This window comes from Hippopotamus amphibius, chromosome X (assembly GCF_030028045.1).
Source record: "Hippopotamus amphibius kiboko isolate mHipAmp2 chromosome X, mHipAmp2.hap2, whole genome shotgun sequence".
Lineage (NCBI taxonomy): Eukaryota > Metazoa > Chordata > Mammalia > Artiodactyla > Hippopotamidae > Hippopotamus > Hippopotamus amphibius.
This window is the reverse complement of record NC_080203.1, coordinates 100,571,552-100,715,730: the sequence shown is the minus strand read 5'-3', so window position 1 is coordinate 100,715,730 and position 144,179 is coordinate 100,571,552. Positions and strand designations below refer to the sequence as shown.

Genomic DNA, 144,179 nt, shown 5'->3' with positions numbered 1-144,179 from the left:
TCAATAGTTGTGGCATGGGGGCTCAATAGTTGTGGCACACGGGCTTAGTTGCTCCGTGGCATGTGGGATCTTCCTGGACCAGGGATCAAACCCATGTCCCCTGCACTGGCAGGCGGATTCTTAACCACTGCACCACCAGGGAAGTCCCTGTGCTTTTCTTATTGTGGACCAGCACTGGTCCATGAGCCACACTTCGAGTAGCACTGGTTTATAAGATGGTGAGTCCCTTACAGGGAGGAACCATTTCTTTATATTTTACCCATCGTTTGGATTTGTAGCAGACCACCCAAAGAAGTCCTCTCCTTTCCCCGAAAGGGATGCCTACCTATTAATTAGCTAGTGTTTTCTCTGTGTTTTGAATATGGGAAGCTCTGCCAGTATTAAATACCATTATTATTATTAGCTTTGTGTCCACTATAGTGGATGTCATTTAATTAGAACTACATAATAGGCAAATCTGCCTTAATTGGCTGGGATGTGGCTAAGAAACCATTTCGTGTCTGTGTCTGCATTCTCTGTTCTGTGGCCATCACATCACATTCTCTGGCAATGGGTCATTTTGGAGACCTTGGGCAGGGTTCAGGGAAGGTTATCTGGCTACTGATTAACACTTAATTAGCACCTTTTTCATGTAGCACAGCAGTGACTTTGTAAATTTAAAAATTTCAGGGGACCACTTAATGTGGAATTAAAGTACAAGTGCAATATTTAAGATGCATGAAATTGTTTTACGCATTACAGCATTAACTAGCTCTTAATTTATGCAGTGCATGCCAGCGAAGGGCAATTAAAGTGTAGCAGGGAAAAAAATTATAGATCTCTACGTTGTCCTGTCTTTTCCTCTAACGATGCTTTTGATGGCTTTTGCTACGTTCGTATCTCAACTGCTATTCTAGATTTAGGAGTAAATGGTAAGTTCTGAAACCTGTTCGCCCCCCTGGAATTGGAATTATCTTTAAGCTGAAACTACCTCCAACCATGATGTCCCTCTAGGGCCCAGAAATCCACCATGGCCTCAGTGATTGGTCCAGGGATAGGCACGTAACCCCACTATAGCCACTGAGATGTCAGGAGACATTTGCTGGAATTTATGGGAAAGGGAGGCCAACAGTGTCTTCCTTCGTAGCTGTTGGAATGGGTGGTTCTCCTTTCCCCTGGTCAGTGTGGTGTGAGGATGTGAGGTTGGGAACAGTGGCAGCCATTTTGTAAGCAGTCTGGAGCTGCAGGGGAGTCATTGTGTGGCATTTGGCCCTGAATCCAACACCATGGGAGGCCATATGGCAAGATGAAGACAGACCCAATCCTGGAAGATATTGTGGGAGACACTGGATTGGGACTAATCTGAAGGTACATTGACCAGAATGCTCTTTCCTTCCTTCTCCATCCTTCAAGTCCAAGTCCTAAGGCCACCGTCTAAGAAGCTTTCCTTGAATTGAACCATACTTGGGATGGCCAGAACCATGCTGTCCTCCTCTAGGATGCTAATGCCCCTCACTTGAAATTCTCCTTCTGCAAGGAGCACACACTGCCCTGAAAAGCGTGAAGCTGCAAATGTGACTCTCCATCTCCCCCGAGAAAATCTAAGCTCTTTCTTCCGTCCCCAGCATTCATGTTGCACCTGGCACACTGAGTCCGCAGAGTGCTGCAAACCCGTTCCTAGAAAGGAATGTTAGCACTATTAGGATGGCGTAGTCGGAAGAGGACACAGCGTATATGAGCATATGGTCTTCTTAGCTAGAGCCAGGAGGAGAAGAAAAAAAAACTGGGTAAATGCTGCAGCTGGGTGGATTGCTGGGCCCCTGCAGCTGCTGAGAGCAGGCAAGGACTTGTGATATGAAGGAGGAGGAGTCAGTTACGAGCCAGTCAGAATATTTGTCCCTCTGTTTGTAACTTACATAGACAGCTACAGTCTCCAAGTACAAAGTCGAGGGCTAGGAAAGTAAAAGTTTCCCAGTCACCTCCTCCTTCCCATACTCCATGTCCTCTTTTTTTTAAAAAAAATATTTATTTATTTATTTTGTTGTGCCAGGTCTTAGTTGCAGCTCGTGGGCTCCTCAGTTGTGGCATGCGAACTCTTAGTTGTGGCATATGAACTCTTAGTTGAGGCATGCATATGGGATCTAGTTCCCTGACCAGGGAACGAACCTGGGCCCCCTGATTTGGGAGCGCAGAGTCTTAACCATTGTGCCACCAGGGAAGTCCCTCCATGTCCTCTTAGCAGACATGGAGCTGAGCTGGTCTGATCGCCCCTCCAGGCACTTGGAGCCTGGTCAGCTGACAGCCTCACAATCCACCCAGCGCTACTCTGGGTGGTAACTCCAGCCAACGGCTGAGCAAGCTGGTGGCACTTGAGGCTGGCCATTTCCGCCCAAATGGAGCTGCTCTAATGGGCTCCCTTTGTTGGGAGCTATTCAGATCTGCATTGCTGCCTGCGGCTCTCCTGCCCAATCCTGCTTTTGTCCTGCTCCTTTCAGGGTTTTCCCCAATAAATACTTGACACTCCTGAGTCCATCTTACACCTGTTTCCCAAAGAACCCTCCCCAGAGGTAAACACCACTAACTCTTAGGGGTGTATTCTTCCAGCCATTTTTTCTATTCATTTGTGTACATGTATGTACATATACCACCTAAAGATTTGTTACGATTCATTTTGGTTTTACATAAATGGGATTGTACCATGTATGTGAACTACTCTACAGTTAAAAATATTTAGCACATCTCTATGAACAGTAGATGTCAGTGCACATAGGTATGTCTTTTTATTTGCAGTATACTATTCCACAGTATGGCGAGCCTATTGTTACGTAACCATTCTTGTACTTGTGGATATTTGGGTTTTCTATCTGCTGCTAGGAACGTGTTATGAGCAGATTTCAAGTAATAATAATAATAAACCGAACATTATTCCAGATAGTTTGTAAACCTGTATTAACTGAGCCTTGTGTTTCTTTTGTTGTTGTTTTTTGGGGTTTTTTTTTTTTTTTTGGCTGTATTGTGTTGGGTCTTCGTTGCCACATGCAGGCTTTCTCTAGTTGTGGCGAGCAGGGACTACTCTTCATTGCGGTGCACGGGATTCTCAGTGCAGTGGCTTTTCTTGTTGTGGGCTCTAGGCATGCGGGCTTCAGTAGTTGCAGCATGTGGGGCTCAGTAGTTGTGGTGCATGGGCTTGGTTGCTCCGCGGCATGTGGGATCTTCCCCCATCAGGGATCAAACCCGTGTCCCCTGCATTGGCAGACAGATGCTTAACCACTGCACCACCAGGGAAGTCCATGCCTTGTGTTTTGATGCTTTGACATCTGGGTCTTTTGCTGACCCTGGAGGGACCGCCCCTCTCAGGATTTGCCAGTTCCTAGAGATAGTAAACAAACAGCTCGTCTGAGGGTACCTTTCAAATGCAAACCAACCAATCCAGAGCCCATACTCCCCACCACGGCCTTATCTGACTCTCACACTCCAGGCCACTATCCTACTGCCCTAATCAGACAGCTAAGGACAGCCCCAGTGCCCTGAGCACACTGAAATTATTCAAACTAACCAATCCTAAACTTGCTTACCCTGCCTTGCCTGTTCCTTTTCACAGAAACCACAATAAAGGCTCTTGCCCACCAGCTCCCCCTCTCCCTCTGCTTCCTGAGCAACCCCAGCGCTTGCTTGTGTGCTTCCCCGCCAACCCCCCCCCCAGCCTGCCCCCTCCTCTTGGGATTTGTAAGTATAACCAATTATCTTTTCTATGCCCATCGTCTCCTGCTCTGTTGGCATCACCAGACTTGAGTAATAATCAAACCTATGTTCAAAAGAGGAGGACCTCGCATTGGCAAGGTGGAACAAACATTTTCTTTTTCTCCCGAAGGTTCCAGCATGCTTTCATTTGTGAACTCTTTCTGGGCGAAGTGCTAAATGTGCTGGGTTACTTAGGGCAGACACAAGAAAGAACTTCCTGCTAGTAAGCAAGGCCACCTGCATAACCTTATTCCGGGAGCATCTTTAGAACCGTGGCGTCCACAGCCACAACAACAACGGGGTGAGCTGAATCCCCACAGAGCAGAGGCACGGACCGAGACAAGGCAGCCGGCTCCTGCTGGTTGAAGGCTTCAGGCATTTACCACTCACCAGGGAACGGCCCCACCCCTCGCTGAAGGAGGCTGCGAGGTTCCCTCCGGGCCGTCCCTGCAGACAGCTGAGGTCATCCTCACCTGAGAAGGGAGGAGGGATGGGATTACCGGCTTCTCTGTTGCCCCGGGGCTCTGGGCCCGGTGACGTGGGGCATCCTGGCGGAGGCTGGCCTGTGTTCGCAGCTGCCTGCCGGGAGCTGGAGCCTGTCAGCTCGAGCGGCAGCGAGGGAAGACGTTTCTGACACAAAACCCCAGGGGAATCCACGGAGGAGCTGGGCTGTCATTACTTATTCACAACAGGGCTGATCCCCAGCCAGGCAGGCCCAGGGAAATAGCCTGTGGGGAGGCCGGCCTCCCCGCTACGAGGTGGATTAACACTTTCAGGGCAGGAGGGAGCTGTTCGGGGGGTCAATTGTCACATTTTTGCATGTACGAGGGACCATTCTTTACATATTAGACACAGGCGCGCTCGTCCTCATCTTCCCCTCCCCCTCTCGGTGTCCGCATTCTTCTCTTCGGTTCCCCTGCCCCCCTCTGGTTTTAAGCCGGCAAACCCACAGGATGTGGGAGACTGCGCTCCTAGGGAAAAGAAAGATTTGAACACGCACACAGACAGAAACCTGGGGCTAACGTCCTGAGAGAGGGCCCGCGGGGTCGGGAGAGGGTAGAGGCAGCTGGAGCTGGCAGCTCCTGGTTGCAGACAGGGAAAGGTCAGCAAACTAGCTGGTCGTTAAAGCTGGTTATTGCCTGTTCCCCGAGGGGTCCTGGGCTCCAGTGCCACCACGCCCTGTCCCAGCTTCGCGATCTCAGGTGGGCAGAGTCACCCACCCGTGATGTTGCAGGTCGGGTTTCCTGGGGAAGCAGATGCTGAGACGGAGATTAGCATGCGGGACATTTTTTTAGGGAGCATTCTAGGATCCGCACCTGGAGAAGGAAGCGGCTGGAAGCCGAAGCCAGCAAAGGAGGAAACTGAACTACAATGGTTAGCCCGACGGAAGCCTCGGCTGACCCCACAGAGGGCTCTGGAGCTGGGGTGACCCTTCGGAGTGGTGCAGAATTGGGCTGGAGGGGTGAGCTGGCGGGGATCAGCCCTGGGGCGTGGGCTGCTCCAGCAGCCGGCATGGCCCTGGGCAGGGCGGTTTCTCCAGCCTCGGCGAAGGGCTGACAGCAGAGGTCAGGCTGCAGGCAGCCCTCCAGCAGCCGAGGGTGGAAGTCCTTCCTTCCGGAAGGGGGAGCACAGCCGCCACCACGCTGCCTGCTCCGGAGGATGGCTGGACGGAGGCTTCTCCAAATCGTCACGGGGGCATTTCTCAGGATTCCTGCCTCCCCGCCGAGGCCAGCCAGGCCTCCTTTCCTGCAGCATCCCCTCCCATCCCCCTCCCATCCTTCCTGCTACCCCTCCTCTCATCCCCCTTTTCTTCCCTCTTCCCTGCAGGGGCTATCCCAGAGGTTTTCAAAATTTTAAAGGCCGTCCAATCCTGTGGGCCAGTGCAAGTTTACAAGGCAGCGGAACTGCCCTAATTGAGGCAGAAGGTCAGGGAGCCCCTCCCTCTGGCCACCGTAGTCTTGCTATAAAACACTTTGTAATCTGTAAAGAGCTGGCTGGCTGAAGCCGGAGCATTTTTTTCCTCTTTAATTGGGCGGTTCCAAACTTCACCACAGGGGGTGCTAAATTGTCACGGGCTCTTTTATTTGTGTCAACAGGAGCAGGAAGCGTACAGTTGTTATGTGTCTGTAATGTAAATTCCGTGTCCGGACGTATGTATCTTTTCGGTTTCATCTACTTTAGGAGAAGGCAGTGGGCCTAATTGGGGACACGCATTTAGGAACAGTCAGTTAGCATTTTATCACAAGTCCAAGCTCCAGAGCCCACCAAGACCTGCGCTTCAATCAGCACCAGAGGTCTTGTTCATTAGCATAAAGGGCCTTAGAAACGAGTTCCCACTGGCGGAAGCAGTTCGAGGCGGGTGGATTGGTCAGGAATAGGAGCGGTACTTCAGCTCTTACAGGTGCAGACAGGGAAAAGCTGGTGCGCTCCGTGGTTGGTTCTCGTAGGAATGGCACCACGGGCGTGATTCTTAAGGGGGTCCTGCGTGCCTCCAGCGGCTGATTTGGTGGATTTTGCGCCCCCGGAGTCGGACTAGAAGATTAGAGAATCCCGCTGCAAGACTTTCCTTGCATTTGCCGCAGGCAAACTTGCCTGAGAGGCGGCTGCTGGAGCTTTTAAAAGGATGGAGGGCTGGAACTTCACGGAATTTACAGGACCAGTTATATGGCTGCTTTGCATTTACTTGTTCAGAACTTGGCCTGAAGACTTCCTTTCACAGTAAGCTGGTGGACGGTATGGAGAGGGGCCCTGCGCCCACCTCGAATTACTAAAAGGTACAGAGATTTACCAAAAAGAATCTAATGGGGTTTTTTGCAAGACCAAACTGGCTTACGTCAATTAGCGCCAGCCTAAAACTCCACCCCAGATCCTCTATAAAACCTTAATCAGCTGTGAATTCCAACCTTCCCACATCAATAACCACTGTGTACCTCCATGTTTTCTCATGGGTATAATAGGGGTCTAATCCTTGCGTCCTCTGTCATAAGAAGTTGTAAGGGCTATATGTATTGTGTTCTTAAACCCTTCCAAAACAGGTTGGATTACCAAATTGGAGACTGATGTCTTGGGGTTGGGGGGAGGTTAAAAAAATCAGCGCTCAGAAGTATCCGCAGCAGGGAGGCTCCTGGAGTTCCTTATCTGCAGAAGTGTTTATTAAAGGCCGGTGTGCACGGGCACCACACACTGCACTGCCACGTGTCTCCACGTTTCTAGCTCAGATGAAGCTTGACTAGGAGCAGTGTCCATCCACACTTGGATCCTGCACACAATCAGATAATCCACGCAAAACTCGGGTGAGGAGATTAGGTCATTAGATCTGACCGCTCAGAATGCTGGTTGCCTACTGAGGAAGGGAACCAGGGCTGTGAGTTATGTTCTCAGCTTGGGTTAAATCTTCTCTCCCTACAGCCTGGTCCTGAGGGTTGAAGAGTCAAAGTCACCAGGAAACGGAGGGTTCTCAGCCAGCAGTATCATGCTCACCTGTGTCAGGTAAGCCCCAATGCTCAAGACCTTAGAGCACACCTTTGATTGTGAGTGTCCTTCGTCCCTTTAGTGGACAAAGCATTTTCACTGTCAATATCTGGTTGGACCTTTACAGCTGCTGAAAATGTGAGGGTTGCAGGGCAGACAGCTGCATCTCCTTGAGCTCACCAATAGCTACCTCCCTTGTTCCTTGCTGATGAAAGTCCAGATTTTTCCTGATATTGGATGGCATTGTGTTCATGGAAAGCGGTCTTAACCCCAGGAGATGATTCATAATTACTCTAAGCCAATCATGGTACAAACATTACTTCTTTTTTTGTTTCTTTTAAAAAAAAGTTGTAGTTGGTTTACAGTGTTGTATTAGTTTCAAGGTGTGCAGCAAAGTGATTCAGTTATACATATTCATTTTCAGATTCTTTTCCATTATGTTTTTACAAGCTATTGAATAGAGTTCCCTGTGCTATACAGTAGGGCCCTGTTGGTTATCGATTATAAATATAGTAGTGTGTATATGTTAATCCTAAGCTCCTAATTTATCCCTCTCTCCCTCCCCTTTGGTAACCATAAATTTGTTTTCTATGTCTATGGGTCTCTTTCTGTTTTGTAAATAAGTTCACTTGTGTCATGTTTTTAGATTCCACATATAAGTGATACCATATGATATTTGTCTTTGTCTGACTTACTTCACTCAGTATGACAATCTCTAGGTCCATCCGTGTTGCTGCAAATGGCATTATTTCATTCTTTTTTATGGCTGAGTAATATTCCATTGTGCATATACACCAGATCTTCTTTATCCACTCATCTGCTGATGGACATTTAGGTGGCTTCCATGTCCTGGCTATCGTAAATAGTGCTGCTATGAACATTGGGATGCATGTATCTTTCGAATTAGCATTTTCATCTTTTCTGGATATATGCCCAGGAGTCGGATTGCTGGATCATATGGTAACTCTAGTTTTTTTTACAAACATTACTTCTTTTTTTTTAAAGAAATTATTTTTTTATTTATTGGCTGTGTTGGATCTTCATTGCTGCGTGTGGGCTTTCTCTAGCTGTGGCGAGCGGGGGCTACTCTTCATTGTGGTGTGTGGGCTCCTCATTGTGGTGGCTTCTCTTGTTGCAGAGTGTGGGCTCTAGGCACAAGGGCTTCAGTAGTTGTGGCACACAGGCTCAATAGTTGTGGTTCACAGGCTCTAGAGCGCAGGCTCAATAGTTGTGGCACATGGGCTTAGTTGCTCCATGGCATGTGGGATTTTCCCGGCACAGGGATTGAACCCGTGTCCCCTGAATTGGCAGGTGGATTCTTAACCACTGCACCACCTAGGAAGTCCCAAGCATTACTTCTTGATGATTTAGTTTAGGGATGTCCCTGTCATCGCCAATAGAACTTAACAGGGGTCCTTTTGGGGGGTTTCCCAGACGTATTTTTCTCCTCGAAAAAAGAAAAATGCTTGTGGAGATTGCTGCCACCATCACCCATCCATGCTCTTTATGCTTTTGAATGCTTCATGCTTTTGAATATAAGGATATGAGACATTGGAGCAGCAGCAGTCATTTGGTGACTGTGAGGGGATGATCAAACAGAAAGGTAGAAAGAGCCTAGGTCCTTGATGACCTCTTTGGCCATCAATCCCAAGACCACCTGCCTCTGGGCTTCTTGTCGTATGCAAGATTCATATACCCTTGTTGTTTAAAATGCTTTTTATTGAATACACTGCTGAGAGCATTCTAATGGATACAATACCCATTTAATAGTTAAGAAAGCTGGAAGAGATTAGATCATAGAGTTAATTAGTTCCAGAGAGGGACCTAGAATTGAAGGGTTCCAGTTTCATCCAGGGTACTCTTCTCTATCTCTGAACTCTACAGAGTCTTAGGGAACCCTGGGGTCCTCCTCCAGGCCAAGGGTGCCGATGTTTAGTCTCTGTGCCCGTGCCTCCCTTCCTCCACCTAAGTCAGAGCAGCATGGCTTTTATCTGATTTATCTTATTGGCTTCTCATTAACATTCTGTTTGAAACAAAAGACTATGAGGCTTAAGCATATTTTAAAACCACTGACCCACCCCTTACCCTTTACAACAGTGGCCAGCTCTGTACACCACCAGAATGGAAATTGAAAGGAAATGTCTTTTCTAAGAGGAAACATGGGGAAGGGGTAATATTTTAGTCCCCCAGGTTAAAGCCCAGAGATCCCAGCAAACCACTCACTCACACACTTACACACACAAGCCAAACACACACACACAAATGCACTTCTGAAACACATGCATGCAGACGTGCTATTCCCTTGATTTTTCGTCCTATCAGGTGCTCTCGGGTTGTAAGGCAGAATGAGATGCAATGAGGCCACCACAGGTGCTGGGGTTTTCCGAAGCACCCCGGAAGGCCAAGCGTAAGCGAGAGCTTCTGCCTTGGTTCTGGAAACCGCAGCAGCCGAGGCCACACTTGTCATCTGGTCTTGTCCTTGGCTGTTCCAGACTCCGGGGCCACCTCCAAGCTCAAGACCCAGCTTGTCTTGGCTTCTACCACTTGCTCTCAAGGTGCCCAGAATTGGATCTGGGCACCTCAGTCTGATCGGGTGGGCTCTGCACGATACCACATGGACCCACCAGCCCTGCTTGGGCTGGACAGAGTTCTCAAGCAGGGTGCTTCATGTTTTTCAGGGGTGCTGGTTCCTGATCCAGTCAGTGGTAACAGTTAAATGACACAAAATACAGGTGGCAGCTTATGCAAAAGGAGGCTGGCTCTCCTTAAAATGGGGTTATGAGCATTTCAGGTGCCTGACATTTGATCAGCCCCAGTGCAGCATCCTGAGAACAACCAGGAACTGCTTTCCTCACCTCCCACAGCTCCTCTACGTGCCCCCTCCTTCCCTGCCCTTCCTTCACTCTTTCATTCAGGAAACATTTCTTCATTGCCCGCTGTTCCCGTTATCTATTGCTGTAGAGTAGACAATCCCCAAAGCTAGTGGCTTCCAAAGAAAACCATGTTATTATATCTCACAACTTTGAGGGTCAGAATTCAGGCAGGGCTCAGCAGGGCTATTCTTCTGCTCCTCCTGGCATCGCTGTGATCGCTCACGGGTATTCGCTGGCTGTCTGGCTGGTCAGGAAGGTCACGGTGGACCATGTTGGGTGCCTGGGCAGGAAAGGCTAGAAGGTTTGGGTCACTGGGCTGGACTCCCTCTTTATGCCACTCATGGTCCCTCCAGTAGGCGAGTGTGACTTTGTACATGGCGGCTGTAAGAGTGACTGTTCCAAGAGACCGGAAGTGGAAGCTGCTGATGTCTTGAGGCCTGGGCACAAAAATGGGCACAGTATCCCTTCTGCCATATTGTATTCATCAAAGAAGTCACAAAGGCCACCCAGATTGAAGGGGGTGGGACGAGAGCCCAGACTGTCTCCTCTCAATGGGAGGAGTGTGAAAGCATGGGTGGCCAGCTTGGACCTGCCGCCTCTGCTATCTGCTGGGAATCGTGAGAGATGCTGTTAAGTAAAAGAGCAAATAACATGAGTACTGCTATTTCGTTCTCTTTTTCTTTCCTCTGGTTTAAGTCCAGATCTGGGGGTAGACTTTCCTGTTTCCCTAAGTTATTGGAAAAACTCTGCTTGACATTGTAGTGGGGGTGAGTGGAGCAGAGAGAGAGAGACAGAATCTCGGCAGCGCAGGGCTGCTCTTAGGAGGTCACGTGGGCTGGGGGTGAGCTCCGCGAGAGAAGACACTGTGGCTAAGATGACTGGGGCTAGGAGAGGGGGTGGGGGGGGCAAAGAGGAAGCTGCTGTTGGCAGTTGTCGGGAAGGGAGGACCTTGACGTTGTCTGAATCTGAGTTCCATCTAAAAGCAGAGCCTGAAAATGAAGACTTAGGTGCAGGGAGTTCCTTTGGGAGGTGATCCCAGGAAGCATGGTAAGGGGGAGGGGAAGGAGACCAGTGAAGGGTGAGCTGAGAAGCAGGTGGGCTTCTGGGGCTCAATCACACTGGAGCTACTCCAGAGTTGTCAACCTAAGGGCAGCAAAGCTGCACTATTTATACACGAGATTCCTTCCATCGTTGGTCAAGGGTTGCTCCTAAGGTCTTAAGCTTCCCGTACTTTTGCCCTACTCTGCACCGGTGACCATCCCAGGATAGTCATTGTGTCCAGGAGCTGCCTACTGGTGGCCTCCTGGGTGGCTATGAGGGTCTGATGATGGATTATGATGAGAATTTCTAGCCCCTTCACAGTGGGACATGCACAGGGCCTCTGCCTCACGCGCCTCCAGGGGGCGCTCGTCACACTGTCTTCCATGTGAAAGGTGCCCCCCTGGATGTGCCCTGTAACCCCCCCCCCCCCCCACCTTCCCACGAATTCATCATGACAACCCACATGGCCCACGAATGCTTTGGGAGCCACCAGATTCTCTGAGGTTTGTGACAAATACCAAGTCCTAAGTCAAGGTTGGCTCTGGGCCAAAACAGAGGTGCTGGTGGGGACAAGTGATGCATGCGGCTACCCCATCCTGGTCTCTGTGCAGCACAGAGTCCATGAACAAGGGGAGAGAAGCACATTCACAAACAGCAGGCCAACCTCTGGGACCCTTCTTTGTGTTTTCCAGGGCTTAAGAAACACATGGAGGTACTTAGTCCACTCAGGCCAGATCAGGTTAGCAGGTTTGTTCACCCTTTGTGGAGAAAGTGACTTGACCTCTCTGAGTTTCTGTCTCCCCATCTAGAATCATCTCTCAGGCCTCTTAATACCCTAGCAGGCTGTGATCTTTGATTGTATAAGGAAGGGGTGAGACGATGCATCTCAGTGAACACTGGGAAGTTAAAAGTACATTACAAACTGAAGCCTTTCACGTGATTATAAGTATTAGGCAACGCAGAGCGCTCTGTGGAAACAGCCTCTGCCTCGGTTTACGCTCCTCCCGTAGGAGCCCCGACACCATGCTCCATCACCCTGCCTCCCAGATCTCTTGCAGGATCTCTGTGTCCTTGATTACTCTGTGAACCTATGTTGAGAGACTCTGCTTTTCTAGTGGTCTCTTCTGGACAGGGAAAGAGGGTACCCCTGACCCCTAGCTCATCCATATGCCCTAAGATGCCTCGGGCCACACACCACGAGGGCCCCATTCACCAGTTCATGCCCATACCGCATTCTGCGCAGACTCTGATGGGTGGTTGTGTGTTGAGACAGACAGGCCTTTCTGTTCCAACTGCCCTTGGTTAGGGGGCCTTTTCGATGGTTCTGGTTCTAAAAAATCTCTAGGCTGCCTTCTTAGGATGCTCTTGGCTGCAAGTGACAGCAACCCCCAAGACAGGAAGCACTCCCAGATGATGCTTCAAGCCTCCTCTCCTCTCCATCCTCTCAGCTCTGCCTTTCTGGGTATGTGTGTTCAGTTTCAGCTTCCAACTGGTCCCAAAAAGGCCGCTAAAGTTCCAGGCATCACATGCAGGTACACAATCTATAATAGCAAAGAGCTGTCCCTTCCAGCCAGAGATGATATTCAGAATATTCAACAACCAGTGCAGCAGGGTATGGACCAGTGAGAAGAAACTCTAGCTGTGCTGGCATGGGCCTGCTAAATGTCAGGAGTGTTTCCAGGGTTGCTTTCATAAGAGGAAGGAAGTCCCCCAACAGAATTAGCTCATAGTTCATTGGCCAGCAGTGAATCACATGACCCCACCCCAAAAACCAGTTTCTGAGGGTTAGAATGGTAAAGATTTTGCCATGAATTGGGGATGAAATCACCTTTCTTGAGGGTGGACATGTGAATTAGATTTGGGTTCTTTAGCAGGTTAGAGGCTGGGGGAACCTGTCAATCTCACCTGCTTCCCAAGCTCCGCCTCCCCACCACCACCACCTTGAAATCGTAAACTTCTTATGCTGGCCTCGGATCCACTGTTAAATCTGACCTGAACATCTTGTGTGTGTGTGGGGGGGGGGGCGGGGGGAGGTTGTTGTTTTTGTTGCTTTGTTTTTTTATGTCAGCAAGTCCCCTACTGATGCACATTGGAGTCTTTTGTTACGGGTGGAATTGTGTTCCCCCTCAAATTTATGTATTGAAGCCCTAACCCCCAGTGCGATTGTATTTGTTTTTTTAATATTTATTTGTTTATTTATTTGGCTGCACCGGGTCTTAGTTGAGGCATGTGGGATCTTTTAGTTGCGGCATGCGGGCTCTTAGTTGCAACATGCGGAATCTAGTACCCTGACCAGGGATAGAATATTGGGAGCTCGGAGTCTTAACCACTGGACCACCAGAGAAGTCCCGTGTGTGTGTGTGTGTGTGTGTGTGTGTGTGTGTGTGTGTGTGTGTGTGTGTGTGTGTGTGTGTGTGTGTGGTGGTGTGTTTTTTTTTGACATACGATAAACTGCTTATATTTAAAGTGTACAATTTGATATCTTTTCTTATTAGTCATCTATTTATACATATTAATGTGTATATGGCAATCCCAATCTCCCAATTCATCCCACTGCAACCCTCCCCACCCCGCTTTCCCCCCTTGGTGTCCATATGTTTTTTCTCTACATCTGTGTCTCTATTTCTGCCTTGCAAACCGGTTCATCTGTACCATTTTTCTAGATTCCGCATATATGCATTAATATACCATATTTGTTTTTCTCTTTTTTTTTTTAAGAACTTTTATTGAGATACAGTTAACATACAATAAACTGCATATATTTAGAGTGTACAGTTTGGTATCCCAATCTCCCAATTCATTCCCCCCCACCCCTCCCAGCTTTCCCCACTTGGTGTCCATATGTCTGTTCTCTACATCTGTGTCTCTATTTCTGCCTTGCAAGCTGGTTGGTTTGTACCATTTTTCTATATTTTGCATATATGTGTTAATATACGATATTTGTTTTTCTCTTTCTGACTCACTTCACTCTGTATGACAGTCTCTAGGTCCATCCATGTCTCTACAAATGACCCAATCTTGTTCCTTTCTATGGCTGAGTAATATTCCATTGTATATATGTAACGCATCTTCTTTATCCATTTGTCTGTCAGTGGATATAGGTTGCTTCCATGACCTGGCTATTGTAAATAGTGCTGCAATGAACATTGGAGTAAGTCCCTTGTGTGTGTGTGTGGTTTTTTTTTTTTTAAACTGAATTAATTTATTTATTGACTGCTTTGGGTCGTCCTTACTGCGCGAGGGCTTTTCTATAGTTGCGATGAGTGGGGGCTACTCTTCATTGTGGCGCACAGGCTTCTCATTGCGGTGGCTTCTCTTGCTGCGAAGCACGGGCTCTAGGCGCGTGGGCTTCAATAGTTGCGGCACATGAACTCAGTAGCTGTGGCTCGCGGGCTCTAGAGCTCAGGCTCAGTAGTTGTGGTACATGGGCTTAGTTGCTCCGCGGCATGTGGGATCTTCCTGGACCAGGGACCAAACCAGTGTCCCCTGCATTGTTAGGCGGATTCTTAATCACTGTGCCACCAGGCAAGTCCCGTGTGTGTGTTTTTAAAAACTTTTTATTTTGAAAATATTTCAAACCTACAAATTTAAAATTGCAAGAATAGGGCCACAAACTCCCATATACACTTCACCCAGATTCACCCATTATTGACATTTTACCATATCTACACTGTCTCTGTCTACACACACACGTTGTTTTTTTTATTTTGGTTGAATAATTTGAGTCAGTTGCAGACATCAGGACCTTCACTCCTAAATCTTTTTTTTTCTTTTAACTTTTTAGTTTATATTGGAGTATAGTTGATTAACAATGTTGTGATAGTTTCAGGTGTACAGCAAAGTAATTCAGTTATACATATACATGCATCTATTCTTTCTCAGATTCTTTTCCCATTTAGGTTGTTACGTAACATTGAGCAGAGTTCCCTGTGCTATACAGTAGGACCTTGTTGGTTATCCATTTTATAGTATAAAGTTCTATACTTTTGTTTCTATGATATATTTGACCAACTTTGATATCTTTTTTTAAATAAATAAACTTGTTTGTTTATTTGTTTATTGGCTGCATTGGGTCTTCATTGCTGCATGTGGGCTTTCTCTAGTTGCGGTGAGTGGGAGCTACTCTTTTTGTTGTGGTGTGCGGGCTTCTTATTGTGGTGGCTTCTCTTGTTGCAGAGCACAGGCTCTAGGTGCATGGGCTTCAGTTGTTGTGGCACCTGGGCTCAATAGTTGTGGCTCACGGGCTCTAGAGTGCAGGCTCAGTAGTTGTGGCACGTGGGCTTAATTGCTCCACGGCATGTGGGATCTTCCAGGATGAGGGATGGAACCCGTGTCCGCTGCATTGGCAGGCGGATTCTTAACCACTGTGCCACCAGGGGAGTCTCAGTTTATCCATTTTAAATATAGCAGTGTGTGCATGTCAATCCCAAACTCCCTATCTTCACTCCTAAATCTTGAGTGTGATTCTCCAAAGAACAAAGACGTTTGCTTACATAATCACAGTACAAGGATCACATGCAAGAAATTTAATATTAATGCAATACTGTTGTCTAATACAGAGCACATATCGAAATTTCATCAGTTGTCCTGAAATTGTCCCTTTTAGTGATTGCTCTGCTCCAGGGTTTAATCCAGGATCACATATTATTTCTGATCACCTGGTCACTTCACTCCCCTTCAGCCTGGACCAGTTCCTTAGCCTGACTTTTGCTGTTCCTGATACCTGCCGTTTTGAAAAGTACAGGCTGTTGTTTGCAAAATGTTGCTCAGTTTGGGTTTGTTTGACGTTTTCTTATGGTCACATTCAACTGAGCATTTTGGTTTTGCCCCTTCTTTCTGCAATTGCAAGCACTTTAAGCTTTTATGAAAATTAGGTTTATGATGTCTGCAAAGTATAAGTACTGTTCGGTTCAGTTAGACCCATTTCATGGATGGACAGACTGAACACTTCTAAATGAGTCATTTGGGAGAGCCTAGGATAAGGTTAATCGAAGAGGGCTTGTGACAAACCAGCAATTTCTGCTCAACTGCCTGCCTTTCTATCTCTGTCTTGCTCACACCCCATCTCCCCTTCTCCTTGCGTTTAATCGATAGGCGAATTATTGAATGTTTGGCCAGGCGGGGGGCCAGGAGGCTGTTTAGGGCCTTGCAGAGCTTGCTTTTTAGGTAAGATGGGGCTGAGTCTGCCAGCAGCCTTCCAGTGACAAGGGCGTGATGGATTCCCCCCATTCTTTGATATCAGTGCTTTTGTTAGTTTGCATTTTATGCAATGCTTTTCCTCTCGGCAACTCAAGGCCTTTTGCAGAGTCTTATGTAATGAAAAATAATTCTGCAGGGTAGGCAGACCGGGCAAAGCCAGAATACGGAAACTGCATTCCTCGTACACATGCGCAGCAGCCCTGCTGGGGCCCATCTGTGTTGGGGCAGCGACATTTGAGATTTGTGGCACTTTGAGAGCATAAGGAAGCAAAGACATAGGCAAAGGGGGATGCAATTGCCTTTGCTAAGCTCCAAGGAGGCCCCTCTCCCTGTGCTTGTGTGACTGACTCTTAAATAACAAAAGGAGGGACTTTAAGAGAGAGAGGTAAGGGAGGGAGGAATGGGGCAATGATCAAAAGGAAGGAGTTAGTGCATACAGGAAAAGGTGCTCAACAACCTTGGTCATCTGGGAAATGTAAATTCAAACCATGCTGAGATCATAGTACACCCATACTGTGATCTCATAGAATGACTAATACCTCAAAACAAATCAAAACTAATACTAAGTGCTGGTAAGGATGGGGAGCAACTGGAACTTCATAGGCTGCTGATGGGCTAGAACTTGGCACAGCCATTATGGAAAACTGAACAGTAACCATTAAAACTGAACAGATGGGACTTCCCTGGTGGTGCAGTGGTTGAGAAACCACCTGCCAGTGCAGGGGATGTGGGTTCGATCCCTGGTCTGGGAAGATCCCACATGCCATGGAGCAACTAAGCCTGTGTGCCACAACTACTGAGCCTGTGCTCTAGAGCCTGAGAGCTACGGCTACTGAAGCCCGGGCTCCTAGAGCCCGTGCTCTGCAATAAGAGAAGCCACCGCAATGAGAAGCCCGCACACCGCAACTAAAGAAAGCTCACATGCAGCAATGAAGACCCAACACAGCCAAAAAAAAAAAAAAAAAAAAAAAGACATGGACACGGGAGTTGAAGGGGTGGTGAAAAGATGGTGGATCAGAGGGTTGGTAGTCCTCATGGTGTTAGATGATTGAGGACTTGGGATTCCTAAAGGCAGTAAGGGAGAAAAATAAGTGGGGAGAGAAGGTGGGGGAAGATTAAAAAAACAAAAAACAAAAAAAATTGAACAGATGCTCACCCTGTGACCCAGCAGTTCCCCTCCTGGGGAAGTACCCACAGATGAGTACATATGTTCACTAAAAGCCCTGCAAAATAATGTTCATCACACTATTCCATTAGCCAAAAACTAGGGACTACTCACATGTTCATCAGAAGTAGAAAGGATAAATAAAGTGTGGTGCATTTATGTTGTGGAATATTATGCAGCAATGAAAAAGGACAGACCACTTCTTTGTATAATATATAGACAACTCTCATGTACAGAATGTGGAGTGAAAGAAGACAGGCAATAAAGACTGAATTCTGTACAATTTTATCTACGTAAAGTTTAAAACCAGGCTAAAATAATCTGTGGGGACAGAAATGAGAACAGTGGTTACCTACTGACTGGGAGGCATGAAGGGGCCACCTGGGGTATTGGTAATGGTCTGTATCTTGACCTTGGTGCTGAAGAACACACGAGTTTATTTTGTAAAAATTCATTGAGCTGCACATTGATGACGTGATACTTTTAAAAAGGTTTACAGTAAGGCAGGGAGGAGGAAGAGTAAGGGAAACACAGACATGCCTCTATTGGTGAGCAGGTTGGATTCCAATAACTGTCCTTGAATCCATTTATTCCTTAATCCAAAGGGACCACCACTCACCCCACCTGTTTGTAGCAGCAGAGTTAGTATACATTTTTTTATTTTCTGGCACTTAGCTTTCCATCAAAGTTTGTGAGCCAAAATTTCATAAGCAGAAAAGCTTCTGTTTAGAGCAAGGCTAAGGACATTAGCAATTTATGACTTCATTCATTCAGCCATCAAAGACAGGTTAAGTTATGTGATTCTAGAAGGCTTTGACTAGAACTGTTCATTTCTAGATGTCCTTTTATCAGCAACAAGACATTTGAGCCCATCTGGGGAAAAAGTCAGAGGTGGGATGGGGACTGCCACTGCTGTAAAAACTGCCTTCTCTCCCTTTCCCCCTAGACTTCTGAATTGGGGGGCTAATTCCTCCGAGAGTGGAAGGTGACAAGGTAGTGACAACCTTGAAAGAGGGTGTGCTAGTTTCCCAGGGCCGCCATAACAAAGTACTGTAAACTGGGTGGTATAAACAACAGAAATGTCTTGTTCCACCGTTCTGGGGGCTGGAGGTCCAAGATCAAGGTGTGGGCAGGGTTGGTTCCTTCTGAGGGTATGAGGGAGAATGTGTTCCAGGCCTCTCGCCTAGATTCTGGTGGTTTGCTGGCAATCTTTGGCATTCCTTGGTGTGTGTCTATTTCCAAATTTCCCCTTTTTATAAGGACACTGGACTAGGGCCCACTCTAATAACTTCATTTTAATATGATTACCTCTGTAAACGTTATATCCTAATACGGTCATATTCTGAAGTACTGGGGGTTAGAATTTCAACATACAAGCAGACCTCATTTATTGCACTTTGCTTTACTGCACCTCACAGATGTTGTGTTTTTTTTTTTTTTTTTTTTTGCAAATTGAAGGTTTGTAGCAGCCCTCGGTCGAGCAGTCTATTGGTGCCATTTTTACGATAGCATTTGCTCCCTTCATGTCTCTGAGTCACATGCTGGTAATTCTCGCAATATTTCAAACTTTTTCATTGTTACTATATTTGTTATGGTGATCTGTGATCGGGGATTTTTGGTGTTACTATTGTCCTTGTTTTGGGATGCCACAAACTGTGCCCATATAAGATGGTGAACTTGATAAATGTGTTTGTTTTCTGACTGCCCCACTGCCTGGTCATTCCCCCATCTCTTCCCTTCTCCTTGGGCCTCCCTGTTCCCTGAGACACAACAATATCAAAATGAGGCCAGTTAATAACTTCTAAATGGCTACTACATGTTCAAATGAAAGGAAGGGTCGCACGTCTCTCACTTTAAATCAAAAGCTAGAAATGATGACCTTAGTGAGGAAGGCACGTTGAAAGCCAAGATAGGCTGGAAGCGAGGCCTCTTGCATGAAACAGTTAGCCAAGTTGTGAATGCAAAGGGAACGTTCTTAAAGGAAATTAAAAGTGCTACTCCAGTGAACACATGAATGATAGGAAAGCAAAACAGCCTTATTGCTGATATGGAGAAAGTTCTAGTTGTCTGGATAGAAGATCAAACCAGCCATAAGATTCCCTTAAGCTAAAGCCTAACCAGAGCAAGGCCCTTACTCTCCTCAATTCTCTGAAGGCTGAGAAAGGTGAGGAAGCTGAAGAAGAAAAGTGTGAAGGTAGCAGAGGTTGGTTCATGAGGTTTAAGGAAAGAAGCCGTCTCCAGAACATCGAAGTGCAAGGTGAAGCTGCAAGTGCTGATGTAGGAGCTGCGGCAAGTGATCCAGAAGATGCAGCTAAGATAACGATGAAAGTGGCTGCACTAAACAACAGATCTGCAGTGTAGACAAAACAGCCTTCTATTGAAAGAAGATGCCATCTAGGACTTTCATAGCTAGAGAGGAGAAGTCAGTGCCTGGCTTCAAAGAGCACACTGACCCTCATGTTAGGACCTAATGATGCAGCTGGAGCCTTTCAGTTGAAGCCAATGCTCATTTACCATTCTGAAAACCCTAGGAGCCTTAAGAATTATGCTAAATCTACTCTGGCTCTGCTATATTAACGGGACAGGAAAGCCTGATGACAGCACATCTGTTTACAACATGGTTTACTGAATATACGGAGCCCACTGTTGAGACCTACAGCTCAGAAAAAAAGACTCATTTCAAAATATTACTGCTCATTGGGACCTCATGAAACTTAAAAGCTTTTGCACAGCGAAAGAAACCATAAACAAGACTAAAAGGCAACCCTCAGAATGGGAAAAAATAATTGCCTATGAAACAACGGACAAAGGATTAACCTCCAAAATATACAAGCAGCTCATGCAGCTTCATACCAAAAAAGCAAATAACCCAATCCACAAATGGGCAGAAGACCTAAATAGACATTTCTCCAAAGAAGACATACAGATGGCCAACAAACACATGAAAAGATGCTCACATCACTAATCATCAGAGAAATGCAAGTCAAAGCCACAATGAGGTATCACCTCACTCCGATCAGAATGGCCATCATCACAAAATCTGGAAACCACAAATGTTGGAGAGGGTGTGGAGAAAAGGGAACTCTCCTGCACTGTTGGTGGGAATGTAAATTGGTACAGCCACTATGGAAAACAGTAAGGAGGTGCCTCAAAAAAACTACAAATAGAACTACCATATGATCCAATAATCCCACTACTGGGCATATACCTAAAGAAAACCATAATCCCAAAAGAAACTTGTACCATAATGTTTATTGCAGCACTATTTACAATAGCCAGGACGTGGAAGCAACCTAAATGCCCATCAACAAATGAATGGATAAAGAAGATGTGGCATATATACACAATGGAATATTACTCAGCTATAAAAAGGGATGAGATGGAGCTATATGTAATGAGGTGGATAGAACTACAATCTGTCATACGGAGTGAAGTAAGTCAGAAAGAGAAGGACAAATATTGTATGCTAACTCACATATACGGAATCTAAAAATGGTACTGATGAACTCAGTGACAAGAACAAGGATGCAGATACAGAGAATGGACTGGAGAACTCGAGGTATGGGAGGGGGCGGGGGGTGAAGGGGAAACTGAGACGAAGCGAGAGAGTAGCACAGACATATATATACTACGAACTGTAAAATAGATAGTCAGTGGGAAGTTGTTGTATAACAAAGGGAGTCCAACTCGAGGATGGAAGATGCCTTAGAGGACTGGGGCAGGAAGGGTGGGGGGACTCGACGCGGGGGGAGTCAAGGAAGGGAGGGAATATGGGGATATGTGTATAAAAACAGATGATTGAACTTGGTGTACCCCCCCCAAAAAAAAAAAAAGCAAAATATTACTGCTCATTGACAGTGTACCCAAATGCTCTGATGGGGTGTGCAGTGAGATTAATGTTGTTTTCCTGCCTGCTAACGTAACATCCATTATGCAGCCCATGGATCAAGGAATCATTTTGACTTTCAAGTCTTATTGTTGAGGAAATACATTTCATAAGGCCATAGCTGCCACAGGTAGTGATTCCTCTGAGGGATTTGGGCAAAGCCAATTGAAGACCTTCTAGATGCCATTAAGAACTTTCATGATTCGTGGGAAGAGGTCAAAATATCACATTAACAGGAATTTGCGAGAAGTTGATTCCAAACCTCGTGGATAACTTTGAGGGGTTCAAGACTTCAGTGGAGGAAGGAACTGCAGATGTGGTGGAAATAGCAAGAGGACTAGAATTAGAAGTGGAGCCTGAAGATGTCTTAATTGCTGCAGTCTCATGATAAAACATTAACGGATGAGGAGTTGCTCCTTATGCATGGGCGTAGAAAGTGGTTTCTCGAAATGGAATCTACTCATGGTGAAGATGCTGTGAAGATTGTTGAAATGCCGACAAAGGATTTAGAATATGACAGAAACTAAACTGAGTAGATAAAACAGTGGCAGGGTTTAAGAGGACTGAATCCAATTTTTGAAAGAAGTTCTACTGTGGGTAAAATGCTATCAAACAGCATTATATGCTACAGAGAAATCATTTGTGAAAGGAAGAGTCAATCGACATGGCCAACTTCATTGTTGTCTCACTGTAAGAAATTGCTATTGCCACTCCAACCTTCCGCTACCACCACCCTGATCAGTCCGCAGCCATTAACATAGAGGTAAGACCCCCCACCAGCAAAAAGGTTACAACTCACCAAAGACTTATGTGATGGTTTGCATTTTCTTTTTAGTAATAAAGTATTTTAACATTAAGATATGTACATTTTAATCTCTTTTTGTTTTGTTTCATATGGTACTTCTATTTTAATTTTTTTAGGGACTTCCATACTGTTTTCCATAATGGCAGAAGATATGTACATTTTTAAAGACATAGTGCTGTTGCACACTTAACACATTATTCATTGGGGGATTTTTGCAGAAACTAACCTTGTTGTAAGTGAACATTGAAACACCTGCATTTCAGTAAATAACAACTTTTTTGCACTTAATGTATTTATTTGAAACTCTGTGCATGTCTTACTAAAGCATTCTAATATTTCGTTAGCGTGTGATAAGCAGTATAGCAGGCACCTCTGTGCAGGGGAAGAGAACATCTATTACAAATACAGTGTTTCACTGCACTATCCCCTGGAAGAGCAGACTACACTTTCTGGGAGCATCTTTTTTCCAGTCCTGTGGGCATTATTTCCTCTAGAATATATTCATTTTACCTGATAGTTGACAAGGTGGATCTTTGTGGGGGGCTGTTTTAGAAACGCCGCAAGAAGGAGCAGGTGCGGGACTACCGCTACATTCACCAGAACGGTCAGTTACCCAATTCTCTAGCTACTGCTAACAAAAAATTGCTTGTAAGTCATTTTATTCTGTGCATTAAGGCTGTAATAAATTTTAAACACATTGAATAAACCGCAGTTACTCAAATAGAAACCCACTTTCTTATAATTTTCGAGTTTTCCAGAGGATATTGAAGTTTGCCAGATATTGATCGGATCGATCAACTCCTTTCATATATTTATTATTCTCTAATATACAAGCAGCCTTAGTTATCTGATGGCCAGTCCCCCGTCTTCCTTTCCTGAGATGCTGTGGAGGCGTCACGAATAGTTGTCACCATGTGGACTAGCCTCTTGTCTTTCCATGTAAGAATCACTTCTCCCTTCTGTAAGAATGTCATTCTCCCCTCTGCAGATTTTAGATTTCTCCTTTAATTGGTTTGGTAGACTACAGTTCTCTCTTATAGTCCCACAAACTCTGGTTTTATTTTTCAACAATATTTCAGATGTGGACACACTGTTGTAATAATTGTCTTGGTAAATATTGTGCCATGAACCAAGATAAGGTTGTAGAACCCATAATATTGTTTCTTGCAGGTTCTTTCCTTCACCTGTGTGAATCTCAAGGTTGTGTATATATCCAGTTTCACTTTCATTAACCATCCTGACCAAAATTCCATATTTTATAAGTTTTCCAGGATTATAGGTTTTGAATCTGAGTTGTCCTCTCCACTTTATCACTGCCTCCTCAAGTGGTAGCTCTTGTTTGGGTATATAGATTGATTGAAATTTTGGTAGAAAATAATCCAAAAGAGGTTTAACTTTTGAAATTCTGTCTGCAGGAAGTGGAATTTCCGAGTTATTGTTAAAGTGAAGAAATGTCATTATTTGTTTGAATCATCTTCTTGTCATAATCTTCGAAAAGATGGGTGTTTTTGTTTTTTGTTTTTGGCTGCATTGGGTCTTTGTTGCTATGCACGGGCTTTCTCTAGTTGTGGCGAGCAGGGGCTTCTCTTCGTTGCAGTGCTCGGGCTTCTCTTTGTGGTGGCTTCTCTTGTTGCAGAGCACGGGCTCTAGGCACGTGAGCTTCAGTAGTTGTGGCTTGAGGGCTCTAGAGCGCAGGCTCAGTGGTTGTGGTGCATGGGCTTAGTTGCTTCACGGCATGTGGAATATTTCCCGACCAGGGATTGAATCTATGTCCCCTGCATTGGCAGGCAGATTCTTAATCACTGCACCCCCAGGGAAGTCCCAAGATAGGTGTTTCAAGTAAGGGATCAGTCAACCAATATTCTTTCCAGTGTGACTTTCTTATTTGTCCCATCAAAATTATTAATCCAAGGAGCTTCTTCATGTCACTTTATGTCATGATTACATCAGACCATTTTAAAACCTTATCATACTTTTTTTTAAATAAATTTATTTATTTATTTATTTTATTGGCTACATTGGGTCTTCATTGCTGCACATGGGCTTTCTCTAGTTGCGGCAAGCAGGGGCTGCTCTTGTGGTGTGCTGGCTTCTCATTGCGGTGGCCCCTCTTGTTGCAGAGTGCAGGCTCCAGGCCTGTGGGCTTCAGTAGTTGTGGCACATGGGCTCAATAGTTGTGGCTCACGGGCTCTAGAGTGCAGGCTCAATAGTTGTGGCGCTGAGCTTAGTTGCTCCGTGGCACGTGGGATCTTCCTGGGGCAGGGATCGAACCTGTGTCCCCTGCATTGGCAGGCAGATTCTTACCCACTGCGTCACCTAGGAAGTCCTATCATACTTTTTATACGATTTTTCATTCTGTTGGTGATTCAAGTTTGTTTTGAGAAGTGACCAACTCAAAGAAGTTGTTACCAAAAATTAATTCAGTTATTTCACTAACACTTCGCAGGTTATTCAATAGTTACACCTGAAACACCTGTAAAGTCTTCTAATTTTTGTGAAATGTTGTCTTCAATCCACTCTTCTGTAGAAGCAAAGGAGAATTCTCCAGCACCGAGAGTTTCATTTTCACTTTATGTATCAGAATCAAGCAGTAAGGGTTTTTTTTATCTTTTTGTTGGTCTGATATTCACAAAGTCTGAATGAGAACTATATTCTGAAAAACAATCATCTCCTGAGACAAATATATATGTTGCTCAGACAATCAGAGAAAGTATTGGGTTGGCCAAAAAGTTCGTTTGGGTTTTTTTCTGTGAGATGTTAATGGAAAAACCTGAACGAACTTTGTGACCAACCCAATATCTGCATAAAATTCACCGAAAAATTCTTTTTCACTCAAAATTTCATGATGCATCATTTTTGAAAATTTTACGGTAATAAACTTGCGTTTATAATATACACAAGGTTGGAACAAAAACCTAACAGAGCAAAATGTGCGTGGTAACGAGACTCATCAGTTGTATGATGGACCCTTCATCAATTTTAAGCTCTGGAACAATTTCGCACGGTGATGTTAATTGCATCAGTCTCTAAAAACATGTTGATATGTCTCCGGTCAATAACGTTTGGATAACAAAAAAAATGTATTAATACGTCCCTGGTCAGTCAATTATTAATTGACTATGGTATAGTGTAAACATAACTTTCATATGCAATGGAAACTAAAAATGAGTATGACTTGCTTTATTGTAACATTCACTTTATTGCGGTGGTCTGGAACCAAACCCACAGTATCTCTGAGGTCTGCCTGTATATTTCTTTTTGGGAAGTGGGGGATAAAATTTAGCCCATACCAGAGGGGAATGACTTCATTTGAAACACTGTCCCTCCCCGTCCCCACACCGTGTCTGGCTGATGAGGGACCCGTAGCTGCTGCTGCTGCTTTTGGGTTTGTTTGTTTTTTTAATTTTTAATTTTACATTGGAGTATAGTCATTTTACAGTGTTGTGTTAGTTTCAGGTGTACAGCAAAGTGATTCAGTTATTCATGTAGATATATCCATTCTTTTTCAGTTCTTTTCCCATATAGGTTATTAAAGATTATTGAGTAGAGTTCCCTGTGCTATACAGTAGGTCCTTGCTGATTGTCTATTGTATATATAGTAGTGTGTATATGTTAATCCCAACTCCTAATTTATCCCTCCCCCACCTTTCCCCTTTGGTAACCAGAAGTTTGTTTTTGATATCTGTGAGTCTGTTTCTGTTTTGTAAATAAGTTCGTTTGTATCATTTTTTTTAGATTCCACAGGTAAGTGATATCATGTGATATTTGTCTTTCTCTTTCTGACTTACTTCACTTAATATGATAATCTCTAGGTCCATCCATGTTGCTGCAAATGGCATTAGTTCATTCTTTTTTATGGCTGAGTAATATTCCATTGTGTATATACACCACATCTTCTTTATCCATTCATCTGTCGATGGACATTGAGGTTGCTTCCATGTCTTGGCTATTGTAAACAGTCCTGCAATGAACATTGAGGTGCGTGTATCTTTTCGAAATATAGTTTTCTCCAGATATATGCCCAGGAGGGGGATTGCTGGATCGTATGGTAGTTCTATTTTTAGTTTTTTTAAAGGAACCTCCATATTGTTCTCCATAATAGTCATACCAATTTACATTCCCACCAACAGGGTAGGAGGGTTCCCTTTTCTCCACATCCTCTCCAGCATTTATTGTTTGTAGACTTTTTGATGATGACCATTCTGACTGTGAGGTGAAATCTCATTGTAGTTTTGATTTGTATTTCTCTAATAATTAGCGATGTTGCACTGCTTTTCATGTGCTTTTTCGCCATCTGTATGTCTTCTCTGGGGAAATGTCTATTTAGGTTTTCTGTCCATTTTTTTTATTGGGTTGTTTGTTTTTTTGATATTGAGCTGCATGAGCTGTTTGTATATTTTGGAGATTAATCCCTTGTCAGTTGCTTCATTTGCAAATGTTTCCTCCCATTCTGTGAGTTGTGTTTTTGTTTCTTTATGGTTTCCTTTGCTGTGCAAAACGTTTTAAGTTTAATTAGGTCCCATTTGTTTATTTTGGTTTTTATTTTTATTACTCTGAGAGGTGGATCCAAAAAGATATTGCTGCAATTTATGTCAGAGTGTTCTGCCTATGTTCTCCTCTGAGAGTTTTATAGTATCCAGTCTTACATTTAGGTTTTTAATCCATTTTGAGTTTATTTTTGTGTATGGTGTTAGAGAATGTTCTAGTTTCATTCTTTTATGTGTAACTGTCCAGTTTTCCCAGCACCACTTATTGAAGAGGCTGTCTTTTCTCCATTGTATATTCTTGCCTCCTTTGTTCTTAATTGACCATAGGTGCGTGGATTTATTTCTGGGCTTTCTAGCTTGTTCCATTGAGCTATATTTCTGGTTTTGTGCCAGTACCATACTGTTTTAATGACTGTGGCTTTGTAGTATAGTCTGAAGCCAGGGTGCCTGATTCCTCCAGCTCTGTTTTTCTTTCTCAGGATTGCTTTGGCTATTTGGGATCTTTTTTCCATAGCTTCTTAAGCATGTGGGGAGGGGGAAATGGTTGGCCTGAAGAAGAATTAAAGTGTCCTCCAGAGAGAAGGAGGAAGAGCTATGGAAACATCATCACGGCTGCAGGCACAGGCTCAGGAGCCAGGCAGGTTTGGTTCAAATTCTGGTTCCACGTGTGGACCCCACTCTTATTGTGTGACCTTGAACAAGTTAAAGTTAGGTTCTTTAAGCTTCCATGTCCCCACCTCTAAAGTTGGGACTTGACTTCCCACCTCCAAGGGTAGTCCTAGGGCTCAGCTTCAATAGTGCATATAAGGTGGATTGTGCTGTGCTTCATGCCAGACAGCACATAAGACATGTGAAGAATTATTGTTTGGTCCTGGAAGAGACTCAAGGGCAGAAACATTCAGTCAGGGCTTTAGTAGCTGTGGAGAGAGCAGTTTTAAAATGATTAACCAGTTTTTCAATGATTTAAGGTACATGTGGATCTGTTTTTTTAAATGCAAACCCCGTAGGAGGGTTCCAGGCAAAAAGGTCCTTTCTGCAGTATATGCCTTCAGCCTTCAGGCCCACATCCGTAGAATTTTCCCAAACATATCTACAATATCTATATATTTAAAAATTTTTTGATACACAAATGGGACCACAGTAGATACTGTCTGTCGTACCCACTCACCTCCCCTGCATCACCCTCACCCACTCCCAGAGGAACCTGCAGACATTTCTATCAAAGCTTACCTCTTCCTGTATATCTCTGCATCCGGATGATCTCTGGCCAAAGAGATGTCTGCCGGCACTTGCGGTTGGCTGGAAGTAAGTGTCTAGGAATGAATGCTTCTCAACCAATGAGGGGCTGGAGTTGGTGGATAAATACCCCGGCTTCCTAGCCTCTTGGTGGCATGATCCTGAGGCATGTTCCACACGGACCCTCAGTGGGTCCCCATGGGACTGAGCCCTAGTTGCCCACAGCAGGAACCCACTCACTGACACAGCCTTTATTGGCATCCCCCCTGCCCTGTCTCGCTTCCCTCTTCCCTACTGTGCTTCCTAGAATGACATGCACCCAGATTCTTGTCTCAAGGTATCCTTTGGGGGGAATCCATCTAAGACTGGGATGATACTGTCACACACTGGTCTGCATGGAACTTTTTTTAGCCAGCGGTATGGCTCCCAGACCTTTTCCTATCAGCACATACGGAACGACTGTTTATTATTCAACAGTCTGGGTGCACCATATTTAATTTAGCCAGTCCTCTTCCGGTAGACATTTAGCTTGCCTCCAGGTTTGGGCTGTTATGAACAAGGCAGCAATGGGCACATAACTTTCTGCAAATGGGCAAATCGATCTGAAGGATTACTTTCTAGAAGTCCAATTGCTAGGTCAAAAGCTAAGGGAACAGCTTAAATCAGGACCCAAGGGTGGAGCTGGAGTTCAAGACTGGAGGTGATAGGGGTAGAGTTTCTCAAGCCTGGGGACACCGCCTGGAGATTCTACCCAGGGGTCTCTGTGCATTTGCCAGGGGCTTCTGTGTGCTCTATGTGCTGGGCAGTGGGCCCACTGTGGCAGAAGGGCCTTCCCCTGGAGTCAGTGTCTTCAAGAAGAGTTCCCCCCCATCCTGTTTTACATGCCCACACCCCACTGCCACATTCGTGTCATAGATAGTTGTTTTTCAAACCAAACTCTCCAATTTTCAGATGAAAAACAACTTGTTTTGAGAGCACGCACTCCTGAGATCTTCAGGCTCTTCCTTCCGGCTGATGAAATTAATTTTGAAGGTAGGAGGAATGGGGGAGGAGGCCAGGAATGGGTCCATAGCGCGAGCAGGGAGTGTTTTCTATAATTTGGTCGCTCTGCCCACTCATGAACACTTACAGTGTTTACCTGATCATCAGCCTGTGCAGAAAACGTATTTTAAAAGCATCAAAATACATATTTGTTCTCCTCTCGAGTTATTTTCTGGCTGCCTACTTGATCTCACCTTAGGATGCAGAGAAAGGTGCCCCCAGACCTTGCTCTGGGGACTTGAACTACCGGAGAGATGAGACGACCAAGGCTGGAAGCAGCAAAGGCAACCACCACCCAGAAAGTCAAGGTTAAGGACAAAGAGGAGGGAAAGGAGTCCTCTTTCCCTGCCTTTTCTTTTTTCCTCTTTCTCTCATTTTTCCTTTTCATCTTCTTTGTTTTCCTTTGTCATTGGAGGTGGGGAGCAGGGGAAGAGACCACACACACACACACACACACACACACACACACCCACACCCCTCACCTAGCCTCGGGGGATGTTCTCTCGGTTGCATGGGGACCATCCCACTCTCCTGGAGCTGTGAGTCATGGGATCTGGAGAAAGATGTGGCAGGCAATGGGAACCAGTCCTCCTGGGCACCCCAGCAGAAGTGGGAATTTGAATTCTGACCTTGTTGCCAGGGATGTGCATTTCAAAGGAGGGATGTAGTCAGAAGTGATTGGGAGGGGTTGTGGTGATGAGCAGCGATCTTATTTATTGAGCACTGACCCCACGCCAGGGCCCTGTCATCAGACAGCCCCAAGTTCTCTTCCTTCGTATCCAGGGGAGGCTCTTGTGGCTGAAGGATGTGTCTGAGGAATCTCAGATGTGCACGGTCTCCAGGTAGCTGCAAATCACGTCCCTCCCCCAGCTCCTGCCTCCCTGCTGTCAAGAAGCAGCACAGCAGAGTAGCTGGGAACAGGGATTCTGGAATCGCACATCTAGGCTGCAATCCCAGCACTACCCCTGACCAGCTCTGAGACCTTGGACAAGTTACTTAACTGCCCTGTGCCTGTTTCCTCCTCTGGTTGTCCTGAGGGTCAGTGTTTGGGAACTGATTCTAGCAGTGCCTGACACATGGTCAGCACTGAATGTAAGAAATGTTTGTTCAATTACAATGGTGGTGGCATATCCTCCTGGCCTGTGAAATGTAGCAGCCTTCTTCTGAAGGTTTGGAAGTGATGGTGGGTAGCCACAGGACAGTGAAGGACAAGAAGCCACCTCAGGATGGACACACCAAATCTACAGCTACATATGGGACCATTTCCTCAGAAAACTCGCTGAATAGTTCCTTCACATCAGCAAACCAGAAAAGAGCCACATCAAGGAGGAAAGGACGGGACTTCCCTGGTGGTCCAGTGGTTAGGACTCCTTGCTTCTACTGCTGAGGGCCCGGGTTCAGTCCCTGGCTGGGGAGCAAGGATCCTGCAAGCCGTGCTGTATGGCCAAAAAAAAAAAAAAAAAAAAAAAAAAAGGGAATGAAAGGCTGAGACACACTGTCACCATAAACCCCACCCTAGCCTGGCGACCCACCCTCAGGAGGGAACTCACAAGCCCGGAGTTTCTTCATGAGGAGTTTAGGGTTTTAACCCTACATCAGGAACCCCAGCTTTTAAGACCTGCTCCTGAGGGATGAGTCTGCAAAACACCTGGCTTTGAACACCTATGAGGCTCACATCCATGAGACCCAAAGGTCCATAGCACTCAAAGGGCTCAAGCACAGGTCTTCCCTGGTGGTGCAGTGGTTAAGAATCCGCCTGCCAATGCAGGGGACACAGGTTCGATCCCTGGTCCGGGAAGATCCCACATGCCTCAGAGCAACTAAGCCCGTGTGCCACAACAACTAAGCCCATGTGCCACAACTGTTGAAGCCTGTGCGCCTAGAGCCCATGCTCTGCAACACGAGAAGCCACTGCACTGAGAAGCTCACACACCGCAGTGAAGAGTAGCCCCCACTTGCCACAACTAGAGAAAGCCCACGTTCAGCAACAAATACCTAACGTAGTAAAAAAAAATATTTTTTTTAAATAAAAAAAATTTTTTTTTAAAAAGAGCTCACATGCAGAAGCAACTTCAAATTGAATGTCCCACAATTTCCTGTCTGAGTACCCTCATTAGGTATCCTTCTCTGGCCTCTCTCACCTAAGCCTCTGAGGGCTGCCATTTTGCAGTTTCCTTCCTCTCCCTCTTGAGACCTTTCTCCCTCCAACTCTCTTGCCCCAGCCTGGAGGAGTCTCAGCCTGCCTGTGGAAAACTCAAATTTCTCATTACTCTAGTCCCAGAGCAAGTTATCCCCTTGTGTTCCAACTTCTCCATTCTGGATGCCGCCCTGCTCTGATCCTTCTTCATGAAAACGTTGGTATGTTTTCCCGAGCAGAAGCACCATCCACCCTGAGTCCCCATCCTTAGCGACCTATATGTGATCTTAGTTAATCTTTATGACACCTTGGAGCTGAGTTCCGCTCTTACTCATTTTATAGCTGAGTAGATAATGACCTAAACCACAAAACCAGTTGGTTGTGGAGCTGAGGTTCAAACCCAGCTCTATCTACCTATTCCTAACCACAACCCCATATTGCCCTCACATACCAAACAAACAAAAACAAATAAAAAACTATTTTAAAGGAGACCAGAGTTTATGTGCCTTACTCTCTGAGTGACCCTAGATTCAGCTAAAAACACGGTTGCTTCTACCACTATGGAAAACAGTATGGCGGTTTCTCAAAAATTAAAAATAGAACTACCGGATGATCCAGCAATTCATTTCTGGGTATTTATGCAAAAGATTTGAAAGCAGAGAAGAGAGATTTTTTCACACCCATGTTCATAGCAGCATTATTCACGATAGCCAAGAGGTGGATGCAACCCAAGTGTCCATCAAGGGGTGAATGGATAAAGAAAATGTGGTCTGTCCACACAATGGAATATTACTCAGCCTCAGAAAGGAAGGAAATTCTGACACGTGCCACCACATGGATGAACCCTGAGGACATTATGCTAAGTAAAATGTCAGTCACCAAAAGGCAATTACTGCATGATTCCACTTCTGTGAGGTCCCTAGAGTAGGCAAATTCATAGAGACAGAAAGTAGAAGGGTGGTTGCCAGGGGCTCAGGGAGGAGGAAAAGAGGAGTTATTGTTCAATGAGAACAGTTTCAGTTTTGCAAGATGCAAAAGTTCAGGAGATCTGTTGCACAAAATCTTCATTGTCCCCTTAAAAAAAATGTATGGTCAATTTTATATGATGTGGTTTTTACTACAGTTGAAAACTTTGGAAAACTAAAAATAAAAAAAGTTTAAAACACAGTTGCTTCTCAAATGCTCAACATTTAAGCCACTCTCTGACGCTGCATGGTTATTTTGAAATCTCCTTTGCAGACCACAAGCCCTGGACCTCTACCGGGAAATTGCTAAAGCTCACCCAGGCCATCTCCAAGCAAGATGTTTCTTTACACCTGCTCTGCCCAACTGTGCCGAGTTTGGAGACTCAACACTTTGAGGGGGTCAAGATCTACTTAGAATATGATAGAAGTTGCCACCCTCTCCCTACCTCCACACCCTGAATGCACATATGCATTGACACAAATCATTTGCCTTATGATTCAAAGGATTCCTGGATACCCTGAGACCTCTCCATGGTCTTCAAAGGACCCCAGAATGAGATTCCCTATGTCCCTCACATCACAGTGCCTCCCCTTGATGGGTTCAAAGATTTCATCGTTAGTCATTTGCCTTCCCTCTCAGTGAAATCAAAGAAAGGGAGAGCTTCTTATAAAAAGGTTGCACGTGGGGGCTTCCCTGGTGGTGCAGTGGTTAAGAATCCGCCTGCCAATGCAGGGGACATGAGTTTGATCCCTGCTCCGGGAAGATCCCACATGCCGCAGAGCAACTAAACCCGTGCACACAACCACTGAGCCTATGCTCTAGAGCGCTTGAGCTACAACTACTGAGCCCATGTGCCGCAACTACTGAAGCCCTCACGCTTAGAGCCTGTGCTCCGCAACAAGAGAAGCCACCGCAGTGAGAAGCCTGCACATCATAACAAAGAGTAGCCCCTGCTCTCCGCAACTACAGAAAGCCCACGCACAACAATGAAGACCCAGTGCTGTCAATAAATATAAACAAATACATAAATAAATAAAATTAAAAATTTTTTTAAAAAAGGTTGCATGTGGCATCTCACTCTGCAAGGATGGTGTTATATTATCTGTGTGACAAGTCACTCTAAAACATCTCTGTGTACAGAGTAATGTGTGTGTGTGTGTGTGTGTGTGTGTGTGTGTGTGTAAGTATACCTACCCTAGGGGCAGTTAATTAGCATTTGGAAGAAACTAATCAGGAACCCAGACTCCAGAAGTGGCTACTGAAGTACTTCATATATCCAGACCTAAATCTACATTAAAAAGGAGAGGGAGAAGAAGAAGAAATAAATCTACACCAGAAAGTCCCTTAATTAGCACAGGTATCTTAGAAATATTAAGATGCGTAAAAACAAGGTCCTGCTGTGTAACACAGGAAGCTATAATAGAAAAGAATCTGAAAAAGAATGGATATATGTATATGTATAACTGAATCGCTTTGCTGGACACCTAAAGCTAACACAACACTGTAAATCAACTATACTCCAATAATAATAATAAAAGATTATGGGCTCCTGGCACCCTCAGCACAACACTCTAATCTGGAGTTCCATTTGGCCCCCTACCATCTCTCCATCTTCAGAGGATTGTGGTGCCTGATCCCCCCCGAAGTTTGGCTGACCCCACCAAGAGAGTATCACTGCATCTCTGTCAGAAGGAACGCTGTGTGCAGAGTGCCTATTGGAGTGCCTGTGGACAGAGTGGGTGTTACCAAGCCTGCAGGAACAGCTTACAGCACTGTCTTTGTACCTGCTTCCTAATAAATGATCATCCAGCTGGTCAAATTCTACCTGAGGTTTGCTTTCATTCTAACATGCCACCTGGCAGTGGGTGGTGAGGAAGGACAGATAGAGCCCCAGCTGATTTCCCTGGCACATTTCCTGACAGGGGGATCAGCTCAGGGATGCCCACCAGCTGTCCAAGTCAGATGAGACTTTGCTGTATTCAGGAATTAAACCATGTCATTGGAACTCAGTTTCTCCCTCTCTCTCCTCCTGGCCTTGGCTTCGTTCTTAGGCTCCCTACTGATGGCAAAGTGGCAGCAGCATCTCCTCATATTTCTCTGGTTCAGGTTTGGGGTGGAAAGTAAAGAGTATATTTTCCTGAGAGCACTAAAGAAAGTCCCCACAGTGAGTCTGATTGCCATTCTGTCCTGACTTGCATCAGGTGACCATCCCTGATCCAATCACTGATGCTGGGGTGTTCTAATAGGCTGGGCATAAGTCACATGCCACTCCAGGCAGGGGTGTCAGCTCTACCAAAACTCCATGGCTTGAGAGTAGTTAGGGGTTAGTGGTGGATGAAAGCTGCCTACAGCTGACCTCCCTGCCATCACCCAGCACTACCTGCCATCTGTGTGGGTAGAGCCATCTTGGACAGTCCAGACCAGCTGGGCCTCCAGACACCACAAGTAGCAGAAGAACCACCCAGCTGAGCCAAGTTCACTCACAGAACCATGAGAAATAATGGTTATTGTTTGAAGTCATGAAGTTTGGGAAGTGTTTGTTACACAGCTATTAATAACTGATACAGAGTGGCTCCCCAAGTAAAAATCAGAGGGTTTTCCTGGAAATTAAATGAGTGAATACTAGATGGACAACAAACAGGAGTCCACCAAAACCATCTACTCTGTGTAGCCAGCTCTGCCTGGCCCTTGATGGACTCAAGAAGACACAGAATTTTCCATAGCAGCATTCCAGTGTCCGCTCACCAGTTTTGTCAGTGTCCAGAGGCAATTGCTGCAGCAGCAGAGGCAGATTCCTGATTCCAAGCTCACAGCTCCAGCAATGGTTTTTTTTTTTTAAATTTAATTAATATATTTATTGGCTGTGTTGGGTCTTCATTGCTGCACACGAGCTTTCTCTAGTTGTGGCGAGCGGGGGTACTCTTCATTGTGGTGCATGGGCTTCTCATTGTGGTGGCTTCTCTTGTTGCAGGGCACAGGCTTTAGGCGCATGGGCTTCAGTAGTTGCAGCACACAGGCTCAATAGTTGTGGCTCACGGGCTCTAGAGTACAGGCTCAGTAGTTGTGGCGTGTGGGCTTAGTTGCTCTGCAGCATGTGGTATCTTCCCAGGGCAGGAATCGAACCCGTGTCCCCTGCATTGGCAGGCAGATTCTTAACTACTGTGCCACCTAGGAAGTCCCACAATGGGTTTTTGTACACAGCTGCTCCATTGGTGGCTCCTGGCCTTCCTGCATGTGGCAAAGATAGTGGCTCCCCTGGCAGATTAGGATTGCAGGATTCTGGGAGTCATTTCTGGAGACCTGCCTAGAGTTTTCACAACAGCCCTTCTGTAATGGGTTGGATGGTGGCCTCCCAAAACTTATGTCCATGTCCTAATGTCTGCAACCTGTACATGGGACCTGATTTGACAAAAGAGGCTTTATAGTTGTAATTAGGTTAAAGATTTTGAGAACATCCTGGATTACCTAGGTGGGCCCTAAATCCAGTGATATGTGTCCTTATAACAGATAGAGGAGGAGAAAACACAGAGAGGAGAGGGCCATGAGAAGACAGGCAGAGATGGGAGTGATGCAGTTACAAAGAATGCCGACAGCCACCAGAAACTGAAAGAGGCAAAAGATTCTTCCCTAGAGCCTCCAGAGGGAGCACGACCTGACCTTGATTTCAGACTTTTGGCTTCCAGAACAGTGAGAGGATCCACTTCTGTCGTTTCAAGCCACCCAGTTTGTGTTCATTTGTTACGATGGCTTCAGGGAATGAATACACCTTCCAGTGATTCTGGAAGCACTGGCTTCCCTGTATTAAATCTCTTTCTGCATGAAATACCTGGAGCAGTTTCTGTTCCTTGCACTGAACCCTGAGTGGTGCAACTCCTTTCCCATCCTGTCAATGGAAGATCAAGCAAGACAGGACACATACGGCGGCTAGAACCCAGGGGCATTCTTAGACGTGAGGCTTATAAAATGACACCATCCACGGTTCTGATGGCAGCTTCACAGGCAGGTATATTTTTTCAGCAGAAGCATTGATCATGATAGTCTTCTTCTTATTGTCAGTGTGGCAGCAAGAGTTTATTTTTACTTTAAATTATTCTGCAGCCAGCACCCCAGCTCACCTCTGCCAAGAGCCCACAACATTCGCAGTCTGGGAACACAGAGCCAGGCGGGACCCAGCGATGCCCACCTCTCTTTCCTTTATCCCACAGAGTCCAAAAAGAGCTGGAAGCCATCAGAACAGGATTGAGAGTCTCTACCCCAATGTCAGTAAAAGGCTCCATCCACAGTCACTTCTGAAAGAACAGGCTGTCTTGGTCTGCTTTCTTTCTCCAAACTGGAACTCTACATTTCAGCAAGATGTGTGTATGTGGGTGTCTCTGAATCTGTCTGTCTTTGTTTCTCTGTATACATGTGTATGCATTTCTGTGAGTTTTTGTGTTTGGTGTTTAGTTGTGTGCGTGTATTTGTGTGTGTGTGTGTGTGTATTTATATTGTGTGTGGGGCGGGGGAGTCAGGAGAAGTGAAGTGCCTGTGGTAACTGTTAGTACCATAAACTTGAGCTATTGTTTTCATAAATGGGAGTCTGGAGATGGTCTCTTGCCGCTCCTTACTCCCGCGCTGTTAAAATAACATTGCTATGGAAAAATCCTTTCGTTCTACAAGCATCACCACGTAAACCAGGATGGGCGAATTCTGCTCCATGGAAACTCATGGGATCTGCTTCGCCCGTGGAGCTCCTAAGCCAGAGCACTGCCGCCCCTCGTGGCCATTGTATTGGGGATCAAAATCAAACCCATGGAATTCTCTGCTGGTAAAGGTGACATCACCACAAGGCTTTGTGATACATCCTCTGTGGCGCCTGTGTTGCTGGTTATTAAGCTCGCATTTTGCACCTGGAGCTCTTCTAGCCACTGGCTGGATTGAGAGAAGTCCATCCCCATCCGGGCCCTCAGGAAGCTCTTGACCTGATGTTGTGCCATCAGCACTGGGCAAGGCATGGGACAGGGAAGCTCTGTCCCTCCTGCCTTGAGCACAGGTCTTTGAAATGGGTCTTCCTGACCAGCCCCCACCTTGGACATGGGCTCACAAAGGGAATACTGCTTCTGTGCTGCCTGCTTCATCCCCTGACTGCCACCCGAGGGGCCCCACGATTTCTGCATGCCTTCCAAATCCTGACTCTCATGGGGCCTGGGGCCTGGCTGCCACCCACCCTTCTACATCCCCAGTGGCACAGTCCTCCGTCGGCCAGGCCACGCTGGGCCCCTGATGCCTGCCTAGCTGTTTATCCCAGTATTTGCTGCTGCTGAGGCTGAAACGTCTAGAGCTTGGGGCCTGGCCACACTCACCATCCCATCTGGATAGCCCCCAGCTGTTCTGACAGCTGCTTTGGCACAAGATCCATATCAAACTTCAGCCTTCATACCCCTTCAAATCCCTGCCCAGTAGCCAGGGTGCTCCCGAAAGGGCAGTGTTGCCTGGAAACCTTTGCCACCACACCAAGCATCGCCCAGGGCTAGGCGAGCGCCGTGACCCTGGGGCTCAGCCAGGCGATGCAGCAAAGCCAGCTTTTCCAAGTGGATTCAGAGGAACAAAAGGCGAGAAACAGAAGCCGAGGGATGGGACGGGAGCTGAGGAAGGTGGGAGGGGGACAGCTGGGACGCCCACAGCACCCGGTCCTCAAGAACCTCACTCTTGCAGGAGAGGATAATTAGCGGCAGTGCTCTCTGTTTTTGAGAGCTCACTGTGTACTAAGTACTGGATGTGCATCTTCGCACCGGGCCTCACAACAACATGAATTATTCCTGCCTGTTAAGGCCACCACGGCCGATGCTCTGCTACGGATTTCTCAGACCTGTTGCTGGCCAGGCCTACATGAGTCTGGAGCTTGGGGACAGACACAGCTGGTTCTGTCCCTCCTGCCCGCTCAGGTCTGTCACCACTCAGGGCTGCCTGGGCTCTGGCCTCTGCTTCCCTCCCTCCCTGAGGCTCAGAGCATGATGGTCGCCATCAGGGCCAGGGCTCCAGCAGCCCCTGTGCTGATCCCTGTGTCATTCATCACACAGGGCTCTCTTGGATGTCTGCGTTGAGAAACAAATGTTTTTCCCCTTTAGTAAATCATGTGAAACATCACACACAGGGACAGCCGGTTAGAACACAAACTACTACTTTCCTACAAGGTGAGGACATTGAAGGCACAAAATGTATGCAGGGCCATGCACGGGCAGTGCCCAGCCTGCCAGCTCAGCACATCCTGGCTTCCCTCCCCACGGCCCTCTACCTTGGGCTCCAAGCCAGCTGGGTGCTGTGTCTCCCTCCCCAGCCCTTGAGGAAACAAGGTCGTCTTTCTGGCTGGTTACCTGGACACAAGGCAGGCTTGGCAGACACAGCTCCTCCAGGTGCCTCCCTAATATCTCAGCTTGATTGGCTTCTCTCTGGTTCTGGAAACCAGAAATCTCCCCAACATGCTTCCTGCATCAGACCAGGGAAGTGAGGGGACAGGGGTGTATAAAGCAATGTTGGGCTGTAGACTAATCGTGTTATTGGACTCATTTATAGCCTCTGCTCTTTGGGTTGCTCTTTCTCTTCTCTCTCTTCAAGCTCCTAGACCCAGGCTCCCAACTTTCAAAATCTGCTCTTAGGAATACATTTTGTCAGTCATTTACACCTTAGTATGAAGTGAATAGTGAAGTAATTCTGTCTCAGGAGGATTTACATCTAAATCTTTCTGGATGGAAATCATTCTGCAATGAGAGATTTGTCCCCATTAAAGGGATTTTGACCCATAATCTCATAAGGCAGAGAGGCATCGGTGAGGGGGGTGGGGTGTGATGCTTCTGCAGACTGAGAATCCTACAACTTCATCCACCTGTCCTGTGTCCAAACTGTCTAGCTTACATCGACTTCTTCCCTCTATGCTCTTATTCTCTCCAAGCTTAAATTGATCCTGGGGCTTGAGAGGTTTTGTTGACTCACCTTTGTGATTTGTGTAAGAATCATAAGATTTCAGGTCTGGTGGGAACTTGAAGGTCAAATAATGCAAGTTTCTAGATGAAGAAACCGAAACTCAGATTGAGGGAGAAGTGAGATGCCCAAGATCCCGCAGCAAGTTACAGCAAAACTAGGACCAGACTCTGGATTTCCTGACTCCTAGAGATGTCCTTTGTACCAAGACCCAGAAATAACTCTCAACCAAACACTGGTACTGTTTGCAAAGTGAAGTCCAGGCAGAAGCTGTCTGCTTTGCCGAACCACAGAGCATGTACCGGGGGTCTGGCCCTTCTGGGGTTAATGACACGGGCAGCCTTCGTGTGGCTTGGGAGGAATGTTCCTGGAGGAATTTGGTCTAGAAGAAGAGGCCCAGGGAGCTCTCCTTATGGCTACAGGGTCGAGCAGAAGTCACTGTTTTCACCATCCAGACAAATACTTCTCCTCATTTTTGCCAAAGGGGGCTTTAGTTTTGTTTTCTGAGCAGCCCAGAGCCCCACATGCTTCCAAAACAGAGCCACCCTTGGCCATACCCACCAGGCCGGCCTTCTTAGTTACTTCCTCCTCACCAGCCAGCACAAGGCCCCCTCATCTATTTGAGATCAGCCTTGGCCTATATTTGCTTGGAATTGATCCCAGATGTACAGGCCAAAGGCAGAAGACCAGAAGCAGTGTGTGGTCTACTGGCTTAACAGACACTGGCAGCAGACAGCCTGAGTTCAAATCTCCCCTCTGCCACCTCCCAGCTCTGTGTCTTTGGGCTGTTTGCTTAACCTCGTCATGCCTCAGAATCCTCTTTTATCAGTTAGGGGTCATTCTGGCACCTGCCTTCTTGGTTGTCGTGACAGTTAAATGAAGTCAACACGTGGAAAACACTTAGAACTTAAGCACTTAGAGCGGTGCCTGCACGTAGCCGGTGCTCATTTAAAGTGACCCATTGTACCTTTGGTGCCTCGTTTCAGAACCTCCCAGATGTCTCTCCCCCTGAAACTAAGCACTCCAAGCTTTGGTTTAGAGGGGGAGAGGGGAGTACATTAAGAGGAACCTGTGTGGAAATTTCTGAGATTTCTCTGAAAAATTGAAACGCACTGGCCATACTCACTTCATCTTGACAGCAGGCTAAATCAAACCAAGAAAACTAAAAAGATGAACAAGTCCTGGTGTGATGTGGAGAGAGAGAGGGAAAGAGCCTGAGCAGAAGCAGATGGAGTGTGGGGTCCTCCCTTGCCGCAGCCCCCTTGAAATTAGCATTATTCTACATCAGGTCATTATTCCATAATTTTTTTTTGACATGGTCTTTGTTTCTAATGCACAGGTTAGTGCTGAGAAAACAAATAATGAGGAAAAGGAGGTGGAATGCTCGGGCAGAGCCAATGCTGCATAAATGTTTTAACTTTCGAGCACACTTGAATTCTGGGCCCACACTGCCTTCATTCTCGCCCCTTACACTGTGCAGCACTACATCTGGGTAGCTCTGAGCTGGCCACCAGCGTGGCCCAGAAACATCACCTCTTCCCCTTCTGCAGGCTAGGTATTGATTTTCAGGGATGGCTGGGGAACCGCTGTGTGGAAGCTTCTGTCCAGAAGCTTCTGTCCAGGCTGCTCTGAGAGCCCCAGTGGTCACAGTTTGGTGTTTATGGGCTCAGGGCAAATTGAGCATCCAGCTGTCTGCAGCAGGAAAGTCCCTTGGCTGAAAAATATATCCCCCACTGTCCTGTGGTACATGCCTGAAATTCCACTATTAGCAATGCATTCCTTTGGGTATGCCACACCATTCTTGGGCCACAATTTTCACGTAAAAATGCCCCTCGGGGGAGTAACATGTGAAGACCCTGACACTTACAATGAAGGAGTGGATGAAAGAGTGTTTCAGGTTGTTCCTGAGAGAGGAGGTGAACATTGGCTGTCTCGCTGGTGGGAGAGCAGCTGGGGGCGGGGTGAAGGAGTATGAAATAAGGGGTGGGGCATGGAGTGCTGAGGGGAAACTTGGACAGCTGGGCCATTATAACACTTTTAAAACATGACCTTAAAGTCTTTGACACACCTTCCAACGAGAGGTGGGGTTTATGGCCTCTCCCCTTGAACCTGGGTGGGCTTGTGACCGCTGAAGCACCCGATGTAACCTCTGAGGCTTTTGGTCATAAAAGGCCATGCAGCTTCCTCCTGGTTCTCTGGAACATTCGCTTTGGGAGCCCAGGGTCCTCAGGTGAGAAGTCCGACTACTCTGAGACTTCATGCTAGAAAGCTTACTCTGAGACCAATCAGCCCTGCCAAGGTTCTAGGTATATTGTGAGCTACGTGTCAGCTGAACGGCGCTGGGAGACCTTCCTCAAGGCCTCCAGAAGCAGAAGAGTTGTGTGGTCAAACCCCACCGAATTCCTGACCTATGAAACTGTAAAACATAAGGAATCAGTTGTTTTAAGCTGCTCAGGACTGCAGTCGTTTCTTCTGCAGGAGGAGCTAACAGAACAGCCACGCCTGGCCTGACGGTCAGCCCCACAGATGGCTGATACAGATGCTTCTGGGAATTGGGGCCAGTACGGGTGGGGCTGGACTCACCCCTAGAACAGCCTGATGCATTAGAAACCAACTACCTCGAGTCCCTGGAAATCATGCCGAGCCCACACGTGGGGCCTGAACCTTCTAGCACAGAACCCTCTGCATGTCCAGGGTTGGAGGCAGAAGACTTTGGGGAGTCCTGCTTGCCCTCCTTTACAGACGAGGCCATTGACCTTCCAAGATAACAGGCGACCTGCAGCTCCACTAGGGTCCGTGACAAGACCTGATGTCTGACTCTTTAGACCCCTTGAGGGACAGTGTGAGGTTTGGTGGGAAAGGCATAGGCGTGGGCTCAGAAGCCAGAAAGGCCTGGGTTCGAGACCTGGTTTCTTCACCTCTAGGCGCACACAGGAGTCAGGCCTCTCGTTTGCCAAATTAGCAGGTTGGGTTTCTGGCCCCAAGGTTTTCCATTTCTGACCTGGGCGACCTCTGGAACAGAGCTGTGGGGTAGGGCTAGGACAAGAACTAAAGGAAAGCCACCAGAAGTCCTCCAGACTGACCACAGCCAATCCTGATGGCGGCCCCATAAAATCTGTCCTCCAGATGGCCAGGGACCGTGCATCTGGGGAGGGTCGCTCTTGCATAAGGCATCCAGGGATTCCAGATCCCCGACTTCATCTACAAGAGGGTGGAGGGGTGGAGGGAGCGAGGGACCCGATCCGTAGAGAAGGCTCTGTGGCCCCGGCACACTGGGTGCCCACCCCGCGCTGGGCACAGCCCAGGGCGGCCAGGAGCATGTGGCAGCCAGAGTCACTTTCCAGGCTGGGCAGAGCTGGCTGGGCTCCTGTCGCTGGGAAATGGGCAAGTTCTGTTAGCACCTTGTTGCTGTTCTGGAAACAGAGACTGTTCGTATGGAAGAGAGGGTGGATTGGGGAATTTAAAAAAAAAAGAAGAAGAAGAAAAAAAAAGAGGCGACTTTGATGGGCATAGGGATAACACCTTTTTTCTCCTAAGTGGCAACCACTAGGTTTGTTTATGCTCGTCCTGTGGTGTTTTCCAGACTCTCGCTTCCTCAGATCCCTTCTTTCCATTCTGACCTAGTTTGGGCTCCCTCAGAAGCAGACTCTGAGAGCTAGATTTGAACATAACTGGTTTGTTTGGAAGGAAACGCAGCGGCGTAGGGGAGGCCAGCCGGGGAAGGGAAGGTTACGTTATCAAGGGAGTAGCCGCCACGGGCCACAGGGTTCAACACGCCTGCCTGGAGTCCCCCACCTCGGGGCCAGGAGCTGAGTAATTATCTTCTAACTCCAGCGGGCGCCTGCTGAGAGCTTGGCCTGCGTGAGGCCAGGAGCAAGCCCTCTGGCGGAGGTCACCCGAGCACAAAGAGGACCCTGCTGGTGCGCACAGAAACTGCGAGTGTCGGGGCCATCGGGGCCACACCTGCGCCTGCTGCAGGCTCTCTCCCTTCAGACCTGCCCTCGGCCTTCCCTCTGGGCTCTTTATTCACACATGATCAGCTGAGGATTCACTTGCCACAATCTCGACATCCATCTCTCAAGAACCTCAAGTAGAGCAAAAGTCACCATAATCCCCAGATTCTCCCTCTGAGTTCCTGAGAAGAGAGGAATCGGCCTCCCTGCCTTGGAGACAACAGAAACGGCCTCACAGAGGGGCGGGCCAATCCATCCCTCCACTGTGGGGGCAGGGCTCCCCTCCCCCACCCACTCCCCATTCCGTTCTGGCCCTTATAGAGGATGCAGGCCCTGGCCACAAGCTGCCCTTGACTATCTTTCGAGAAAGGCCCTGCCCCATCCCGCGCTCTCCCTCAGCCCCTGGGTGCCCCCAGCACCCGAGGGTGGGCCTGGCATGGCCTCCGCCTTCACCTCGCTTTGCTAAGCCTCCACGCTCTGTTGAGTTGGGCCCAGCTGTCACTGCTGTGGCCAAACCTTGACACGGAGCGCTGAGGTTTGTTTTTATTTTCCGTTTCCAAGGCTCCTTCTCTCCCAGGAGCAAGAGGTGCTGGGGAAGCTGTAATTTGCTAAACAGGCATTAATCTTCACATCAATCCCGAGAGGCAGGTAGAGCTTCTCAGTCAAAACACACAGGGTTGTGATTAGACGTGGCTGGCAGGATAATACGCAGAGATTTGCACCTCCCCGGCCCAGCCCCGGCTTCCCCACCCCCACCCCGCCCTCCGGCAGCTGGTGACCTCGTCCCTGGGCTGTAGCCCATAGAGAATGTTATCTTTGCAGAAAGGCAGGAAAGCCGGGCGTCAAGGCCATTCCACTGGGCCCCAGCCCCCTCAGTCTCTCTCCAGCCCTCCCCTCTTGGACAGGGTCTAGAAAAAGCATGGCCTTGGAGGAAGGCAGACCTGGGTGTGAATCTTGCACTGTCACTTTTTTCCATTCAACAAATATTAATGAGCCCCTGTTATGTTCCTGGCACTTTTGGGTTCTGGGAATACAGTGATAAATGTTGGGGTTTCAGGAGGATCAATTAATAACACTCCTTTCTTCTCCTCCCGGCCAATTGAGAAATAGACATAGAAGTCTGAAAGGCAGAGTTCAAAATGTTCTTTATTACAGAGAAGGCTGTATTGGCAGATGGGGCTTGAGATCTGTCACAATTGTCTTGCTGACACTTGCCCCAGCATTGATCTGACCTGCTCAGCCACGGGCAGGCCTGAGGCCCACAGGGAGCAGAGATGATGTGCTTTTCTGGGTGGGCTGTGGTCCAAAGGGAACCCACAAGGTGCTGAGACCCCCAGGACCTGGATTCTTTGCTGCAACTCATCAGATAAGTCACTCGCTTTGTTGGGGTCCCTGAAGATAGCCCCTGAGATGAGAATGTGAATGCACAGGGGGTATTTGGAAGGGGCCACCAGGGAACATGGGGAGGGCATGTGGCCACTGGCCAAGAGTCACAGAGCCTGGCGCGTGCTAGGTTCTCAGTAAATGATCGTCTGTTCATCCCTCATTCTGCAGGCAGGAATGATGACCCTAGGATGTAGCAGTCTGGCTGCCCCGCCATCCTGTTGCTTGGGGAGGTAGGGTGGGGACCGCGGATATTAATGGCCATGGAGATGGGGGCACTTGGGCTCCCCCACCACTGACCAACAGTGACAGGGCAGAGATGAAGGTGGAAAGGACAAAGGTGGGGTCGTCAACAGGGAGCCGCAGCCCCTGCTTGTAACTCGGGTAAATACAGTTACTAAATGATGCTCAAGGACTCCAGGCTCCAGATGTTACCCCTAGTTGCTAGGCCTAGAGTTCTGTGAGCCCAAATTGGTCTTCCCTTGGTGCCAGAGATATCACAACGTAGATGGGCACACACACACACGCGCGCAAGTATACATGAACATGGACACGTGCAAACATACACGTACACACACACACACAATTTTGCACATTTGCAGATACACATGTTCTCACACACATATACCAAGGCACACACTCTACACACACACACGAGCGCACACATTCATTCACGCACACGTACTTTTTCTGCTGGTTTCTGTGATCCCATCAGGCCGGAAAGGTCTTAAAAGGTAGCCCTGAGGATGTGACCTCTTCAACAGGAATTGGCCTCTGTCGGTATGATGGTCTGTACCCTCCCTTCTACCCCCACCTCCCGCCCTCCAACCCCCCAAGAACTGGTCGGGAGGTAGGCCCGGTGCTGGCTTCTGCCATTTCTCCCACAGACTCACAGCTCTGGAGGTGTCTAAAGTGAGGGCCCCTTCCCTGGAGCATGACCTGAGGCCCATATGCTGTATTGGGCTCCCTCTCCCAGGTCAGGGGCTCCCCCCTTTGAGGGAAAGATGAGAACAAGCTCAGGGCCAGATGTCTGCTGGGCAGGACTGATGCTCCAGGCTCTAGGCTGGTGCTCACCCACCAGCCCCGTACTTCCTCAGAGCACACTCAGAGGCCGACACGTCTGCCCACCAGGCTAGGGCCACTGCCCATCTCTGCTACTGGACAGGAGCTGTGGCTTCAACACAGGCGGACAGTGCCAGGCACACAGCCCGCCTTATCCAATGGGTAGGTCAGCCTGGCACAGAAAGGCCCTGTGGCCCTCGTGGCCAGTTTGGCTTCAGCCAAGAAAAGGGCATTTCTGGGGGCTGGCGGTTCTGTGGATGGTCAAAGGTCAAAGGGAGAGAGATTGTGGTCATTGAGGGGGTGGGCGGCAAAGGAGCTGTTGCTTTTAGAACCACAGACTCTGGTGTCTCATCCTAAGTGAGCAGGGAAGGGGCTGTTTTTTCTAGGTCCGACTCTTTTAGGCTTCATCTTCTTGAATGGCTGCAGTGGGAGCTCCCTGTGTTTTTCAGGCTGGCAGCAGGTTAAGTAGAGATGGAGTCTAGAACATGCCACATTGGGCTACCTCAGAGGTAATGTCCATCAGCCTGACATGAGGGGAAGCCACCCACCCTGGGCACTGGTCCAATAACCAGCTACCTCCCAGGGCCAGGGGTCTGCTCTATTGCTTGCATTAAACTCAACCCCCAGAGAAGCCTCCCCATTCATTAAAACGAACTTACAATCTGGGGGCTAACCTCTAGTTAGAAACAAGCTCAAAGCTTTCTGAGTTCTGCGTGTTACTCCCATCATCAAAAAGCCCCCAAAGGGAATGAAAAGAAAACTTAGTTTTGCTGGTGGAGCATTAAGGTCAAGGTTGGAAATTGTTTTAGGCTGGGAATCAGCCGGACACTAAACCATGAGTGGCCCCACTGGGAGCTCAGGTGGAGGCTTTTCATGGGGACCACCAAAAGCTGAGACGTGAGGTCCCCACAGTCCCCCAGTGGTCTCAGGTAGAATTGCACCCCAGCTGCCCCACTGGGGACCTGCCCAATGGCGTTTCCTTTATTGGCTGTGCCCCATCCCTGGCCCATGCTCTGCTTCTGGGGACTGGCTGTTGGCTGGAGCAAAAGGGCTAATTGGACCGTGGCTCTGGTCCTCCAGCAGGCTGGCTTGGGCTCAATCACGTGGCGGCCGAAGATTCCAAGAGCAGCGAGTGGACGAGCACAACCATGCACGTGCTTTCGAAGCCTTGGCTTACCGTTTGTGACTTGCCAAACCAAGTCAATATTCAAGTTCAAGGCCAGTGTGAGAGGGCACTACCAAAGGGCAGGGAAGAATTTGGGGCCAATTTGCAGTCTGTCCATCACAGGCAGGGGGCACCACTCAGCCTAGTGAGGAGGGTCTACAGGCACAGTCTTCCCTGGGCCACACCTCTGAGCGTGCTGTGGGCTTATGCAGGACGGAGCCGTGTCGGACTTATATCCCCAGCCCCAGATCAGAGCACTGGGCAGGAGTGTGGAAGAGGCTTATCGAGTGCGTGGTTGGATATTGAATGCACATCACTTCTGGCGGCCAGGGGGCCAGCAAGAAGACCTCAGCCTCATCCTGACTCTCCAGACCCCTCTATGGCCTGGGGGCCTCATCGGGTGTCCTTGTTCCAGAACGGGGACACCTAGGGCTTGTGCCGACAGATGATACTTTCACCTCTCTCTTTTGAAAAATGGCCCGTGTTTAAGGATTCATAAAACTTAGGGAATGCATCACTGAGCCTGTAACGCCGTGAGAGCTCCATGTAGGGAACGACTTAAAAAGAAGATTCATCAAACTAATTACTTTCCCCCCCGCCCCCACCCCCACCCTGCACCTCTTTCCTCTTGGCCTGCTTAGAAAGATGTACAGCCTCATCGGCTGGGCTGCTTCGAAGCCAAACTCCTGGGACTGCTTGTGTGGGAGGGGCAATGAAACACCCTGAGCCTCCATCTTTCTCTGGCTTTCTAGGCAGGCAAGAGTTTTTCCTGCTGATTCATCTATTCTAGAGGCTGAACAAGGCCAGGACGCCTAGGGAGTGGGGTGAGGGAGGGAGGTGGCAAGGGGATTACTGAGAGCAGGGTAGGAAGGCTCTCTGTCATCCATCTCTCTGAGACAGATTCTACACATTCCTGTATGATGCCTCCTGCCGTGTCCCCTGGGCCACCTCTGGGTTTGCCTGCCACCACGGTTGACAGTGCCTGAGCCTGCCAACCGCTTCCCACCTCAAGTACCTACCTCTCTCTCTCTACCTCCCTGCCTGGGACTTCCTGTGGAGGTACAGGAGCTTGCTTGGTAGAGGGCAAGGCTCAGTGCCAGGGTTTGACGCCACCAGAGGCAACCCCAGCCAGTTGGGAAGGAGAGTCTGTGGATAAATACTCCAGCTTCACAGCTGTAGTGGGCTGAATGGTGGCCCCCCAAAAGATATGTCCACCCGGAACCTCTGAATATGAGCTTCTTTGGGAAAAGGGTCTTAAAGACATAATCAAGTTAATGATCCCGAGATGAGATTACCCTGGATTATCCAAGTGGACCCTAAATTCAATGACAAATGTCCTTAGAAGAGATGCAACAGGGAGAAGACACACAGAGGAGAAGGTGATGTGAAAACAGAGGCAGAGATTGAAGTGATGCGTCCACAAGCCAAGGAAAACCAAGGAGTGTCAATTAGAAGCTTGAAAAGAGCCCTGGGACGGATTCTCCCTCTCCAGAAGGAAGCGACCCTGCTGATACCTTTATTTCAGACATCCAGGTTTCATATGTGAGGCAATACATTTCTGTTGTTGTAAGCCACCCAGTTTGTGGTTCTTTGTTACAGCAGCCCTAGGACGCTAATACTGATGCCCTCAGTGGGATGATTCTGAGATGTGTTCAAAACAGTTCCTAAGAGGGTCCCCAATGGGATAGCACCTCAGTTGCCCCCAGGGGCAGCCAGTTTATCAGTACACCCTTATCAGCTTTTTAATCCTTCCCTGTCTCACTTCCCCATTGCCCTATTGGGGTTTCCTGGGATCACTTCCAAGTAAACCGCTTGCACCTAAGTCCTTGTCTGCTTTGAGAAGTACCCAAACTCAGGGCACACAGTCCCATACCACTCGTTCCTTCATTATTCATCCCATCACCATTTACAAAGGAGGCAGTGCCGAGAGTGGCTGTAATAGGCCAAATAATGGGTCCCCAAAGAAATCTACATCCTAATTCTCAGAACTTGCAAGTGGTACCTCATATGGCAAAAGGGACTTTACAGATGTGATGAAGCTAAGCATCTTGAGATGTAAAGATCATCCAGGCTTACCCAAATAGGCCCCATATAATCACAAGAGTCCTTCTAAGAGGGAGGCAGGAGGCCAGAATAGTAGGAGGAGAAAGTTCATGTGACCATGAAAGCAGAAGTTGGAGTGATGCAACCACTAGAAGCCAGAAGGAGCAAAGAATAGATTCTCTCTTGGAGCCTCCAGAAGGGACCAGCTCTGTCACCACCTTGATTATAGCCCCATAAGACTCATTTCAGACTTTTGACCTCCAGAACTGGAAGGTGATACATTTGTGTTGTTTTAAGCCACTAAATTTGTGGTCATTTGTTACAGCAGCAGTAGGAAACTCATACAGTGGTTAAGAATACAAGTGTTGGGATTGGGCATAAACAGATTGCCACTCATTGCTATGGACCTTGGGCAAGTAACTTATACTCTCCGTGCCTCGGTTTCCTCAGATGTCAAGTGAGGATAGTCATTCCTGATGCTGCTGTTGTGTGGACCACAGAGGGTGAGTGGTCAAGTCACAGCAGTGCTGATAACTCACTGAACATTTACTATTAGTCACTCACTGTGCTCCACCTGTTGGAATACAAGATCAAATACGACACGATCCTTGCCTTTGGTAAACAAAATGCAATTCCTGTCTTTAAAGGGATCACAACCTAGAAGCATGGATGAGACAACGAATGTCTGTGAAAAGGGGATTTGTAAGCATAGGCCAAAATGGAACAAAGGTGTTCCTTTGCATCTTGGGCCACAGATAGGGCCTCAGAGCTGCAGTTCCTCCACATCCCCCACTTGGTTCAAAGGCTCAGTGGTACTATAAGTCATAGTTGTAAGAGCAGTGGTAATAGCAGTAATAATTACTATTGTTACTGGAAGGGGGACCCCCTCCGGGGCCCAAGAGTGGGCTCTTGTCTAACACTCGGAAATGAATTATCCAAGGAGACACATGAACTGACAAAGTGAAAGACTTTATTAGAAAGGGGCACTCGAGCAGAGAGCAGAAGGATAAGGGAACCCAGGAGAACTGCTCTGCCACGTGGCTCACAGTCTCAGGTTTCATGGTCACGGGGTTAGTTTCTGGGTTGTCTCTGGCCAGTCATCTTGCTTGGCCTATATTTGGTCTGACTTGGGGTCCTTCCTGGTGGTGCGCTTATCTCTCAGCCAAGATGGATTCTAGAGTGAGGGTTTCTGGGAGGTTGGCGAGACATATTATGGGCTAACATCTCCCCTGTCCCTGTGGCCCCTCCCCAGTTCTCCCGCTTACTTTTCAGTGGCAGCACCATGTTTCTTATCGGGACCTCCTGTTGTGAGACAACTCACGCAAGTGGTTTTTATTGTGTGTGGCCAAGGCAGGCAGTTTTGGTCAGCGGTTCCCTAACACTATCGCCACAGCTCTGACAGCACCAATTCTCCAGCCCTTAGGCGCCAATGTGCTGGTGGATGCTTGGCCTCCCATTTCAGAAACCCTCCTCATCGTCCCAGAGTCACTCTGAATGGCAGCTGTTTTGGGTTCCTGAACCCGATTCCAGTGTGTGTGTGTGGTGGGGGAGACATTCCCCCACACCAATAACAAGCAATTCTCTGTGATACCAGCTGGGTCTCCTATCATTCAACTAAATTCTGACACCATCTACCCAGACATAGCGTCAGATCCCACAGGTTAAGGGGTCAATCCTATGAGACTGCCTGCCCCCCAACGTCAGACCCCTGTCACAAGCTCAGGTTATCACCTGTGCTTCTGAATAACTGGCTACAAATTGGGGGTTCTAATGACCACCTGCCTCCTTGAAATTCAGGTGCCAGTCACAAGTCCAGGTTGTCACCTGTGCTTCTGACCAACTGGCTGCAGAATGGAGGTTCCCGTAACTCTCACCTTCCTTGGGTTGGATTATTTTGCTAATGTGGCTCACTCAACTCAGAGAAACATTTTATTTACTAGCTCACCAGTTTGTTATAAAAGGCTACAACTCAGGAACAGCCAGATGGTAGAGATGCATAGGGCAAGGTATGTGGGCAAAGGACGTGGAGCTTCCATGCCCTCCCTGGGCTCACCACTCTCCCCACACCTCCAACCTGGCAGCTCTCCAAACCCTGTCTTTTTGGGTGTTTATGGGGGCCTCATTACACAGGCATGATTGATTCAATCATGGGCCATTGGTGATTGATTCAAACCCCACTCCCCTCCCTTCCCCTGGGGTTGAGGGGGATGAAACTGAAAGTTCCTACCCTCTAATCACACAGTTAGTTCCTTTGGCAACCAGCCCCCATCCTTGGGCTACCTAAGGGCTTTCCAAAAGTCTCCTCATTAACATCACTAAAGACAGCTTTATCGCCCTTATCACAGGAGATTCCAAGGGTTTTAGGAACTCTGTGCAAGGAACTCTTCAAAGACCAAATATCTATTTCTTATATAAATCGCAATATCAGAGCAGCCATGCTCACTGCAAAGTCTGGGCTCCCTAGTGCCCTAGAAACTCTGCCTCAACTGAGGCATGCCTTGTGTGTGGTGTGGGAGGAACATAAAAAGTTCCAGATGGAATTTAGAACTGCTTCTTCTCTCTCCTCTTTCTTTCTCTGGTGAAACACCTACCTCTTCCCTGCCCAGTGAGTCTTTGATGTGGCCCCTCAGAGAGCTGGGGCTTGGAAACTGCATGATACACAGTGATCCTTGCCTTTGGTAAATGAAATGATACTGTCACCTTAAGAGACAGCTCAGCCTAGAAGCAGGGATAATGAAACCAAGGAGAACCCTGTGAGGCCTTCCTGGATACAAAAGCCCCTCCGTGTGCCCTGTTTCTTGTTTGTAGAAAAAAGGGTTTAGCCTCCTAGGCCTTCCCTGAGTTCCAAAGGGCAGACTCAAGCAGTTACTAATTAGGGAAGTGAGAGAACTCGAAACAAAGGAAAAGCAGTTAAGCAAGAAAAGTAATGACAATAGTTCAGCAATAAAACAGAGTCCGAGTTCCTCCTCTAGGGATACATAACAATCTGACACATATCTTTGAGTTGTTCTGCAGAAACTAAGACCCCACCCAGGTGGAGGATGGTGACTACATGCTGACGATGAGCATGTAGACTCCAGACTGGTTGGAACCAGAAGGTTGATGATTAAGTTTCCTGAAACATCACCCTGTTACCTCACCACCAACCAATCAGAAGAAAGTCCACAAGCTACAACCCTCACCCCAAATGTTACCTTTAAAAACCCTTCCCTGAAAGCCATCAGGGAGTTCAGGTCTTTTGAGCATGAGCTGCCCATTCTCCTTGCTTGGTGCCCTGCAATAAATGCTGCACTTTCCTTTACCATACTTGGTGTCAGTAGATTGGCTTTGCTGTGGGGTAGGTGAGTGGACCCAAGTTTGGTTCAGTAACAACAAAATGGCACCAATGTCTGTGAAAAAGGTCCCCAAAGCATGGGCCACAGGGATCCCTCCTGTCTGGGATCAGGGATGGCAACGTGGAGGAAGTAGCATTCACACTGAGGACATGCAGGGATGGGGGCACAGGGTTCTGGGAGCTCATAGCAGCCACAGAGGTGGATGGGGGAAGGCATTTGCAGAGCCCCAGGAAGGAGCTGTCCCAGGTGACCACCTCTGTGTCTGGTCACAGAGGGAGCCCCCCGAGCCCATCCCCAATCCTGGCCTCGCACATTCAAAGCCCTCGCCATGCTCCACCATGGCAGCAGGGACCCTTCAAAAGCCAGCAGCCCAGACAGACCAGTGGTAGGGCTGGGGGCCAGGGGAAGAGGAGCACCCCAGGCAGCCATCCCCATTTTGCCTGGAGTTGGTCTTTCTTTCGGGGACAGGTGGGGAGGGGTGCCATGGAGGTCTGCAGGAAGGAGATACAATGACTACAGGACTGGACGTGTGCTTGCTGTCAAACTTGCTTCCTTCCCCCCTCCCCTTTCCCAAGGGAAAGTCAGCCATGGGTCAGAAGCTTTCAAATTGATCCAGCAGTTGTTGCACGTTGTCACGGACGGAATACCTGACACAGGTGAGCTTGCTACAGTGTAGTTTATAACAGCAAAAAATTGCAAATGACCTAAATGAACCGAAGGGGGCACATTTAATAAATGATAGTGTTTTCATATAACAGAACACTGGGTGGCCATTTAAAAACTCAATGTTGATCTATTTTTATTTCAGAAAATATGATCCATTGTTAAGTGAATAAAGCAGTTTTTAAATTAATTCCTATGGCACATCCTAATTTTGCTTAAACAGATGTGTTTATATGTATACATTTGCAGAGGTGAAATTTGATGAGATGTGCACTACCCTACGTTAACAATGGTGATCTCTGGGTGGGTAGAGCTCTGGATGATTTCAGTTTTCACTATGTTTCTCATCTATGTTGTTGGTTTGTGGGGTTTTCTTTTTAATATAGTTAATGCATGCTGCTTATGGCATTCTATTTATTTTATTTATTTATTTATTATTTTAATTTATTGGCTGTGTTGGGTCTTCATTGCTGTGCGGGCTTTCTGTAGTTGCAGAGAGTGGGGGCTACTCTTCATTGCAGTGCTCAGGCTTCTTATTGTGGTGGCTTCTCTTGTTGCAGAGCACAGGCTCTAGGTGTGTGGACTTCAGTAGTTGCGGCGTGTGGGCTCAGTAGTTGTGGCTCGCGGGCTCTAGAGCACAGGCTCAGTAGTTGTGGCGCATGGGCTTAGCTGCTCTGCGGCATGTGGGATCTTCCTGGACCAGGGATTGAACTCGTGTCCCCTGCATTGGCAGCTGGATTCTTAACCACTGCACCACCAGCAAAGCCCTCTGTTTTTTAAATTTTAAAATAATTTTTATTGAAATATAGTTGATTTACAGTGTTATATTAGATTCAGGTGTACAGCCAAGTTATTCAGTTATATCTGTATATCTAAGCTATATATTCATTTTTATTTTATTTATTTTTTTAAATTTATTTTATTTATTGGCTGCATTGGGTCTTCGTTGCTGCACACGGGCTTTCTCTAGTTGCTGCAAGTGGGGGCTACTCTTCATTGTGGCGCACAGGCTCCTCATTGTAGTGGCTTCTCTTGTTGTGGAGCACGGGCCCTAGGCGCGTGGGCTTCAATAGTTGCAGCACATGGGCTCAGTAGTTGTGGCTCACGGGCTCTAGAGCACAGGCTCAATAGTTGTGGCTCATGGGCTTAGTTGCTCTGTGGCATGTGGAATCTTCCCAGGGCAGGGCTCGAACCCGTGTCCCCTGCGTTGGCGGGCGGATTCTATACTGCTGCGCCACCTAGGAAGTCCCTATATATTCATTTTTAGATTCTTTTCCATTATACGTTATTACAAGATAATGAGTAGAGTTCCCTGTGGATACAATAAGTCCTTGTTGGTTATCTACTTTATATATAGTAGTGTGTATATTTTAATCCCAAACTCCTAATTTATCCCTCCCTCCCCTTTTCCCCTTTGGTAACCATAAGTTTGTTTTCTGTCTGTAAGTCTATTTCTGTTTTGTAAATAAGTTCTTTTGTATCATTTTTTTTATATTCCACATATAAGCAATATCATATATTTGTCTTTCTCTGTATGACTTCTTTCACTCAGTATGATAATCTCTAGGTCCTTCCATGTTGCTGCAAATGGCATTATTTCATTCTTTTTTATGGCTGAGTAGTATTCAGTTGTATATATGTACCGCATCTTCTTTATCCATTCCCCTGTCAATGGACATTTAGGTTGCTTCCGTGTCTTAGCTGTTGTGACTAGTGCTGCAGTGAATGTTGGGGGTGAATGTATCTTTTATGACTTATGTGATTTTAAAAGGCAACAGCTTCTTTACCTTACTTCCTCACTTGTAGTGGTATTTCAAACCTCTTATCTGGGCCTGCACGAGCTCCCCTGGGGAGAAATGTCCACATCGGGGTACGCTGAGAGTCCTGGATTGACAGGGTGTGTGGTCAGGACAGCCCACAGTGCTGTGAGATAGAATCCCAGCTCTAGTAAAGGAGGGTCATGGTGGTCGCTATTGTCTGAGAGGCAGGACCAGGCCTTAAACTCAGAGGGAGGCCCGAGGCCAGAAGGCAGAGGCTGGGAGGAAGGGCAGGGCAGGGCAGGGCAGGGGGCCCAGGGCTGTGGCCATTCGTGAGAGCCAGAGAACTCCATCATGCCCAGGTCACACTGGGGCCTCAGAGCAGCCACATGGGCCCAGCACAAAGAGCTGCTCGGTACTCTTTGAGCTTGGCACCCTCCCTCACTCCACAGTGAGAAAGGAGGAGATAACATCTGGAATCTTCCGATGGAAGCTGCACTCAGAGCGCACAAAGCCACATTTGTGAAAAATGGGCTCAGTTTGATATTTGGAGAGCAATACAATTGAAATCATTTCAAATTTTAAATGCCCGACATATTGAGACCCCCCCACCGTGATGGATCTTCCAAATGAGTTTGCAAGCTCTCCATGCCCAGTTCCAGGAGGGGATTCACTTCTTTGCCAACAATGTTCCTCTCCTTGAGTTGGAAGACAAGTGGTTTGGCGCTGGCAGGTCTCCCTGTGCCTGTGAGGCCTCGGTGAGCTGCCGAGCGAGCACCTTCTACACGGGGCTGGAGGAAGAGTGGGTTTTCCTGCCTCTCGGGTAATGAATTTGACCTAATGGGACTGTCTGAATGTCCAGATACCATGGTGATAGGCACCCTATAAACACGGAGATAAACAGGTAGAGAGAGACATGGAAGCAAGCATAATTTGCTCCTAAGTGCCTTTTCACTGGTATAAATAAAGCAAGAGAGGAAAGTTGTTGGAGGCACTTGCAATACTAACGTGAGGAGGAAATGCATTAAGGATAAATGAAAAGGACGTAGATGGAGGGGGCGGGGTGGCAGAGGGTGCGGCTCCCCAACCATCGCCCTGAGTGGCACCCCGAGATCATCTGCAGGCAGTTCCCACATCACCTCCACTTCCTGTGACTCTGCCAAAAGGCGTTCTCTAGCTCAGGGGGCATTTGCGGGTTGGGTGGGGAAGTGGGAGCAGCCTGGGTGAATGGCCCCAGGGCACAGGAGTGACCCCTCAACCAATGAGAAATGGGAATTGAAGGACAAATACCCCAGCTTCCTGGCTTCTCAGTGGAAGGCTGATTCAGGGTGTCTTCTGTGTAGTCCCCACCCCCTCGCCAAGGAGCACCCCAGCAGCATTGCACCCCAATTGCCCACAGGGCAATCCACCCATTAACAGACCTGAATTAGCTTTCCCCACTTCCCTTCCTCACTTTCTCACCCAGTCACTGTGCTTCCTGTGATCACCTCCCAACTCACAACTTGCACCTTGTCTCAGGGCCCATCCGCTTTGAGGGCAACCCAAGTCAAGACAGGAGGTTTGGCACCAGCTGCCCAGTGAACCGGTCAGAAGTCCAACCTGATGCTTGCGCACAGCGTCAACAGTGGTGCGGGGCCGCTCTGAGAAGGAGCCCACGCACGGTTGATGCCGTCTTGAAATTCTTATTCATTTTATCTTTAAACCTGTGTTTCATAAGTGACATCTGATGGGACGCTGGAGCATGCGCTCAAGCAGCACAGATGATGCTGGCTGGCAGCTCTAGGTCTGCAGACGGCCCAGCCCAAGCGATTCCCTGGTGACCCGGGGCGCTCACGCACACCTGTGGGCAGTCCGGGTCACCGCAGAGCCCCAAGGTCCAGATTGATGGTGCTGATGGCGGCGGCTGCAGCGGAAGCAGCAGCTGTGGCAGAGGAGAGAGGAGGGGCTTCGTGTGGGGTTAGCCCTGGAACCTGTGGTGGGAGGGCAGCTTGCCTGTCAATGCCTGGTCCCCACCCCTGCGACATCTGTACAAACATTAACTCTTCAGCCTGAGCCCCTGGACAGGAGCTGCCCAAGCTAAGACAGTACACTTTGTCAGTAAAGTATTAAAAAATAAAAGCATACACATGGATGTTGCAATAAAGCATATCAGGGAGCTGTTAGAGTTTTTCAGGGTTTAGAATCCCAAGTTTTGAAAACCACTGCAATGTTGCATGACAAATACCCACAGGCTCAGAAACAGAAATTAAATTTAAAGATCATCAAATTCAACAGAAAGGAACATGATTTTCATAGGAAACTTCGGATGAACCAATTATTAACAAAAAGGACAATTTTTAAATTAAATTTTCCTTGTAATTGAAGATACAGTAATAGAATACCTAAACAGGCATTTTGAATTATATATAAATCATGAAGCCACTTTCAATTTCTTCTGTGACCTGTACAGGTTAAAGGAAATGTCAGACAAAATATTAAAGTGCCTTGTATAAATTTACATTTAAAATTAAATTCAGACTTACGTGAAACTGATTGGAATAGAAATTTTTTTAGAATTTTTTTAGAAAAGAAAGTTCCATCAGAATCATCGGCCCTAGATATACTGAAATTTTTGAATTTCAGAATATATTTTGAAATACTCGATTAGATGTATATCCCAATGTTGTCACAGCCTATAAAAATACTCTTCACAGTTCTTGTAACAGTTGCATCAGCAGAAAGATCCTTTTCAAAATTAAAAATTAACAGTTACCTATAATTTCACATTTGCCAACAGTGACTGATGTTGCTTTCAATTTGTATTGATTGAAAATGAAGTTGCTAAAAGTATAATTTTTTTTAAGTAAATTGATTGATTGATTGGCTGTGTTGGGTCTGTTGCTGTGGTCAGGCTTTCTCTAGTTGTGGTGAGCAGGGGCTACTCTTCGTGTGGTGTGCAGGTTTCTCATTATGGTGTCTTCTCTTGTTGCAGAGCATGAACTCTAGGTGTGCAGGCTTCAGTAGTTGTGGCACGTGGGCTCAATAGTTGTGGCTCACGGGCTCTAGAGCACAGGCTCAGCAGTTGTGGTGCACAGGCTTAGTTGTTCCATGCCATGTGGGATCTGCTCGAACCCGTGTCCCCTGCATTGGCAGCCAGATTCTTAACCACCGTGCCACCAGGGAAGCCCAAAAGTATATATTTTGATGATCCAATAAATGAATATGCAGAAAAGTGAGCCAGAAAAATATGATCAGTTGAGATATCACATTGATAATATTATTTATTATACGATGTAACATGACACCAAAAATGTTATCATTTGCAGTTTGTATGTTTATATTGTTATTCGTGTATCGCTGTTACTCCTATTGTGTTTTATGTCATAAGACATTTTTAAAGAAAAAAGCTTTATATTTTTGTAATTTTAACAGCACTTTTTTCCCACTTTTGGAACAAGGTCCCTGCATTTTCGTTTTGCGTGGAGCCCCACAGGTTATGTAGGCAGCCCTCCCTCCTTAGCTTGTTTACCAAGTTTCCCAGGACAGATAAGTTAGGCCTGTGGCCTCCAGGCCTGACGCTGACTTTTTTTTAAATTAATTTATTTATTTTGGTTGTGTCGGGTCTTAGTTGTGGCATGTGGGCTCCTTAGTTGCAGCACATGGGCTCTTTAGTTGTGGCATGTGAACTCTTAGTTGCAGCATGCATGTAGGATCTAGCTCCCTGACCAGGAATCGAGCTGGGGCTCCCTGCATTGGGAGCACAGAGTCTTAACCACTGCGCCACCAGGGAAGTCCCTAACACTGACTTTCTCTCTTTTTTTTAACCTATTCTGAAATTAAAAAAAAAAAACTTTTTAAAATCAAAGTATAGTGCACTTTGTTCACTTGCTTCTTGTAATGAGTTGACTCCACTTGAGAAGAGCTTGCCCAGGATTCTAGGGTCTTGTTTTCTGGGAAACTTAAAAGGTTTAGTAGAACTATAGCCCCTGCTGCTGCTGCAGTTGATTTTGAAGCCATAGTTAATTTTGAAGCCATGGTAGTTACTCCTCCTCCACCAGCTTTTATAGATTCCCCTCAGCTAGCACCCCTGTTGTCTAGTTGCCTTTCCTGGTCAGGTGCTAAAGACCCTCATCCCTGAAAGGTCTGAACCCTGGGTTACCATGGCCTTCTTAGGCTGTGACTGCTGTACTTGTCCATTTACCCTTAACCCTGGGCATCAAGGGCCCCAAGAGATTCCTCAGTGGATGATTTGGGAGTCAGATTCCTCATTGTCTCGGTTGTGTAGCAGCAGCTCTGTCTCCTTCTAATGATCAGGGGTCCCTTACCACTGCCAGGATGGTGATGCCTCTTTTTTTTTTAAAGGAGCACGGGCTCTAGGCACAAGGGCTTCAGTAGTTGCAGCACGTGGGCTCAGTAGTTGTGGTGCACGGGCTTAGTTGCTCCGTGGCATGGGGGATCTTCCCGGACCAGGGCTCAAACCCATATCCCGTGCATTGGCAGGCAGATTCCTAACCACTGCGCCACCAGGGAAGTCCCTGGTGATGCCTTTCTTTGACTGCTATTCACTTGGCATAAGGAGCCCAGAGGCTGGGAGACTGCTGAATCTTAAAGTTTAATGAAAACCTTACTGTGCCCCCTGATGTAAGCATTCCTCTTCTGAGAACCAAGACCTGTAGATCCATATTATGGACAGTAGAAGCACAAATTCCCCACGTGGACCAATGGGATTGATATGAATTGGGCCACTCCTACTTCTATCTGTTGGTTCCTGGATGTACTCAATACATAGCCTGCCTATTGGAGCTACAGCAGCAAAACAATAATCATTGTTTTAGAGTATGGACAATGTCCTGAAAGCTAGCATCCCACCCTTATAGGATATTTTCTCCAAACTGGGGCATCAACTGCACCATTCACAGGCCATTCCTCTGCTTTATTGTGCCAACAGCTCCTGGGTGGTGCAGTCTGTGATAGAACCAGAGCATCCTGTGGTTTTGTGGGTCATACGCCCACTGTCATGCCTCCTTTGCTGTAAAGTGGGTGCCTGTGTCTGAGGTGATGCCATGTGAGATCCCATTAGTGAATCCAGTGCCCTGTAAGCCCACAGGTAGGGGTGCTTGCTGAGCCCCTGTAGTCAGGAAAGGTAAACTCATACCACAGATATCTGTTGATCCCAGTCAAGTTGAATCATTGCCCTTTCCAGGGTGGAAATCAACTTGCTACCAAGTGGTCTACAGGCCTCTTTGAGGGATGGTGCCATATTGGGAGTTTAGCATTGCTCTCTGTTAAGGTTGGACATTCAACAGTGCCAGTAGCTAAATCAGCCTTAGTGAGAGAGAGCGATTGGGTCCATAAATAACTTCCATCCCTGCTGCCATAGCTACTTCATTCACACACCTATTATGCCGTCGTGCCAGTATTGGGGTGGCCAGTGACAGAGGATGCCTGATGTCAACTGGCCGAATCATTCTTTCTACCCAGTTGTTTAGTGCCTCTTCTGTGGTCAGTGCTCTCTGGTGCATATTTATGTGTGATACAAATATCTTCACATTTTGTGGACCCCCATAGGTCCCTCCCTCCGCATGCCTCTTCCCCAGATTTGTTTGTCCCTGATCTCCTAAACTTTCTCTTTTCTGGACCCTGACCAACCAGCCTGGCCACTTGCCACTGCCTATAAGTCTATATATTTTCTTACTTCAGGCTACTTCTCTTTCTGCACAAGGTAAATGATCAGGGGCATTAGCTAGATCTCTGCCCATTGAGAGGATTTCTCCTCACTTCTGTCTTCAGGGCCACCCCTGACTGAGGCTATAGTGTGGCAGCCACCGATTTTTGGCTTGTAACAACCTACCAAGTTGATCCATCTGTGACTCAAACTCAGCCTTGTCCATTATCCATCAGCTGGTCATAAGGGACCCCCCATACGTGGCCCTTTAAGGTCAGCTGAAAGGAAGGTGTTGGTCCAACCGTGGTGGATGACACGGCATCGAGATCACCTGTTCGTGCACCTTACTTGTGCTCTCTGCTCCTATTTGTATCCAACCCAGGATGCAAACTGTACCATTCTCATCACACAATGAATTGTGCTGGGCCTGCCCAAACGTGTGATTTGGTAGATCTTAAAGTCTCAGCTCATCATGGGTGGTTATGGTCACATGATCCCTTGATGTCCCATATCTCGATGCTCCAACTCCATGAGGGCTCAGGATCACGCAGGGAGCCGCTTTCTGGAATGGTGTGGTATGGCCTTGCACCAGAAGCTAGCTCTAGGCATCTGCATTGGGATCTTCTGTCGGGGCTGGCCATAAACTCTATCCAGCATCTTTCCCCCCTACACTTAAGTATCAGGCCATATACTCTCAGATAAAGGGCTACTGGCACCTCAGCCTGAACTTGCAGCAGAGTCCCTTCCTGCTCTGGGCCCCACTCAAAGCTGGCAGCCTTCTCTATCCTCAGTTAATGGTTATCCCCTGAGGAAGCTTAACAAACATGGCACCCCTTTCTTAGTGGTGGGACACGTGAAATGCAGTAAGTTGTCTTATACCTTGTAGGGGATGTCCCAGCATGCCCCAGCTCACTGGGTCCCTCAAACCTTCACTGGTGTGGTAAGGCCCTAATTTTCATAGAGTCTATCTTTCACTTTCTGGAGCTCGTGTGTCTTATCAAGACCTCCAGCATACCTCTTTTTGCCCATCTGGTAAGATTAACACGATGCTGGCAACATGGTACACCCATGGGATGTTTTACAGAATGTCCAGATGGTCCTGAGCCCTTCAGGTTAGGAGAGAGGTTGGGAAAGTTAACACAGCCCTGAAGCAAGACCATCCCTATCTACTGTTGTCCATCCCACACAGATGCAAGCCATTAGAGCTGGACAAGAATACATTTGCCATGTCCATCAACAGATGAATGGATAAAGAAGATGTGGTACATATATACAATGGAATATTACTCAGCTGTAAAAAGGAATGAAATTGGGACATTTGTAGAGACATGAATAGACCTAGAGACTGTCATACAGAGTGAAGTGAGTCAGAAAGAGAAAAACAAATATCGTATATTAACACATATATGCGGACTATAGAAAAATGGTACAAAACAACCGGTTTGCAAGGCAGAAATAGAGACACAAATGTAGAGAACAAACATATGGACACCAAGCAGGGAAAGTGGGGGCTGGGGGGGCTTGGGGGGATGAAGTGGGAGATTGGGGTTGCCATATATACATTACTAATAAAAAAATATCAAATTGTACACTTTAAAAAAAATTAACCAAATCTGTTGTTCAAAAAAAGAAAAAATACATTTGCCAGATTCATGGCCACATACACGTGCCAGAAGTAAAGACTGAGCACAGCAGCAAAGGGGCTGCTGCTTGATTAAGTGATCTACTCTCATTCACCGCGATTCTTTTAGGGGCAATTAAATGGGGAATTAAATGGGGGTATCTGAGGACCACGCACCCTGCATTCTTTAAATCATTGAGGGTGGCCCCAATCTCTGCCATCCCCCCAGGATGTGCTATTGCTTGTGATTTACTAGTTGGCTTGGTGTGTGAAGAGGGTATTTCAGAGGCTTCCATCTTGTCTTCTTACTGTGGTAGCCCTTCCTCCATAGGCCAAGAAACCAATATGGATGGGGCTCCTGCTAACCACTGAGTATATCCATTCCAATTAGACACTCAGCCACCAGAGAAATGACCACTGAGTAGGTTCATGGACCCAGTGGAACCACCATCAGGCAGACCTGGACCAGAACTCCATTTATTACCTGGCCCCCATGTTCTTCCCATTCTGTCAGGGGGTACATGGTGGTATCTTATGTCCCTGGTATCAACATTTGTACCCCAAATCCTTGAAAAGTCTGTGTAGTCTCATTTTTCTCAGGCTCTGTTACCCAAGTAAACGGCCACAGGACTCTTCAGAAAAGGAATGTGCCTCAACCAGTGAGAGGTGGAAATTGATGGATAAGTTCCCAAGCCTCTTTGCTCACCGGGGACATCAATTCTGCTCCACCCCATCTCCCAGAGTCCCCAGTGCAATTGCACCCAGTTGCCCACGGAGGTCACCTGCTATTTAACTCACCCTTGACCGGCCTTCCTTCCTGCCCCATCTCACTTCTCCGGGCCATCACTGTGCTTGTTGGGACCTCTTCCCAAGTGAATTACTTGCACCCGCATCCTTGTCTCAGGGTCTGCTTGTTGGGGACCCACACTAAGACAACAGTGCAGAAATAAAGCAACCTGAGGGGTCACCCATCTCCTCTTGACCTTTAGGTACTTCCGGTCTGTTTGCCCAGTTCTGCAGAAAAGGTTCCATCAGCCTCCACGCTAACCCAGTTTAATCTTTAATTCTCATTGTCAAGACTTTTGCTTTTTATTCTCAACCCTCAATCCCTCCTGCTGGAATTTAAAACCACCTCATCATTTTATGGTTTTTTTTCCTTTTTCTGAGAGATGGAGAATAGCTGACCACCGACATTGGCTTAAGAGCCCCTTATGTACTTGAGCGTGGGTATTCGTCTTTACTTCTCCAGGCTGAATAATCCAAGTTCTTTGAAAGAGTGCCCATCAGTCTCGTTTGCCAAGCTTTTAATCATCTTCGCAGCTGTAAGCTGTCACCCCCAGCTGCTCACCGTAGACCAGCCTGCAGGCTTCTGGAGACCACCAGATGCGTGTTTTAACCTGGAGAAGTTCACAGGAGGGGAGGTGCCCCAGCTGCTGTAAATCACCTTCTCCCTCGCCTTCCTCCCCAAAGCCAGAGAACAAACCCTAGCTTGCTGTTGAAGGCCATAAAACTTTTCTTTAAAGGGCCCCTTTGTTGGGCATGTTCATTGTAGCTGGCATGCAAGTCCACCGAGGGCCCATAAAACTTCCCCAGGCTTTGTGCAGGTGACCCCACGTGCCTGCGCCTTAGCAATCCCACCCTTAAGCCCACAATGAAACTGCTGCTGGGTTCACCCAGAGACACACAGGACTCAATTTGCCTTGTGATTTGTTTGTTAGCTTTACAAATGGCTTTTGAGGCCAGACAACCCCTCCTAACCCTGATGACTTGATAGGTGGAAGCTCAGGGACATCCCAGGGAACTGTGGGGGCTTTCAAGTCTCCATGGAGATTTCAAAACAATTAACCTCAGGGAGAAACTGTGGCCGCCCTTGAAGGGCGAGGCACCGTTCAGATGCAGCTGGGCTCTCCTGTGTCCTGTGGGCAAAGATATTTCACCTCTTGCCCTCACCAGCATGGTCCAAGGCTTCCTGAGAAGCCCCATGGTCGTCACCAGCTCCCTAATGATGAATCCATTCCAGCAATCCCACCAGCCTTGGTAAGTGAAATCTGAGAAAAGCCAATCAGCAGGGGGATGACCTCATACAGAGTTTAGCGGTTAAGAGCACAGGGCTTCAAACGACCCAAATGTCCATTCGCAGTAGAATGGATCTTCATACAGTGGTATATAAAAGAATAAAGCGGGCTTCCTAGGTGGTGCAGTGGTTGAGAATCCACCTGCCAATGCGGGGGACACGGGTTCGATCCCTGCTCCAGGAAGATCCCACATGCCTCGGAGCAACTAAGCCCATGTGCCAAAAAAAAAAAAAAAAAAAAGAATAAAGCGTAAGAGTGGTTCTTCAAAGTTCTCATCAAAAGAAAAAAATTTTGTAACTGTGTAGTGACAGATGTTAACTAGATTCTATTGGGGTGATCATTTTGCAATTTATGCAAATATCAAATCATTATGCTGTACCCCTGAAACTAATGTTCTCTATCGATTATAACTCAATTTTTAAAAATACATTTTTTAAAAAAGAATAAAGCATGGATATGCACAACTACATGGATGAATCACAGACATTCTGCAGAGTGAAAGAAGCCGGACATATGAGTAAATACGACACGCTTCTATTTACATGAAGCTTAAAAAGAGGCAAAACTTAATCTAAGGTAGTAAAAGTCACAATAGCAGTTACCTCCAGGAGTTAAAGGGGGGTGGAATTAACTGGAAAGGAACACAGGAGAACTCTTTGTGGGGTGATAAAAAGTGTTCCAGATCTTGATCCGAGTGCTGGTCACATAGGTATATACACATATAAAAAGTAATTGAGCACTTAAGATCTGTGTTCTTTCCTGCATGTAAATTATACATTAGGATACTACTGGGGAGAAAACCGCAATTTCTAACCTACAGAACTATGAGCTAATAAATGGCTGTTGTTTTAGTCCGCTAAGTTTGTGGTGATCTGTTATAGAGCCATAGAAAACTAACACAGCTCGGTTCTAACATTGGTCCTGCTTCCAGTTTCCTGTGTGACCAAGGGTATGTGACTTACCCTCTCTGAGCTTCAACTGCCACAGTTAATGACAACAATAACTCAACTCCTGCCTACAGGATTCATGTGAATATCAAATTGCTTAATGTAGAGGAAAGCACATGCACAGGTATAAAGCGGCTTATAAATGGAAAGCTTATTATTGTCACGTTCAAAATAACCCCCCAACTCTGACCACAGAAAATGATTTAGAATCAACCAACCCAGAGCTGATAAGCCCCTATTTTGTTACAGGCCCTCGGCCATCATGTCAGCTGGATATGGACCTGTTGAGCGTTGGGTCTGGTGAGCTTGGGGAATAAATAATGTCAGATTCACTCCTGAACGCTGCCACCAGTATGTCGTTTTGTCCCTGCCCAGATTTGATTTCGGCAGATGTCTTCACATTTATTTACCATTTTTTTACCTTCCCAAAGTAAAATACACAGGAATTTTATTTTGCACTTGCTAGACACTTCTATGCCTTCTGGAACCCTGCAGCTCTCCCTCTGGCAGGAAAATATTGCCTTGTCAGATGACTCTGAGCTAGCTCCAAATCCTGTGGTTGTGGCCTTCTTAAAATGTTTACTATCACTATATCTTTTACAAGTTAAAATCTTTAGTGGACTAAAATATCTTTCACTTACAATGATCAGATTAGAGCATAATACTTTATCCATGAATCCATTCTTTTGTTTTTGTTTTTGCTTCATTGAGTCTTCATTGCTGCGCACGGGCTTTCTCTAGTTGTGGTGGGCGGGGGCTACTTTTCATTGCGGTGTACGGGCTACTCTCTTGTTGCAGAGCATGGGCTCTAGGCGCTCAGGCTTCAGTAGTTGCGGCACATGGGCTCAGTAGTTGTGGCGCACGGGCTTAGCTGCTCCGCGGCATGTGGGATCTTCCCGGACCAGGGATCAAACCCGTGTCCCCTGCGTTGGCAGGCGGATTCTTAACCACTGCATCACCAGGGAAGTCCCCCATTCTTTTTTCTTTACATTTTTAAAAAATTTCTCCTCTTGCCCTTTCCACACGTTTGCCCTTCCCTCCCCGTGTGCTTCCAATAGAGCTAAAGTGTACTTTTGATTGGGTCACTATTCAGTGTTTATCTTATTAAATGTCTCCATGTTTTGTAAATATTTTGTACAGGCGATCCATGTAGCGAATTACAGTTATTACTTTTTTTTTTCTTGCACAATCCTTCCCCTGGAGTTAATAGTCATCTGGCTTTTGGGTTTCTTAGTTTTCTACATATTTATCAGTAATGCAACTGTAAACTTTGCCAGATGTCTGAATCGCCTCTAAAGACGTTCAGACACTTCAAGTATTCAGTCAATTTCTTTGGAAAATCTCTCTCCTGGAGCCTTCTGATCTGCCTCGATCTGGACGGGCTGCCCTCCAGGCCTGGTACATGAATGATTTTTAGTGTTATATGAGGGTGAGTCAAAAATTATCTGCACTCCAGTTATAGTAAAACTTCTGTAAATTCTACAGCCAGAGTGTGGATAATTTTTGACTCACCCTTGTATGTTGAGCACTTATTCTGTGCCGGGCACTATGATATTTGAAGCACACAGCAATCTTATGAGGTTCATATTTGTACACCGAGGACACTAGGTCTTAAAGAGGTTAAATCACCCCATCAAAAATGGGCTAATAAGTGGAAGAATCAAGATTTTAGCCCCATGATTCTTTGACTCCAAAGCCCTGGGTTGGTTGAGTCTAAATCACTTCCTGTGGTCAGAGTTGGGGGTTTATTTTGAACGTGACAATAATAAGCTTTCCATTTATAAGCCGCTTTATAACTTTGCACGTGATTTCCTCTACATTAAGTAATTTGATTCTCGCGTGAATCCTGCAGGCAGGAGATGAGTTATTGTTGTCATTAACTATGAAAACTGAAGCTCAGAGAGGGTAAGTCACATACCCTTGGTCACACAGGAAACTGGAAGCAGGACTAATGTTAGAACCGAGGTGTGTTAATTTTCTATGGCTTTGTAACAGAGCACCAGAAACTTAGCAGCCTAGAACAACAGCCATTTATTAGCTCATAGTTCTGTAGGTTATAAGTCGGGGCCTAGCATAGCTGGATTCTCAGCTCAGGTTCTCACAAGGCTGAAATCAAGGTGTCGGCCAGAGCTGTCATCTTGTCTGAAGCTCAGGGTTTCCTTTCAGGTTCATTCAGGTTGCCAGCAGGACTCAGTTCCTTGCAGTTGTAGGACTGAGTTACGTGATTTTTTGCTGGCTATTGGCCAGGGGTCACTCTCTGCTCCTAGAGACTGCTTTCAGGTCCTTGCCATGGAATGGAAAATCTTCCTGATACCAAGTGTCTCTCAGGTGTTGGATCCTTCTCAGTACCAGGAGCCCAGTTCCTATTTAAGGGCTCACCTGTTTAGGTCAGGCCCACCCAGAATAATCTCACCCCCCCACACACACACACACACTTTTTTAATTGCAATATAATTGATTTATAATATTGTATTAATTTCAGGTGTACAGCATAGTGATTCAGGATTTGGGGGGATTTTTTGCAGATTATATTCTATTATAGGCTATTACAAGATACTGGGTATAATTCCCTATGCTATACAGTAAATCCTTGTTGCTTATCTATTTTATGTATAGTAGTTTGTATCTGTTAATCCCATACTCCTAATTTGTCCCTCCCTGCCTCCCTCTTCCTTTTGGTAACCATAAGTTTGTTTCGATGTCTGTGAGTCTGTTTCTATTTTGTATATAGATTTATTTGTGTTATTTTTTAGACTCCACATATAAATGATACCATACAGTATTTGTCTTTCTCTGTCTGACTTATCTCAATATGCATAATATTCTCTAGGTCCATCCACGTTGCTGCAAATGGCAATATTTCATTTGTTTTTATGGCTGAGTAATATTCCATTGTATATTTATACCACATCTTCTTAGGCCAATCGTCTGTCAATGGGCGCTTGGGTTGTTTCCATGTCTTGGCTGTTGGAAATAGTGCTGCTATGAACATTGGATTGCATGTTTCTTTTTGAATTAGAATTTTCATCTTTTTTGGATATATACCCAAGATTGGTATTGCTGGATCATAGGGTAGTTCTATTTTTAGTTTTTTGAGGAACCTCTGTATTGTTTTCCATAGTGGCTGCACCAATTTACATTCCCATCAACAGTGTAGGAGTGTTCCCTTTTCTCCACACCCTCTCCAGCATTTATCAATATTATTTGTAGAGTTTTTGATGGTGACCATCCTGACAGGTGTGAGATGATACCTCATTGTGGTTTTGTTTTGCATTTATCTAATAATTAGTGATGTTGAGCATCTTTTCATGGGCTTGTTGGCCATCTGTATGTCATCTTTGGAGAAATATGTATTTAGATTTTCTGCCATTTATTGTTTGGGTTTTTTTTTGATATTGAGTTGTATGAGCTGTTTGTATATTTTGGGTACTAACCCCTTGTCAGTTGCATCATTTGCAAATATTTTCTCCCATTCCATAGATTGTCTTTTCATTTTGTTGATGGTTTCCTTTGCTGTGCAAAAGCTTTTAAATTTGATTAGGTCTCTTGTTTATTTTTGCTTTTATTTCTTTTGCCATGGGAGACTAATCTAAGAAAATATTGCTATGATTTATGTCAGAGAATGTTTTGCCTATGTTCTAGTCTAGGAGTTTAATGGGGTCATGTCTTATATTTAGGTCTTTAAACCATTTCGAGTTTATTTTTGTATATGGTATGAGGGAGTGTTCTTATTTCATTGATTTACATGTAGCTGTCCAGCTTTCCCAACACCACTTGCTGAACAGACTGTCTTTTTTCCATTGTATATTCTTGCCTCCTTTGTCACAGATTGACTGTAGGTGTATGGGTTTATTTCTGGGTTCTCTATTCTGTTCCATTGATCTATATGTTTGTTTTTGTGCCAACACCATACTGTTTTGATTACTGTAGCTTTGCAGTATTGTCTGAAGTATGGAAGGGTTATGCATCCAGCTTTGTTCTTTTTTTCTCAGGATTGTTTCAGCAATTCTGGGTCTTTTGTCATTCCATATAAATTTTAAGATTGCTTGCTCTAGTTCTGTGGAAAATGTCTTGGGTATTTTGATAGAGATTGCTTTAAATCTGTAGATTGCTTTGGGTAGTATGGCCATTTTGACAATATTAATTCTTCTAATCCAAGAGCACAGGTTCTCTTTCCATTTCTTTGACTCATCTTCAATTTCCTTTATCAATGTTTTATAGTTTTCAGCATATAGGTCTTTCACCTTCTTGGTTAAATTTATTCCTAGGTATTTTATTTACATGATTTTAAACAGGATTGTTTTTTTACTTTCTCTTTCTGATATTTCATTATTAGCGTAAAGAAATGCAATAAATTTGTGTATATTGATCTTGTATCCTGCTACATTGCTGAATTAATTTATTAGTTCTAATAGTTTTTGTGTGGAGACTTCAGAGTTCTCTATATACAGTATCATGTTATCTGCAAATAGTGACAGTTTTACCTCTTCCCTTCCAATTTGGATACCTTTTATTTCTCTTTCTTGTCTGATTGCTGTGGCTAAAGCTTCCAATACTGTGTTGAATAGGAGTGGTGAGAGTGGGCATCCTTGTCTTGTTCCAGAATTTAGTGGGAAAGCTTTCAGCTTTTCATCATTGAGTGTTATGTTGGCTGTGAGTTTGTCATAAAAGGCCTTTATTATGTTGAGATATGTTCCCTTTATACCCACTTTGGTGGGAGTTTTTATCATGAATGGATGTTGAATTTCTTCAAATGCTTTTTCTGCATCTATTGAGATGATCATGTGGTTTTTGTGTTTCCTTTTGTTAATGTGGTGTATCACACTGATTGATTTGCATATGTTGAACCATTCTTGTGTCCCTGGAATGAATCCAACTTGATCATAGTGTATGTTCTTTTTTATGTATTGTTGGGTTCAATTTGCTAATATTTTGTTGAGGATTTTTGCATCTATATTCATCAAAAATATTAGCCTGTGATTTTCTTTTTTTTCTTTTTTTTTGTATGTCTGTCTGGTTTTGGTATCAGGGTGATTGTGGCCTCATAGAATGAATTTGAGAGTGTTCCTTCCTCTTCAATTTTTGGAATAGTTTGAGAAGGATAGGTATAAGTTCTTCTTTGTATGTTTGGTAGAATTCCTCAGAGAAGCCGTCTGGTGCTGGACTTTTGTTTACAGGGAGTTTTTTTGTTTTGTTTTGTTTTTACAAATTCTATTTCACTTCTATTGATCAATCTGTTCAAATTATCTGTTTCTTCTTGAGTCAATTTTGGCAGGCTGTATGTTTCTATAAACTTGTCCATTTCTTCTAGGTTGTCCAGTTTGTTGGCATGTAACTAACTGTTCCTAGTATTCTCTTATAATTTTTTAAATTTCTGTGGTATCAGTTATTATTTCTCCTCTTTCATTTCTTATTTTGTTTATTTGGGTCCTCTCTCTTTGCTTCTTGGAGAGCCTGGGTAGAGGTTTGTCAATTTTATTTTTTCAAAAAAACAGCTCTTGGTTTTATTTATTTTTTTATTTTTTAATCTCTATTTTATTTATTTCCTCTCTGATCTTTATTATTTCCTTCCTTCTGCTGAGTTTGGGTTTTGTTTTTTCTTCTTTTTCTAATTCTTTTAGGTGGTAGGTTAGGTTGTTTATTTGAGATTTTTCTTATTTCTTAGGGAAGGTCTGTAGCACTATGAACTTCCCTCTGAGAACTGCTTTTGCTACAGCCCATAGATTTTGTAAAGTTATGTTTTCATTTTTGCTTGTCTTGAATTATTTTCTGATTTCTTCTTTGATTTCATCATTTTCCCATTGGTTTTTTAGTAGCATGTTGTTTAGTCTCCATGTGTTTGTTCTTTTCCCATTTTTCTTTCTGTGGTTGATTTCTAGTTTCATACTGCTGTGGTCAGAAAAGATGCTCGAAATTTTCTATTCTCTTAAATTTGTTGAGATTTGTTTTGTGACCTAGCATGTAATCTATCCTACAGAATGTTCCATGCATGCTTGAAAAGAATGTGTATTCTGAGGTTTTTTGGATGTAGTGTCCTGTAGGTATCAATTAAGTCCAACTGGTCCATTGTGTCATTTAGGACCTCTGTTGTCTTACTGATTTTCTGTCTGGATGATCTATCCATTTATGTCAGTGCAATGTTAAAATCTCCTACTATTATTGTGTTGTTGTCAAGTTCTCCCTTTATGTCTCTTAGTGTTTGCTGTGTATATTTAGGTGCTCCTATATGGGGTACATATATGTTAATGTGTGTAATATCCTCTTCTTTATTGATTCATTTATCATTATATAATGCCCTTCTTTGTCTTTCTCTATGGCCTTTAAGTCTATCTTGTCTGATATGAGTATTGTTACCCTCGCTTTTTTGTCATTTCTATTTCCATGAAATATGTTTTTCCATCCCCTTATTTTCAGTCTGTATGTGTCTTTCACCCTGAAGTGAGTCTCTTGTAGGCAGCATATTGCAGATTCTTGTTTTTCATCCAACCTGCCACTATATCTTTTGATCTGAGCATTTAGTCCAATGACATTTAAAATAATTATTGATAGGTATGTACTTATTGCCATTTTAATCTTTGTTTTCCAGTTGTTTTTGTAGTTCTGTGTTCATTTCTTCCTCTTCTTTTTGTTTTTCCTTTTGTGTTTTGATGATATTCTTTTGTAGTATGCTTGAATTCCTTCCTTTTTGGTTTTTGTGAATCTGTTGTATGTTTGTGATCTGTGGTTACCATGGAGTTCAAGTATATTGACCCATAACTGTATCTACTTGCTTTAAACTGATAGTCATTCAAGTTCAAACACATTCTAAAAGATCTGTTTTTATACTCTTCTTCCCTACATTTTGTGATCTTGACGTCCTATTTTACAACTTCATGCTTATCCTTTTACTGTTTATTGTAGTTACAACCACTTTTACAAATTTTTAATTGTTTTTTAATCTACGTAGTCTTAAGTGACCTTCAGTCCTTACTATATATTTGCCTTTCTTATTGTGATTTTTCCCTTTCCTGTAGATTCTTGCTCCTTTTCTATGTAGAGAAGACTCTTCAATGTTTCTTTTAGGTTAGCTTTAGCATTGTTGAATTCTTTCAGTCTTTGCTTGTCTGAGAAATTATTTATCTCTCCTTTTATTCTAAATGATAATCTTGCTGGGTAGAGTATCCTGAGTTGCAGGTTTTTCCCTTTCAGGAGTTTGAATATGTCATGCCACCTCCTTCTGGCCTTCAAAGTTTCTGCAGAGAAATCAGCTGATAGCTTTATGGGGGTTCCCTTGTAACTGTCTCTTTGTTCTCCTCTCACTTTTATTGATTGATTGATTGATTGATTGATTGGCTGCACTGTGTGGCTTGTGGGATCTTAGTTAGGGATTGAACCCAGCCCACAGCAGTGAAGGAGCCAAGTCCTAACCACTGAACCACCAGGGAATTCCCTCTCTTGCTGCTTTTAGAATTCTCTGTTTAACTTTTGCCATTTTAATTGTGCTATGTCTTAGTGTGGGTCTGTTTGGATTCATCTTGTTTGGGATCCTCTGTGCTTCCTGTTCCTGGATATCTGTTTCCTTCTATAGGTTTGGGAAATTTTCAGCCATAATTTCTTCAAATACATTTTCAATCCCCTTTTCTCTCTCTTCTCATTCTGGAACTGTTATTGTGTGTTGGTTGACATGTTTTATATTATCCCATATATCTTGTATGTTGCTTTAATTGTTTTTTTCATTTGTCTTTCTGTCTGCTGTTCTGATTGGGTGATTTCCATTATTCTATCTTCTAGATCACTTATTTGTTGTTCTGTGTCATTTAGTCTGCTATTCATTGCTTCTAGAGTGCTTTTTATCTTGGCAATTGAATTATCTATTTTTTATTGGTCCATCTTTATAGTTTCTAGTTCCTTGTTACAGTGATCTGCATTTCTATCAATAATCTTTTTTAATGCCATTAGCATTTTTATTACCACCTTTTTGAACTCAGGTCTGATAGACTGGTGAGCTCTGTTTCATTATTTGTTCTTTCAGGGGATTTCTCTTGCTCTTTTAATTGAGGGTAGTTCCTTTGCCTTTTCATTTTACTTAGTGTTCTCTCTCTCTAAGAATTTAGGAGGAGCAGTTATCTACTGTGGTCTTGAATGGGAGTTTTTATGAGGGAGCATTCCTCTGTGGACTGTGTGTGTCTAATATCTTTGGTGGGAGGGCTGGTTTTGATATGTATGCCAACCACGTCTTTCTTCAGGGTGTGCTGGCTATTATCCCCTTGATAGGTGGTGTGGTTGGTGTTGGGGGAATTAAAGCCTATGCAGGGTGTGAGGCAGGACTTCTGTGCTTTGTAGCTGTTGCTGCCCTGTCAGGGGCAGGGTCTACTCCCAAGTTGTTGGAGTAGAAGCCCTGAAGGTCAGGTTCAATCAGGCTCCATTGTCCTTGAGTGCATGCCCTGGCCCAAAGGAGGTAATTGCTGAAGCAAGTGAGGCCCATGTGCTCACAGTAGACCTGTGCACCACCTGTGTAGGTGCCTGCAGCTCTGCTCAGAAGCCACCCAAGGTCACATCCCTTCCCCTGTTTTGTCCGTCCCAGATCTAGTACAATGCTGTGATGTGGAGTAGGCTGGGGCTGCAGGGTGAGGGCATTGTGGCTGCAGGAATTGAGGTGGCTGTGCTACTGCCTGAGATCTGGACTGCCTCTGTGGCAGTCTTCTCCCAGAATCTGTCTGATCCAGATCCAGTGTTAAACTGCAGTGTGGAGTGGGCGGAACCAGGGTGCTCTGGCTGGGACACTAACACTGCTTGCTGCACGAGCATGCTGAAAATAGCTGTTGCTACCCGACCCAGACCGCACCCCAGGCCTCCCAGGCAGTCTGTGTGTAGCTAGATCCAGTCTTTTCCCAGGGCCTGATTGGCCCAGATCATCAAGGTGTTGTGTAAAGTAAGTGGGGCTGGGGTGTTCACCCCATCAGATTATGGAGTGTGGCAAGGCAGCAGCCACCAATGCAAGGCTCTTTCTGTGCTGATTGTTGGCAAGCCAGCATGTGCACACTCCTCACCAAGTAGAGTCTAGGCTTCTCCAGCCCTCTGTCTGTCCCAGTGGTTCTCCCAGCCGTCAAGGGGGCATGTCTTCTCCATGCAGGACCCCAGGACTGGGATGCCCAGATTGTGGCTCAACCTGCTTGCTCTCCAGGGTGTGGGTCTACCCATGCAGACCTTCTCTTCCTTTCAGATCCCTCCCAGGAGTGCATGTTCCCACCCAGTATATTTTTTCCATCCTACTCAGTTACATGGAGATTTTTCTTACAGCTTTGGTCATGTAGGAGTTCTTCTGCCAGATTCCAGTTAGTTTTCTGTGAGAACTGTTCCACATGTAGATGTGTTTTTGATGTTTCTCTGGGGGGAGGTGGGCTCCATGTCCTCCTACTCCATCATCTTGAGCCCCCTCCTAATCTCCCTTTCTTAAAGTCAACCATGCAATTCAGTACATCCTAATCACTACAGTGATATGTCACCATATTCATAAGTCCCTCCCACACTCATGGAGAGGGGATTCTATAGACTGTGGACCCCTGGGGGCCATCTCAGAGTTCTGCCTATTGCAGAAAATATACAAGAAATAGCATTCTCCTCACTGTAGTGAAGTTTTTCTTGACCACTCATTTTGAGAGTTCCATGCCTATTCAGGGTTTTGGAAAAAAAGACATGTATCATTATAAGATCTGCCTAAAGGGATGCCTTTGGGCTGAGGCATTATAGCTCTGCTGTTGAGATCGTGGAATGTGTTTGCTCATTATAGCAAAGATTTGTAATATAATCAGGGGTCCTATCTGTTCGTTGCAGATTTTGATAGCCTGGGTTTCTTAAAAGAATCATTCACCAGAAATAAACCAGTCACAAAATGACAAATACTGTGTGATTTTACTTTTCTGAGGTATCTAGAGTAGCAAAATTCATAGAAGCATAAAGTGGAATGGTGGTTGCCAGGGGCTGGGGAGAGGGGGGATGGGGAGTTGTTGTTTGATGAGTATGGAGTTTCAGTTTTACAAGATGGAAACATTCTGGAGATATTATATAACACTGTGAATATACTTGACACTACTGAACTGTACACTTAAAAATGGTTAAGATAGTAAACTTTATGTTGTGTGGAGGTTTTTTTTTTAACCATAGTTACAAATAAAAATAAATAAATAAATAAAAAGAATCATTCACCAAAGCGTTTTGCGATCTGAAGTATAAAAGAGCTCTTCAAAGCAGTCTCAGGATCAGGAAAATTTATGAGAATGTCATAGTGTATATGGAGGATTTGCACTCTTGACATCCATCCCACCCTCCTTCTCTGTGCCTTCCTGTACTGCAGGGCATGGAAAGCTAGTGTTCTGAGTATGAATTGAATTCTACCAGTTTGATGCTCTTGTGGATTATTTGGAGGGTGGGAGTGAGGCTGAGGCCACGTTCCATTGACAAGCGTGATCATAGGGCCAGTAAGTTCCTGCAGTAGTTTTCCGGTGCCCAACACTAGCCCCATGAGTGTCAGTTGGCAGTTGTGGCAACAGCATACAAGTCTTCCTGACCCCTGGATCACAGCTAAAGCATCACACTCTTGAAACCACTAGTCCCTATAAAGCCTTCTAATTACCAACCTTTCTGGCTGAGGTCAAGGTAGAGTAGCTACCCTGGCAGGCCAGTAGTTCTGTGGTGTCATTCTGAGAATCAGACCTGAAGGGCCAGCCCAAAACCTGATCCTTCCATTCTTTTCTCCTCCCTGGCTGTGCCAGGTCTTAGTTGCAGCATGTGGGATCTTTGTTGCAGCATGTGGGATCTTTTAGTTGCAGCATGTGGGATCTTTTAGTTGCAGCATGCAGGATCTAGTTCCCTGACCAGGGATCCAACCCAGGCCCCCTGAACTGGGAGCTTGGAGTCTTAACCACTGGACCACTAGGGAAGTCCTGCTCCTCCCATTCTTACAACAATTTTGCAAATACCCAATACCCTGAATTAAATCCCTTTCTGCTTAAAATGGGTGGAGTGATTTCTTTTCCTGCAACTGAACCCTAAGAGTTGGTGATAAGTGATGATCAGGCCAGTGGATGTTTTGGAATTTAATCATGCCATCATGTGAGGTTTTGGTGGCACCTGATGGAGGCCTTCTGTATAAATGGGACTTTGGTGGTTATTCCCATCTGCCCCACTTTTACTCTGCTCCTAGTCTCAAACCCAGCTGGACCTCTACTGCTGCTGGGCAATGCTTTATTTCTCTCCTTTCCCTTTTATAGCTACTGGAAAAGTTTTTCCCTCTTCTCCAGTCCCCTACCTGATTGTAGCAGACTCTAAGGTTCTCCACCCAAGGCATTCCCCCTACCTGTTCCCTACTAAAAGAATCCAGTTTTGTTTGGGCATTAGGCAAAGATCTCTTTATTTTAGGTAATATGTTTTATGATAGGTTTGTGACCCAGTCTTGACTAATAAGGGGAAGTCTCCTGGGAAGCTTCTGAGGAGAATGTTTCTTCCTGAGAAGAGGCGAGAGTGAAGGAGTTTTCTCATTGCCTGACTGTCTATGACTTCCTCTCCTGAAATAGGCACTTGATGCCTGAGCTACAGCAGCCATCTTGACACTACAAGGTAGCAAGCATGGAGAAAAAGTCAATAACTAAGGATGGCAGGGCAGAATGGCTGATAGAACCGGCTCCTCCACACAATCAGTGAACCATGGACAAACCTTGAAACTGCCTACCTCCAGACTTCTTGATTGCTACGCAGTAAAGGCCTTTGGGATTTAAGCCACTATTAGTTGGATTTGGGGGTACGTGAAGCCAAAAGCCTTCCTAACTGACACTTCCAGCCCATTCCTGATAACTCTCAGCAGATGCCTTTGCCTTTGACTTTGTAGAGGAAATGAAGTCCATTTCCTGCCCACCACCCCCCTGACACACAAGATTTCTTCCTCTGCTCTTGTCTCATAGCCAAGGGCCTCTTATCTGATCTGAGGCTAATCTCTCCCTTGTGTTCTGGACACCAGCTCCTCTGCAGGGACCTAGGCAGGTATCTTCCTCTCCTGCATCTTCCATCTCCTGCTCCCCTGTGGCCCCCTTCCAACTGTGGTGTTAAGTAAGCACCCAAGGCTGTGGGTGCTGGACTGGGTGGACATGTCTCATCCTAATCACCAGGTAACTACTTCTCAAGGGCCCCTTCCCAGTCCCCTGGGCGAGGTCCCAGAGGTGAAAGAAGCAAGAGGTTAAGGGCTTGGAATTGTTCTCTGACCTCAGAGTGAGCAGCTGCTCAGGTCTGGGGATGGACTGTGGGTACTCATGACAGTGCCTGCTTTCAACTGCAAGGCTTTTTTTCCTTCTGCCTTTTCTCCTTGTTTTTATTGAGAGCATATTTTCTTTATCTTTAAGGCTTTTATAGCTTTGTATCTCTGCCTCGTTTTAGTATATTCTGTTGTTATGATTTATGCTGCTTTTACTGGCTCTTTACCCTCAGCACATAAACATGTTTAAGTTTTCCACAGCTTAAAAAAATAAAATAAAATAAAAAACCCTTCCTTGACCCTGCATTCTCATCGAGTTTCGGCATCCTCTCTCTCTCCCTCCCTCCCTCTCCCCCTGCCCCCTTCTCTTCGTCGTGAGCTCTTTGGGAATCATCTGCACTCATGGTGTTTCTTACTTCCCACTCAGTCCTTAACTCTCATCTCCAAGACCGGAAACTCAGCCCAGCCTTGCTTAGCACAATGGGGGTTTTATTGGCAGGATGCTAGGAATCTTGCACGACTGTGGGAAGAAAAGAAGGAAAGGGATGCAGCTGGGCCACTAGATCCCCTGGGACTTTTTTCTTGTGGCCCCCACACTCTCTCTACTTCCAGCTTCTCTTGGAATGATGTCATTCTTTCCTCCATATTATGCCCAACTGCTCCAGACCCTTCTACCCCATGGCTCCCTTTAACTCCAGTTTGAAAAGTCCCAGGGAAGGATTCTGATTGGTCCAGCCTGAGTCAGGTATCTTCCCATGGATCAATCAGCCATGGCCCCAGGAGGCAAAGTCCCATAGCTGAGACAGAACCTCAGAGAAGGGGATTGTGAGCTGGCTTCTCCCTTATCAGCAGCATTTGCTTGAAACGCCTCTCACACGCCTCTTGGTGTCCCACCCATGTGGTGCAGGCCTTACCTCTTCATCCCACTGCTGACACCTGCCTGAAGCCATGAGCGCTGCTCTGCCTGTATATGCAACAGGTCAGCAATGCTGAGAAATTATGGCATCTCTAGCTAGCTTAACCATGACCCCCGGGTGCAGAACCAGCCCAGCTTCCTCAAGAGGGCAAATGTGGGGGCCATAGAGATGTGCCCCCAGGTCCCCTTCAGGGAGGGATTGTGGCCCCATTGTCAGCAAAAAACCACCTCGTCCCAAGGCACTTCCTTCCCGGGGTAGCCGACATCCAATGACTGGTCATTTCATCTACTGTGGAACAACTCTGACATGCTTCAGCATCTCCCAGTGGGTCTGTCCAGGTTTGCCAGGCCAGCTTTGCAGTTCAAGCCTACCCCCATCCCAGTCCCACTTTCTCCCCCTCGTTTCACTGATGGCGTCCGTAATAACAATCTCATATGCCAAACTCCATTTTCGTCTCTGCCTCCAGAGAACCTAACCTGTGATAGATACCCCTGAGCTATGTCTCACACCATCTCCCAGGGGTCCCTGTGGGACTGAGCACCAGTTGCCCACAGTGGGAACTAGCTTGGTAATGCTCCCTTTATTGGCTGCCTTCCGTCCCTTATCCCACTTCCCAGCTGCCACTACTCTCTGAATCTCCTAAAATCTACTGCCTCTCAAGTCCTTGTCTCAGGGACAACCTACACTCAGACACCAAGATTGTTGTGAATGTTTTGCTAAATACAAGAGTCCCAGCTTTTATCTGCAACGTGTATCACTGTGACCGTGAGCTCTTCTTGAAGTGCTGTCCTCCCTCAACTGGCTGGGTTTCCTGCCCCCTTGCTGCCCACTGCTTTGCCCACCCTTCTTCCTCTGCCCACCCCAGGATTACAGCTTGGCTTCCTCCTGCACCCAGCACAGCCCAAGGGAATTCAGACAATCTCCTGAAGTTGACCATCGCCACACAGGGATGACCCACCCTGTCTGTCTTCTGCCCAGATCTTTCTCTTGAGCTCTGGACTCAGATATCCAACTGCCTCCTGGCCATCTCTACGTGACAGAACTAAGTGCATCACCTTTTTAAAAGCTGGCTTCCCCTCCTTACATTCCCCTTTTCAGCAAATAACATCACTGTTTGTTGTACTCAAAGCCAGCTATCTGGGAGTCACCCAACCTCCTACCCATCTTCCCACTGCCCCGTTAACACTTGTCCTGGTGCAAACCCACCTCCCACCTTCAATCAGTCTCCCCACTCCCAGACTCTTACCTCCATTAGCATGTGACCTCAAATAACTCATCAAATCTCTCTTAGTTTCTACATCTGTAAAATGGGCTATTCATACTAGTACCTATTCTTTTAGCGTTGCTGTGAGGTTTAAAAGATATTGCACATATAAAATGCTTAGAAAAGTATAAGGCATATAGTAAGTACTCAATGATTGCTAGCTTTTTATTGTTTTTGTTGTTTATCCTTCTGAGGGCCTCATCAATTTTCATCTTGTACTCTAGCTGCTTACATGCCATCTTTAAGTGCCCTATCAGTTTGCAAGATTCTTGGGGGCAGTGCTATATCTTATTCATCTATCTATCTGTCTATCACCAGTTTCCTTCTCCTCCTGCTTCCTGTCAGCCACACTTCCACTCATATCTGGTAGCGTTGGAGCAGCTAGGGGAATTGTTTTTATATCCGGCTAAGAGGAAGTTGAGTGGGGGATATATTTAATTTGGGTTTAGTGGGATATTTTGTGTGTACAGTCGACCTTTGAAGAACATGAGTTTGAACTGCAAGGATCCACTTATACACAGATTTTTTTCATACTGCTGTGTTTGCTCTCCGAGGTTAGTTGAATCTGCACATGTGGAATCCACAGATATGGAGGGCCAACTATGGGACTAGAGCATACATGGATTTTAATATCCACGGCTGGCCCTGGAACCAATCCCCAGAGAATCCTGAGGGACGACTGTATTTTTAAGATATCGCTAGCCATCCCAGTGTAAGAACAGCTTCCAGAGACATTCTCGCCACTCACTGGATTGACTCTCCAGGTGACATAACATGAAGATTCAGGCTCAGAGGTTGTATCTCAATGTAAACATGTCCTATGGTACCCAGAACCAGAAGCATACAGGTAGTGGAGGAGAAACAAGGTTTGAAAAACAAGTCAGAAGCTACTCTGTGGAAAACTCTTGCAATCAGATGAAAAATTCTAAGCAGGGGCTAGTTCTTATTCATAAAGGAAATTCTCTCCTGCTGGGAATATATTCAGCAAGGCGATGGATACAATTATGAATGTACCATATATTCCTTTTTCCTTTCTCATGGAATGTATGTGGAATAGAATTTATCAGAATTCTTGCAGGGGCAAACCTATAGCAGTACAACAAGCAGTGAGTAGATCTGTATGTGAAGTCGCATGTTTTATCCACCCCAGCGATTTGGATGACATCTTAGAGTATCTAGTGCCTCTTGTTCTGATGAAGCCTGGCAATTCAAGATGAAACATCAGGCAAAATTGCCACTGACGCAGCAAAATACCCTAAAGAAACGTATTTATCAATGAGTCAATTTTTATCCCATAAGAGTAATTTGATTACATAATTATGTAGTCCAATACAATGTAGTGGCCATTTAAGAAGGCATTTGAATTGTTCTTGTATGCCCTAAATTTCAGATTAACTTTATTTTTTCAGAATTATTGATCAAACCCAAAGTCGATCGACAAGTATGCAGCCCAAAAGGGTCAGATAAAAAGTACTACAGAGATGTGTTAGGCAGTTAATAAAAATATTATGTTACATTGTCTGGGTTTTGTGACGTTTTGGTATTAGTCTAGTCTTTAAAATTTGGAGTTTCTGGTGATTTCTTGTTGTACCTAATTTTGTACCTGTAATCTTATATTCTTTTACTTAAAGAGGGATGCCAAGATGGTATATGAGTTTCAGGCCCCACAAAGTCTGGGTCTTCTTCTGGTTTCACCCCACGACCCCACACACGTGTGTGCCGCACCCCATGGACATTTCCATAGCCAGGCAGGCCGGGAGGTGTCTTTCGACAGAGGGAAGAAAGAACCAAGTAAAAAGGGCTTTGGTTCTAGCACGTAATAGAGCTGGGACCTGAAAACCACAGAGGTGAAACGGTGGGGCAAATTCAATCAGTCCACTCTCACTTTGGGGACTGAGGCACAGGAATGTTTGGCAAATAGAAAAAGAGGAAGCGGGCAGGGTGGGGGTGGGTAGGGGGTGGGGTGGGGGGGTGGTTAACCCAAAAGAGGCTGCAGTTCCGTGCTTGACCACAAGGTGGAGGTAAAAGAGTGGTCCCTCCATTCGGTGAAAAACTCAAGAGCTAATCAAGGTAAAGCGGGTTTTTCATGTTCCCTACCTGTGCCTTCTCACCTTTGCCAAGCCTCACTGCACTTAGTATTGTTCCATTCTTTTTGGTTAAAGTCATCACAAACCTGCATTTTTGTTTGTTAACTCAACTGTAGCCCGCACTTCGTCTTCTAGACATCTTCCCCTGCTTCTTATGGTTAAGGATTATGTTCTTATTAACTATTATTAGAAGAATTTTCTGACTCAGAAGTTTCGGGACTTAAAGCTATAGTCTTAGTTCAATAATTACCTGATTATTTGCTGCTATGCTTGGAACCTTCATTACCTGACTCCTATTTTGCATGTGTTTCTCCACACCCCTGAGTCGGGGCTCTCAACAGAGTGCTATCTGCAACACCAGCCCGCATTCCTATCTGTCTGAGAGAGATATGGTTCCATCTAGTTTTACTGGGGCCCCGTGAGGGCTGAATGTTAGCCATTAAAAAAACAGAGCAACTTGCCTAAGAAAGACAATGATAGAAATAGACAGAGTCAGGCTTCATGGGTCCAATTCTGCATTTTCCAAGCTGACGTTGGCCACTATCGTCCCCCCGCCCCGCAAGATTTTGGCAGTCTTCTAGCCCTTTAGGCCAACACCATTAGCTCAGAACACATCACACAGAAAGCAGGAGGCAGTGACCAAAATTCACCACCTTCCTGATTTCTTTTGAGAGCTGTGCCGTTGCTCAGGACTCTTGACCCGAACGTGTACTTGGCATACTGGTGGGGGCTCTTGCTGGAAAACCATGCTAACAATGAGAGGGTGAAGGGTACAACTCAAGAGCAACCTTGCTGTCATCCCGAGTGCCAGATGCGTGAGCTTCTCCAGCTTCTCCAGTAGTCGAGGCTATAACGTTTGTCTTTGATGAGTCATAAGCTTTTCTTATAGTGATGATGCTGCTGGCTGAGGTTGGAGATTACATCTGTGTGAGAGGACACAGCAAATCGGACTGGCCCAGAGTCACAGCAGCTCTTGGCTGCACCCTTAGTAAATTCCCTCGTTCCTTGACTGCCCCAGGATTGACAAATCCCATGGGACAACAGGCACTTTTCCAAAGCAGGTGGAGGAAGCAGAATCAGAAACATCCTGGCCGGTTTCCCCTGCAAAGTGCCTTTCTGGCTCTAGATCTTGGTCGTGTTTTGCCTTATAGAAGTAGCCCGCTCTGGACAGTAGCTCGGGTTTTCTGGTTGGGCAGAACAGGTGAACTGGTGCTGGACAAGGAATTAGGGGACCTAGATTCAGATGCCAGCTGTGTGACTGCAGCATTCCCCTTCAGGAATGAAGGACTTCTTCCTCCCAGCTTAGAGAGCCCCTCCAGCCAAGGCCACACTTTTCCCAGGTAGCCCATCTCCAGTGACTGATTGCCAAGGGGGTATGAAGGTTCAACCCTCTCTCCCCACCTTCAGAAGGTGCCAAGTCTCATTCTACCTTTCAAACTCCCTGTAGAGTCGGGTAAGGCTTCCCTGAAGACTGTATTGCAGCTCAGTTTTTCCGTCTAGCTACTCCTGCCTTCTCCCCTCCCTTCCTCAGGGCTAGATCCCAAGGGCTCTCCGTAGTAAACCTCCTGCACATTAAACTCCATCTCCAAGTCCTCCCCTGGGGAACCCAGCAGGAGGCAGTGACCTTGGGGAAGGAAAACACCCTTTCTGTACCATGTTAGGAGGCTGACCGAAAGCCCCGGAGCTATGTTCAGTGCCACTCCTGGGGTTCCCTTGGTGGTCATTTTTTGCAGCTGCCCACTACAGCTGCCACCAGCTCTTTGCAGCTAGATCCACCAAAGAACCCAAAGTTTCAGAAGCCTAAGAACCCGAGCACGTATGGAAGTGCCTGCTCACCAAGGCAGTCTAGCAGGCAGTGCTGGGATCCTGTAGCTCTCAGCCCCAATTCAAAAAGGGCTGCTATATGGTGTAACAAAGGGATAATTTCCCCACGCAGTCCCTCCAACCTGGAGACAGGCCTGGGAGGTTGTCCACTCCCATTGGAGGTTGTCCACGTTGACCTTTGCTCTCTCTTCCTCTAGGGCGCCCTGTCCAATAGAAATCAAATTCAAGTCACATAGAGAATCTTCCATTTCCTAGGAGCCACACACACAAAAGTAAAGAGAACCTGACAAAACTGATTGCAATAATATGCTTTATTTAAGCCAATATAGCCAAAAGATCATTGCAACATATAATCAATACAAAAATAATTAATGAGGTATTTTCAGTCCTCCTCGTTCATACTAAAGTCTTTGAACTTTGGTGCATATGTGACATAGCACCTCTCAATTTGGACCAGTCACATTGTAAGCATCTGGTAGCCACAGTAGTGACCATGGTGGTCACAGATCATAAGTGATGATTATGAGAAGAAGGCAGATGAGAATCTGGGATTTCTTTCTTTTTTTTTTTAATTTTATGTATGTATGTATGTATGTATGTATGTATTTTGGCTGCGTTGTGTCTTCCTTGCTGTGCAAGGGCTTTCTCCAGTTGCAGTGAGTAGGGGCTACTCCTCGTTGCAGTGCACAGGCTTCTCGTTGCAGTGGCTTCTCTTGTTGCAGAGCACAGGCTCTAGGCACGTGGGCTTCAGTAGTTGCAGCATGCAGGCTCAGTAGTTGTGGCTCGTGGGCTTAGTTGCTCCGTGGCATGTGGGATCTTCCCGGACCAGGAATCGAACCTGTGTCCCCTGAATTCGCAGGCGGATTCTTAACCATTGTGCCACCAGGGAAGTTCCAAGAATCTGGGATATTGAAACTGAGCACTTCTGCTTCTAAGGCTGACGAGTTTTAAGCCTGCACTCAAAGGTTCTTGCTCTCTCATTTCTCCATAAATTAGGGATTATGCTGTACCTGCCTCCTAATGCAGGGGTGAGACTTTATTTAGCAAGCTAGCATCCCTAAGGCACCTGGCATGCCTGTACGTTATCCAAAAGCAATGGGTTTCTTATGGCCCCCTCAACCCCCACCTGCAGTTAGCAATACCAGCTGGGACGGACGCTCGTGTTTGAAAGCAATAATACCTAAGACATCTTTATTTTGAGTTTCATTTGTGCACCTCATACAAAGTCTTGACCGATTTTCTAATCCCAATCAGGAAAGGAAGTGTTTGGAGAGAGGTATAATGCTACGTGTTCCTTTAGAATGTAAAACGTTTAATTAGATGCCAAGGATTGAAAATCTTGATTCAGAGCCCGAAATGGCTAATAAGGTTTTATTGTTGCTATTACTTAGAGGTTTTATAGAACTTTAGGCTTGCAGAGAGCTTTTCAATCACTTGAGAGAATCTAAGTTTGTTAACAGTGAGATGAAAAAAGGTTCTATTCATCAGGAGAGACAACATACATAATATTTTAAGTATTTAAGAATTATGACCCTGCTGTGAGAACTCCTGAAATTACTTCTATGTGGATGCAAGAGATTCTCGTTAGAGGCACAGGACATTAACGCAGATACCAGTGTTATTACCCTGCTGAGTCTGCAAAGGTGAACTTTTGCAAGTCAGGAAATAGAGAAGTTTCTAAAACAAACATTAGCTGGCTCTAGTTACACATATGGAGCTTTTTGCCCACACGTGATTTCTGAACGTTTTTCTGAAGGAGCTCTTAAGGTTTGATGGGCGCTCATATTATAAAATCATACATGGTTCCAATATGGCCTAAGTTACGACTGCTCTGGGTCACCAAAATCTCCCAGGATTCCACTGTTGGGGCTGCTGCAATTGGAGACAAATTTGCACCAATTCCTCTGTAAATATTATCAGTGGGGCAGCCTTGGCTGGAAAGTATGTGAAAAATGAATTTCCCCTTCCCATGTGTACCAAAGCCCTCTGGACTTTTGAACATATCAGTTAGCTTCTGCTACAGCAACACCACCTAACAACTCAAAGCTCGGTACTTGTGCAACCAGATGGCTGGCTAGGTAGCTCTGCTGATCTCAGCCGGACTACTCACGGCTGGCTGGCGGCTGATCGCGGCTGGCCTCAGCTCCTCTCCACTCCACGTGTTTCTCATGGTCCAGCAGGCTAGCTCGGGCATGTTGTCATGGAGATGGCACATACCCAAGAGAGAGCAAGCTCCAATGCATCGGTCATTTCGAGCCTCTGTGACATGCCTGCTAACGGCCCATTGGCCTAAGCCAGTCACATGGCTGAGCCCAGTGCCCAGAGCTGGGGTAGATCAAGCCACCCACTGTGGGAAGGCATGGCAAAGTCACATGGCCAAGGGCATGGGTGAAAGGAGGAGTGGGGAATTGTGGCCATCTGTGTGAGCTACCACAGGTGAGAATGGATTGGAATCATTTTTTTGGAAAGAGAAGGCCAAAACAGTAAATGTTATCACTGTATACATCCATTTTGAGAGAAAAGGTTTGCAACTGGCAACACTAATGCCAACCTGCTCTCCATCCCTACCTCTTGGAACAGTCCTAGGCCAGAGGTCATGGGAAATTTTTGACCAAGCTCTAACGGGCAACTTAGAGTGTGAAGCAAGAATGCTTTTCAAGTGTACCTCTTCCTAGAGGACACACAGGTAAGTCGCCCTCAGTACCCCCCCTGCCTGTCTCCTTATGGTCACTTCCACTTCCGGCCCCAAGCACTGTGCAGAATTCCACATCAGAACGCGGGAGAACAGGAATTACAGGCCCCTGTGGCCCCACCTTGATCAGGTTTGGGTGGCTGCCACACATGCTGAGGAGAGACCCTGCTCTCCGCCATTAGGCCGGGTGTCAGCTGGCCCCGTGCCAGGCTAGCGTTCGTGCCCATCTGTCAGGGTGGCACCTGGCCCTCTTCTAGAAACAGATGGTTTCAATTGATCTTTCCTTGCCATTCTTTCCTGCATGAACACTCCAAACGTGCCCTGCTTCATCCTGGAACTTAATGGGACCCTCACATGCTCTAGTTTCCTGTATCGTTTCCTTGGTAGCCAAATTGTTTTTCTTTTTTTCGTTCTTTTCTTTTTTTTCCTTTAGTTTTTACTTTTCTGCAAGAGTAGGATTATAAATGGATTTGTATATACAGAGGGGAAAATCAATAACCTGTATTTTCTAGGACAAAATGTAACCTCGCAGCAAAGCACCGACAATTATAAAAAAAATCATTTGTTTTTCCATTTCACTGATCTTGACATACAGCTCACCTCATATTCCTAGGCCGAACTGACTTTGGCCTCCCTGGATGTCAGAGGCTTGGCCTGACAAAACCTTTCAACATGAGACAGAAAATACAAAGGCATACCCATCACACCCTCAGCCTCAGGCTGACAATTTAATGGCCCAGAGGACAATAAAGGATTTAAAATTTATTTTGTTTTTAAAGGAAAGGCATGAGTTAGGGCAGCTAAATATTACAGCTATTCCAAAGGCGAGATTGCACCTTGGCCCTGAGGCTCTAGCCTGGGAGGGGACCTGGTGATCTGGCCCAAGGATAGCAGGACACTTCCCCCAGTACTTGGGCCTACTGATCTCGCCTACAACCCAGCCCATGGATAGCTTCAGCCAGTGGAGCTACCCAGCTGCACCCAGCAATGTGCAAGTCACAGCTGTGGTCCGGTGCTTCTCCTGCCACATGTCTGGGATGCTACCATTTGGGTTAAATAAAAGGGAAAGGAAGGCCTTATAAGCAAACACTTCAATATGCATGGAACAGCTCTAGTCAGTAGAAACAGAGTGCAAGCTGCAGAGCTAACTCAAAATTTTCTAGTAGCCGCATTGAAAGAAAAAGAAGAAACAGGTGAAATGAATTTTAATAAGATATTTACTTAGCCCAATATATCAAAATATCATTTCAACATCTAATCCATAGTTCATGAGACATTTTACATTCTGTGTTGTGTTGTAAGTCTTCAAAATCTAGGGTGTATGTTACACTGACAGTACATCTTAATTCGGAATAGCTGTATTTCACGTGCTTAATAGCCACATGTGACTGGTGGCCACCATACTGGACATTGCAGGCCTAGGGTGTTTCCAGAAGGGGACCCAAGAAACAGTTAACAGAGTTGCCTCTCAGGAAGAGAATTAAGGGACTGGCAGATAGAGATGGCCACCTTACTTTTTTTTTTTTTTTTTAAGCTCTTTATTGGAGTATAATTGCTTTACACTGTTGTGCCAGTTTTTGCTGTACAATGAAGTGAATCAGCTGTATTTATACATATATCCCCATATCCCCTCCCTCCCACCCTCGCTATCCCAGCCCTCTAAGTCAGCTCGATGATGGGCCACCTTACTTTTAACCATAAGCCCTTTTGCACTGCTTGAATGACGTACAAAGTATGTGGACCACATAGTTTTTTAAAAAAGACAGCATACCCTGATATTTTTTGAGTGATAACTTAGTGTTGGCAAGCAAAAGGAAAAAAAGACACATTCCTACACAGTTGGTGGGACTGTAAGCCCATACCACTGTTCTCGGGAGGAACTGTTAGGGTTAGAGTTTCCAGAGAAACAGAACCAATAGGAGGAGAATATATATATATTCATTTGATAGTCATTGAAATTGCATTTAAGTGTGTTTTTACTATATCAGCACTGTGCTAATTGCTTTTAATCTTCACAAAAACCTCAAGGTAGAAAACCTCACTGTTTGACAACGTGGAAACTAAGTAAGGCTCTAAGAGGTTCAGAAAGTGGGGGCTAGTAAGAGGTGGGGCTTGAGTTGGAACTGATTCTCTCTGACTTCAAAGGTAGTGGATAAAGGGCTTCCCAGGTGGCGCAGTGGTTGAGAATCCGCCTGCCAATGCGGGGGACATGGGTTCGATCCCTGCTCCAGGAAGATCCCCCATGCCGCAGAGCAACTAAGCCCGTGTGCCACAACTATTGAGCCCATGTGCTGCAACTACTGAAGCCCACGCGCCTAGAGCCCATGCTCCGCAACAAGAGAAGCCATGGCAATGAGGAGCCCACGCACCACAACGAAGAGTAGCTCCTGCTCACCGCAACTAAAAAGAAAGCCCGCGCACAGCAAAAAAGACCCAACACAGCCAATAAAATAAATAAATAAATTTATAAATTTATAAAAAAAAAAATCCACCTGCCAATGCAGGGGACACAGGGGGAAAAAAGGTAATGGATAAAGATAGAGAGAATGAACACAGAGGGGCCAATAAAAGAGATTTTTTTATAAGGAACTGGCTCACATGATTCTGGAGGCCAAGAAGTCTCATGGTGGGGGCTTCCCTGGTGGCACAGTGGTTAAGAATCCTCCTGCTAATGCAGGGAACATGGGTTCGAGCTCTGGGCTGGGAAGATCCCACATGCCATGGAGCAACTAAGCCCGTGCACCACAACTACTGAGCCTGCGCTCTAGAGCCCATGAGCCACAACTACTGAGTCCACGAGCCTAGAGCCCGTGCTCTGCAACAAGAGAAACCACTGCAATGAGAAACCCACATACCACAACAAACAGTAGTCCCTGCTCACCACAACCAGAGAAATCCTGTGCCACAGCAACGAAGACCCAACACAGCCATAAAGAAAATGAACAATAAAATAAATCTTAAAAAAAGGGGGGTTCAAGGAAACGAATCCATTTCTAACAACAACAACAACAACAACAAAAGTCCCATGGGGTAAGCCCCAATCCAAGGGCAGAAAACCAGTGTTTCAGCTCACATCAGGCAGAGAGCAGATTCTCCCTTCCTCCGTTTTTTTGTTCTATTCAGGCCCTCAATGGATTGGATGAGGCCCACCCACATTGCAGGGGGGGGGGTCCTGCTTTACTCAGTCTACCAATTCAAATGCCAATCTTATTTGGAAACACTTAGAAATATTGTTTAACCAAATATCCAGGCCCTTCCAGGGCCCAGTCAAGTTGACACATGAAATGAACCATCACATCTACTTCTAGAAATTTATCCTAAAGAAATGACTGGTCAAGAGGGCCCCTGCATTATGGACCAGGACACACATCTCAGCATCTGAGTTCTCACCGGAACATTGAAAACATCCTGAATGTTGTAAACAGATGTGCAGTGAAATTGCACCCTCTGGAGGGGGTGGCTTCTAAAGACAGGCGATGAGAGAAAATCACCAATAGTCAAAATCGTCCTTGAAAATAACTTGGACAGCAGCGTATTTGAAGCTCAGCACTAAATCCTCCACAGCAAGGTCCCTGTTTCTCGGGGTGAGCTCCTCCTGTAGTAGCTCACTAGCATGTCGGGGCCACAGCGTGTGAAAAATAGGTACCCTAGACACTGGTATCACTTGACAAGATTGGAGAGACACATTTGAATTGAAAGCAACTGAGGAAATAGATTTGTGGCTTCCATCTGAAGTTTATTCTTTGAGTGAACTGGTGGACAGAATCATCTCTATTATTTTTTTATACTATATGATTCTATTTATATAAACTTAAAAATAGTCAAAACTGTATCAATAGCATTAGAAATCAGGAAATTGGTTACTCCTGGGAGCATTAGGGGACAAGAGTTCTGGGGTGCTGGTAATTTTCTGTTAATCTTCAATAATCCTCTATTATTGAAACTTGCTCTGGGAAGGTATAGGGTTCAGTGGACATGCTTCAAAGGGGTGTGGGTGACTCTGTTACATATTGACATGAAAATATAAAGAATGAAGTATGTAAGGGGATGCCCCAAATGTCATGCTTTTATCTCTACGTGTCAGGATAGCAAATTACTTTTTGCCTTTTGTCTTTTTGTGTGTGCGCGTGTGCACGTGCACTTATCTGTATTTTTACCTTTTTCTCCAATGGCCCACCCGAATTTTACATGAGTTCCGTAAGAGAAAAATATTAATTTTGTAAGCCAGTGCTAACCCGCCATGAGGTGATCACCCAGGCCAGAAGAGTCGCAGGCCCTTCTGGAGTCCCCCGCCCACCAGGACCTCCTAAGAGGAGGCCATGATGTGCTCTGCTTGAAGCTCGAGATGACGTTCTCGTGGCTGCCAGATTCAAAGGGATTGGGGGTGAGCGTTAGAGCCGGTGCTGCTGATTACAGATGCCCCCGATCCTGCTGGGCCCCCTGAGGAACAGAGCTCCCCGGCCCTAACTCCAGGCCACTACCCCCTGGGGCTCAAAAGAAATTAGAAATGTCTCTTGCAGAGATGGCTCCCCACCCCGGGGACCCAGCTTCCCCGCCCCCTCCCTTCACGCCTGTGGTGGGGCTTCGGCGGCCACCTCGTAGCTTGTCACGCCACCGTGGATTGTCATGCCACCAAGCCAGCTCCCACAGCTGAACCACAGCAGGAGGGACTCCGGCAAACACAGGACATGTTTCCAGAGGAACAAGCGTCGCCTGGCAGCCCTCACTTAGGTGCAGGTTTAAAGCATGAAACAATCCCTTGCAGCAGCTGGCTGTCATTTCCAGTCAGCGGGCTCCAGCCTCTAAACATACTCATGAGAGTCACTCCCAGGTCCTGGCAGCTCCCCGCCCCACCCCCTCCCCGAACAGGACAGGACGGTGGAGCGGTCTCTCATCTAACCTGTGTAACCAGCCTCCAAGAAGGCAGTGCCACAACTGCTTCGAAGATGAAGGAAGCCAGGCGAGGGGAGGGAAATTAATTCACCTAAGTGTTGGGTATTGGTTTCCCAGGAAGGAGACTCTGAGACAGAGGTGAGCACGTGGGGTGTTTATTAAGTTTCCTTGAAAAGGAGAAGGCAGCAGGGGAGGGAGGCCAGACGCTGAAGTCAGCTGTGATGCAGGCCCAGTGACAGCCTCAGCCACCCCCATGGGAAGCTCTGGAGTGAGAATGGCCCTTCAGAGTTGTCCCAGGTTGCACCAAGATAGCCAGACTTTGCTACTCGGACAGCTATCAGTTAATGTATGAGGACCACTCCAGAAGGCCATGACCTTGGTGAGGTCTCTGGAGCCAAGGAAACCTTGAAGGGCTGAGGGCTGTCTGCCAATAGCGCTGCAGATAGCAGCCGGGGTGACACATCCTTCCTTGAAGGAGGATCTGGACCCCTTCACGTCACCGTGCTCACCACCCCAAGGTCACTCAGCTAATGGGTATCGGAGCTGCCACTGAAAGCAAGCAATCCAGTACCTGCCATTTCTGCCCAGCTACTGAGCTAAATGGCCTCCTCTGGGCTCATGCAGCCCTGGTCCTCTGCCTGGACTGGGTCTTCTCTTAGACCTTCTAGAAAAGAAAGAGCCCCTTCCAGAATTTAAATAACAAGTCTGTTCCAGCAGCTCCCTGCCTCCTGCCCCGCCCCCCCATCAGCTCCCTGTTACTAAGGCCGTGGGAACTTTCCATTTTTTTTCCCAACTAAGCCAGACAGTGCCAGGTCCTATCCAGCCCACCCCCACCATCCCCATCACCACCTTCAGCCCCACTACATTCTTTAGCAGTTTTCAGATGGGCTGTGATTATCCAAAGGAATTTTATCAAAACCAAAGGAGATTCTCAAGGGAAATGAAGAGCATTCAAAGTGCGTAGTGACACTGGAAAGGGTGGTTTTCTCATCCCATGATAGCTTACCAGGCATCAGTAAGCCGAATCGAAATCCTGCTTCAGCGTCTCCCCATTTCCCATCTCAGATTTTTATTCACCTCACTTCCTACCCTCCCCCCCCCCAACCCCCAGCCACACTAGGGCAGGGGCTAGTAAGCCACTCAGTCCTGTAGCCCATCTGGAGGTGAGTGACACACAGGACAACCCACATGGGTGAGGCCCAGATAGAACCACACTCCCTCCCGCCCCTCCTTAGGGAAGGGCTGCTCTTTGCTTTGGAGAGAGCAGGATTCTGGGATCCACACACACACAGCAGTGTTTTGGAGACAGGAGTCTTGCTGGCTAGAGATTGGACAGAGATGAGTGGCTGTCCAACCGTCAGTGGCTGTCCAGAGATGTAGGAGCTGACGGGCAAAGGACACAGGAGAAGAGGCAGAAATGGATCAGAGTTGGAGAAGGGCGATAATAGCCATTGTCAGAATCCCACTCTGTCCAGCCTGGTGTATTCGTTTGCTAGGGCTGCTGTAACAAAGGACCACATGCTGAGTGGTTTGAACAACAGAAATGTATTGTCTCACCATTCTGAAGGCCAGAAGTTCAAGATCAAGGTATCGGCAGGACTGGTTCCTTCTGAGGGTGAGAGGGAATGTCTGTTCCAGGCCTCTCCCCAGCTTCTGATGCTTTGCTGGCAGTCTTTGGCATCCCTTGGCTTGTAGAAGCATCACCTCCATCTCTGCCTTCATCTTCACATGGTGGCCTCCCTATACATGTTTCCTTGTCCAAATTTCCCCTTTCTTTGAGGATACCAATCATATTCAATTAAGACCTACCCTAATGACTTCATTTTAACTTGATTACTTCTGTAAAGATTCTATCTCCAAATAAGGTCATATTCTGAGGTTCTGGAGGTTAGGACATCAACATATCTTTTGGGGTGAGGGGAACACAATTCAACCCATAACACTTTCTCATTCCAAACTTAAGAGTGGGCATCTCTGGGTTTTGTCTGCACAGCATGCCTGGCCACCTTCTTCTGGTAACAGCATTCCTCTTCCTTAGGAAGGAGCCCTTCTGTTCCATGCAGCTGCCAATAACATGACCCTGTCCTCCCATTACAGGGGTGGACATATGACCCAAGCTGGCCAATCAGTAGATTTTTCTCTCTCCGTCTCTCTCTTTCTATGTTTTGTAATTATTTAAGTGAATTAGGAGAGAGAGAGAGAGAGAGAAATTGGGGATGTCCCTAAAAATTAACTCAGGCCCAGTCTCTTCCCTGTATTTGTTCTTTCAGGGAAGTCCTCCTGATGACATGCCTGGACTGTGACAAGCCCAAGGCTGCTGTGGCTGAAGAAACAGCTTGGCTTTGAAGCTTGAACCCCAACCTCCTCATTAACTAGCTGGGAGATTGAGTTTTCTGTGTCTCAGTTTCCTCATCTATAAAATATGATGACAACAATGCTATCTATCTCAGAGCATTCTGGCAAGGATTGTGTATGTGAGAATATTTCGCAAGAAGCAAATTTCTATACAAATGTTTGTCATTCTTAGCAAGGTAGAAATCTAGGACTAGGAGAGCCAAAGAGTAAGAATTTGTCAGTGTTTAACTAGTCCTGACTTAGAGCACTGGCATCACACTTGCCTGCCACCCCTCTCCCCTCCTCGGTGTTGCTGTTGGGCAGGGCCATGTGATCACTTCCACCCACTGAGTTATGAGCTGAAATTGACAGGTGTGACTTCCCAGCCCAGAATCAGTGTGGGAGGGACTACGCAAGGGCATGAATACAATGGGGTGAGGTTCATCACACATCACCAAATGGCAGTCTACCACAATGGTCAAACAGTCCATTCATTTATCCATACATTCATTTGTTCATTCATCAAATCTTTTCTGAGCACCTTGCATGAGCCCAGCACTGTGCTAGGCTCTGGGATGAAAAGACAAATAAGCAGGGTCATTATCCTCAAGTGTGTTTACTCCAGATGTCAAAGCGGAGGTAGGAACAAGCAAATAATTGCAATACAGTGTGTTCATTCCTTTGAGAGGGGAGCACTGTCTGGAGGCGGCCAGAGAGGGCTTCCTGGAGGAAGAGACATGAACTAGCTCTTAAAAGGCAAGTAAGTGATTACCAAGCAGATAGGGGTCTGAAGAGTTTTTCAGGCAGAGGAAGCTCCAAGGACACCAAATGTTGTAGAGGTTGTGGAGAGAGGTTCAGAGAGGCTGGAGCATAGGGTGTGTGCAATGTAAGTGCCAGGCTGAGGCGTTTTGATTTGAGGCTGAAGCCTGGGGAACCAAAGGAGCTTTTCCAGCAGAGAAGCAGCATGAGACAAAGTCTTTCTAGGAGAATGACTCTGGTGGCAGGATGGAAGATGAAGTGGCAGGGGAAAGATTGGAGGCAAGCCAAGGAGAAGGTCACTGCATGAGTCCTGGAAAGGGATGATGAGGCTCAAACCAAGGCACGGGTGGGAGGATTGAGGGAAGAGACCAGACTCAAGCAGAATTCTTGGGTATAAGAGATTAGATGCTGAGATGGGGGGCTGAGGATGACTAATTCTGGATGATTGGCCTGAGTTCTATAGACAGAGTCCTGGCTTGAAGAATACCAGTCTATCAGGCCTCCATAGCTTGATGGAAATTTGTTTATTCTAATTCTCTACTTCCCAAACAGTTTTCTGGTCTGTAGTTTGGTCAACTGAGGAAATAGACCGCTCCCCATACCCCAGAAGAATGTCCTATGCAGATCAAAGGTATGTGTTCAGGACTCAGAGAGGAATATCTAGTCAAAAACATAGCTTTCTCTTACCTCCAGTTCTGATGCTAAGAAATTAGGTCCCAATTTCACTTTCTGGCTGATGCTCTTCCTTCTGAAGCAGATGGGTGCATTTTCTCTACTGCATATAAGATATAAGGGTAGAGGCAATAGAATTTGCTGATAGATCGTATATGGGGTGTGAGGGAAAGCGCGAAAGGGAAGGTAACACCAGGCTTTGGGTTTGAGCAACTGGAAAAATGGAATTGCCATTTATTGAGATAGGGAAGGCTGAGGGGGGAGCAGGTTGGGGAAGGTAGGATGTGCTATAGATGAGATGCTATTAGGCATGCAAGTGAGAAAGCAGTTAAAGGTTTTAATACAAAGTTCCAAGACATTACCCAGAATGCAACAAAGAAAGAGATGAAAAATATAAAAGAGGGGTTATTAGATATGGAGGATAGACAGAGTCTCATAAATGTTTGATTGGAGTCTCAGAAGAAAAAAAAATGGAAGAAAGGCAATATTTGAGGGGATGATGGTTGACAATTTTCCAAAATTAATGAAAGATATGAATCTTCAGATCCAGGGAGCCCAACAAATTCTAATAGGATAAAAAGAAATCCACATTGAGACACATTACAGTGCAAGTGTAGAACCGAAGGAAAAAAACAAAGATTCTAAAAGTGGCCTGAGTGAAGGGGAGGGCAATTACCTATAAAAAATGACAATTGGAATGTCAGCATAGTTTCCAACAGCAATAGTAGAAACCAGAAGACAGTAAAATCCTCTTTTTAAAATATATATATAATTCACATACCATGTAATTCATTCTTTCAAAGTGTGCAATTAAGTGGTTTTTGTATAGTCACAAAATTGTGCAACCATCACCACTATCTAATTCCGGAACATTTTCATCATCTTAAAAGGAAACCAACTGGGACTTCCCAGGTGGTCCGGTGGTTAGGACTCCATGCTTCCAAAGCAAGGGGCGCCAGTTCGATCCCTGGTCAGAGAACTAAGATCTGACATGCTGCACGGCACAGCCAAAAAATTAAAAAAGAAACCCACTGTCCATTGGTGGTCACTCCCTATTCCCCTCTCCCCCCATCTCCTAGAAAGCACTAACCTACTTTCTATCTCTATATATTTGCCTATTCTGAACATTTCATATATATGGGATCATACAATATGTGGTCCTTGGTGACTGGCTTCTTTAACATAGCATAATAATTTTAAAGGTTCATCCACATTGTAACATATATCAGTGCTTCATTCCTTTTTATGGCCAAGTAATATTCCATTGCATGGATATACTATGTTTTATTTATCCATTTGTCAATTGGTGGACATTTTAATTGTTTCTACCTTTTGGCTATTAGGAATAATGCTGCTATAAACATTCATGTGCAAGTTTTTGTGTGGACATGTGTTTTCATTTCTCTTGGGACTATACCCAGGAGTGGAATTGCTGGGTCACAGAGTAACTCTTGTTTAACATTTTGAGGAACTGCCAAACTGTTTTCCAAAGCAGTGACACCATTTTACATTCCCACTAGCAATGTATAAGAGTTCTAATTTGTGCTCACTTCAGCAGCTCACATACTAAAATTGGAATGCTTCAGAGAAGATTAGCATGACCCCTGTGCAAAGATGACTTGAAAATTCATGAAGTATTCCATTTTTTTTTTTTTTGGCCACACTGAGCAGCTTGTGAGATCTTAGTTCCCCAACTAGGGACTGAACCCAGGCCCTTGGCAGTGAAAATGCAGAATCCTAACTACTGGACCGCCAGGGAATCCCCTATTTCATGTTTTTAAAAAAGAGTTCCAATTTCTCTATATCCTTGTCAACTCTTATTGTTATCTGTCTTTTTTTTTTATTATTATAGTCATGCTTGTGGGTGTGAAGTAATATTTCATTATGGCTTTGACTTGCATTTCCCTCATGGCTAATGATGTCAAGCAACTTTTCATGTGTTTATTGATCATTTGTATATATTCTTTAGAGTTGTGTCTATCTAAATACTTTGTCCGTTTTTAATTGGGTTGTCTTTTTATTGAGTTGTAAGAGTTCTTTACATTTTCTCGATACTAGACCCTATCAAGTATATGTTTTTCAAATATTTTATCCCACTCTGTGCGTTGTCTTTTCACTTCATTGATGGTGTTCTTTGAAGCACCAAAGTTTCAAACTTTGATGACGTCCAATTTACCTATTTTTTTCTTTTGCTACTCATGCTTTTGGTGTCATATCAAAGAATCCATTGCCAGATCCAAGGTCATGCAGATTTGCTGCTATGTTTTTTTCTAAGGGCTTTATAGCTTTAATTCTTACAGTTAGTCTTTTGATCCATTTTGAGTGAATTTTTGTATAAGGTGTGAGGTAGGGGTCCAACTTCATTCTTTTGCATGTGGATATACAGTTGTCCCAGAACCATTTGTTGAAAAGATGTTTCTTTCCCCATTGCATTTTCTTTGCACCAAATGCTACCTTTAAAGTGCTGAGAGAAAATAAACATCAACTTGGAATTTTATGCCAAGATAAACTGTAATTCGAGAAGAAAGGTGAAAAAATGACATTTTTAGAAAAAAAAACTGAGAGGTTCTACCAGCAACTAACCCTCACTTAAGGAACTCCTTAAAGGATGCACTTCTGCAAGAAGGAAGGAAGCAAGGTCTGAGATGCAAGAAGAAATATTTTAGCAACAGCATCTATCATGAGCATCTATCAGAGCAACCCAAATCCGCATCCACAGCATCCTGAAGCCCACCAGACAGTCACCCCCAGAGTCAGGTTCTCTGTGGCAAGATGCAGGCTCTCTTTTGGGGCTGCACATATTCCTGGGTAATAACAGAAAACTCAAATGACCCCTGGCTAGCATACTAGGGGATCACAAGGAGGATGGCTTGCAGAGTAAGCCTGCCAAAGACCAGCTAGCAAAGTGCTTATCTCCAGGGAGGTGAGAGAAACAGATCAATCAGAACCCCACAGTCAGAGGCAAGTGGAGAGTGGCCTGTCTGCCTGAGCAAGCACACCCTGTGAGCCCTGTGAGTTGTAAGGAGATGGCATCTCTCTCTTCTCCAAGCTGCCCTAGGATGCTTAGAATCAAGCCCCGGTTCCACTTCTAGGTGGTAAAACCCTAATGAGGCACAAACCATCTGTCACTCTCTCTCCTCCCATCCCTTCCTCCCTCCCTTACTATTTTCTTCCTCACTTATAACACAACCCTAGATCTACTCTGATCACAAACTTAGTCACCTTTCCAAAATATTTTCTATACCATCCAATGATATTTAATACCAGTAGAATGGACCTTATTGTGCTGTGATCACAAATCAGACAAACCATGTGAGATTTTCAGAATTCAGTTGACTATCATTTTAATACGTGGAAGTATTGAGTGGTCCTCAGACCATGAAAGATGCATAATTCCTGTAAAATTCAAAAGTCTTTAGACATAGGCAGGAAAATATGAACATACGTTTTAAGAGTTCAAGAAATGAAGATTCTAGTGGGGTACTCAAGCCTAGGGGGGTGCTTGCTGACTTAAGTGAGAAGACTGAAGAATTAGGTAATGTCAGGGACCCATGACCACCCCTTGGAGTTATAGAATCACTGACATAGTAACTCTAAATGTCAATGCAGATTCTTTTTGCAACCTCAAACATGCCAAGAAGATGATATAATGGTTTCCTTAGTGGGTGTGAGAGGAATTGCCCAAGGCAGAGCTCACGTGTGGCCAAAATTTCTAGTGAAAAGTAACTTCATTTCACTGGGATGATAACCATGTTCCTTAGTGGGTAACATCTTTTGACCCAGTGAAGATTTCTAATTAAATTTAGAAATGTTTAAGAGTAGCCCATATTTTCTTGTAAAGAATCTGGGCAAATCAGGCATTTTATGTACTTGTAATGTTTAAGAAGATTTAGTCTATTCAAATAAAAGCCATGGGGCTTCCTAGGTGGCGCAGTGGTTAAGAATCCGCCTGCCAATGCAGGGGACACAGGTTCGATCCCTGCTCCAGGAAGATCCCACATGCCACGGAGCAACTAAGCCCGTGTGCCAAAAAAAAAAAAAAAAAAAAAAAAAAAAAAAAAAAGCCATGTGACTGTAACTTAAAATATATAACTGATGTAGACTTAGAATTTTAAGTGGAAATTGTACAGTCTTTGTTTGGTACCAGAATATCCAGGAAATTTTTGTTTGCTGGCTTTAAAAGTTTAATTTGTTTGATTTATGTTATTTAATAAATCTATTAATATTTGAGAACATTTTGTTCATTCATGCAGATGAAGTACTTTAAAAGGAAAAAGAATATATTGTTTTGATGCAAGTGACTGTCTCAAGGGGCAGGTTATGACTATCATTATTGGTCTCTTACCCCACAGCTGTTCTCTTACAAAACCCCGATGTTGTTCATTTATGGAAGGCTTTGTGACTCAAGAAAAGCTGGGCCCCTCCCTAGCCCAGGAGTGGAGCTGGGGGTGAATCCTGACAAATCAAAGCTAATCGAAGTAATTCCATTCCCCTTGCCTGTGATTGGATCAGGAAAGGAAGTTTGATGCAATTTTGACCAAACATTAAGGTGGAGAAGTCTGCTGGGAGGCTTCAAGGAAGGTTTTCCTTTCAAAGAGGAGCACAAGGAAAGAGATAAGACTCCTCCCTTCTGGCCTTGGAATGTTGTGTGAGAATGTGATGCTTGGAGCTGATGCAGCCATTTTGTGAGCATGAGGGGAGGCACTGATAACTGGGGATGGCAGAGTTGAAATGTGAAAAGAAGCTTGGTCACTGAGCCTCCAAATTAACCAACCATCATAGAGTATTTAAAAAATACATTCTCCTTACTTGTTTTTGTTTTTCTTTTTTAATAAATAAATTTATTTATTTATTTATTTATTGGCTGCATTGGGTCTTTAAATTTTATTTATTTATTTATTATTTTTTGGGGGGGTACACCAAGTTCAATCATCTGTTTTTATACACATATCCCCGTATTCCCTCCCTCCCTTGACTCCCCCCCCACCCTCCCCGTCCCAGTCCTCTAAGGCATCTTCCATCCTTGAGTTGAACTCTGCATTGGGTCTTCATTGCTACGTGCAGGCTTTCTCTAGCTGCAGTGAGTGGGGGAGTGGCGTCAGGGAGGGTCATACTTTGTTGCGGTATGAGGGCTTCTCATTGCGGTGGCTTCTCTTGTTGAGCATGGGCTCTAGGTGCATGGACTTCAGTAGTTGCAGCACATGGGCTCAGTAGTTGTGGCTCATGGGCTCTAGAGCACAGGCTCAGTAATTGTGGCGCACGGGCTTCGTTGCTCCCTGGCATGTGGGATCTTCCTGGACCAGGGCTCAAACCCATGTGCCCTGCATTGACAGGTAGATTAGTAACCACTGCTCCACCAGGAAAGTCGTGACTTACTTATTTTTTTTGTTTTTTTGTTTTTGGTTTTTTAAGCTCTTTATTGGAATATAATTGCTTTGCACTGTTGTGCCAGTTTTTGCTGTACAACAAAGTCAATCAGCTGTATTTATACATATATCCCCATATCCCCTCCATCCTGTGTCTCCCTCCCACCCTCCCTATTCTAGCCCTCTAAGTCATCACCCATCATCGAGTTGATCTCCCTGTGTTATGCAGCAACTTCCCACTAGCTATCTATTTTACATTTGGTAGTGTATATATGTCACTGCTACTCTCTCACTTCGTCCCAGCTTCCCCTTTGGCCGCCCAGCACCCACCCCCACCCCGCCCCGTGTCCTCAAGTCTGTTCTCTACATCTGCATTTTTATTCTTGCCCTGTCACTGGGTTCATCAGTACCATTTTTTAGATTCCATATGTATGAGTTAGCATACGGTATTTGTTTTTCTCTTTCTGGCTTACTTCGCTCTATATGACAGTCTCTAGGTCCATTCACCTCACTACAAATAACTCAGTTTCATTCCTTACTTGTTTTTTAAAGTTTTCATTCAATTCATATTTTAGTAACTCCTTCCTGTTTTAAGGATTCCCCTTCAGTTATCATTAAATTAATCTTGCATCTCCCCCTTCCTAGATAAACATTTGCTTATTCTTGTTGATTTAGGTGAGGGAAAGGATATTTTCAAATCTGCAAAAGATAGTTATTTGGGCTGTTTGTTCTTTTTTTTTTTTAATTGAAGTATAGTTGATTTGCAATGTTGTATTAGGGCCTATTTGTTCTTGTTACTTTCTAATTTTATTGTATTATGGTCAGATAATATGGCTTATATGATATCTTTTGGGAAATATATTCAGATTTTCTTTGAAGGATAAGTCTTGGTTAATTTTTATAAATTTTCCACAGTTGTTTCAATAGAATATGTATTCTCTGTTGGGCACATGCTTTATATATGTCTATTAAATGCTCAGGCTGGGGCCATCTTGAAGGCGTCTTTGCTTATATGTCTGTTACCTGAGCTGGGAAGGCTTAGCACAGCTGGCAGCTGGTATGGCTGTGATCCTCGGGCATCCTTCTATCCCTATATGGTCTCTCTGCATGGTGGCTTCAGGGTAACCGACTTCTTATATGGGGGCTCAGGGCTCTAAAGACATGTGTTCCAAAAGGGATAGAGTTAGGCAGAAGTCATATAGACTTTTATGACCTAGCCTCAAAAGTCACACAGCATCACTTCTGCCAAATTCTGTGCATTAGAATCAAATCTCTAAGGTCAGCCCACATTCAAAGAGAGAGGAATTCGATTCCATCACTTAATGTGTCCAATGATTTACAAACCTGTTTTAAAACTGCACCACACCAGCCTAACGTGTCTAAAGAGCAGAGAGGACATGGGCGTGTGTTTCTGGCCCTATCTCCAGTCCCTTGGCTTTTCTTTGTAATCTCTACTTGCCAGCATCTCCCAGGCTTCCGTGTCACTTCTGTTGCCAACTCTGCCCTCATTCCAAAATGCTGCCCCTCTATTGTCATGCTTGTACCGTGTAACCTTCCTACTCGCCCCTCTTTTGCTGAGCCCTGTTACCCCCAGACCCATAAGGAATAATATTAAAATGATTGTTGTTATTTTAAGTCACTAAGTTTGTTTTTGTTTTTTTGTTGTTGGTTTTTTTTTATCTTTATTGGCGTATAATTGCTTTACAGTATTGTGTCAGTTTTCTGCTGTACAACAAAGTGAATCAGCCACATGTATACATATATCCCCATATCCCCTCCCTCTTGAGCCTCCCTCCCTACCTACCTATCCCACCCCTTTAGGTCTTCACAAAGCATCAAGCTGATCTCCCTGTGCTCCACAGTAGCTTCCCACTAGCCAGTTTGAGATGATTTGATAGGCAGCAATAGGTCACAGAAAACCACTGTTTTATTTTGAAGGCTGGTTTCCTAGCACAAAGGTTAGAGGAGGGATGCTATCCTGGTCATTCAGAAGTGATAAGGTCCCAAGTGACTCCACCCCCTATGAGGCTGTACATTTCTTCAGCTGCAACATTTTGGCCAAGACTAAGAAAGCTTATGTTTGTGAAAGTATTTTCATGAGCTCAACACCTTTTTTGATGCTTACTGCTTATTGCAAAACTTAAGAGTGAACAGACTTCTGCCTGGAAGCTTTAGAGTCTCTTTTTTTAAATTGTGGTAGGAACACTTAACATGAGATATACCCTCTTAAATTTTTAAGTGCACAATACAGTATTGTTAGCTACAGGCCCAATGCCATACAGCAGAGTTCTAGAACTTCTTCATCTTTTTTTTTTTAATCCGTGCTGCATTGCTTGCAGGATCTTAGTTCCCCAACCAGGGATCAAACCTGGACCCTCAGCAGTAAAAGCATGGAGTCTTAACTACTGGACTGCCAGGGAATTCCCTAGAACTTCTTCATCTTGCGTAACTGAAACTTTATATCCATTGATGGACAACTCTCCATCTCCCCCTCCCCCCAGAACTGAGTCTTAATTGCATTAATTTTTTTAATTAACAAAGCATAGGAAACATATATCTCCATTTTATGTTTAACAAGTATCTAATCTCAACAGTAAAGTAGCCGAATGTATAAACTTCACGTCTCATTAAGAAATTCTTGAAGTTTGAGACTATAGAAGACCAAAAAGTATATGCTAAATAATACATTTTCACAGTGAATTCTCCTGGATGCTCACTAGTATTGCCAATGAGACCCCAGATTAAATACGAGTTAAACCACAAAAAAGGATGGCAAATTTTAACTAATTTCAAAGCTTTCTTTGAAAGCTAAACGCATTAGAAAATATCAAATACTTTTTTTACAATTTTTAATTGAAGTATAGTTGATTTACAATGTTGTGTTATTTTCAGGTGTACTGCAAAATGATTCAGTTATTTATTTATACACACACACACACACACAGGTATTCTTTTTCAGATTCTTATCCATTATAGGTTATTACAAGATATTGAGTATAGTTCCCTGTGCAATTCGAATGCGTTTTTAAAGTAAGACAAATTATAAAATGATAGATTTTGTAATAATCCTCTCTCTCACACGCCTTTATTCATCCAGGCATTCATATTTAATAAATACTCTTTGAGCGCCTAATATTAATAATAATAATCATTTTTGAGCCTTTTTATATATATCAGGTATTATACTAAAACTCTGTATAGCATCTTGTGTAATCCTTTTAACAGCCTTTGGGGTATATTATTTTCTTTATTCCTATTGCACAGATGAGGAAACTGAGGCAGAGAGAAGCTAAGTAACATGCCCAGTTACTAAGCGGCTGTGCCCAGATGGGAGCTCCGGCTGTGTGCCCAGGACTCTTCCTTGAAACCTCTGTCCTCTGCTGCCTCCATGTGCCTGGCGAGAAACTCGGGTACTGAGCTGGAGAGTTGTTTAAACAAGCTCTTCACTTCAGGGAGTTGAAGAGATCAAAAAGATCAACCTAGCCCAGGAACAAATAGTATAGATGCAAACTTGGTAGGACAGGTTTTACCAGTTTGGGGTTAAATAAGTTCACATGGCCTTTGTTTTTTTTTTTAACTTTTTTTTTTTAACACTTAACATTTTCAAACTTACACAAAAGGAGAGAGATTAGCAAGCATTATGAACCCCCCAAGTATCCATCACCCACCGTAATTGGTATCCATTTATGGCCAATCTTGCTTCATCTATACCCTACCCACTTTTTCCTTCCCCCACCTCCTCTCTACTGAATTTTTTTTGGCTTTCTATATAACCAATTGTATTTATTTTTTAAATTTTATTATTATTATTTTTTGGCCATGCTGTGTGGCTCGTGGGATCTTAGTTCCCTGACCAGGGATTGAACTTGGGTCCTCGACAGTGAAAGCACAGAGTTCTAACCACTGGGCCACCAGGGAATTCCCTAACCAATTTTACTCCTTAAAAATTGAAGTATAGTTGATTTACAATGTCAGGTGTATAGCAAAGTGATTCAGCTACACACACACACACATATATATTCTTTTTCAGATTCTTTTCCAATATAGGATCCTACTGAATTTTTTGAAGCAAATCCCAGCCATCATATTCTTTTATCCACAAATACTTCAAATCCACAAATACCTATCTTTTAAAGAGAAAGAATCCTTGTAAACATAACCGCAATACCAGTATCACTCCCAAAGTAACTAACAATGATACCTTAAGATCATTCAGTCTATAGGGGAGGAAAAATCATTTTCCCTCTACCCTTCTGGGTTCTTGGCTGAGACCCCCCCCCAATAATAAAAGGCAGATTAACAGGAGAAAAACAAATAAAAGTTTAGTAATATGCATACCTCTTGTGTACACAGGAGAGCCCCAGGAAAACTGGGTAACTACCAGAAATGGCCCAAGACACCACCTTAAATCCCATCTCCAGCTAAAGACAAAGGAAGATAGGGGGTGGGGGGAGTCAGTTATGGGAGATTATCAGGAAAAGCACAGTAAATAGGGGAAGGTTGTTACCCAGATTTAGGTTGTTACCGTCTCCTTTGATAACTTATCCTTCTCTTGCTGGTACATGGAGGGAGACACCCTTATACACGGACATTTCCCTTATAAATATCTCTCACAAAAAGGTAACTTCTACTCTGTTTTCAGAGTTTTTCCTATGACTGCTCTTTCTTAAAAATAATTAGCCTAAAATAATTTTTATGCCAAAGAAACATATTTTGGGGTGACAAATTCGGCTCTCCTTCAAGTCACTGATATATTCAAATTAACTGCTTGAGTGTTCACTTACCCAGATTAATAAAAAGCCCAGTTTCTCTCTTGGGGCCCCTCTCCTGGTAAATTGTCCAAAATGCCAGGCCAGTGCCCCCCTAGCCATGCTTCCAAACACCTGGAGGAGAAAGAACTAGAGAAATCTGAGCAGTCCCCCAGCGGACACCATCTTTGTTTACTGCCATGGCTGCCCCTGAGTTTTGCTGATGAAAACCAGTGATCTGGTTCAGTCTAACTATCCTAATTCACCACAAGTCCAGCTCCTGTCCAGGCCCCAGTGGCTCTCCAAGAAAGGCCAACCCTCTCCCTCTGGGTACGCGGTGGCGGTGGGGGGGAGGTGCTGGGATAAGATGCCAAGAGCTGGATCCCAGTGTAGGCTCTTCACTTGTCCCTGAAACACTCGGCCCTTGTTTCTATAACACACCTGGGGGCCTGCAGGCCTAGCCCCACCCCCGACCAGAATCCACCTTCCCCAACAATGGTCAATGCCAATGTGTTGAACCTAGTCAAGCTTCTTCTTTCTTGGTGCATTTCCCCAAGAATTCCCATGGCCCCTCCCCAGCCAGCAGCCGCCCCCCACTCCCCACCCCGGGCCCTCTCAGCCCATCAGAGAAGGGAGATTCCTCAAAAGTGAAGGACTCAAGCCAGTTCCCTGAAATCTCAGGAATCTCTTGAGCTCCACACAAATTTGCCCTGGGATAGTCTCTGCATACCAAAGCCTCCTGGGAGAGGCCACATCCAGCCACAAAGAAAGGTCTTGTTATACCCCTCCCCTGGGCTATCTGTCACCACATATCTGTATAGCTAGGAGAGGTGGCTGGAGGACCCCTTGGAACCAAGGTGACCTGCTGCCTCCTCCTATACAGTCTCTATTGTTTCACCTTCCTTTTGTTTGCTTTTTAATTTTCATCTTGTTCATTTATTTTTTGAACAGCTTATACACTTACATGGTTCAAAATTCAAAAGATAGCAAAGGATATATAAGAGGAAGTCTTCCTTCCAACCCTGTTCTCAGCCACCCATATCTTCTCCCCAAAAGCAACCAATTTTATCAGTTTCTTGTGTTTCCTTCAGAAATATTTGTCCATACAAGCCAATATTTCTCTCTATATGTATAGATATATATATAGATATACATATTCCCCTCATTTTTACATAAATCATAGCATACAATACACAGTGTTCTGCTCCTTGATTTTTTTTAGCTTAACAGGATATCTTTTATTTATTTATTTTCACCTAACAGGATGTCTTTACAATCAATCCATAGGGCTTTCTGTTCTTATTACAGCTGCAGAGTATTCCAAAGCATGAATGTACTGTAAGTTATTTAACCAAAAGTCTTCTAATCAGTAGACTTTCAGGCCGTTTGCAATCTTTTAAAATTACAAATAAAGCTGTACTGGATAAACTTATAAACAGGACCCAGACAGCTTTTAACAAGCACTTCTCTTACCTAGAAACAAATTAAAATTCCAACTAAGGAAGCGCCTTGCTGTATAAGATAAAGAATGATAAACTACTCTGGAGGATCAGAAAAGACAGAACGTACTTTTGGCTGCCTTGGGCCAGGGGAGAAGAGGTCTGTGGAGTGGGAGAATAAAATCTGCAGGAGGGGAAATTACAGATGAATTCATTTTGGAAAATTAAGTTACACTGAACTGTGTATAGAATGTACAGTATGAGTGGAGAGAGTTATTTTAATTAAAAAAAAAAAAACCTCCTCTAACTTAAAAACTCCTGTATTAACATGGCATTATAGGAATGTAAATATCAGGCACTCCAAAATAAATTACAGACATAATGCAAAATCTGACCCAGTTCTTAGGAACATAAACTATAAAGCACTATAATGAAGGCAAAAATCCACATCAAACCTCCATTGTCTCAGAAAATAGAATTTAAAGAAGTCCTTCCCTCTTCAGTAGTGTTATCACTGGTAAATGAGAATAATTCTGTTCCTGCCCTTTGTCATTAGTATATGCTTGCCACTTCTTGGCAAATGTGTCTGGTTTGCTTTTTGGTTGGTGGGTAAAAGGTGAGTAGAATGCAGTTAAGGTAGCAGATCTTCCCACAAACAGCTAGCGCAGACATAATACCTTTCCACACTGCACTTGATGCTCTGAATTATTAATTAGGATGTTAAATATATTGCTCAGTGCATGAGGTTATATTTAACTCCACACACTGACGATCTGAGCTTTGCACCTTCCTGGGTTTGAAAATTAGATTCTGTAACAACAGGATTTCTTATGTTTGTTCAGAAAATCATACCCGTAACAAGGGTGGGGAATCACTTTAAGCAGACCCAGAGAGGTGAAAAGTCAATTGAGGTCTTGGATGGAATCCCCAAATAGGAACTGGGAAAAGAACAACATCCACCATTAGCTCCTTGGTACTTTGCTCCCAGGTTCCATCTTCTGGAAAATTCTGTCTAGAAGTATTAGAAAAGACTTAGGCTTCCGTCAACCAGACCAGGGTTCTGATCTGGATTCTGTCAAAACCGAAGACACAAAAATAGGGGATTAGATCAATAAATTTGGGTGCATCCCCTCAATGAAATAGTATGCAATTATTATGTTAAAAATTTTTATGCAAACATTTTATGAAATGGATGGTACTGCAATGTTTAATGTAAAGGCAAAACATTGGAAGCATTTTAAATGTGTGTTGAAATGGGTTTAGAAAAATAAATTATGATCCATCCATAATGTTGTGAACTGACCAAAGCCAATTTGGTCAGGTAGTCTTACAAGGCTCTCTCGTAGCTGCCCTTAGTCCAAAGTAGGTGGGGCCTACCTATTCCCTACCTAGTCACCAGGTTGTAACAAGAGCAGGTCTCAGGCCCAAATCAGCTAGGTAGAAATTAACAAGCAGGCCTAAGCAATAGTGGTACAACCTCTTCTGTGTACCCAAAGGAGTCCCAGTTTGGTCCTTGCATGCAAAATTCATTGAAGGCAGAGGCTACAGTACTCTAGAAGCAGGATTCCATTAGCCTTGAAGGCAGCATCAGGCAACCAGAATGTCCAAATTCATGGCTGGACAAAGGCCCCCTTAGAGATCTAGCCGGACATGCCCCTGAGCACAGGCTACATGGCTACCTAGATTCAACTGTCCTGTCTGTGCCAGTTCGGAGAAGTGTCTTTAAAATAGTTCAGCCAATCCATATACCTTGCATACTTCTCAATTCAACAATAAGAGCCCATTGGGAATATCCGTTGTGCAGATTCACTTTAACAATCATTCTGCTAATTAGCAAAATCTAGTGTTGATGGGAGATAAAAATAGATGAAGCACACGGAGGGTGATTTTTCTGATTAAAGTCGGCAGGCCGCTTCTGGAGTGGGAATTCCTGTAAAGAGCAACTCACTAGCCCTGGAAGCATAGCTTAAACTAAATAACACGCACTTTATAACACACTGCCTGTCTTTAAAGTAAGTTAGAGACATCATAACAGAGACAACAGAATACTATGCACCAATTAAAAAGACTACGACACATCACTTCCTGCCACAGTGAGATAGCCGAACCATTTTAAAGTAAAATAAGCAAGAATATATAACATGATTTTTTTATAAAAAAATAAAATCACATATATGATTAAATAGGTATAAAGGAAGGTCTAGACAGATATAGAACTTATTGTTTCCCCTAGACAGTAATTAGCAGGAAGTGAAAGGGGGACCTTCCATTGTTTCTTTATGCGTTTCTGCATTTTGAAGTTTTTATGAGTACGTATTACCCTGATAACATGAATTTTAAAAATGAACACCTTTGGGCTTCCTAGGTGGCGCAGTGGTTAAGAATCCGCCTGCCAATGCAGAGGTCACGGGTTTGATCCTAGCTCCAGGAAGATCCCACATGCCGCGGAGCAACTAAGCCCGTGTGCCAAAAAAAAAAAAAAAAAAAAAATTGAACACTTTTTATAAAAGGATGTTATGGAAGAATAATTATGTGGAGAAATGTTTATAATATATTCTTGGGTAAAATACATTAGACAGCATTATATTAGATATGACAGCCGTTGTCTCCTCATCTGTGTGCAACCCCCCGTCAGAGACTGTATTTTCCAAAGATGGTCATGCCAATAAATATCCCAGTGCACAAGCTCTTCTTCCGATGTGACTTTGACAGGCCTCCATTGACATGTGGTGGCTGGAGGGGTGGTGTCTGTGGCCCTGTCCTTGAACCTGGGCAGACCTTTCCTTTTTTTTAATTTAATTTTTATTTTATGTGAGAGTGTAGCTGATTTACAATGTTGTGTTAGTTTTAGGTGTACAGCAAGTGATTCAGTTACATGTGTATGAACATATATATATATATATATATATCTGTTCTTTTCCAGATTCTTTCCCCATATAGGTTGTTACAGAATATTGAGTAGAGTTCCCTGTGCTATACAGTAGGTCCTTGCTGATTGTCTATTGTATATATAGCAGTGTGTATATGTTAATCCCAAATTCCTAATTTATCCCTCCCCCCACCTTTGCCCTTTGGTAACCAGAAGTTTGTTTTCAGAGTCTCTGAGTCTGTTGTTGTTTTGTAAATAAGTTCATTTGTACCATTGTTTTAGATTCCACATATAAGTGACATCATATGATATTTGTCTTTGTCTGACTTCACTTAGTATGATGATCTCTAGTTCCACTGATGTTGCTGCAACTGGCATTATTTCATTCTTTTTTATGGCTGTGTAATATTCCATTGTATGTATGTACCACATCTTCTTTATCCGGTCATCTGTCGATGGACCTTTAGGTTGCTTCCATGTCCTGGCTGTTGTAAATAGTGCTGCAATAAATATGGGGGTGCATGTGTCTTTCAGAATTGTGATTTTCTCCAGATATATGCCCAGGAGTGGGATTGCTGGATCATATGGTAGTTCTATTTTTAGTGTTTTAAGGAACCACCATACTGTTCTCCATAGTGGCTGCACCAATTTGCATTCCCACGAACAGTGTAGGAGGGTTCCCTTTTCTCCACGGCCTGTCCAGCATTTATTGTTTGTAGATTTTTTGATGACGGCCATTCTGACCAGTGTGAGGTGATACCTCATTGTAGTTTTGATTTGCATTTCTTTAATAATTAGTGATGTTGGGGACTTCCTAGGTGGCACAGTGGTTAAGAATCCACCTGCCAGTGCAGGAGACACAGGTTCGATCCCTGCTCCAGGAAGATCCCACATGCCATGGAGCAACTAAGTCTGTGCACCACAACTATTGAGCCTGTTCTCTAGAGCCCGCAAGCCACAACTATTGAGCCTGTGTGCCACAACTAATGAAGCCCATGCACCTAGAGCCCATGCTCCACAACAAAAGAAGCCACGGCAAGGAGGAGCCCGAGCACCCCCACGAAGACTAGCCCCTGCTCACCGCAACTAGAGAAAGCCCATGTGCAGCAACGAAGACCCAACACAGCCAATAAATAAATAAATAAAAATTAATTAAATGTCTGTTGACTATTTAAAAAAAATAGTGATGTTGAGCATCTTTTCATGTGTCTCTTGGCCACCTGTATGTCTTCTTTGGAGAAATGCCTATTTAGGTCTTATGGCCATTAAGGAAGTGATTGATGCTTCAGTGACCTTCCGAGGCCAGGTCATAAAATGCAAGATGGCTGCCACCTGGCTTTCTCTCCCTCTTGGGACACCTACTTGAGCCTTTGGAGTCCTGAGCTATCATGGAAGGCATCTGGTTACCCTGAAGCCACCACGCTGGAATGATCATGTATTGATAGAAAGAGAGAGAAAGATACCCAGTATGCCCAGCTGTGCCAACTCCCAGCTCTTTGAGTCTTCCCAGTCCAGGTGTCAGACATGTGAGTGCAGAAGCCTTCAAGATGACACCACCTCTGGGACTTCCCTGGTGGCGCAGTGGTTAAGAATCCACCTGCCAATGCAGGCGACACAGGCTCGATCCTTGGTGCAGGAAGAGCCCACATGCCTCAGAGCCACTAAGCCCGTGCACCACAACTACTGAGCCTGCGCTCTAGAGCCTGCGAGCCATAACTACTGAAGCCCGTGCCCCTAGAGCTTGTGCTCCACAACAAGAGAAGCCACTGCAATGAGAAGCCCGTGCACCACCATGAAGAGTAGCCCCTGCTTGCACAACTAGAGGAAGCCCGTGTGCAGCAACAAAGACCCAACACAGCTAAAAATAAAATAAAATAAAAAATAAGTAAATCTTAAAAAAAAAAAAATGACACCACCTCCAGTCACCATCTGACAGCAACAGCATGAGAGATCTCCAAGCCAGGACACCAGCTAGCTGAGCTGCTCCAAAATTCCTGACACAGAGACACCCTGAGAGGTGATAAAAGCTAATGAAGCCACTAAGTTTGGGGGCTACTTGTGGTGCAGCAATAGATAACCACAGCACCCCCTGTTGAGAGAACCTGCCACTTCCTCAGTCTGGGAAGGGAAGCCCTAGGAATCTGTTGGCTCCACACACACCCACACATATACCAGTGACAGGACCCCTGGAGGCTGCCTGACCCTGGCGAGCCTTCTCAGTTTTTCTCTTCCGGAAATTTGCAATGTGAACACCAACATTGAGCCTCCTAGCTTGAAGGCACTAGGAACTTCAGTTTCAGTTTGTACCCTGTGTCCCAACCTGCAGAAGACAGAAGGGATAACAGAGAAAAGCGGGAAAGAGAGAGACCCCGTAGCCTTAAAAGAGGAACCTCCTTTCCTGTTTTTCTGTCTTGTTTCTGATGCTCTTCCCTGGTTTTCCCCTGAGACACCCTTGTAACCATCATCATTCTCACCTTTATTATTATGGCTAAGGATGACTGAACATTCACATGCGAAGTTCTAAGTGCTCTATGCATATTGACTTTAATCCTCGCATGATCTAAGGGGTTGACATCATGATTATCCACATTTACAGGTGAGGAAACAGCCCTAAAAGGTAAAGTCAATCATCCAAGGTCACACAGGCAGCTGGATAACAGTAACCCTTTATCCAACACTGTTGTTATATACCCTTACATCCTGCCAGTAAAGACCCCCTGTTTTTGTTAAGGTCACTTGCAAATTGCTTCTGATCAAGCCAAATATGTATCGGAGAAGTCCAGTTTGGTAAAACTTGATACAAATAGACTTAACATGAGTCCAGAGGGAGGGATGCAATGGTTGCAGAAGACAATGCAGTAGCTCCGGATACAGATGCAGGTCAGAACTGCAAGTCACTGGGGCTTCCAGGCTTGAGGCCCAGCTTCTGGTTGAGGTGGAGAGCACTGCGGCTGCGCAGGAGTAGAGTGGGGGTGGGGCCACAGATCAAGACCATCCATGCTCAGGCTAAGGCAGGTTTAGAAGATGGAAGGAAATGAATCAAAACTCCGGTTGGATTAGGTTACAACTGAGGGAATCTGAATAAAGTATGGGCTTTAGTTCTTCATAATGTGTTAATATTGGTTCATTAGTTGTGGCAAATATGCACCAAACATAAGAGGTTAACAATAGGGGAACCTGGGTGTGAGGTATGTGGGAACTCTCTGTACTATCTTTGCAACTTTTCTGTACACCTCAAACTATTCTTAAATTTAAAATGTACTCGGGGCTTCCGTGGTGGCGCAGTGGTTAAGAATCTGCCTGCCAATGCAGGGGACAGGGGTTTGAGCCCTGGTCCGGGAAGATCCCACATGCCGCAGAGCAACTAAGCCCCGTGTGCGGTGCCACAACTACTGAGCCCTCGTGCAGCAACTACTGAAGCTGGCTCGCCTAGAGGCCATGCTCCACAACAAAAGAAGCCACCTCAACGAGAAGCCTGCACACCCCAAGGGAGAATAGCCTCTGCTCTCTGCAACTAGAGAAAGCCCGCGTGTAGCAATGAAGACCCAAAGCAGTCAATAAATAAAAAATAAATAAATGTATAAAAAATAAATAAAATACGTACTCAGAAAAGCAAACAAACCATCTGTAACTAGAATGCTGAACGGGCACCAAGAAACAGTCTGACAGTGAACAAAAGAGGCAGCAAAGGCCAGACCACGAGTCTGAACACCGGGTGGGTCTGAACACCGGGTGGATGGGTTAGGAACATGAGGCTGAGTCTGATCTGCCCTTCTCTCCCCAACCCCGGGCACCCCACCCAGCGCACAGAACTCAGGACACTCAAGATGTGGGGGAAGTGGGGGAGAGGGGGTGAATGCCTGAGGGCAATGACGGTGCAAAGCCAGGCTCCCATGCTCCCCTCTCAGCTCTCACTGATCTCACTAATGACCAAGAGCAGGTCAGTGCAAGACACCCCGCAGGCTGCTGTGTGCAGGGTTCCTGGTGTTGCCCTCTGAGGTTGAGGGAGGGTATCTGGAGACTGGAGATTTTTCGTTCATAACTCACCACATTCATAAGGAAGGGGAAGTAGCTGCCACAGGTGATGGGAGAAGAGGGAGCATAGTTGGTTTCCTGATGCTGGTAATGGATCGGTAATGACCAATGCACGCTCCTGAGTCTAGACTCTTTCCCCTAATAGGCCGCAGGATGGATGCCCAACAGCAGGGCTGGAGCTAGGAGTGTGGTCTCCTAGAGGCTGGGGGCGGGGTAGATAGGGGCTTGAATGAAGACTTTTTTTTTTTTTTCAAAAACAATGTTTATTTTAACACATAAATTGTGCCACCTAGCACCAGTGCCTGTGAGGACCAGAATTCCATCTGGTTGCTATTACGCTTTGGAACTGGTGCCACTGAAGTCCTGACAGATCAGTCTGTGAATGGATGATCACCATGAGAACATAAAACAGAGACCACATAGAATCAAAGTCATTTGATAAATGTATACAGAACGACACTCGTAGCTATTTAAATGCCTTTCTCTGTTTCATATAAACAAGTTAACACCAGTGATTTCAGCCACATTTTCCTGGAAGCTCCATGAGGAAAAGCGCATAAGCCACGTACATGCGCGCGCCTGAAGGGGGCGTCTTCTTCTCACTCCACTCTCAAATCAGAAATTTTGTAGCGATACCTTTTCCTCCCTCCCAGCTGGGCCCCCAAAACTTTCATCTTTATCAACTGAATAATAACTTACTATCTAACTCACATAGTAAATTATACTCTAGTCAGTATGGTGAAGGGAAAACATAGAACTTTGGCCACTAAACAGTATTTTCATTTTTTTTTTTAAAGTAAAAGAACACAAGTATTAAAGCTATTTTAAAAGCAATGAAGTGGAAGATACTTATGATAAAAACCACTGCCTGAATACCTTAAAATAAAACCTTCTTTTAAATTTATCTTGAAGACAAACTAAAATTTATTGATTTGAATTTAAACATTATATAGCAACTGATATCTCTCTTTAGAAACCAGATCAACCTGTCTCTAGTTTCCTGAAAATACACCAAGTCAACCATACTACTTCACTATTTTTGGCAGACTTTAGGCTAACCTCAGTGCCTATTTTTATTTGAGGAGTGACTGATAACACAATGTTTCTTTTAAGCAGAACCTGATGCCCAGCTAAAAGTAAACTAAGTCGGATTTCAGGCCTATTGTCAGGCAGGCAGGCAGGCAGGCAGTCAATTTTCGTATTGCAGGCGGCCCGTGGTGGTTGTCTGTATGTCGGATCCCTAAGGACATGCTGGAAAAATCTGTGAACACAATCTTCCCATGCTGTTTTCACGTGCTCCATTCACATCATTAGCTTACCCACGTTGTTAGAGGCTTGGGTAAGGTGACTAGATTTCACGATGGAAGTTTCGATTTTTTCTTTCTGATGTATAAAATGTGACTATCTTCACTTCGGTATTCTTCATCATGTTTTTCCAAAGGAATTTTTTCAAAGTCAAAGTCTAGTTGAAGGAGCTCCTCGTAGTAGATGCAGTCGGCCATGAGGATGTCGTCTGGCGGAGAAGGAAGGTCTTCTATTTCTTCCCCCCATTTCAGCGCCCTGGCCCGCACAGAGCCGGTGATGAGATGCCGGTTCATCGCGATGTTGGTCCTCAGCAGGCCCTGCAGCTCCTCCAGGTCGGTGACGGTGACGTCCGCCCTGCGAGAGAAGGCGGACGCGGGCGTGGGCGCGGCGGGCCGGGGCCGGGGCCGGGCTTCCCGCGCGGAGCGGCCCGGCCGCCTAGTCCATGGGTCCAAAGCAGAATGAGCATAACAGAAAAGACAGAAGGGGAGGGACTTTCACGCTTCCACTGCAGGGGGCACAGGTTCGATCCCTGTTCAGGGAAGTAGAATACCACATGCTGCTCTACGTGGCCAAAAAAAAAAAAGACAGAAGGGGAGTCATTGGGGGAACTAGAGTACCAAGGGCCTGATCAGGTGACCAAGCATCCTAACCAGCTCCTGTCAGCTTCAGAAGCTGTCTTGAAAACAGTTGTGGTCGAAGTATGGTCTTACCTTGTTCTTAATTTGTAATTATCTGGAAATTGAACTTGCTGCGATCAGTTCACTAGCAGAAGATTCCCTCATACAATTCATGTATGAATAGAAACCATCATTTGTTAGTTTGTTCATTCATATATCCAATGTTGAGTGTTTACAATGTACTCTGTCAACACTGGGCCCTGCTAACTTGGAGCTGAACCATATGAAAAGAAGCTTTTTCCCCTTTCCACCTTCAAATGCGATATAAACTCCCAGGTTATTTATGCAGGGGTCAGCTCCAAGTTAGCAGGATCCAGTGTTCACAGAGCACACTGCAAACACCCAACACTGAATATGTGAGTGAATGAGTGAGTGAACAAATTAAACAACTTCTATTCACCTTAATTTAAATATGCTCATCCACAAGGTACCATCTGAGAATACTCTTAAAATATTTTAGGTGTAATTTGCATACCATAAAATGCCCGGATCTTAAGTGACTAGCTTGTTGTGTTTTCGTCTTTGTATATCCCCCATGTAACCACCATCTAGATCAAGATACAGAACATTTCCATCACCCCATAAAGTTCCCTTGTGCCCCTTTTCAGTCTACCTCCCTCACCCTCAGATAACGAACATTCGGACCTCTGTCATCATAGATTCAGAGGACATGGTGCTTTTGGTTAGGTTTTTCAGGGGGTTTGGAGAGAACTAACCCGAAGTCTATGAAGTCAGTATCCAGTGGCTCAATGAGATGAAATGCCCACTAAAACTTGGAAATAAGATTTCACTGTCTCAGAGTTTAATCAGGGAAACAAATATGGTGGAGACCATGGAAGAGCGTGGGAGGCTCTCAGGGAGAGGTATGGTCTATGCAGTCATCCCCCAAAGGGGGCTTACTATAGTGCCCTGTCAGACTGACACAGATATCTAGTCTGCCCAGCGGGTGTGTTCCAGCTGTGGAGATGGGTACAATAGAGCCTCATGCGTTAAACATACTCACCAAGTTGATTTTGAGTAACTGGGATTCCTGTGTCACTTGCATTTTTGGAGAGAATACACTGACCAGGTTGTCATGAATATGCAGTCTACCACATACTTATATATGTCAAAATTTGCAACATTAAGAGCCTATGACTTTATTGTTTTGGGTCAATGTCACAGAGTCAGATTCCCTCCGGGACACTGACAGAACTGGGATTCTCAGCCTGGGAGGCTGAAGCCTAGATTTTGCCCTGTGGTGAATTCCCATAGGAGACACCATCTCTAAGATCTCTCGTTAAGACAGCCGTTAACATGCCAGCCACAACTCTGGCCTTTCTTTGGAAACTTCCACCCTCACTGAAGACATGTTTTGTAAACACAAGAATCTCCAAACATAAGTTGAAATCGCATACAAACAATTCCTACCAAGTCAAAGGGAGATATGCCTCCTCAAGATGCAAACAAGCAAACTAAATTTTTAAAACCTTTTTTTATTGTAAAATATAACACACAAATAAACATACATTAATGTTCAAAATATGGATAATAATGAAATGAACGCTAGTGTAACAACATTCACCTAGGTCATTAAGAAGTGACCAGCACCCCCAAATCCTTCTGCATGTCCCTTTTAGACACATCCCCTCCTCTACCACCCCATAGGTAACTTCTATGGCATTTTTATGGTAATCATTTCCTGGCTTTTCTTTATACTTTGACCACCTCTGCTGCATCTCTAAACAGTATACTTTCTTTTTGCCTGGTTTTGAACGTTATATAAATGGAATCATACCGTTCATGTCTTATTTCAATATAATATAATATAATATAATATAATATAATAATATAATAAAGTATAATATATAAATGTGATATATAATACATAATCTGTTATTTATATTTATTCATTTTCAGCATGATATAGTATCCCATTGTATGAAGTATACAATACCACAATTTTTTATCCAGCCTGCTGTTAATGGATATTTAAATTGCTTCCAGTTTTGGGCTATTGTGAATAGTGCTGTTATGAACACTCTTGTACATGCATTCTGAAGTGCATATTTCTGTAGTATTTCTTCCCAGGAATGGAACTGCTGGGTCATAGGGTATGTATATCTTCAGCTTTAATAGACAAGGCAATGTTTTAAAAAATCATTGCACCAATTTATAGTCCCACCAGCATGCTATGAGTTTTAGTTGATTTACATCCTTGCCTGTACTTGGCACTGTCAGACTTTTAAACTTTTGCCAATCTAGTGGTGTGTTGTCGTATCTCGTGGTTTCAAATTGCATTTCCCTAGCTACTAAGGAAGTTGAGCATCTTTTTACATAATTGCTGGTCTTTTCTATTTCCTCTTCTGTAAAGTATCCAAGTCAGTTGCCCATTTTTGTATCACGTTGTCTTTGTCTTGTTGATTTGTAGGAGTGATTTCCACTTTCTGGATATAATTGATCTTTCTCCATTTTGTGACTTGTATTTTCACTTACCTTACAGGTGTTTTTTTTTAATTGATTTTATTTTTTAGAACGTTTTAGATTTACAGAAAAATTGAGACGATACTACAGAGAGTCCCCATACACCTCACACTGTTTTTCCTATTATTAACAACTTATATTAGCATGGCATATTTGTCGCAATTAATGAACCAATACTGATACATTATTATTGACTAGAATCCATACTTTATTCGGGTTTCTTTTTTCTGTTGCAGGATCCCATCCAAGATCCCACATTACATTTAGTTGTCATGTCTCCTTGGCTCCTCTTGGCTGTGACAGTTTCTCGGACTTTCCTTGTTCTTGATGACCCTGACAGTTTTGAGGCACACTGGTCAGATACTTTGTAGGATGTCCCTCAGCTGGGAGTTGTCTGATGTTTTTCTCATGATTAGACTGGGGTTATGGATTTGGGGAAGAAGGTCACAGAGATCGAGTGCCATTCTCATCCCATCATATCAAGAGTACGTACTCTCAACATGATTTGTCTCTGTAGATGTTGACCTTGATCACTGGGCTATAGTAGTGTTTGTCAGGTTTCTCTGTAATTTTCTCCCTCCCTCTCACTTTTCCATTCTGTATATTGTGTCTTTTTTTCTTTTGGCTGTGTTGGGTCTTCATTACTACACGAAGGCTTTTTCTAGTTGCAGCGAGTGGGGGCTACTCTTCGTTGTGGTGGCTTCTCTTGTTGCAAAGCGTGGGCTCTAGGTGCACGCAGGCTTCAGTAGTTGAGGCACGTGGGCTCAGTAGTTGTGGCACGCGGGCCCTAGGGCATGTGGGCTTCAGTAATTGTGGTGTGCAGGCTCAGTAGTTGTGTTGCACAGGCTTTGTTGCTCCGTGGCATGTGGGATCTTCCCGGACCAGGGACTGAATCCGTGTCCCCTGCATTGGCAGGTGGATTCTTTTTTTTTTTTTTTAAAGCTCTTATTGGAACATAATTGCTTTATACTCTTGTGCCAGTTTTTGAGAAGCAGGTGGATTCTTAACCACTGCGCCACCATACAGGACAGGGAAGTCCTATATATAGTGTCTTTTGAAAAGAAGTCCTAAATTTTAATTGACTGGGGCTCCACAGGGCTCCCTGACGGCCGATTTGCAGGGACCAGGCTATCTCACCATGGTCTCTCTGGGACCACTCAGAACTTATCACTGGAATTAATGAGGAGCGGAAGGGGCAGAGTTAGAGAAGCAAACTATATTACGTATTCTTTCAGATCTATCTGGACCTCTCCTTTTGGAACTCAGGAACCAGGAATTTGACATTTTTGTTTTCTGGTTCTTCTCCAAGAGTCCTCCCCTCAGGGCAATGGATGGCTGGAGTCTTGGCTATTTGGCCTGGGAGGAGAGGTGTGGCAAGAATGGGGGAGGAAGTTCTTTTAGGCTAACACATGGGTCATTACTTCAAATATTATCCTGCCACACACACATCCACCTCGAAATGCTTCAGTGGAAAAGTTAACTGCACATCACCGGTTGTTTACTGAGCGCTAAAGATTGAATCAGAAGGGCTGTGTTCATAAAGCAGAACTGCTGACGATTCAGAATGTGACCTTGAGTACATATGCCCTCTCCCAGGTTTCAATCTCTCAATCTATGAAGTAAGGAGAAGGCTTCCTACAGTGCTTATCCTGCTGAATCTCAAGGCTATAAGCAGCAGCAATGCCCCTTTGAGACCTCAGATGAAAAGGGGTCTTAGGTTTAAAGGATAAGCTATTCACCCTTAGCTCAAAAAAAGATGTTATTTCTCAAGACAGAGTATGAAAGATTGTGAGATTTTGAGGTTTTCTTGGGGAGGGAGGGGAAAGAGGCGGGATTTATTTTATGTTCCAGTCTATAATATTTTTGGTCTGCTTCAAATTAAAAGAAAGAAGAATGTCCTAGAACTCTTTCAAGAACAGAAAAATTTACTTCTTTCCCCATTTCTTAGGCTGGATGAAATTGCGGGAGTTGTATTCCACTTTTAGCTGATTATCTAGACAAACATTTTCAGGGCCTTTGTCTAGAACCTGTTTTACGATATATAGCAAGATCCACAGAGAATGAAATTTTAGTTGTGAAGAGAAATGATTCCATCGTGCTTGAAAATGAATTTTAAAAAAATGATTAAATTCTTATTGATATGTTTTTCAAGCCAGTCATTTTATTTTTATTTTTTTAAATAAATTTATTTATTGGCTGTGTTGGGTCTTTGTTGCTGTGCGCTGGCTTTCTGTGGTTGCAGCGAGCAAGGACTACTCTTCATTGTGGTGCGTGGGCTCCTTATTGTGGTAGCTTCTCTTGTTGCAGAGAACGGGCTCTAGGTGCATGGGCTTCAGCAGTTGTGGCACGTGGGCTCAACAGTTGTGGCTCACGGGCTCTAGAGTGCAGGCTTAGTAGTTGTGGCGCACCAGCTTAGTTGTTCCACAGCATGTGGGATCTTCCTGGACTGGGGCTCAAGCCCGTGTCCCCTGCAGTGGCAGGCGGATTCTTACTCACTGCGCTACCAGGGAACTCCCCAAGCCAGTCTTCTTAGAGTTGATGTTCTGAACTTAGCTGCTTTAGACAGTTTTGGTAATCAAATAATTTCACATCCCTAATGAAAGAATATCCCTTCCCCCTTCAGATTTCTTTAAAATCACATTTATGCAAATTCTCCTCTGAAAGAACACAAATTCAGGAGTCGAGGGTTTTCTGAAATTGAGTGAGGAAATTCAGATTCCATTCCCTAAACTGAGAGTGACTTTGGTAAGCATAGGGGGTTCTAGAAAGTTCAAACCTGAGTATTTTCCTAGGATACCTGAGAAACTGCTGGGGTCACTGCTTTCAACCCTCTCTCCTTTTTTTCTCCCTCTATTAATCCCAAGAAGAAAATGGAGAGTGGAAATTGAGGAAACAGTAGGACATTTTCCCCCCAACAATTTTGTCTTGCAGTTGTGCACTGAACAATGCTTAAACACCTTCAGTGGCTCCCCATTTCCTACCAACTGAAGAGTGGTTCTTTTTTGTAACATTCAACATACTCAATAAACATGTCCCTAATTGAAATTTTTAGCGCTTTGTGCCCGTCTTCTTTGGTTAAATTAGATAGTTAATGTTTAACCTGACGGGCTTTCTCCCTGCCGTAGCTTCGTTTTGCTACCTGAAAGAACCTCCCCATCTCCTATCCTTGCATATTGAAAGCACATCCATCTTTCAAGGTCATCGGCTGGGGCATCGTTTCCTGACCACGGATGCTACACTGTCACTTCTTGCTTCATATCTTAGGTTAAAAAACAAAACAAACAAACAAAAAACACCATAAGATGTGAGAAGGGAGGATCCCGGTCAAATTAATGTGTCTAGCCTTCGCATAACACTGAGTGAATGGATGAAGGAAGTAATTAACTAATGTAATTAACTGCTGGTAGTTCAGAAATGCTTACACAGGGTTGCCAGATTTAGCGAGTCAAAATGCAGGACGCCGAGTTAAATTTGAATTTCAGATAAACAACGAATACTTTTTTTAGTATGCCTCATGAAATATTCATGACATGTTTATGCTAAAAAGTATTCGTTGTTTATCTGAAATTCAAACGTAACCGTACGTCCTGTAGTTTATTTAGCACCCCTACGTGGAGTGCAGGGGGTTTCCCGAGGCGCCTGGCTTCCTCCCAGCAGATGCCTCAGCATTGTTATAGCTAAACCCAAACCAGCCTTGCAGCTTCCACAGCTGCACCCGTAGCGGGGCGGGGGCCAGACGACCAGGAAAGACAGACACCCTGGTTGGAGACCGTCACTCCAGACGCGAAAGGGTCCGGACTGGGAGGCAGCCCCACCCTGTGGGCTCTCTGGACCCCTCGACAAGTTCCTTCATCCCCCCAAAATACGACCACCCGCCCTACCCTCCATCTCGTGACCGGTCGTCACGGGCAGGGGGAGGGACTGCCCGGCTCTTCGGCCGCTGCCTACCATTGGCAGGGGCTTCCATCCATCACGTTAGGCTCCTCCCATCACGCTGACGTTTCCCAGGCTACGTCCCTCCCTCAGGCCGCGGCGTAGCTGACGGTTGGTGGAGAAGGCGGCCGCCGTCCTCGCGGAGGCGACGACGGGGCGGGCTCAGGGAGTCGGGGCGAGCCCGAGCTCGTCACCCCCTTGTGCTGCGGTGGCCTCTCGCGTCCCGTCGGCCCGTTCCGTGTCGCCGTGCACTGCTGCGGCCGCCGCGGAACCATGGCGGTGCTCGTCGTGCTCCTGTCCATCTTGGTGGCGGGTGAGGACCCGGAGGCGGGCGGGGCGCGCTCAGGGAGGCCCTGGGCCGCGGGGCTCTGGGGTCGAGGGCGGCCCCGGTGGGCGGCAGTGGGGCGGGTGCCGCAGTGCGGGCAGCCGGGGGTGACCTCGCCCCAGCCGCCTGCTCCGCCTTCTTTCCCGGCCGGCCTGTAGCGGCGTGGCCTGGTGGGCTGCAGGGACCGGGCCGGTCGGGGCTGGGCTGGGCTGCATGGGGACACTTGAGCCGGCCTCCACCCTCCGCCTCTTAAAGGAAGGCGCGTCCGCCCGTCCTGCTCCGGCCTCCTCCGGCTCTGGAGGCGCTTCGGAGCACAGGGATGCATTTCTCAATCAACTGTTGAACCGCAGCCCTCTGCGAAGAAGCGAAGGCTGACTTCTCAGCTGCCATCAGCTGCTGCTTTTCTTTGCATTTTTCTAGTGTCTTCCTTTCTAGCGGTTGTCATCAGTAGTTGGTGAAATCTCCCCCGTGCCCCCCCAATGTTTCAGGATAGGAAAGTTGGAGGTGGAGTAATTGTTTTTGTGTATTTCTCAGGGAGAATTCAAAATTCCTCTCAATAGTTTGCCATAGTTCCCAATTTTAAGGATTTGGAAACTAAGATGTGAGTCACTTTCTTAGGGTCACATGTGAAGTAAATGGTAGCTTTCTCCGTGGAACCTAGGTTCCCTAGCATTCAACCAGGGGAATGCAAGTCAGCTCATATTTGGCTTCTTACCATGTATCATGTAATTCTTTTAATTTTACACCAATCCTTAGAAGAGGATATCACCCTCGTTGTGCAGAGTCGTCAGGCTTAGATGTATTATCCAACAGCACACAAGGAGTAAGCAGCAGAGCTGGAATTGAACCCAGATCAGCTGGCTCCAAAGCATGGGCCTTTCCCATTATACCTGTTGTGGCACAGGTGTGAGAATGTGGGAATGATGGGGGCTGGGACTAGGGGCACAGACAGTGGTGAACAAGAGGCCGAGGTGAGAACAGCTTGGAGCAATGGGTCCCTGTTCCCCAGTGTGTCGATTTAAAACCTAGAGGTTGGAAATCTGTAGGAGGCCTGTGCCGCTGCTCTGTCAGGTGCTGAGACGCTCCACTTTGGGAATGCTGGTTTAATTCTACGTGGAGCTGTAGTGATGTTTTTGAAATCTGCAGGTTTTCTCCATCTCTGGAGGTGCCCAGTGTTGTGTGTTGATGATAGTTATGGTTATTTTAATGACCCCAAAGTTTTAGGGTTGCATTGTTCCTTTCATCTCTGGCTCTGGCAAGGTCGTTCTGATCTATCTAGTCAATTTCTTTGGGAGAATTTTTTATTTTTTTAAATTCAGTTTTTGGAATTTAAAGATCTTCCCTTTGATACTGTGATTTAACTGAACATTTTGCTTAAATTCCATGTTTTAATGTTGTGATTGATATTATTTGATTCAGTGAGGTTTAGGGGTTTGTTGTTAGGTTTTGGTCTGAGGCAAAATAATTGCTTCTGTACATGGTTTGAACCTGCTTTCCTAACAAGAATAGTCTAGTTCGTACAGACCAAGAGTCTGATCTTGTCAGCTTCTGTACTGCCTGGTCTTGTCAGATGAGGTTAAATTACTATTTTCCACAATGACTAAATGTGATTTAATGGAAAACATCTTTAAGAGATCTGACTTCTCTATTTGAGGAAAAAATATATAAGTCCTTTAAAATGGTGTTACCAAACCATAGAGAGACTTGGGGAGGGGAACTAGTGTTATGAATACCAGGTCATGAGGAGTATTTGAAAAAAATTCAGATGTTTAGCTTGGAGAGGAAAGGCCAAGGGTGAACACATGGAATTTGAAGGGATGTCATGTTGAAGAGGGATTCAGTTTGGTCACTGATGCCCCAGAGGTCAAATGTAGGACCTATTTATTTTTTCACTTGTTCATTCCATCCCCATTCATAGATGACAGCATAGTATGGTGGGAGTTCGCAAAGAGGGGAAGGATTCTTAACCTCTAGCCCAGACTTGGGAGGCTGGGAGAAATTTCCCTAGGCAGGGTGCCTCACAGGCAAACGTGTGAAAGGTTGGGGTCGGAAGAAAAGGCATTTTTGACAGAACAGGATGTGTAAAAGCACGGAAGTGGTGGAGCTGAAACGTATAGGGTTTAAGTTGGGGAGATCCCAGAAGGAAGGGTGGTGAAATTCCTTGAGTGTTACGTTTTGGATTTTGTCTCAGAGGCTCTAGGCATCGAGTGAAAGTGGTTGAGCTGAAAGGTGAATGTTCAGATCTGTAGTTTGAAAAGGTGATGGGAAGGCTGGATCTGAGAGTGGCATGAAGGGTCATAAGGTGGCCAGTTCTAGCAGGACTCAGGAGGGCCTGAAGCAGGGAGGGCCTGGTGAGGGCCCTGAACATGGAGGGGAAAGGGTTTGTGAGATAAGAAGAAAAGATGGGCAGAATTTATTGATTGATTAGCTGTGGTGGTGAGGAAGATTTTAAAGATGACTAATTTGAGCAGCTGGGTGGAAGATGTTGTCATCCTTTGATACAGAGAATGTAGGAGGTGTGTGTGGGAAAATGGTGAATTTGGTTCTGAACCTGTTGAGTTTGAAGGACCCATGGGACTTAGAAGGAAATGCTCAGCTGACTGTTGGGTATGTAGGCCTAAGGTTCAAGGGAAATCTAGGCTGCAAATAAAAATCTGGGAGCCATCAGTGTGTTTTTGGTGTCTGCAGCCTTAAGGAGTAGGTGGGCTCAGCCAGGGGGAGACCCCAGTGTAGAATAGGAAGCAGTGAGGGTCAAGAATGGAGCCACAGATCTCCAGAGTGGAGTGTGCTCATTGATATTGGGATGCCAGAAGAATGTACTAGAAACTCCATTTATCTCTTTTTATAATCTTTGTGTGTGTGTGTATAGTAATGGTCAGATATTTTTGTAGAATGTCTCTCAACTTGAGCTTGTCTGATATTTTCTCATGATTAAATTGGGAAGAATACTAAGGTATCTCATCCTTTTAAAAAATTTCTATTTTGTGTGCTGTTAATATATTATGAACGACAAACATATACTTTATAAGTAAATATACGTATATTGGGAATGCTTTCAAACTTTGTACTGACAGGGTTGAAATCCCAAAAGTTTGAACGTCACTGCTTTAAAGGATGGGAAGGGAAAGAAACTGAGGAGAAAAGCAGCCAGAGGGATTGAAAGAAAACCAGGGGCCTGGGCTTATGGAAGCCAAGGCAGGAGAGTCTCAAGGAAGGAGTTGCCAGTGTCAGTTGCTTTGGGAAGTTACATAAATTGAGAGCTGAAAATTGTCTTTGGGATTTGGTGAGTTGTTTCAGTGGCGTGGTAGGGTCAGAAGCTGTAGGTTATGTAGCAAACGGGAGATGAAGAAGTAGAGGAGCCAGTGGTAGCTGACAGCTCTTCCAGGATTTGTCTGAAGGGAAGCAGAGGTAGGTGGAGGCTGGTAGGACGGAAGGAGGAGTTTTGTGGTTTGGATTTTAGAAAGGGGAGCGTATTTTTATGCTGAAGTGAAAGAGCCAGTTGAGAGGGGAAAAGGCTAGTGCAACATGTGGCTTCATTCATTCACTCACTCAAGGAGTATTTATTGAGCAGCAGTGTGCCAGGCACCGTTCTCAGCCCTGGGGATATTGTGTGAACAAGACAAACTGAAACCCCCGTCCTCGTGGAGCTCATATTGTATAGGGCCAGCTTCTTATGCCCCAAACCATATAGCCACCTAACTCCCGATACGTTGTCTGTTCCAGAATAGAGACGTAATAAACCCCAAATGAATAATTCAGTAGGTGAATGAAGGAAGGTCCCTTGAAGGCTGAACCATGGGATATTTTCAACCAGAGGAGGGACATCCCTGCCAGTATCTGGAGGGAGAGGAGATAAGGATAGGTAGGGACTTGTGCAGATAAACTTGTGATGGGCAGAGGAAACAGGTAGCTGGAGGAATTCCTGTGCTTTCTTTTGAAGCTGGAGATGAGGTTATCTGGTGAGACTGAGTTGGGAGTGATCAAACTGGAATTTGAGAGAAGTTGGAAAGCCAACTTTTTTTTTTTTGACTTTTTTTAAAACAGTTTAATTTTTTAATATTTTCTTAGCCACATCATGCGGCATGTGGCATCGTAGCTCCCCGACAAGGGATCGAACCCGTGGGAAGCCAACTTCTTAAACTTTGTAAAGGATTAGAATATTGGGACAGTGGACATAATTGCTGGCAAACGTAGTGTTTGTAAGTTGAGGTGGCATCCCCATTCGCTGGTCGTATTCAGGTAGAGGATGGGTGACCTTTCAGGTATCCCAGAGATGCCTGCATGAAGCAGCAGTTTCTCAGTATAGGAGTCTTTGTAAGGTTTTCTAAAGCTCTAGGCTCCTGAAGGACTGTTGTGAAAGTGGAATCTATAAAGTTGAGGCAAAGTAATTTAGTAGAGCTTGCTGGGTTTGAGTGAGTAGGGCTACATCTGAAAACAGGACAATCTCCAGATCCAAATATGGTTTTTAAGTGGGTAAGGTATTCAGAAAGTATGGGTCTCTTGCTGCCCCATTTTCCCTAGAGTTTGTAGTAACTACTACTTCAGTGAACCAAGATGTCTGTCAGTTACAAACGGCCATTCCATTCTGCTAATTTTTTTTTTTTTCTGCCTTCGGCTAGAACAGTTTGGAAATTCCTGCTCTGGTGGCTGTGTTGAATTGAAACTCATAACTCTTCATGTTGTATCAGCACCATCCTGAGGCCTTTTATTTACTGTCAGTACTGCAACACAAAAACATTTACTGTTGCTTCCAATGTTATTCCCATAGCCTGTAAGCAGTACTTTTCTTAGGTCAAGAAAATAACAGTGATGCTTTATTAAAGTCTAATTTTCCTATACTAGGCATGACCAAGATTAGCTTTGGACTTGGAACTAATCTTTCCATAGGAACTCGAAAGTTTCCATTAGTTACTTGTCCTTGTGCAATCTAGACATCATTGGGTTAACTCGTGATGGGTGAAGAAGCCAGATACTTCATCCTTAGCCTTGGAGGGCCTATAACATAGACCTTTTATTCTCATTCTTCACCTCTTAATCCCAGGCCCCATACCTCTAGACAGGTTGACTTTATTATTACAGAATACCTTTTCTCAACCTCTTGATATGTCCATTGGAAATACTATGTCCTGGACTTTTGTTTCTAAAGTCTGAAGTATTTTACATTCTGACTGGTAATGTGTACCCCCCATTTGACAGTAGTGATTTCACTAGCTTTGCCTGTCGGATGTAAAGAAAGCTGTGATCTATCCTAAGATATACTAACAGGCTGGAGTTTTAGCGTGATATACTAAGAATTTTATGAATTTGCATTTTCAAGAGAGGATCGATGGTAAAGATTAGAGATTTCGTTTCTTTTCTTCCTTTCTGATCTGGGCCAAGGTTTTGGTTTTTGTTCTTTAAAAATCTGGAGAAATGCTACTGATTTCTAATTCTTGCCAGACTGCTACGTGCCCCTGTTGAAGGGCCATCGGTAGGAAGGCATCTAGATCATTAGGAGAATCCTGTTTCATAGTTGTAACTTTGTTACAGCAGAATGTAGGGAATAAATTCTTACAGTGATAACAGAAAAAGAATTTGTTGATGTTTAGGATTCAGCCATTTTGTCCAATCAAAATTTAGTATGATAAGTCAATGGAGAATGGGAAAGTATGTATTATATTTAATTATTTTCAGTGTGGGTGCGAAAAGATTTATGAGGCTGATCATTTATTAATCTGTTTTCTTTTCAGGTGTCTTAGGGAACGAGTTTAGTATATTAAGATCACCAGGGTCTGTTGTTTTCCGAGATGGAAATTGGCCTATACCAGGAGAGCGAATCCCAGACGTGGCTGCACTGTCCATGGGCTTCTCTGTGAAAGAAGTATGTGTGTTTTAAAAAAATATTTGGAGCTGCTTCTGAAAGCATTTTTGTTGATTTCTACCAATAGCCCAAGAAAGCAACGGTCAAACATAGGTACAGATTACAAAAGTAAAAAGCTTATTTGTAGTCAGGGAGATTTTGGATAAGTGTTCCAAGCTTGGTTATGAAAACAAATCATTATAAGACATTAACCGTGTAATCGTTTATTCATAGTAGTGACATTCTTTGTTATGTAAGAGAATGCACGTCCTACTATTACTAGGCTGTATAATTTTATTTTTTTTTTCCAGCACACATGATAGATTTGTGTCTTAGTTCAGGCTGCTATTACAAAGTACCATAGACTGGGTGCTTTATAAACAACAACATTTATTTCACACAGTTCTAGGGGCTGGAAGTCTGAGATCAGGGTGCCAGCATGGTAGGGTTCTGGTGAAGGCCCTCTCTGGGTTGCAGACCACCAGTTTCTTGTTGTATTCTCACATGGTGGAAAGAGCCTGAGAGAGCCCTCGGGGTCCCCTCTATAAGGGCTCTAATCCCCTTCATGAGGATTCTATCCTCGTGACGTAGTTACCTCCCTAAGGCCGCTCCTCCTAATACCATCATGTTGGGGGGTTAGGATTTCACAATATGAATTTTGAGGGGACACAAACATTCAGTCCATTGCAATTTGTTATGAATGATAAAATACATATGCATCTTACCTGAGTTTAGGAAAATAATGTGGTCAGTAGCCATAACCTGTTGTAGTAATTGGCTGCTTACATGATTATCACAGAGGGGACCTAGATCCAGTCAGTAGGAGAAATCTTAAAGCTCAGGGCTGGAAGAAAGGAGATGGAGTTTGCTGTATCTTCCTATCTCCTCCCACTTTATAGTTTGGTGCTTTTGAGATGGTCTCTAGATATGATCAGTCACTCAAAGGAACATTCTTCCTAGGTCCTGAGTGCCCTTGAAACCAGAAGCAAGGTGTGGGAACTGCCTCTGTGCTGGGCCTTTGGGTGGAGCCCCTGCATTCCTTGCGTGAATCTGACTGGTTGTACATTTAAGGAGGGAATTTGTACCTAGTTCTTTACAAACTTAATTTTGACTACACATGGCTGTCAAAATAACCTTTAGAAATAATTATTAATAAACTACTATGAGTTACTTTTAGCAGGAATTTTATTTATAAAGTGCTTAGTCTAAAGAGAATGTTGTAATGGTAGCCTTGCTGTGTCACTGTGAAAGAGAAAAGTGATGCTGTAGATAAGGGCAAAGAATGATGTGAGGGAAGAACATGTCCATGGTTATATGGAGAAGAGAATGTTTTGTAATCTGGAATTTGAAAAGTACGTACATTTTGTTTACTTGCCTGCTGTTTTCCCACAGACGGTTTGAGATGACTTATTATTAGACTTCATTGTTTCATGTCTGTAGAAGTTTAAGAAAATGAAGAAGGTGGAAATCAGCGTCCTCAATTAGGATATTGCAACTACTGCCTTGAATAAGACATTTGCTGCCCCTGCGAGTTTTCATTGCCAGTGTCATCCCAGTACCCCTTAATTCTGCTTGTTAGATGTTATTGGGGAAATGGTTTCCTGAGTTGATAATTGAGCACAGTTTCATGCTTTTCAATTTGTAGGACCTTTCTTGGCCAGGACTTGCAGTTGGTAACCTATTCCACCGTCCTCGGGCTACTGTAATGGTGATGGTGAAGGGAGTGGACAAGCTTGCTCTACCCCCAGGCAGTGTCATTTCATACCCTTTGGAGAATGTGAGTATTTATTATAAAGAATTAAAGGGATGCATTTAAAATTTTGTCTCGTTAGCTGTCGTTATGGGTTATGTTAAGCACTCTTTTCTTGTTTTTTTAATGCACTGATAAGTAAAATATAGTGTTTTTAAAATTATATGATGGTTTTAAATTTATTGAGACTTGGTTATTTGCTATGGGTGAGAGTAGTTTCTAAGGTAAGGAGTAGAGAAATTGCCCCACTCTCAGAATAGTCAGAGGCTCAGAAAAGAGAAACCAGTTGAGGGTATAGCCTGCTGCCATTTTCTTGGGCATTATTTTGTCACCTTCCCTTCAGAATTGTATCATTTTTGTGTAAGAAGGGGACTGGAGGCAATTTCGCTGGCTCACTTATTCCTTCACTGGCCTTTCAGGCAATATGGCTGACTGAGCTGTTGTGAGAGGCCCTCCTTCTACTGTAAGCAAATAGAAGTCATCAAACATTTTTACATGTATCACTAAACTTGAAAGCAAGGACGAGATACACACAGGTGCCAGACATGAATAGAAAATTCAGAAGCCACAATGGTGAGCAGGAGCTGAAGGTGAAATCATGTTTCCATACGGAAAGTCAGGGGCTATAAAATACTGTCTTGTTCTTGAAAGGAGGACTATTAAAACCCCAGCTGCCCCACGGCTACCACAGAGGAGCTGGCTTGCCACCCTTAGCTGTGGGACCCAAAGAGCCCCCTAAGGGAAATCAGAACTAGGGGCTTGTGCTGTGCAGTCACCAGCTCCAAATTCACACAATCTACCCCACACAGACACTTCCCCACCCCAGGGCTACTTTGGTTTTAAAAAAAAAGAAGAGGAGTTGAATTTACCAAACGCTTGAAGGAAAAAAAAATGCCATGAGAAAGTCAGCAGGTGCAACAAACAGAATTCATCCCCTTAGAACTACTACAATAATAGATTAGTCTCAAAAAGAGATTTGAAAATACATATATTAAAATTGTGAAAGAGTTAAAGGAAGGGATAGAAACTAGAGGCAGTTAAAAGATAATTTTGATATGTGGTGCTTTCATTTTCATTTAAAAATATTTTGTAATTTATGTTGATTTCTTTAACCCATGAATTATTTAGAAGTGTTGTAACGTGGGTTCTTTCCAAAAAATTTTTAATTTTCCAGTTTCTAATTTTATTGCATTGTAACAGTGGTCTATATGATGCTGATTGGGGGCTGGGAGGGATTTTTTCAGACTTTTCCTGTGGTCTAGTATAGATTATCTCCAAGCACACATGACATGCTTACAAAATATGACCATGTATTAGGGCACAAGGCAAATCTCAACAGGTAATAAAGAATCAGTTTCATATAAACCACCCTCTCTGACCACAATGCAGTTAAATCTGAAAATAACAAAATGATACCCTAAAAAAATACGTGGAAATGGTAGAAGCAAACACAAGCTATGACTCCTTAGGTTTAGAGCACACTGAGGTAGGCTAAAGCCAAATCAACACCTAAAGACAGTGAAACTGAAGAACCGTCAAGGACACTGATAATCTTAACAGAGAGAAAAGACTGTCATGACAAAGGAATGAGAGTAAAATGGTAGCAGATTTCTCATCATTGCCATTAGTGGACCAGAAGCACAAGAAAGGAAAAGCAGTAATTGTATAGTATGAAGCTAGGCTGAGAATATTAGTCATAATAAAATGATATGGAAATGCAAATTATGATATAACTATTGGGAGGGTGGAGAGATAGAAACAGGGTGCATGTAAGGGGACAGGGCTGTGGTTGGTGATGTGGGAGAGGTAAATCCTCATTTTCTGCAATGCTCGGTAAATAGATAATGGCTAAAATTGAAAAGTCAAGATGTAGTAATATAAACACATTATTTAGAGATGGAGGTAAAAAGAAAAGGAAACAAAGGATTTGAGAGTGAGTGCTTTAAGTAGGTACTAAGGATGTAATGTTCAGTTAGCATGATGACTGTACTTAACTGCTGTGTGATACATATGAAAGTTGTCGAGAGTAAATTCTAAGTTATCACAAGGAAAAAATTTTTCTTTTTTGCTTTCTCTCCTTTTTTTGATTCTATATGAGATGATGAATGGTCACTAAACTTAATGCGGTAATCATTTCACAATATATGTAAGTCAAACCATTATGTGGTACACCTTAAACTTATACAGTGATGGATGTCAATTATATCTCAATAAAACTGAAAAAAATTAACTCAAAGTGAGGAAGAAAAAAGGGGAAGAAAGTAAGTACCTCAGAGGAGTAGGAAATGGATGGGCAAACTTACCTTTTGTAAAAAGTCTTATAGAACTATTTGTCTCTTTAAACCACATGTATATGTAACTCTTAAAAATTAATTTTTAAAAATTCAAGGAAAGATAGCTGGAATAGACACAGTCCTAAATAATTCAGGGTTGAGGAGAAAATTACAGCAGAATTTTTGAAATTATTTGGAACTGAATATCACAAGTATACCATATATTTTAAAAATTGTGGGGCACAGCTAAAGTGGTGAGAAGAGGGAAGATTTATAACCCTAAATGCACATGTTAGATAATTATAAAAGATTGGAAATTAAGGAGCTAAAGAAACCAGAACTTCAGAGTAAATGGAAGGAAGGGAACAATAAAAATGAAAAGCATATTAAAAAGATTTTTTTTAGTCTTTACAAAGGTTAATAAGTAGCTTGTGTGATTTCTGTGAAAATCACTGTAGAAGATCTCTTTTAAAAAAGCATATATGGGACTTTCCTGGTGGTCCAGTGGTTAAGACTCCACGCTTCCACTGCAGGAGGCATGGGTTCGAGTCCTGCTTGGGGAACTAAGAATCCCACATGCCGCATGGCACAGCCAAAAAATAAAAAAGTATATTAAAAATCCAGTATGCCATTAAGATTTTCATTAGCCTACAATCCCAAACTAAACATTTTAAAACAGATTGGCATTATTTTACAGGAGTAGAAGCTGTGAAAAGAGCTCATGTTATTGCTTGACCCTGACTGACTGCTTCTAATACTTTTACTGGCAGTAGGTGGAAAGATACAATGCTCTCAGGGAAAAATCCACACGCACACGCACACAAAAAGCCTTAGAATTCCACTTAACAAAGCTTCTATTTGATTAGCTAGCTGTTATCATTAGATTTTCAAGTCCTATAGATACAGAATTTCCATTTTTTCCAGGACAAATGTGTATGCTTATAATGTAGTAGAAAACAGTCATCGGATTTTTAAGCATGAGCTTTTTCCTTTTTGAGTTTAGCTGTCTATATAGTTTTTTCTTTTCCTTCACAGTTTGGCACTCACCTGACTCAGTAGCTTCTCCAATTTGATTGCTAGGGATGTGTTACCTTTAATCTTCAACTTTCCTGCCATGAGTGCCACTAAGGTGAAATGAGGCTGGAGAGTTTGTGTTACATGTTCTCATATTTCTTCCAAAGCCCAAGGAAGTGAACTGTGTGATTGCAAAAGGAGAGTGCTTGTGGCTGACTCAGGGAGCTTGTAATAGGATGCTTTTTTGCAAGCTGAAACTCTCTTCCCCTTCTTCAGTTACTCATTAACTTATTTTAAGAGAATTTGGGAAAGAGTTAATATGCATCTTGAGTAAGAGGAAAAACTGATTTCACTTCACATTTATTAATCACATTTATTTCTGTCTGGCCCTCATTAACCTGCTACTTACAAACACAAACCTTTTAATAGTAAAGGGAATTACTGAAAAAAATCACTGTAAGAAATTTCCATTAAAACAAAAACATTACTGTTGCTGGTTGTAGTAATATTGAGAATAGAATAATTTTTTGAGGGGAAAAATTACCATAATTTATTTTTAAAAATAATATGGGGCCAAAACAGGTCTATGGGAATAGAGGTCAGAATTTTGGTTACCCTTGGGGTGGAGGGAATGGGTAGAGAGGCTTGTAGGGTGCTGATGTTTTGTTTTGATCTGGTTGGGTTATATGAGCATATCTGTTTGTAATTATTCCTTGAGCTGCTACTCCAAGATTTGTGCACCATATTATATGTACGTTACACTTTAATAAAAAAAATCAGGGAAAAAAGTACATTTTATCACAATTGGCTGTTTCCGTTTATTAATATCATGTGTTCCCAAGATAAATTTCACATTCAGAATTATTGTGACATATTTTATGCCTTGCCTAAGAGTATTCAGTCTATCTGAATACCCTTAGACCAAGCCCTACATCTTATAAAACATTTTAAAAATTTTAAGATGAAAAATGAGGTCTGTTTCTCTTTTAAATTCAAGTCTTCAAATTCCTTTGACCTCTTAGATGCAAGTTAATACATTACTGTAGAATATACATTCGTTGTGGCACATTTTATCAATATTGAAACCAAATGTATCGCTCCCTAAAATACCTGAATGACCACCAGAAAATGGTCGTTTGTGCAAGACAGTGTTTTGTCCTTGATTTTGCAAGTTTTTTCGCATTTAAGACATTTGGAGACACAAACTCATTGGCCCACTAGGGGGCTGTTTAATAGTCTGTGCCCTCAAAAGGGCTCTTTGTGTTTGGATATGATTTGGGTCTTTTGAATTTCCATAGAGAATGCTGGTACTTTTTTTTTTTAAGGCTTTTTTTTTTTTTTTTTTTTTTTTTTTTGGGCACACGGGCTTAGTTGCTCCGTGGCATGTGGGATCCTCCTGGAGCAGGGATTGAACCCGTGTCCCCTGCATTGGCAGGTGGACTCTCAACCACTGCGCCACCTAGGAAGCCCATGGCTCCTTTTTTAATACTATCTAAATGATATTTCTTCCCACTTTGGTTCAGGTAATAATTAAGGTCTCACTCTTAAATTTCAGGCAGTTCCTTTTAGTCTTGACAGCGTTGCAAATTCCATTCACTCCTTATTTTCCGAAGAAACTCCTGTAGTTTTGCAGTTGGCTCCCAGTGAGGAAGTAAGTGTGATAGTTTTTATTTTAAATGCTTTAAAAAAATAAGCTTTCTTTAAAACTAATTTTATGAAAAATGCTTACAGACCTCTGTATATTGGAATTAATCTGTAGAATGTAACAAAATTTTGGATTCTTCTTGCAGAGAGTGTACATGGTGGGGAAGGCAAACTCAGTTTTTGAAGATCTTTCAGTAACCCTAAGACAGCTCCGCAATCGACTGTTTCAAGAAAACTCTATTCTCAGTTCACTTCCCCTCAATTCTCTGAGTAGGAACAATGAAGTAAGTGGTGCAGTTATTTAATGAATAAATGAATATCATTACTAATTTCTCATTTCTTATGCTCCTGACTTTAGAGCAAACTTGAAATTTTAGAAAATGAAAAGTTTTGCAAGTTTATTGGTTGGAGTAGACTCTTTTTTCCTTTAGTGTAATTTTTTAAAAAATGAATCTCGTGAATGAATTGACTTTTTGTGAGCTGAGCTATAGTAAATAGTATTACATTCTAGCGTAGGGGTTGCCACTAGTTAATCCTAACAGGTCAGAAATCACAGTAACCAGTTGGTGGTTGGTAGAGCTGTGTGGATCTGGTAATGTGGGAGCCATTATTCACTGTCACTTCTGATGTGTTGCCTCATTTTTCTAATTCATTCTCGACTGTACAGTGGAGGGCACCACCCTGACTCTTGACTCCTGTGTGTCAGCTGCACCACTTGTTCATGCGCCCTCTTAACCACATGGCATGCCACCTTTGTGGCAGCCTCCCTTCTTCACCTACTCTGGACGACCAGGACCATCACCTTTTATTCTTTAAGGGATGTGAGCAAACTGTGCTATCGGCAGGACCTCGTTGCAGTGAGCCAGAATATTCTGATGCCCTGAGAGAAAACCACTTTAGAGTTTAGATGCTTTATCATAGCTTTATCAAAAATAAAGCTACTGGGGCTTCCTAGGTGGCGCAGTGGTTAAGAATCTGCCTGCCAATGCAGGGGACACGGTTCAATCCCTGCTCCAGGAAGATCCCACATGCTGCGGAGCAACTAAGCCCGTGCGCCACAACTATTGAGCCTGTGCTTTAGAGCCCGTGAGCCACAACTATTGAGCCCATGTGCTGCAACTACTGAAGCCCATGCGCCTAGAGCCCATGCTCCACAACAAGAGAAGCCACGGCAATGAGGAGCCCGTGCACCACAACGAAGAGTAGCCCTCACTCACCGCAACTAAAGAAAGCCCGCACACAGCAAAAAAGACCCAACACAGCCAATAAGATAAATAAATAAATAAATTTATATTTAAAAAAATAAAGCTATTGAGTGTTAGTCACTGTGCTGGAGAATGACTGTCACCTTTTTGTTAGGAAATACTGTTTTATAAGCATTTTCAATTGAAAGGAACCTAGCAAATGGAGGACAGTTAGTGTATAAATTCACTCAGGTGCTTGATGTTTGTAATATCCTGCACCTTACTTGATAGATGGCAAATATAGATCTTGGATGTATATTTAAAATAATGCTCATTTCTTTTCCACTCTGCAGGTTGATTTGCTTTTTCTTTCTGAACTGCAAGTGCTACATGATATTTCAAGTTTGGTAAGTAGGCTACTCTAATTTTTCAGTTCCATTTATTCTGGTTCCAGAAGACATTTCTAGAGAATTGTTGAATGATAGTGAAACCAATCAAAAAGTTTAAGTATGCCCTAGATTTATGATTCCATGAAAGTTGAGAAATCAGTGGTGGTGTTGGGAATTTTGAACTCATCTCATGTTAACAAATTACTTTGCATTTCTACTTTTAGGAGGGACAGTAAGTATAAATGTATCTCCAAGAACCCAGGCCTAGGAGTAAGGCCACCTTGGCTGTAGTCCTGACTTGTTGATTTCTTGTCAGACATTAAGACTTAACTCCTGTATCTTTATCTTTGGGTCTAGAAGAGACCCAAATAGAAATAAGTTTGGACTAATAATGCTGTCAACCAAGTCAGGAAGGGAATAAATATGTCTGTAGTGTATTTTGTTTGTTTTGATGAATGATTTAAAAAAAAAAAAACTCCTATGATGAAGTAGACAAACTTACCTGTGTGCTGTCTTCTGAATTTGTTGCTCAAACTTTCAGTGTGGTTGGTTTGGAGAGTATGGACGCATAGTGCTGGTGGTGTGGGAGGTGTCTGCTCTGTGAGCACCCATGGCTCGTCCCTCCTGGGATCAAACTGGTCCAACCATCTGTTCTCTCATACCCTGGCCCATATCTGAGGTTTTTAAACTAGGAAATTTTTATTATTATTATTATTCTGCTGCATTGGGTCTTAGTTGCAGCATGCGAGAGCTTTCGTTGCAATGCATGGGGTCTCTGTTGTGGTGTGCAGGTTTTCTCTTCTCTAGTTGTGGCGTGTGGGCTTAGTTGCCCCGCAGCATGTAGGATCTTAGTTCCCTGACCAGAGGTTGAATCCACGTCCCCTGCATTGCAGGACAGATTCTTTACCACTGGACCACTAGGGAAGTCCCAAGACATTTTAAAAAGAGCTTTTATTATAACTGCTCCTAAAAATGAGATTTGTGTTGGATTTGTTTTATCAGAAACTCCCACTTAAACTAGTTCTGTTTGCCACTGTTCTAGACTATTTGTATATTGTGGTACCCCGGGGTTCTCCTGTTCTGCCTAGTTTAGTCAGGTATAAAACTCCAACTGTCTGTGTTTCACAATACTTTATCCATTTCCTTTTGTTTGTTCTCCTAAGTTGTCTCGACATAAGCATCTAGCCAAGGATCATTCTCCTGATTTATACTCATTGGAGCTGGCAGGTTTGGATGAAATTGGGAAACGTTACAGGGAAGACTCTGAACAATTTAGAGATGCTTCTAAGATCCTTGTTGATGCTCTGCAAAAGGTAAACCATCAATAGGATGTGAGCAGTTAGAGTATAATGGGAAAATCTGCCTAGTGAAATATTATTGATTGACGTCTTCTACTCACCTTCTTTGACGGCCCTCTAATTTTAGTGACCGAGGATGGAGTAGGTCACAGGTGTATGTTGGGATGTCTGTCTTTTTTTTTTTCTCTTGGCCGTGCTGTGAGGCTTGCAGGATCTTAGTGACTCGACCAGGAATTGAACCTGGGCCCTGGCAGTGAAAGTGCTAAGTCCTAACCACTGGACCACCGGGGAATTCCCAGGGATGTCTCTTTTTCTAATGCTGGCAGAGGCGGCATAGGAAATGATCAATAACTCTAGCATAATACTTTTTTCTTTTTAGCATGGTAATGTATATCTAACAAAATTTACCATTTAACCATTTCTAAGTGTACAGCTTTGTGGCACTAAGTACATTCACATTGTTAGGAAGCTGTACCACCATCCATTGCCAGAACTTTCATCTTCCCTGAAACTCTGTCCCCATTAAACCCTATGAAATAATCAAAGGAGCACACTTCGCACAGTACCAGACATTAGTAGATACTAGTAAATGCTAGTTTTCTTCTGCCCTTGGTTATTCACCTGCAGGTCTTCAGTGAGGCTTCATAGTTAAACCTTTGTAGATGGTTGTGATTAACCAGAGACAACTTAGATTTCATTTTCCTTTCCTACTTCCCTGCCCCCAGTTTATACACCAACAAATTCAGTGACTACTGCTTTCTTAATTTTTTTTTAGTCTTTTTAAGACCTTTATTAAGATGTTTCTCACAAATTACAAAAAAGCTCTTTTTACCAGTAAGAGAAAAATCCTTATTTTACAACACAATTGAAAAAAACATCAATGAGAATTTGGCAATATAACTGTGATAAACTCCAGAATTCCTGGCTGCCAGTTCTTTTCAACTACACTCTATAGTACTCAATGCTTTCAGAAAGAATACCAAATCTCGCCACTCCTGAAATGATACATACTAACATTAAGACTGCTCCTTTAACTTCTCCTGTGTTCACACACGTACACTAATATAGCTCAAACATAAATCTTACCTTTCATATAAAAAGAAATGAAGATTAAATATTATATGATACTATTTTTTTGGGAAACAAGATTACTAGTACTAAAGAAAGCAGAGTAGAACAAAAATGTTACTAATTAAATAATAATTCCCTTTTTATTTCAGATAGCTTCAAATGTTCAAACAATATTTTATATATAGGCAACATATACACATAGCCTATTTTTCTTTTATGAGAGAAATGTTTGAACAGTACCCTTAATCATACCCCTGCAAATAGGGCATTTTCTTAGAGAGGGGGCACATTCCTGGCATACTACCAGGTGACCACAAGGACTGAATACAATAGAAACTTCTTTGCCTATACACACTTTACATATCCTTTCTTCTTACAACCTTCTCAATTGTTCTTCTAGTGACAGACCTAAAACATCTGTTGAAATATACTTCATATTCTTTTCCACAAATAAGTTCTTATGTAATATGGAGTCAGTTTCTTTAAGACAGTTCTTGAAGATGTTGGCAGCACCATTTCTTCTTAATTTTATTTTGAACATTTGAGTATATGTTGAATCTTAACACTTTTTCTGAATATTTTAACATAATCAAAACCTTTAAGACTTGCCTATTTTAAGGTACAGTGTATTTCATGAGCCAGAAGGTAATTGTATTTGTTCTCGTAGGTGCACAGAAGCTTTACAAAAATTTTAATAAGTATGTTTTGAGATTGATGGTAATGTCAGTAACTCTTCAGTTTGCAGATGACATGTACAGTCTCTATGGTGGGAATGCAGTGGTGGAGTTAGTGACTGTCAGATCATTTGACACATCCCTTGTGAGGAAGACTAGGAGTATCCTTGAGGCAAAACAAGTGGTGAGTACGTTTTTAGATCCTGCTTTAAAATTGTAAAATTAACTCTAAAAACCCCATTAAATCCTGTATCACTCGTGGGGAATATGAATGAGCAGTTAGTAAATATGAAAAACAATTAAAACATAGGTTTCTTATTCACATAGGTATGTGTGTTTTGCCAGTGATGCTCAGCTCTTTGGGGTTGTAATTAGATAATGCAAAACTTTGTTAGGGATAAAAGCAAATGTGTCAGAGCTGATAATTCAAATATGGATATTACAAGGAGACTGCAGAAGTTAACGTGAGGGAGTGGTGTGGCGCTCTCAACTTGTGGAATCTGCTCTTCTCAGAGGTACACTGTGTTACAGTCTCATTTTCCTTCTACGTACACTCTATAATTTAATCCTGTTAATACAGTTTTTTGACTTGGATCTTGCTTTGATTTTTAAGCATTTAGAGGATCATAGGCAAGGGTGCCAGCCCTAGTAAAACGTGTGTGTCCAAGAACATTATTCACAGCTGGCTTTATCTCTCAGAGCAGTCAGATTCCCAGTCGTTTATGGACACTCCTTTGGGCCCATTTGCAGTGTGCATTCTGCTCAGTTCTACTGATCGCAGTGTGGGACTTAATAGAGTGAGATGCTCAAAGGTAATATGTGTTCAAGATAATCGAGATGTGACTGGTTTGAGATTGTTTCATGCTAAATAGGAGTGGAAGGACCTCTGTTTAAGGCAGCACAGCAGGGACTTCCTAGGTGGCGCAGTGGGTAAGAACCCGCCTGCCAATGCAAGGGACACAGGTTCGATCCCTGCCCAGGAAGATCCCACATGGCGTGGAGCAACTAAGCCCGTGCGCCACAGCTATTGAGCCTGAGCTCTAGAGCCCGTGAGCCACAACTATTGAGCCCATGTGCTGCAACTACTGGAGCCCACGTGCCTAGAGCCCGTGCCCTGCAACAAGAGAGGCCACCGCAATGAGAAGCCCGCGTACCACAATGAAGAGTAGCCCCCACTCGCTGCAACTAGAGAAAGCCTGTGTGCAGCAACGAAGACCCAACACAGCCAATAAATAAATAAATAAATAAATAAAAAGCACAGCAGGCTAGACAAACCGAAAAATTTTCTCACTACAGAGCATCTAGAAATGGTGGATAAAAAATAAACACCCTTCTGAGTGCATAGTTTAGCACTCAAGGGAAACAAAGAGCAAATAAAGGGAACTGAAGAACTGTATAGTAATCAAGCTGCTTTGGGGACATTTCCAGTTGGGTTAGCAAGAGACTGGCTCTCTGTGGGGAGATGGAGCTGACACCACCCCATGAAGCTGGGACCCTGAAAGGGCCATGCCTGCAGTGAGAGGGCAGACGAGAAAACAGCCTGCCTGCCAGCAAAGGGAGACAGAAAGGCAGCTTTGGGGGCTGTGCAGTCGGGGTATGTGTTGGGAGTGGAATGTCTTCTAGGGAATTCTGAACCACAGGGCCACCTTCATGTGGGTTTGAGGCTCAAATTCATACCATCCATAAGTTCTAGGAAGCCCCAGGCCAAGAAATTAACACAGACCTTGGCCCCAGGCTGGTAAGACTGGTGGCCCCCAGCAGAAGCAAATATAAGAAACCTCCCTGGCAGGACACACCCTCCACACCCAGCATACCTAAGTATATAACATGTAATACTAGTTAAAGAATTAAAAAAATGTAACACTATAAAGCTGAAGAGAATCCTTGTTCCTCTCCATTTCCCTCTTGTCTTACTCCTCTACCCTCCCCATTAGAGGCAGTTGCTCTCCTGCATATTATGTTAACCATTCCCTGGCCTTTCTTTACAGTTTTAATACATATGTTTTTATCCTTAAATAATGTTTGGTTTTGCCTGTATTTGAATTTTATATAAATGGAATCATACTATGTATTTTTCTCTGAGCAAAGGCTCAGTATTGTTTTTAAGAGTCACGCAAGCAGATAAATATCACAGTTCAGGTCATTTTACTGCTCTATGCTCCATTGTATGGGTGTGCTACAATTATCCTGTTGATGGACGTCCTTGCACGTCTTGGTACACATATAGTAAGTGTTCCTAGGGTGTGAACTGGCTGGATCACAGTATATGCACACCGTCAACTTTATCAGTGTTGCCAATTTTCTCAAGCAGCTGGACCGCTTTATACGTCCACCAACAGTGTGCTTATCTTCTCCATGAAGGCGCCCCTTTCTTGGTTCCTCGTAATATGTTAGATCAATGAATCATAGCTATCAAATTGGGATAATTTCCTAACTTAATATTCTTGCCTCTTGATTTTCTTTATTGTAGAAGGACCCATCAACTTCTTATAACCTTGCATATAAGTATAATTTTGAATATTCAGTGGTTTTCAACATGGTACTTTGGATAATGATCGCCTTGGCCTTGGCTGTGATTATCACCTCTTACAACATTTGGAACATGGATCCTGGATATGATAGCATCATTTACAGGATGACGAACCAGAAGATTCGAATGGATTGAACTTTCCTTATGCCACATTTAGAAAAGGGGTTTGGAAATTGGCTGTTTTGTTAAAATAAATCTTTTAGTGTAGTTAAAGTAGATAGTATACTTTAAATTTATAAAAAAGCAAATTTTGTTCTCTTGTGTGTGTGCTTGTGATGTTCTTTTAGAGTGAATTATAGTATTGATGTGAGTTGATCTGTGTGATATAGATTCCATAATATGCTCAAATACCATAATAACCATTTAATATAATTTCATTCCATTTAATATTTGGAAATATGCACTGAAATGTAAAACATTTAGAACAGTTTTTTATGTTAGGAAAATGCACTGAATTTGAAATGCTTAACTTACTTCCTTACACAGGACAGGTGAAAGTGATATTTGGGCTGTTATATATACTATGAACCATTTGTAAATGTCTTAATGTAAATATCTCTGAAACAAGAAAAGGTTTTTAACTTCAAGCAGCTCTAAACTATGAATGTGCTTATATAGTCACTTAGATTTGGAATTGCATCTGATTGATAGCTGTTTTTTAACCTCTTCTGAAAGTCTGGTGATCCAAATGGTCAGGTGTGGCTATTAAACATATTACATTGATCTAACAAGGAACTAGCTTTGTGGAGGTGTAGACACTTGTAATTATACACACACAAAAATATTTGCGGGATATCTTGGGGCATGATTTCAGCAATTTTTCCCCTTGTGTAAGTTACTCTGGTTTGCAGTACAACATCGTTCTATAGAATGTTAAGTGGAAGTAAATGCTCCATACTTTTCATGTGGAAGTGGACCATTGTCTATAAAGAGTGACAAATAAAGTTAATGATTCCAAATTTGTGTCATTTCAATACTAAATCTATTTTATATTGTAAAAACCTAACTAAACAGTTTTAATCAAAATTGGCTGGTTTGTTAACAAACTTTTATTAATTCTCACTGCTGCCCGAGATTCATTACCAATGTGAGGAAGACACTTTAATTACTATGCTTGTTATTGAATTTATACATGTGATAAATTTACACTAGACTTCAGGTAGGGAAGGCTTAAATTTCCCTATAGCATTTAAAAAGGTGAATACGCAACTAACTGATTAGAGTATGAAGGACTATCTAATAAGGTAAAGGTTTAAGGGTTACAGTTTTCAATTCTTACAGCCTACCCAGTTAGAATTTTAAACTTCATGATTATGTAGCTAAGTTACTTTAGTAAGAGAGTTGTGCTGCCCTGCCCCTGGGAACCCCCTACTTGGGTTTATTATTAGTTGTGCCTGCCTCTTCTTTGCAAAGATCATCAGATCATTTCTAAATAACATGCTTGAGAAGATGGAGTCTAGCTGTATTTTCTACCACTACTGCAAGGTACCTTTGACAGTTACAGTGTTAAACTTCCATAGAGTGGAGGAAATTTTTTTCTTTCTGCCTCTCATTGAACTATAAATAGTGAAGCTGATAACTCCACAGGAAAGAAAAACTAATGGTCCTAAAAATCACTCAAGTATTCTCCTCCACCACTACCCCCTGCCAAGTTTATGAGGGTGAGGGTGTTTTCAGCGACCTAGTCCAGAACACTGACCCCCATGGAACCCAGCAGGGTGTATGTCTGGGGGACAGGGGTCTATAATGCTGCAGAGTGGCTAAAATCCATTTTTCTTTCCCAAGTTGCTTATATAAATATTGCCAGAGAATTGAGATTGTTATGATTAAATATGAAGTAAACCAATGCCTTTGTAATTTAAAATTGATGAGACTTTTAAGTTCTAGGAGAAGAAAAAAAATTGACACGACAGCACTAATCCTTATAGGGTAAATGGCATCAGCACCCTTCCATCTATGTTAGGCAGAAAGCAATTAATTAAAATAAGTGCTCTGCCAAGATTATTATACCTGTTGCTGATGATTTGCTCTTAAATTAAGTCTAATTTGTTCAGGAACATAAATCACCACGTCAAGATTTGTGTGAGAGGCAGGAAAGTCAGGCTCATGGCAGACTATTTCACTGACATTGAAAGAGGAAACCCAATCGCTTTATATCTGATTGGTGGAATATTCCAGGTTTATGAAATAGCTGAGATTCTACATGTGGTAGGTACTGCTTACAGCCTAATTCTATTAAGAATAACAGAATTGATTTTTCCTTTCTTTGGCCGTGTCTCTTTTGAAAAGGAAATGATATCCTGACAACATTTTCATTGGCCCCACATAATAGGGGCGCTGTAAACTTACTTTCTAATGGATGATCAAACCAGCAATTTCCAAAACATGCAGTGGCATCAAGCCTTCCAACCTTGGCTTCAGGTAGGTTTCTTTCCAGCCTTTTCATGACAGAGTGACTATGCAGTGGTTTCCTGGAAAAATCAAGAGTTGTCAGAAAAAAGGCATTAGTTAAGCACTGTGATTGAAATACAGATGAATTCAGTTATCCAATTCACCACTTACTAGCTGAACAGTCGTGGGCAAATCCCTTAATCCTCTCTGAATCAAAGTTCTTAATCTATATAACGGAGATGGTAATACTCCAGGTTTCTGAAAGTTAGCATTCAGTAGGATAACACGCTCTGAGGTTTGTGACTGCTTAATATAAACTATAATAATAGTACCAAATTCAAGGAACTCTGCTTGGACCCACTGGCTAGTTTCTTGGTTGCTAAATTATATCAGCTGTCCAACTAGTGACCTTTTACTGAACCAAGATCCAGTTCAGGAGTGCATTTCACATTTAGTTGTCCTGTCTCCTTAGTCTCCTTTAATCTGGGATGGTTCACTTTGTCGTTGTTTTTTTTTTTGGCCGCGCTGCAAAGCTTACAGGTTCTTAGTTCCCCGACCAGGGAGTGAACCCGGGGCCCCAGCAGTGAAAGTGCTGAGTCCTAACCACTGGACCACTGGTTCACTTTTGAAAAAGTAATGGCCAGTGATTTTATAGAATGTCCCTC

At 44.4% G+C, this 144,179-nt stretch overlaps 2 protein-coding genes and 1 non-coding gene across 3 annotated transcripts; 2 read left to right on the top strand and 1 right to left on the bottom strand.

Annotated features, from left to right (window-relative positions):
* Positions 1-95,839: 95,839 nt before the first annotated feature.
* Positions 95,840-95,946, top strand: LOC130842723 (U6 spliceosomal RNA). The gene has a single exon (XR_009050524.1). It is a non-coding gene; the product is annotated as a U6 spliceosomal RNA (small nuclear RNA).
* A 17,856-nt stretch (positions 95,947-113,802) lies between these two features.
* Positions 113,803-121,166, bottom strand: LOC130841542 (protein N-lysine methyltransferase METTL21D-like). The gene is made up of 2 exons (XM_057717663.1): positions 121,081-121,166; positions 113,803-114,494 (listed from the first exon to the last, which is right to left on the bottom strand). The coding sequence occupies exons 1-2, from the start codon at positions 121,164-121,166 to the stop codon at positions 114,110-114,112; spliced, it is 471 nt and encodes a 156-aa protein (XP_057573646.1). The 3' UTR covers positions 113,803-114,109.
* A 90-nt stretch (positions 121,167-121,256) lies between these two features.
* On the top strand, positions 121,257-142,082 carry ATP6AP2 (ATPase H+ transporting accessory protein 2). The gene is made up of 9 exons (XM_057718742.1): positions 121,257-121,445; positions 127,187-127,317; positions 128,942-129,073; positions 133,889-133,984; positions 134,124-134,261; positions 135,515-135,568; positions 136,714-136,863; positions 138,658-138,777; positions 141,064-142,082. The coding sequence occupies exons 1-9, from the start codon at positions 121,406-121,408 to the stop codon at positions 141,256-141,258; spliced, it is 1,056 nt and encodes a 351-aa protein (XP_057574725.1). The 5' UTR covers positions 121,257-121,405; the 3' UTR covers positions 141,259-142,082.
* The last annotated feature ends 2,097 nt before the right edge of the window (positions 142,083-144,179 follow it).

Coding starts and splice junctions, on each gene's coding strand:
- LOC130841542 (XM_057717663.1), bottom strand. CDS start 121,166: ATGGAAGCCCCTGCCAATGGTAGGCAGCGGCCGAAGAGCCGGGCAGTC. Junction 114,495..121,080: donor GACCGGTCACGAGATGGAGG/GTAGGGCGGGTG, acceptor CCCATGGACTAG/GCGGCCGGGCCGCTCCGCGC.
- ATP6AP2 (XM_057718742.1), top strand. CDS start 121,406: ATGGCGGTGCTCGTCGTGCTCCTGTCCATCTTGGTGGCGG. Junction 129,074..133,888: donor TTTCATACCCTTTGGAGAAT/GTGAGTATTTAT, acceptor CTTAAATTTCAG/GCAGTTCCTTTTAGTCTTGA. Junction 133,985..134,123: donor AGTTGGCTCCCAGTGAGGAA/GTAAGTGTGATA, acceptor TTCTTCTTGCAG/AGAGTGTACATGGTGGGGAA.